Source organism: Capricornis sumatraensis, chromosome 20 (genome assembly GCF_032405125.1).
Source record: "Capricornis sumatraensis isolate serow.1 chromosome 20, serow.2, whole genome shotgun sequence".
Lineage (NCBI taxonomy): Eukaryota > Metazoa > Chordata > Mammalia > Artiodactyla > Bovidae > Capricornis > Capricornis sumatraensis.
Window position 1 is genome coordinate 16,759,938 of NC_091088.1, and position 142,487 is coordinate 16,902,424.

General features: G+C 50.3%; 1 protein-coding gene across 2 annotated transcripts; it reads left to right on the forward strand.

The window, feature by feature from the left end:
- Positions 1-39,844: 39,844 nt before the first annotated feature.
- Positions 39,845-109,604, forward strand: CRISPLD2 (cysteine rich secretory protein LCCL domain containing 2). Of its 2 annotated transcripts, XM_068991860.1 has the most exons (15): positions 39,845-39,947; positions 56,336-56,649; positions 59,429-59,547; positions 61,331-61,463; positions 61,896-62,011; positions 65,302-65,402; positions 72,094-72,234; positions 74,318-74,378; positions 80,029-80,095; positions 80,583-80,713; positions 82,667-82,710; positions 86,116-86,188; positions 89,292-89,367; positions 95,557-95,690; positions 107,226-109,604. In XM_068991860.1, the coding sequence occupies exons 2-15, from the start codon at positions 56,410-56,412 to the stop codon at positions 107,278-107,280; spliced, it is 1,491 nt and encodes a 496-aa protein (XP_068847961.1). In that variant the 5' UTR covers positions 39,845-39,947; positions 56,336-56,409; the 3' UTR covers positions 107,281-109,604. The 2 variants fall into 2 exon arrangements, with proteins under 2 accessions (XP_068847961.1, XP_068847962.1); XM_068991861.1 differs by lacking the exons at positions 82,667-82,710; positions 86,116-86,188.
- The last annotated feature ends 32,883 nt before the right edge of the window (positions 109,605-142,487 follow it).

Below are 142,487 nucleotides of genomic sequence, written 5' to 3' on the forward strand. Positions count from 1 at the left end.
ACGGCCGCGTTCAGCTGCCCGGCCCGGTGGCTCAGAGCAGCTGTGTCTCTTAAAGTTCTCAGGTAGTCAGTCAGTAGTCATGGTCTACTTTGTGTAGTCAGGTAGTCACAAGCAGTAAGTTTGTAGTCAGCAGATCCATCATTGTCTTTCCCTTTGTGGAAATTTCTAGAGATGGCTGTCATTGGCTGCTTGTACTCGACTGGGCCAACTAGTGAGAAAGCCAGGATCGCAGTCAGAGTCCGTTGCTTTGAGTTAACCAAGTAAGCCAGTGAGCTTGGTGCTGCCCAGCTCTCAGCTCACCTGCAGGAGTCGGTGCCTTGTCAGTGTGGCTGCCTCAGTCTCATGGTTTGTGACGCTTGCCTTGGGAAGCGCTTCCTGCATCAGGAGAGACCGAAGACTTTTCTGTACTTCTCTGTCTCGGGAAGGAAAGATACCTTGTTGACTGGCCCCAGCGAAGGCAATACCTTCGAAGGTAACAACCACAATTTCCTGAGGGTCATTGGGTTCAAAAGCATTTTGAGAAAAGTCTTAGTGTTCATAAAAAATCATCCACATCTAGTAAGGCCATGTGTGAACAGCCTTTCTGTACACACAACGCTGTGTTCTTTCTTTCAGTCATAGCAGATTGCCAAGCAGGCATGCTTTTTCCTCATTAAACTTTTGCTCTTGCTTCCTAGCATTTTTTTAAAATCTGTTTTTATTCATCTTTTGAAGTGACCGTTGCCATCTTATTTATATACCTTTTGGAGATGAATGTATTTCAAGATGAATGCTTGAAAAATGAGATTTACTTCATAGCTTGACTTCACCCTGTGGTGATGTTTGTTTTATTCAGGGATAAGCAAATGAACCATTGAACAATTGCTTGGTCCCCGAACCACTTTGCTGTACACCTGAGACTGATACAACATTGTAAATCAGCTATACCCCAATATAAAATAAAAATTTAAAAAAAAAATCTGAGTTTTGTTTTCTTTCTCCTTAAGGGGAATGTACCTAGCTGCTGTGTGATTCAGGAAATGTTGTTTTGACTCTCGGACTTCACGTGCATCGAGTGATAACGTTCAAGATGTTTTCATCTTTCATGAACTCCGTTTCCTCCTGGATTCCATTTCAGTGTCTCCTTTAATCTGACATATGTTGGATGTATTTACTGTTGGTTTCCTAGCAAGTCAGTACGAGGGTAGCTTTGTTTATTCTCTGACATCAAAGTACTCAGACCTGAGTGTGTTTGAAGCACTCCTGGGGCCCTTCCCGAGAAACCCCGTGTCCGTGTCGGCACAGTTGGAAATTAGGTGGACCTTGCCCCAAGGTGTGTCTTGTCCTGTTTTGAAATCGTAACTGGCTTCTGTTTCTGTAGACACCTTAATGGACACAGTGTTTCTGGTCTCAGCTGTCAGGCCCTCCTTGAGGCTTTGCCGAGCTCAGGGCGGCTCTGGGACTCTGGGGTGGGGTCAGGTGAGCCTGACCTTGAGCTCTCATCTGTCCTCCAAAGAAAGTCAACCTCCTCATGGATTTGCTGAGCATTGGAGATTCTGTATGTGACTGAAGAAAACAATTTTTCCTCTGCTGTAAAAAAAAAGATTGCAGGTCTTTTACATGAGCATGGACTTCCCTGACCAACCTGCGAGCGGACTCACTCCCTGTGGTCAGTAGTGGGCCCAGCTCTGGGCTCTGATGCCCGGCAGGTGGATTGCTTTCTCCTCATCTTATCACCCAGAGAAGGCAATGGCACCCCACTCCAGTCCTCTTGCCTGGAAAATCCCATGGACGGTGGAGCCTGGTGGGCTACAGTCCATGGAGTCACTAAGAGTCAGACACGACTCAGCGACTTCTCTTTCACTTTTCACTTGCATGCATTGGAGAAGGAAATGGCAACCCACTCCAGTGTTCTTGCCTGGAGAATCCCAGGAACGGCAGAGCCTTGTGGGCTGCCGTCTATGGGGTCGCACAGAGTCGGACACGACTGACTAAACCAGCAGCATCTTATCACCTGCAGCTGAAAGCAGTGTCCTCCTGTGCTGGGCGGAGAGTTCGGTCGGTCAGCTCCGCCCTGTGGCTTCACCTTCCTGACTTTGTAGCGACCATCCACCCTTCACATCCCAGGCCAGCAAGGGGGTCCTCCTGGGGGGCATGCAGTGACATGAAATCTGTTATGTTTTTGTCAAGGTGTGAATTAACTTTGCAGTAATAACACTCCCTTTCTAGGGAGCTCTCTTCTGTTTCTTAGTTCAGAGCCTCCAGGTGCACCGAGACCACGCCTCCCGGTGCCAGACGAGCTGTCCCTTGGGGCTCATGACCTGGAGCAGGTCCAGGGTGTTGGGACCTGTGGTTGCTCCTGGGGCGCTCCTGTTTGCCACCCCCCTCCCCACCCCTTTCCCCTCTCTGGGCAGCCTTTCTCCTTTGGCACCTTCTCTTGGGGTGCTCACAGTAGCTGCGAGGACGTGGGGCTTCCTAGGGGCCAGGCCCAGCCATGGGGGCTTCCGGGCACTCGGCCCTCTGACGTCTGGCAGGATTTCATGCCTGTGCTGTGTGGCTGGGGAGTGGGCACCAGCCTGAGTCTGCTTGGAACCCTGTGCTGTGCCGTGTGCTGGCGCCCACCCCTCCATCCCCAAGGCTTGCCCAGCTTGGTCCTGGCACTCGGGGGTGAACTGGAGTGGCCACTGGAGCCTGGTGATACAGCAGAGAAGCAGAAGGGTAATCCAGAGGAATGCTGCATGCTTATGGTACTAAAAGGAATGAAGGGATTAGAAATTGGGGTGCAGAAGCACCCAGCCTGTGCTCTGAACTCCCCAGCTATGACCTTGGGGAGGTGGCCTGGTGTCTGAAGTGCCCAGGGGTGGCACTGCCACATGGGGCCAGGGACAAGGTTAGGCCAGGTAACAGGTGACATCTGTAAGCAGAACCTCGGAGCTCAGCAAGCCTTGGTCACCTGAGTCCCTTCTGGTGTCATCACAGGGTCAGGTCTCATAACTTGCCTTTCAAACTTTCTGCCTTCTCCCTGCCTCGACCTTTGACCCTGCTTGCCTGTCCCCTCAATTGAATTCTGCTGTCCTGTCAGTTCTGGATGCTTCTGTTGAAGCCAGGCTTTAATTTTTTGTTCAATTCACCACTACACAGAAAAAGGAAACCAAAAACTGGTCCCATGTAAGATTTGCATCTAACCTAAGTATTTTGGTCCTGTTAGTCCTAATGGTGACAGTATGTAATATGATTTAAAAGTCAGAAAATTAAAATTGATGTTCACCGCAAAAAAACAGTACACGAACAGCGGCAGCCCCAGCAGGACAGCCTCGCAGGGTCCAGCCAAGGTCCACCCTTCAGCCCCTCCTTGCTGTGGGCAGGACCTGTGACCTCACGGCTCATCCCAGCCCTGGGATCTGACCCCTTGGCCCACTGAGCCGCTGACCCACTGGGTCTTTGCAGGCCCCCGGTGCTAACAACCCAGGCAGGTTTGTGGCTTATGGAGCAGGAAGGGCTGGGCCAGATCCTGCCCCCTTTTCACGGAAATGAGAATAAAAACCTGGAGCGGGGGGCAGGGATGGGGGGGGCGGAGGGAGACGTTTGTTCTCTGCTGGCGTCAGTGGTGGTGGTTTGGAAAATCTTGTGAAATGGAACCAAGTGGCAACCATGAGTCTGCATTTTCATATGGTTTGTGTTTGACTTGGAACGCCCGCAACGAAATCCTTTAATTTCACTCTAGTAAAAGTGATGCGTTGACTAAACCATCCTGTCTACCGAAGCTGGTGCTGAGGGGAGGGTGCTGGTGTCACGTGGGGGTGGCAGGGCTGGGTTGGAGGTGTGACTTGCACACAGCCCAGGGCACATAGCATATTCACACTCCTGTGCAAATGTGTTGAGCGTTTCCAGCACCTGGGACCTCTACCAGTGGAGGTCTCACCGCTGGTATCACCTGTTTCTCCAGTGCCCGACGTCCGTCATACGTCGCTTCTCCCCCTCGGCGCCGTGGCCATCTGTGTGTGGGTGGCTGCCCTGTGCGTGGTGGGGTGTTAGCAGCCTCCCGGCCTCTCATGGTGGGCACCAGCTGTACTCCTCTTCCAGTTGTGACAACCAGAAACCTCACCATACGTGGCTGAATGTCCCCTGGGGCCCACATCACCCCTGGGTGGGAACCACTGCCGTAGGGAGTTTGTTTAGGATTTCATAGAAACATCACACAGCCTGTACCCTGTGCCTGCTTTTACCCAAGGTTATCTGCAGTTGTAATCACCCCAGTGTGGCAGGGTCAACGGTCTCTTGGTGTTGAAATCCCCAGAGGGGTGGGAGGAGGGCTTAAGCTCACAGAAACCTTGTATGCAGAACATGCCCGTTTTAGTAACAGGGTGTCCACTGATAAATGATTCTCAAAATGATAAACTCTTCATAGTCCAGATAGAAAACCCTTTTCGTCCCGGTTACCAAATGATTCTCAAAATGATAAACTCTTCATAGTCCAGATAGAAAACCCTTTTCGTCCCGGTTACCGATTGAATGCTCACCTGATGGCAGATGCCAGGCTAACCAGGTGCCATGGATTCTTTGCACAATATCTTCCTTATCTACACCGAAATCTCAAGAAGGGGGCCAGACCAGTCTGTCAGTGAAGGAGGGAGCAAGTTTAACTGGTTGGTGGCTTGCAGAGTCGCCTCGTTTCATCCACCATGGATGTTCCCCTCCCGCTTAGCCTCGGAGAGGGGCAGAAACTGGCGTCCCTGTTTTTTTGGAGGAAGTTCGTGTGAGTGACAGATGCAGCCAGTGTCTGGATCCTGCTTCCTGGTCCTAGGCTGGCTCCCCCTGCTGCCCACAGGAGGGCAATCAGGGCCGATGGCTGGTTCATCACAGTTCTGCCCCCTTCATCTCAGCCATGCATATGCCACCTTGAAAGTCAACTCCTACAGCCCAGTGCCATACCAAAACAGAACAACTCCCCCACAAAAAGACTGAAAGCAGATACCCTCATCCAGACATCACCAATGCTTGTCTCTGTATTTTGTCCCCCACCCCTGCAGTCTTTTTGTGTATTCCAGTTTCTCTACAGTGGGTATTTTTTTCCTTTGTAAGTTTTAGAAATTTTTTTTCCTTTGTGTCCGCAAGCCAGCCCAGGTAGCTGCTGGAGGTGCCTCTCCCATCCCCCACCTCTCTAAGGGTTCTAAGGTCTGAAGCTTGGCCATGTTGCAACCTCAGAGGCTTATCTTGATGCCAGCTGTTGAGGAAGCATGTGTGTCCAGTCCATACCCTCTTGGAATTCAAGCACTGGTTTGAGAATTCACGTGAAGCTAAATTGTGTGCTCTGGAATGCAAGCAACTAGAACACAGGCCGTCTGGGCACCGCGGGCCATTCCACTGGGATGAGCTCAGCACAAACACCCTCAACCTAAGGGTTAAACTCTTACTTAAATGCTTAAGGGTGTCCAACTTCTGGGGAAATATGCCTGGGAAGAATGTCTTTGGGGTTTCATCAAACACTTGGAAAACATTCTGAAAACATTTTTCCAAACCCTAGATGGTTCCAGCCCTAATTGATCCTTAATAACTATGTCTACACAGGCTTCCTCCATTCTCGTCTGCATTCTTAACACTGTAAATGCCAAGGAGACCTCTGTGCTGAGTATGGGACTGGTGCCAGTATGCTCTGCGAATCATGGTGCTCTGGCCAGTCTCTCCACCATCACAAAGGAGCCTCCCCCACCCCAGAAAGAGCCAAGCCTGCTGTTAACTGTTATGAGAATCAGAGCTTGGGGAATTTCAAGTGAATTTAATTCACCCATCAGATTGTTAGTGGGTACCGACTTGATGCCACGTTTTTCTTGTAGGTGCAGGGAGATAAAAAATGAAAGGGGATGGGAAGTTTGACAGCTCCCATCTTGATGGGCTCACAGTCTGAGGGAGAAAGCGGGACCCAGGCTCTGGGGAGGATGAAGTGATGAGTGTTGGTCAGAGAACAGGAGTCGGGCCTGGGAGAGCCCAGACGAGGGGATGTCTGGTCAGGTTGAGTTCAATTCTCAGTTCAGTTCAGTCTCTCAGTCGTGTCTGACTCTTTGCGACCCCATGAATTGCAGCACGCCAGGCTTCCCTGTCCATCACCAACTCCCAGAGTTTACCCAGACTCATATCCATCGAGTCGGTGATGCCATCCAGCCATCTCATCCTCTGTCATTCCCTTCTCTTCCTGCCCCCAATCCCTCCCAGCATCAAAGTATTTTCCAGTGAGTCAGCTCTTTGCATGAGGTGGCCAAAGTATTAGAGTTTCAGCTTTAGCATCAGTCCTTCCAAAGAACACTCAGGACTGATCTCCTTTAGAATGGACTGGTTGGATCTCCTTGCAGTCCAAGGGACTCTCAAGAGTCTTCTCCAACACCACAGTTCAAAAGCATCAATTCTTTGTTGCTCAGCTTTCTTCACAGTCCAACTATCACATCCATACATGACCACTGGAAAAACCATAGCCTTGACTAAACGGGCCTTTGTTGGTCATAACTTTTCTTCCAAGGAATAAGCGTCTTTTAATTTCATGGCTGTAGTCACCATCTGCAGTGATTTTGGAGCCCAAAAAATAAAGTCTGACACTGTTTCCACTGTTTCCCCATCTATTTCCCATGAAGTGATGGGACCAGATGCCATAATCTTAGTTTTCTGAATGTTGAGCTTTAAGCCAACTTTATGGCTCTCCTCTTTCACTTTGATCAAGAGGCTTTTTAGTTCCTCTTCACTTTCTGCCATAAGGGTGGTGTCATCTGCATATCTGAGGTTATTGATATTTCTCCCGGCACCCAGCTAGTGCTTCATCCAGGCCAGCGTTTCTCATGATGTACTCTGCATAGAAGTTAAATAAGCAGGGTGACAATATACAGCCTTGACATACTCCTTTTCCTCTTTGGAACCAGTCTGTTGTTCCATGTCCAGTTCTAACTGTTGCTTCCTGACCTGCATACCAGTTTTTCAAGAGGCAGGTCAATTGGTCTGGGATTCCCATCTCTTTCAGAATTTCCCACAGTTTATTGTGACCCACACAGTCAAAGGCTTTGGCATAGTCAATAAAGCAGAAACAGATGGTTTTCTGGAACTCTCTTGCTTTTTCCATGATCCAGCGGATGTTGGCAATTTGATCTCTGATTCCTCTGCTTTTCTAAAACCAGCTTGAACATCAGGAAGTTCACGGTTCACGTATTGCTGAAGCCTGGCTTGGAGAATTTTGAGCATTACTTTACTAGCGTGTGAGAAGAGTGCAATTGTGCAGTAGTTTGAGCATTTTTTGGCATTGCCTTTCTTTGGGATTGGAATGAAAACTGACCTTTTCCAGTCCTGTGGCCACTGCTGAGTTTTCCAAATTTGCTGGCATATTGAATGCTGCCCTTTCACAGCGTCATCTTTCAAGATTTGAAATAGCTCAACTGGAATTCTATCACCTCCACTAGCTTTGTTCATAGTGATGCTTTCTAAGGCCCACTTGACTTCACATTCCAAGACGTCTGGCTCTAGGTGAGTGATCACACCATCGTGATTGTCTGGGTCGTGAAGATCTTTTTTGTACAGTACTTCTGTGTATTCTTGCCACTGCTTCCTAATATCTTCTGCCTCTGTTGGATCACTACAATTTCTGTCTTTTATTGTGCCCGTATTTGCATGAAATATTCCCTTGGTATCTCTAATTTTCTTGAAGAAATCTCTAGTCTTTCCCATCCAGGGGGCTTAGTTTTCCAGTTGGTATGTCGTTTCCATAGATACTGGGCATATAGCTCAAAGTCCACAGTCCGCCCCAAGATGGAGTCCTGCTTTCAAGATGGAGCCTGTTCTGTTTCCTCCTTCATTCCCTCTCTTGATGCTCTTAACTCATAGTATGAGCATCATTCATAGGGATATATTGCACCTGGACTCTCCGACCTTTAATTTGGGAGAACAGACATCAACCTTTGGGTTGCCAAGTTCATGATACATTGTAAAATAAAGGGTCCACAAAGCAGAACTATCAAGGCAACTATAACAACGGTAAATATAGTGTTCCACCAGTCACCCTTCACCCAGGATAGGACCAAAGTCCAAAAAGGAAGATTATCATCAGCCATAAATTTTACCTGACATTTCATGTCATCTAGGGTGGCTGATGCTTAGCCAGATAGATCAGGAATATATACACAACATTCAACTTTGATTACAGCCCAGGCCCCTCTTTGTACTGAAACTGTGGTCAGTCTCAAGATGATACCAGCAAGGCCTTGTAGCAGCAGCTGATTGTAGAGCTTCCCCTCTGTTTCTTTAAGATGATCTTGGTTCCATGGGGCTCAGTGGAGTCCTTTTACATAGGCTGCTCGGCGTCCTCTGGGTCTGCGTGGTATGCTCTCTTCACCCTCATGTGGTGGATCCACACCTGCAGCTTTCACTGCAGCAGGGCTGGTTAGAACCACAGTAGATGGACCCTTCTAATGTGGGGCCAGGAGTCGTGTTCCCAGTCTTTGAGCACACCTGATCCCCGGGCACAAATTCGTGAATCTGTTCCCCAAGGGGGAATGGCACCCTTTCTTGTACAGACTTAGTTACCTGATTTATTACCTTACCCAGTTGCTCCAACTGCTGTGAAATCTCATCTCCCCTTACCTGAGGCAAATTTGTTGACACTTGTTTTATTATGGGAGGGCCCCCCCCCATACACAGTTTTGTACGGAGAAGAGCCATGGGACTGTGGGGTCATTCTGAGTCTGAGCAGAGCCGTCGGAAACAAGTCCACCCAGGAACAGTCAGTCCCTTAAGATCTACTTGGAGAGTATTGCTTTAAGTGTCCGATTGGTTCCCTCTACCATCCCAGGACTCTGGGGCCTATATGTTGTATGTAATTTCCACTTGATGTTTAAAGTTTTGCTTACTTGCTATACTAAATCAGTTACGAAAGACGGGCCATTGTCCTATCCAATGCTGGTAGGAAATCCAAACCTGGGAACTATCTCCCTAAGCAGGCACCAGGCTACTTCTGATGCTCTTTCAGTCCAGGTAGGAAAAGCTTCTACCCATCCCGAGAATGTACATATTATTACCAGCAGGTAATGGTAGTGTCGATGAGGTTTCATTTCAGTGAAGTCCACTTCCAGGTGTTCAAAGGGCAGCATGCCTTTTAGCTGAGTCCCTGGAGGTTTCTGTGCCAAGAGGCAACATTGACCTGTGAACAGGCAATGTAGTTCTGAGATTTTGTCCTGCATAGGGAAGAGAGGCAGGGAACCAAGAAATATTTTCAAATTAGCTCTTCCAGTTTATCATTGCCTAGATGGGTCACTTGGTGTGTTTGGCTCACTAGAGTGGGTGCCAGCTCCTCCGGTACCAATAATTTGCCACTGGGCAATTCCCACCATCTCTTTTTAGTCTTGATGGCTCCTTCTACTTTGGCCAGTTGGGTTTGGGCTTCAGTGTATTTTGGAGAGTCTAGCTCCTAATATGAGAATCAGTTAGCTCCGCCAATATGAGCTTTAATCGGGGCTTCACTTGTCACCCTCAAGCCCTCTGCTGCTTGTTTAACAGTCTTATCTGTCAGTCTGTTCCCTGAGCTCAGAGGGTACCCTCTTTTTGACGTCCTCAGCAGTGTATAACTGCAACCCTTTCTGGTTCCTAGGCAGCATCTAATAGGGTCTTAATTTCTTTATTATTCTTAATATCTTTTTCACTAGCTGTCAAAGGCCTCTCTCCTTATACAGAGCCCTGTAGTGTGGCAAAAGCATACCTGGAGTCTGTGTAAATGTTTGTCTTCTTACCTTTTGACAGCTGGAGGGCCTGGATTAGAGCATATAGTTCGGCCTATTGAGCGGACCAGTGTGATGGCAGAGAGCTATCCTCAACGATGATTTCTCCCATGACTACTGCATATCCGAACAGTCATTGTCCTTATTTCACCAGGCTGGTGCCGTTGGTGTATAGGACCAAATCTGGGTCCGGGATTGGCTGGTCTCTCAAGTCAGGGCTGCTGGCCTATTTCCTTGCAATCATGTGAGGGCCCACCTTCTCCCGCAAGAAAGAGAGTGGCCAGATTCAGGGCCTGACAAGGCTTAGCAGTAACATGGGGTTCTCACATAACAGTCCCTGGTATTGAGTAATCTGGGATGTCGACAACCATTTATGGGGGTCCCCTCGCAGGAGAGTGTTGACCTCATGCGGGACTTTTACAAACAAACATTGGCCCAAAGTCAGCTTGGTTGCCTCCTGAACCAGTAAGGCAACTGCAGCACCTGCCCATAAGCATCCCAGCCACCCAGTGGCAACATTGCCCAGCTGATTAGAGATAAGTCACTGGTCTGTCCTGTGTCCCCATAGTCTGGGACAACATTCCCATAGCCACCTTGTCCTTTTCAGCCACGTGAAGAGTAAACGGCTTAGCGCGGTCTGGCAGGCCCAAGGCGGGTGCTGCCATCATTGTACCGGGTTTGAGTTCTATTACCAGTGGGACTTGTTTTGCAACCCTGGGCTGGGTTGTCATCCGCCCAGACCTCAGGGAATTGTCGAGTTAACTCTCTCTCTCGACTGTTTAGCCTGTCCGGTTTCCCTGTGGGGAGATCGTGCAACCTCCATTCGTCTTGAGGGGTTACTGAGAGGAAGAGTAAATAGGTGGTTGAGCCCACTCGAACAGTGGGTCTTTTGTGGGGGGAAAGGTCACTTGTGTCCCCAATTTAGACAGCAAGTCTCTTTCTAACAAAGGTACTGGGTATTCAGGGATGTATAAAAATTCATGAGTCACTTGGTGTCCCCCCATCTGACATTTTCAGGGTAGGCTAGAGACACAAAGGCTGCATTTATCACCATCTGAGACCCAGCAGCCTCTGGGTCTATTGGCGTCTAAAGTCTATAGGCCTCGCACAGTCTTTCGCAGAACTCAGAGGGTGATTCGCTTTCCTTTGAATCACTTCGGAGGGTTTTGCGATACTCATAGCTTTTCGGGTCCCCCTCTTGAGACCGTGTGAAATAGTCACCTGATATCTCTAGGTGGCCCCTCCCTTCCTCTGTGTTACAGTCCCAGTTAGGCCTCTCATCGGGGGTGACTAGTTCTGCCCACCGCTGCGGGTTTGCAGTACCGTGAGGTGCCGTTTCTCTTAACCATTTTCTGGCCTCAGGTAGGATCCTGTGTCTTTCCTCAGTACTGAAAAGGGAGACTAGTAGTTGGATTATGTCATCCTATGCAGGGTGGTGGGTTCAAAAAATAGTCTCGATTAGCCTAATCATGGCTTGTGGCTCCCCTGAGTATGGTGGAGCGTGTCTCTGCCAGTTTAATATATCCTTAGAGGAAAATGGCTGGTAATACCAGGCTACAGGGGCAGATGGTAGTGCCCCATGTGTCCTGAACCAGAGGCTGTTATAGCTCTCTGAGGGGCATCTGTAGTGGGGGTCTTTCCCCCTGTTCCTTGGCAGAGCGCAGCCTCTGTCTAATTGCTGCGTTTTCTTCTCCCTTCCCGTAAGTACTCACCAGGAGAGGTGGATACAATCTAGCAGATCCAGCTGAGGTGGAATTCTGGGGGCACTGACCAGAGGTCTCCATTGCTGGGATTGGAGCCTGCTGAAACGGCGGCTCTACGAACTCCGGGAGAGCTGGTAGAAGAGCAGTGGCTGCTGCAGGAACTTCACCTGGCCCTCGATTGCACAGTAAGGCAGCCTCTGGTCCTGGTGGAGCACTGGGAGGCAGGTGTGTCATTAGCCAGTATGGGGAGGCGTCAGGTCAGTTCAGTTCAGTTGCTCAGTCCTGTCTGACTCTTTGCAACCCCAAGAATTGCAGAACCCCAGGCCTCCCTGTCCGTCACCAACTCCTGGAGTTTACTCAAACTCATGTCCATTGAGTTGATGATGCCATGCAGTCATCTCATCCTCTGTCATCCCCTTCTCCTCCTGCCCCCAATCCCTCCCAGCATCAGGGTCTTTTCCATTGAGTCAACTCTTTGCATGAGGTGGCCAAATTATTGGAGTTTCAGCTTAAGCATCAGTCCTTCCAATGAATACCCAGGACTGATCTCCTTTAGAATGGACTGGTTGGATCTTCTTGCAGTCCAAGGGACTCTCAAGAGTCTTCTCCAATACCATAGTTCAAAAGCATCAACTCTTCGGAGCTCAGCTTTCTTCAAGTCCAACTCTCACATCCATACATGACCACTGGAAAAACCATAGCCTTGACTAGATGGAGGAACTTTGTTGGCAAAGTAATGTCTCTGCTTTTGAATATGCTATCTAGGTTGGTCATAACTTTCCTTCCAAGGAGTAAGTGTCTTTTAATTTCATGGCTGTAGTCACCATCTGCAGAGATTTTGGAGCCCCTCAAAATAAAGTCTGGCACTGTTTCTACTGTTTCCCCATCTATTTCCCATGAAGTGATGGGACCAGATGCCATGATCTTCGTTTTCTGAATGTTGAGTTTTAAGCCAACTTTTTCACTCTCCTCTTTCACTTTCATCAAGAGGCTCTTCAGTTCCTCTTCACTTTCTGCCATAAGGGTGGTGTCATCTGCATATCTGAGGTTATTGATAATTTTCCTGGCAATCTTGATTCCAGCTTGTGCTTCATCCAGGCCAGAGTTTCTCATGATGTACTCTGCATAGAAGTTAAATAAGCAGGGTGACAGTATACAGCCTTGACGTACTCCTTTTCCTGTTTGGAACCAGTCTGTTGTTACATGTCCAGTTCTAACTGTTGCTTCCTGACCTGCATACAGATTTCTCAAGGGGCAGGTCAGGTGGTCTGGTATTCCCATCTCTTTCAGAATTTTCCACAGTTTATTGTGACCCACACAGTCAAAGGCTTTGGCATAGTCAATAAAGCAGAAATGTATGGTTTTCTGGAACTCTCTTGCTTTTTCCATGATCCAGCGGATGTTGGCAGTTTGATCTCTGGTTCCTCTGCCTTTTCTAAAACCAGCTTGAACATCAGGAAGTTCACGGTTCACGTATTGCTGAAGCCTGGCTTGGAGAATTTTGAGCATTACTTTACTAGCATGTGAGATGAGTGCAGTTGTGCGGTAGTTTGAGCATTCCTTGGCATTGCTTTTCTTTGGGATTGGAATGAAAACTGACGTTTTCCAGTCCTGTGGCCCCTGCTGAGTTTTCCAAATTTGCTGGCATCTTGAGTGCAGCACTTTCACAGCATCATCTTTCAGGATTTCAAATAGGTCAACTGGAGTTCAATTCTAGTCTTTATCTATTCTATGTCCTTTGCCTTCCTACTTTGAATTTAGCATCTTCTTGTCTCTCTCTGCAGAGACTCATGCTGGAATTTAGACTGGAAATACCTTAAGCCCTAGAGATTGATTTCGGGAGAATTTAGAACAGAATTATGTCTTGTCTTCCAACCCCCAAACACAGTATGTCTCTCCATGTATTTAGGTCTTGTGTGATTTCCTTTTTAAGGGTTTCTTTGATTTCTTTCATGAACATTTAGATGAAACATAGAAATCAAGGGCAAATTTTGTTAGACTTACACTTAATTATTTCATTCTGGGGGACCAATTGTAAATGGTATTATTTTAAAATATTCAGTTACTGTTTATTTATTGGTGGCGAATGAAAATAGGGTTGATTTTTGTATTTTGACCTTGTATCCTGAGATCTTGCTAAACTCACAGAAGCTTTTACACATCCTTTAAAATTTTCTTCATAGACAAAGATATACGCTTGTGGGGACAGTTCTGTTACTTTCTTTCCAGTCTGTATGCCTATGATTTCCTTTTTCTTGCCAGATTTCATTGGCTAGACCTTCCAGTAAAATGAGGTCTAAGAATGTTAAGAATATATATACTTTTCTTGTTTCTTGTCCTTAGAGAAGGCAGTTCTTTCACCATTAAATATGCTAGCTATGGGATTTTTGTAGATATATCTTTTACTGGATTAAGGAAGTTACTTTCTACTCTCAGTTTTTCAAGAGTTATATATATATATATATATATAATCTCACAAATGGATGTTGAATTTTGTCAAATGTTTTTCTTTCATGCACAAATTAATATGATACTGTTTTTTCTTCTTCAGAGTCTATTAATGTGATGGACTGTGTAGATTTTTTTTTTTAATACTCCACAGCCTGCATTCCTGAGATAAGCACCATTTGATCATAGAGTAGTGTATCTTTCACAGGTTGCTGGATTCTTTTCGCTAATATTCATCAAAAAATTTTGGGTCTGCATCCATGATTCATACTGGTCCATACATATTTCTTGCAGTGTCTTTGTGTGGTTTGGGTGTCAGAATAATAGTGGCCTTTTGGATGTCCCTGGTGGTCCAGGGGTTAAGACCCTGAGTGTCTGTTGTTAGCTGTGCACGTTCATTCCCTGGTTGGGGAAATTCCACATGCGTCATAGTGCAGAAAAAAACAAAAACAAAATGACACCAACAACAACAAAGCAAAAAACTGGTGTCTAAAAATGAATTGGTAAGTTTGGTAAGTATTCCTTACTTGTGTGGGACTCGTGTTACTTTGACTGTAAACATTTGGTAGTTTTCGCTAGTAACACCATCTGGGCCTAAAGATTATTTTTGAAAAGTTTTAAACAAGTTTAATTAGTAGAGATAGGAATACTGGGTAATAATCTATTTCATTTTGGGTGAGCTTTGGTCATCTGTGGCTGTTTAGAAATAGTTCAGAGTCATCTCAATTATTCAGTTCAAGTGCAAAGAGATGCCCAAGGTATTCTCCCGTTGTCCTTCTAGTGTCTCTGGGGTCTGTGGTGTCAACTCCTTTTTATCGTACATGTTGGCTGTTTGTGTCTCTATCTGTTGTCAAAGATTGTCAAATCTTGTTAAAGATTTGTCAAATTTTATTGGCCTTTTAAAAGTACCAGCTTTTGATTTCATTGATTTTTCTCTCTTGGTTTTCTGTCACTGATTTTAGTGTCACTGAGTTTTGCTTTTCATCTTGATTCCTTTCTTTTGCTTGCTTTATTTTACTTTTGTTTTCCTGGTTTCTTAGTGTGGAAGCTTAAGTTATGGATTTGAGATCTTTATTTTTTTTTTTTAACATTTTCTAATGCTATAAATTTCCCTCTAAAGATAGCTTTAGCTGCATCCAACCAATTTGGATACTTTACATTTTCATTTTCAATTCAAAACATTTTCTACTGTCTCTTGAGACTTCGATGCATGTGTTGCCCAGAGGTGAGCCCAGGAGTTCCTCTTCCACTGCATGGGGTTGCCTTCTTGGGTTCCCTCCTCTTTCCTTCTCCCCTTACCGAGGTCTCCCTTCCCCCTCCCGTGACCAGAGAGTCTGAACCTTAGTTCTCGGCTCTGCCATGCTCTTCCCACCCTGCCTGCCTCTAGGACCAAGTGGCAAGAGGTCAGAGTGAGGGAGAAGCTAGTGGGGAGGGGGCTTGGGACTTCCCCGGTTGGTTCGGTGGTTAAGAATCCTCCTGCTGATGGATGGGGACATAGGTTTGATCCCTGGTCTGGGGAAATTCCACATGCCACAGGGCAACTAAGCCCATGCGCCACAACTACTGAGCCCTTTGCCACAACCACTGCAGCCCACGGACCCTTATAGGCCATGCTCTGCAGCAAGAGAAGCCACCCTAATGTGAAGCCCGAACTCCCCAACTAAAAGTAGCCCCCTCTCACTGCAACTAGAGAAACCTTGCGCACAGCGAGGAAGACCCAGCCAGAAGTAAATGTAAGAAAAGCTAGGGTTGACCCCACGTTGTTGGGACCACAGCTTTTCTGATGAGACACTTTTCAGACTCGGAGGTTCTATGTGCCTGCCCAACCACATCCCCGCTGCAGACTCCCTGGGGGCTGGGATAAGCAACGGGAAAAGCAGGATAGAGGGAAAACATCTTGGGGCGTGCCCCGGCATTCTCCGACTCTTCCAAGACTCCCTTTGGTGTTGCTCAGTCCAGAAACAGGGGTTCTGTCTGCTCTGTCTCTGCCCCACCTGGCGCATGGTTCCCTTCCTGCTGCCTGTGAGCTCAGACCAGGAGGTTCCAGGAGAGGGGTGGCAGCTCACCACTGCCCTAGGATGCTTTGCATTCTGGCTCCTTCCCCAGTCTGTCTGCCTCCATGTACTTCTGAGTCGATCCCAGTGAGAAAGCCAGCAAGGACAGTGCTGGTCCATCGTGATGGAATCAAACCACCTTGATTTTATTTTTAATAACAGTAATCACTGTGGGAGCTCGTGACAGCTGAGGGTGTCGAGGAACTCGGTGCGTCCTGGCATCACAGGTACCAACCCAGGAAGTCATTTGGGTTTAAGGTTAAAAGCTGTTTTCCTCTACAATAGCATAAGGTCCAGCCTGAACTCAGCTTTCCTGGGCATGTGTGTCCACCTCCATCCTAGTTGTGCGTGTTTAGCTGGTTTTCATTGGAAAACGAGAAGGTCAGAGTGGACGTGGTCCTGAGGGAGCTGGCCAAGCCCATCATTCACAGAGGGAGAAACTAAGGCAGGAAGAGGGCCAGCGTGAGGGGTCCATCAGGGCCCGGCTGTAATGCCTCTGGAGGGCTCTTGGGGTCTCTGCTAACACAGGACAACTTTTCTCTGGAGTGAAAGTGCTTGGGTCAAGTCTATATCTTAAATACTAATCATAAGTGCTTCTAGTTACTAAGTACTTAACACATCCGGACCATTACTCATTTATAATCTGTCATTCATCTCCACAGCAGCCCCAGGAGGTAGATTGTGCTTACCACCCTCATTTACAGTGGGGTGTGAAGCCCAGAGAAGGCAACTGGCTTTCCCAAGGGCACACAGCAAGGGAGAGCTATGCCAGGGATTCAAACCCAGGCCCATTTGGATGGTGCCTCTTAGTCGGGATAAACTGAAAAATCAAATCCTGAAGACACGTCCTCCCAGTGAACACTTGGGGCTGGCCGGCTTATCTTTCAAGGATGGACTTTTGGAATTTCAGTGTTCTACAGATTAAAGCCTTTCTGGTGCATAACCAGGGAGTCAGCCCATGTCTCAGAGACCTCGTAAAGTGGCTAGGTCATTAACCTCTCAGATGACTTCCATTTACTGGCAGGAAATATTAGTAAAAGAAGAGTTACCCTTGAAACGTTTGTACGCTGATGGTATTTTGTTTTGATTAAGAATTCTGGGAAGCCCGAGAGGCCTTCTGCGCACAGAGCTGCTGTTTCCCGCCAGGGTTGGCGCCTTCTGCAGATGGAGCAAGACCCCGTCATTCACGGGAACTTTAGAACCTTCCCTTCGGCTGACCCGTACCTGTCCCAGTCAGCAAGGCTGACTCAGAATGGGCCAGACCCCCGCCCTCCCCTAGGGTTTTTCAGGAGGTGGGATCAGCGATTTCCCCCAACTCCCGATCATTTCAGTCAATTTCAGAGACAGGACACGAGGGCGGGGGGACGGCCCCGGATCCCATCCAGGCACCAGAAGTGCTTCACATAGGCAGGATGTGGATTTGGTTGCCGTCCTCAGTTAATAGAAAGTTAGACCATGCTTCCAGCTGCCCTCAGTCCAGAGTGAGCACTGACAGGGCGGCTCCAGTGTGAACTGCTTCACAGGCACACAGCTCCTCCGGGTCCACAGGATGCCCTGCTCTCGCAGGTGCCCGGCAGGTCGGGTTCCTACCTGTGATGATGCGGTGGAGGGTGGGGAGGCCCTCCTCCATCTCTCCTCCAGGATTCCCTGCAGAGGCCCTCCTCCATCTCTCCTCCAGGATTCCCTGCAGAGGCCCTCCTCCATCTCTCCTCCAGGGTTCCCTGCAGAGGCCCTCCTCCATCTCTCCTCCAGGATTCCCTGCAGAGGCCCTCCTCCATCTCTCCTCCAGGATTCCCTGCAGAGGCCCTCCTCCATCTCTCCTCCAGGGTTCCCTGCAGAGGCCCTCCTCCATCTCTCCTCCAGGATTCCCTGCAGAGGCCCTCCTCCATCTCTCCTCCAGGATTCCCTGCAGAGGCCCTCCTCCATCTCTCCTCCAGGGTTCCCTGCAGAGGCCCTCCTCCATCTCTCCTCCAGGGTTCCCTGCAGAGGCCCTCCTCCATCTCTCCTCCAGGGTTCCCTGCAGAGTTGCCCTTTTGCTGCCTCTGTTGCCCCCTGTCTCCCTTCTTGTTTTGTTTTCCTTTCTCTTCCTTCCCTCATATTTCTTTCATCGTCCTATTTTGCACATTCCCCCTAAGGTAATACATGCCCTCTGGACACATCTTTGTTAGACAGTCAGCAGTAAGGAAGTAAACCCAGACCTCTATAATCTCATTGCATAATTCCCGTTGGCCTTTCTATATTCATATAGATGTGTGTATAGAATACAGGACCCTTCTTCAGACAGTATATTTTCATGTGCCCTCCCCATACTAAATGCTTTTATAACCACATTATCATTTCTATACACATTGTAAACCAACAACTCCGGGCCATAACATTTGCTTTAAACAATCCCATTTACTAACTTGTTCTTTTACAGGGTGTGCTTTCGATGTTGTAACTGAAAAATCAGTGCCTAGCTGAGACTTTCTCCTGTCTTGTCTTCTGGGAGTTTTATAATTTAAGGTTCTGCATGTAGGTGTGTTATCACTGGAGTAGGTTCTCTTTATCCCTGGAAATATTCCTTGTTCTGAAGTCCACTGTGCTGCAGTATCAGCCCTGCAGCTTTCCTTCCATGAGCATAAGCATGTTGGTTGGTCTGCATTTCTCCCTCTCTTTGTTTTCAACCTCTCTGTATGTCTGTATATAAAGTTAGTTTCTTATAGACAGCATAAAATTGTGTCTTTTTTGTACAGTCTGACAATCTCTGCATTTTAATTGGAGTGTTGAGATCATTTACATTTAATATAAATAACATTGTTGAGTTAAAACCTGCCATCTTGCTGTTTGTTTTCCATTTGTTTTACCTCCTCTTTGTTACTTTTTTCTCACTTTTTCTTCTCTTCTTTCGGATTAGTTGCATAGCTTGTCTGATTCTAATTCATCTCTGTCATTGTAGATAGTTTAAAAGTTGAAGTTTTATTAGAGATGTACAGAAAGTAGCGACTTTTTTAGTTAGGAACACGTACTTTAATCAGTTTTTACAATAAAAAAGTCTACTTTTGAAAAAAAAAGAGTTATGACACACGCACACACAAAGAGAGTAGCTGTTTTCCCTAAAAATAATGAGCCCAATCATGAGCTAATTGGTTAAGGAAAAGGTCGATAATAATAATAATAATGCATATTTGGATTTGCCTCTGGTTACCAGTTAGGAAACAGAATAATCCCACACTGGAAGCCAAGAGCATCTTATTCCCTCAGCTCACAAGTGTGGAGTCTATGGTTCTAATTCTCAGAGGGGCAGTGCCGGGAGCCAGCGTGAGGAACCCCACCCGAGGCAATGGTCATGAGGAAGGAAGCCAGGCAAAACGCAAAGGCGTGATCTAGCTTCAGGGGTTCCCCCTGAGTTTTCCTGAACAAATGCCCGCCAAAAACCAGAGTCTGCCTGCACACCACCACTTTTCTCTGGAAAGAGTTAACTCAGGGCTTCAGTTAACAGTCTCCTGCAGAAGGAGTGTCTCAGCTCAAACCCCTCTGGTGGCTCTCTAACTTGCCTGACAGTTAGAGACTTTTACAATTTGTGGATTGTTTATAGCCCCCCAACCGCAAGAGGCACAAAGCTTAAAGCATCTTAAGATACAGAGCCTAAAATCATATTGGTGATGGGTTTTCACTGTTGACTCAATGACTGCTGCCAGGCCTCCATATTCTTTATCTTTTAGACACCTGAAGGATATTAATGTAAAAGGGATATAGAAATAGGAATGTAGTACTTTTGATGTTAGCAACACTAGACTTTTGAGTTAATTACTTTTCTGTGTTATATATCACTGCACTCCTCTTGTGTCCTTGCTATGTAAGAATGTAACTTTACTTAGTGCTGAGAGTGGCACCAGACTTTGGGAAGATCAACACAAATAAGTCTTCTGGTTGACAAACCCTTATCAGAAAAAAGGCTGTAAAATGTTAATTGGCCCTCTGGCTAGAAGATGATGTAAATCACCTAAGACTTGTGTATACAATTAGGTATGTAGAGAGAAAGCCTGGTTTTGATAAGAGCCAGGGCTGCTGACGCTGCATAACTTTATATTACCCATTGATCTCTATGTACAATCAAAAAGGTATAAAAGGCCTTTCTAGACAATAGAGGCCGGGCCAGTCCTGGGAAGACTGGTTTCCCCCGTGTCTTACTCCTTTTCTGGCTGAATTCCCATCTGGGGCGTGGAGGCTCGCCATGTCTACTTACTTGCCCCAGCTTCTAAGATCCACGCGAGAGGGAGCCCAAGGTGGGGCACCCCCCGCTATTCAAGAGGACGCTGGTAGGACGCCAGTGGCCTGACGTAGATGGTGCAAGCTCCTTGTCTGGAACTTTACTGGCTTTCCACGTAAACCAAGTTATTCAGCCTCTTTTCTCCACTTAATTTTCCTCCTACACTATTTCTTCCTAATCTAATCTTATATTAATAAATAAGTTTTTCCTCGCCCATGCCGTCCCCGCTCGAATTACCCTGGATCCACCGGGGCTGGACCCCGGCAGGGCAGAATGGAGAGTTCTGGAAATTTAGGGGAAATGAGTTGACTGCTGAAAGCCCCGTCCCTGGGAACGACGAGCTCCCCTTGGCTCACCTTCCCTCACCATGCTTCTCCTCCTTCCCCTTGTGCTAAGCTTCTCTCCAGAGCCGTGTGTTCGTGCTCCAAAACTTCCTCAGCCAAAGCACAGTTCTAACTAGAGTTTTTCAGTTCTCATCATTGTTAAGTCCAGCTCTTGGGTTAGCTGACATCTCTCCAGTGTACAAATTTTAGGGCATATTTTTGTGGGGGCGTGAAGGACAAGGCTCCAGACACTACACTCAGAGCTTTACCTGCATTGGTTCATCTGCTCTTTCCAGATGAGGAGGTCCCCTGTGAGGTCCCCACTGTTATCAGCTCCACCTTGTGGCTAGTGAACTGAGGCTCCAGCCCTTCCAGCAGGGGTGGAAACATTCTGCTTGTGATTGTAGTCTTTCAGTGTAGACATTTGTTGGAACCTGGTCAGCTGTGTGGTTTATCAGATTTGAAGTTGACCTCCAATAGGGTTGATTTCAAAACGCCTCTGCAGCCCCCTGCTGGTGAGGTTGGGTAAGTGCAGGCCGTGCTAGTAGTGAAAGGGGATCAAATGAGAACTTGGCGATGAACCTTCCTCTTTTGTGTTTCAGGGTGCCTGACCCTTCCCTTTCTCAACTGAGGCTCCTGTCTGCCTCTAGGGGACCAGGAATGCTTCAGGAGCTCAGCAGGAGAGAGGAGTCCGAGTCTTGCTTGGAATCAGGGATCAGAGGCCTGAAAGTGGACTCGGATAAAGACAAAGGGTCTTCTAATTCCCTTTAGCTCCCACTTTTGCATTAAGAGCCAGTTATCACCAGAAAGTCTACAAACAGTGAATGCTGAAGACGGTGTGGCAATGTGGAGAGAAGGGAACCCTCCTCCACTGTTGGCGAATATGTGAGCTAGTGCAGCCACTATGGAGACCGGCCTGGAGGTCTCTTAAAAACAGAAAAACAGAACTGCCATATGACCCTGCAATTCCACTCCTGAAGATGATACACAAGAAGGGCCTACTATATAGCACAAGAAACTATTCAGTTCTGTTCGGTCGTGTCCAACTCTTTGCGACCGCATGGACTGTAGCATGCCAGGCCTCCCTGTCCATCACCAACTCCCGTAATTTACTCAAACTCATGTCCATTGAGTAGGTGATGCCATCCAACCACCTCATCTGTCGTCCCCTTCTCCTCCCACCTTCAATCTTTCTCAGCATCAGGGTCTTTTCAGATAAGTCAGTTCTTCGCATCAGGTGGCCAAAGTATTGGAGTTTCAGCTTCAGCATCAGTCCTTCCAGTGAATATTCAGGACTGATTTCCTTTAGGACGGACTGGTTGGATCTCCTTGCAGTCCAAGGGACTCTCAGGAGTCATCTCCAACACCATAGTTCAAAAGCATCAATTCTTTGGCATTCAGCTTTCTTTATAGTCCAAATCTCACATCCATACATGACTATTGGAAAAACCATAGCCTTGACTAGACAGACCTCTGTTGGCAAAGTAACGTCTTTGTTTTTAATATGCTGTCTAGGTTAATATGCTGTCTAACTTTTCTTCCAAAGAGCTGCTAAGTCGCTTCAGTTGTGTCCGACTCTGTGCGACCCTGTGGACTGCAGCCTACCAGGCTCCTCTGTCTATGGGATTTTCCAGGCAAGAGTACTGGAGTGGTTTGCCATTGTGTCTTTTAATTTCATGGCTGCAGTCACCATCTGCAGAGATTTTGGAGCCCCTCAAAATAAAATCTGACACTGTTAACCACTGTTTCCCCATCTATTTACCATGAAGTGATGGGACCAGATGCCATGATCTTCGTTTTCTGAATGTTGAGCTTTAAGCCAACTTTTTCACTCTCCTCTTTCACTTTCATCAAGAGGCTCTTCAGTTCCTCTTCACTTTCTGCCATAAGGGTGGTGTCATCTGCATATCTGAGGTTATTGATATTTCTCCTGGCAATCTTGATTCCAGCTTGTGCTTCTTCCAGCCCGGCATTTCTCATGATGTACTCTGCATAGAAGTTAAATAAGCAGGGTGACAATATACACCCTTGATGTACTCCTTTTCCTATTTGGAACCAGTCTGTTGTTAAATGTCCAGTTCTAACTGTTGCTTCCTGACCTGCATACAGATTTCTCAAGAGGCAGGTCAGGTGGTCTGGGATTCCCATCTCTTTCAGAATTTTCCACAGTTTATTGTGACCCACACAGTCAAAGGCTTTGGCATAGTCATTAAAGCAGAAACAGATGGTTTTCTGGAACTCTCTTGCTTTTTCCATGATCCAGCGGATGTTGGCAATTTGATCTCTGGTTCCTCTGCCTTTCTAAAACCAGCTTGAACATCTGGAATTTTATGATTCATGTATTGTTGAAGCCTGGCTTGGAGAATTTTGAGCATTACTTTACTAGCGTGTGAGATGAGTGCAATTGTGTGGTAGTTTGAGCATTCTTTGGCATTACCTTTCTTTGGGATTGGAGTGAAAACTGACCTTTTCCAGTCCTGTGGCCACTGCTGAGTTTTCCAAAGTTGCTGGCAGCATCTTGAGTGCAGTACTTTCACAGCATCATCTTTCAGGATTTGAAAGAGCTCAACTGGAATTCCATCACCTCCACTAGCTTTGTTCGTAGTGATGCTTCTTAAGGCCCACTTGACTTCACATTCCAGGATGTCTGGCTTTAGGTGAGTGACCACACCATCGTGAGTATCTGGGTCGTGAAGATCTTTTTTGTACAGTTCTTCTGTGTATTCTTGCCACCTCTTCTTAATATCTTCTGCTTCTGTTAGGTCCATACCATTTCTGTCCTTTATTGAGAAACTACACTCAGTATTTTTTAATAATCTATAATGGAAAAGAATCTGAAAAGCAATATATCCATATGTATAAATGAATCACTTTGCTGTGCACCTGAAATTAACACAATGTTGAAAATCAACCATGCTTCAGTTAACAACAACAACAACAACGAAAGAGGCCCATTGAACTTGACCTTCAAGCTGATAACCAGCCAGAGGGGTATAAAATTCAGGGTCTGCCAAAGGGGTATCCCTCCTTCCCAGCTTCAGCTGGGTGAGGCGAGGGATGAGAAAGAAGTGGGGAGGCATGTCCTGAGCTGCCCCCTTGCGTCCCCCCAAAGTTGATGGAGGAAGGTAGATTAAGGGGGAGGCAGAAAGCAGAAGGACTCAGAGCTACCCCCAGTGCCACACAGAGGGGAGACTACCATGTTGCAGGATGGGGGACCCCTTTTTGAGCGCTTGTCTAACACTAGGAAATGAACTGTCAGAGGAGACATGTGTGCTGACAAAGCAAGATACTTTTTGGGAAGGGGCACCCGGGTGGAGAGCAGGAGGGTGAGGGGACCCTGGAGAGCTGCTCTGGCACATGGCTCAGCCTTGGGTTTCATAGTGATGGGATTAGTTTCCGGGTTGTCTCTGGCCGGTCATTCTGGCTCGGTCCTTCCTGGTGGTGCACACATTGCTCAGCCAAGAAGGATGCCAGCACGGATTCTGAAAGGTGGTAGGACACGTGGCGTTTCCTTTTGACCTTTCCCAAACTCTTTTCAGTGGTGGTGGCTTATTAGTTCCATGTTCCTTTACCAGGATCTCCTGTTGTAAAACGTCCCATGCAATGCTTACTACAGTGCATGGCCTGTGTGTGGGTTCAGTCAGTGTGCTTCCCCTAACAACCACGTGCAGGCCCAGCTCCAACATGGGACAGCGCTGTGTGTCCAGGCTGCTGTGGGGCGGCCTGATTAGGAGGGAGTAGCCAGAGCTGAGCCCAAGTAGTGTTGCTGTAGCGTTGATGGGGGGCTGGTAAAAAGCTGTGTCCACATGCCGACCCCCAGACCGGCAAATGTGACCTTGCTTGGAAAAAGAGTCTAGGTGTGATCAAGTGGCCCATCTCAAGAGGAGATCACCCAGGCAGGCTCTATGTGCAGTGACCACTGTCCCTCTGAGAAGAGGAGGGGCCGGGTGAGGACGGAGGCAGAGGCTGGGGAGAAGCGGCCACAGGAACCCCCAAGCCACCGGAGACTGGAAAGGGCAGGAGAGGTTTCTCCAGAACCTTAGGAGGGGACATACCTCAGCCACACCTTGTTTTCAGACTCCTGGCCACCAGAACTGCAAGAACATCAATTCCTGTTGTCTTAAGCATCCCCTCTGCACCCCCTCCAGTGTGTGGTCATTTGTTCTGGCAGCCATAGGACCCTAATCTTGGCTCCAGTGTCTTGTAAAAAGATCTGGGGGTTGAGTGGATTACCCCTGCCCCGGCAAAACCACAAAGACCTGAAACAGCTCCTGCCCCGTGAAGCATCATTGTAGGAAGGAGAGAGTCGAGGAAGATGCACCCATGAAAAGCTCCAGATGGCACATCTCAGACAAGTGACCTGAGACTCTGCAAATGAGCAGAGATGCTGTCAAGGGACAGAGACTGGGGCACTGCTTATTGTCAAGTTTAAACTAGTTACCACTCCCCGCACCACCCCACCCACCCTGTTCTAGAAGATAAGCACACACCACTGAGCAGAAGCGGAGTGAGCGTAGCTGCCTCTCCCACAGGGGTGAGAAGCACGTGGAGGAGGATGATAGCATGAAAATGCCTTGGCCACGGTCACATCCAGTCTGGTCCCAGCTTCTGCAGGCCGTCCAGGGCTTCCCTGATGGTGGAAGGCGGCTACTGCCCACCAGAACAAAGCCTAGGGCTGGCCCCCATCCAATTCCTACATCTGGAACATGTTACATGATTGCTAGAAAAATAACCAGACGAACCCAGGACATTTCTGGTAAAGAGGCTCCGAGGAAGCAGCTCTTGGAGCAGATGACTCAGGCTGTGCTGAGGGCTGTGTGGTCTGCGAGCCACGCTGCCTGGAAGCCATTCCCTGTGCCCTGGCTGATTCACCCTGCAAGGGGCATCGCAGAAGGCTGTGGCCTAGCTCCGTGGCCGCCCAGATACCCTTTTGCAATCAAGTGAATCATGGGACCTGCGTTAATGTTCTGTGGCTGCTGTAGTAAGTGACCCAACCTTAGAGACTTAAAACAGCATGCGAAATGAAATGCGCATGCTCAGTCGTGTCCAGCTCTTGCGACCCCATGGACTCCAGGCTGCTCTGTCCATGATATTCTCCAGGCAAGAGTGCTGGAGTGGGTCACCGTACCTTCCTCCAGGGGAGCTTCCTGACCCAGGGGTCAAGGCCACGTCTGCTGCATCTCCTGCATTGGCAGGCAGGTTCTTTACCGCTCAGCCACATAAATCAGCACAAACCTACTGTCCTGCGGGGCTGGAGGTCAGAAGCCTGAAAGGGTCTCACGGGACTAGTCAGGGTTCCTTCTGGAGACTCCAGGAGAGAATCTGTTTCCTGAATCCCTTGGCTCATGGCCCCCTCCTCCATCCTCGGAGTACGTCCCTCTGATTCTGCCTCACTCCTCCTTCTTCTCTGACTCTGACCCCTGCCTCCCTGCCTCTCAAAAGGAGCCTTGTGATCACACTACACCCACAGGATAATTCAGGGTAGTTCTTCATTCCCAGATCCTAATCACCTTAATAAAGCCCCTCCTACAAAGTGTGGTGACTGGACTAGTGTTCCCCCAAATTGCATCTCCACTCAGCCCTCAGAACATGACCTTATTTGGAAATGCGGTCTTTGCAGATGTAATCAAGTTGGGGTCCTACCTGAGGGGGGTAGCCCCCATCCAGTCACTGGTGTCTTGTAAAAAGAGGGAAATTTGGACACAGATACTCAGGGAAGACAGCCTTGTGACTTCGGAGTCAGGGATGGGAGGAATGTGGAACCCAGGAAGCCCGAGGATCGTCAAGACCGCTGGAAGCTGAGGAGGTGTGGACTTCATCCTCCCTGAGGGTTTTGGAGCAAGCATGGCCCTGCCGATGCCTGGATTTTGAACTTCTGGCCTCCAGAGCTTTGAGAGCACAAGTCTGTTGTTTCACACCCCACCCCCGTTTTTGGTTGTTTGCAGCAGCCCCAAGAGACTGATGCATCCGCTGTTTCTCGCTCAGTTGTGTCCAGCTCCTTGCAACCCTCTTTACTGCAGCACACCAGGCTTCCCTGTCCTTCACCATCTCCCAGAGTTTGTTCAGACTCACGTGCATCGAGTTGGTGATGCCACCCTCCCGTCTCATCGATGCATTCCAGGCTTCAGTGATCAGGCTGTGCTCCTCCTGGGGGTGTTACTCAGCTCATCACAGAGCCTTCGAGGGGAAGGGAACGTCCATGGCAGGGAGGAGCCAGAGACGGCAGTCAAGCCAGATGTGAAGTCTAGGTCTGGGACTTCCCTGGTGGTCCAGTGGTTAAGAACCTGCTTTCCCGTGCAGGGGACGCAGATTGGATCCCTGGTCTGGAAGGTCCCACATGCTGCGAGGCAACTAAGCCTGTGCACCACAGCTACTAAGCCCATACTCTGGAGCCTTGCTCCACAGCGGAAGCACAGGCATCGCGACGAGGCGCCAGCGCACACCGCAACTAGAGAAGAGTCTGCACGTCACGACAGACACCCAGCACAGCCCGAACTCAACACTAAAGACGAAGTCTAGGTTCCCTGCCTCAGGCCTTAGCTCAGGCGACACCTCTTTGGGCCTGTGGTTTTCTTTTTAACCGATTTCAAGGTACGCATTTTGGGAGAGGACCCTGTTCAGCCCATAAGAGAAGTACAAAATACTCCCTGGGATTTTCACCAGACAGCTGGCTGTTTGGAGGGGAAATGTGTCTCCCCGTTCATTCTCTCCTTGACCAGGCATGTCACCACATGGCGTGCTCTGCTTCGGTCAGCCTTTGCTGTGTAACAGAGCATCCCAGTTTGTTGGGACCTCAAACAACACTGTGCATTCTCATGCTCTGTTGGGTGGTCCTTTTGTGCTCTCACTGCAGGTGACTGACAACTTGGCTAGGGCTAGGGGTCTGAGGCCACTTGCCCAGGTGCCTGGCACTGGGGGCTGGCTGGCAGCTCAGGCACAGTCTGGGGTCCTTGGCTCCCCCCACCCCATCCTCTCATCCTCCTGTGGGCTAGACCGGGCTTCCCCATAGCATACCTGTCTCTGGGTCTGAGAGACCAAGAGCAGAAACTGCAGACCCCGTGGGTCCCAGGCTTGGAGCGGGTGCCCCATCCCTTCCCCCACAGCCTGTTGTCCAGAGTAAAACCATACGGCCAGGCCAGGCCCAAGGGAGGAGCATTAAACTCCGCCTGGTGATGAGCTGAGGGCTGGAGACGGGGGGCGAGGATGCGGGGTCCCCGCCCCAGTGACCACAGGGCCGTGACTCCCGGGAGGAGACCTCTCCAGCTTTGCCCTGAGTGGAAAGCGGGACCCAGCTGACGACACCGACCTGGAACACGTGTGTGCAGGGTGAGGCCGTCCTCGCAGTTGTCCCCGGGTCAGACCCGCCAGGGCTTGTGCATCTGCAGGACTCACTGACTCACCAGCCAGGGCCTGCCAGGGGCTCCGGAAGTCTGTCTTCCATGAAGGCCATTATTTAATAGGAACACAGAAGCCACCCCATCATTTGGAAATAATCTCAGTTTGTCTTGGTTTAGGCAAGAAGGAGCACAGAACCTGGGCATGTTTCGTATAATAATAGATCACAGGGTATGAATGCCTCCAGTTGTTGTCATTGCTGAGTAGTTTCTTGGGAGTCAGAGATGATTGTATTTCAGTCCTTGAACATTTGGTGCGTGCCCACTGTGTGCCCAGCCCCATGCTGTAACAGGAAAGAGTGGATCACCCCTCCGTGTTCTGGTCACCTATTGCAGAACAAGAAAGCACCCCCTAAACTTAATGACTCAGAGCATCACCAGTCAATCATTTTGCTGGGTCTGAAGGACCCGCATTCATGACTGCACGTTGGTGCTGCCTGCCAGCTCCCCTCCCTGGGGGCAGCTTGGGCTTCCTCCTGGCATGGCGGTGGGCTCCCAAGAACATGTGTCCCACAAGGAAGAAGTGGAAGCTGCCAGATCCTTAAGGCCTGGCTCAGCATCCTTCTGCCATATTTTTGGTCTCACAGTTTAGAGTCAAGGGAACAGCATCCTTCCAAGACTCATGGGAAAAAGGGATTTGTAGATGTAATAAGGTGAAGTTCTTACTGGATCAGTGTGGCCCAAATGCACTGTGACTTGGTGTCTGTGTGCAGAGAGCAGGGGACACAGTGGGCAGATGAGAAGCTGGAGGGGAAGAGCGAGGATCCTCCTCTCGGGGCTCAGAGGGAGTCCGGCCCTGCCGACCCCTCGATTTCAGACTCTGGCCCCAGATACTGTGAGAGAACACATTTCTGTTATTTTGAAGCACCCAGTTTGTGGTCATTTGTTCTGGCACACCCCAGGATGCGGGTACAGTGATTTACCCTGCTTTTCCAACTTTGACCAGAAACTCCACTTATTTGACTGTTTCCTAGGGCGGGGGAGATGAAGGGAGGTGTCCCATAGACAGTAGTGCTCAACTTGGACGATATTTATAAAAATAGTAGTGTTGACAACTCAGAGGACGTGGAGGAAAGGGATGATGCCAACAATTAACTCGTTTACTGCAGCGGCTCTGGGGAATTCCCTGGCGGTCCAGTGGTTAAGGCTCCAAGCTTTCACTGCAGGGGATGTTGGTTCAGTCCCTGATCGGGAAACTATGATCCTGCATCCTGAGCTGTGCAGCCAAAAAAATTAAAAAAAAAAAAAACACTACAAAGCCTTTGTCAAGAGGATCTGTTACTATTCTCATCTCACAGATGGAGAAACGAGGGATGGGAAAATCAAGGCATTTGCCCAGGGTCTCAGAACAAGAAGGACAGAGCTTGGCTTCAGTGTCCAGTAGGAGATCTGGAGGTTTAGGTCCTCCCCAGCAGCAGGGGTTCCCATGCTGGGGTCTGGAGGGGAGACAGGTTTCCATTCTTTTCATCCCTCAGTCCCCCGGGCTGGCATGGAGCGTATAGCAAACACACTAGGGGATGCTGTTCGTGAGCGAATAGGCAGCATTGGGATGCTTGGCTCCATCTGCAGGCTGACAGGAAGGTTTAGAATCTTCTGGAAACGCCACACCCTGGGTGTGATGCCCAGGGCCCAGCCTGCTCTGGAAAAGCCTGATTGTCACCGGAGAGAAAGCAGTCACCAATGCAGCAGTCGCCAGAAGAGCTGAGCTTCCGAGGCGTTCTCAGCCACGGCCATCAGGGCCCGGCTCTGCATCTGGGATATCAGGGAGGAGAGAAGCAGGCTTCCGAGGCGTTCTCAGCCACGGCCATCAGGGCCCCAGCTCTGCTCCTGGAATCTCAGGAGAGAAGCAGGCAGGAACCCTGGCGACGGTGGCAGCCCAGGCGTATTTCGGATATGGGTTTGCCCTGTTCCAGGTTGATGATTTCAAAACCAGCATGAGCAACGAGTCTCACAAAATTGTGAAACATAGTCTCCCCCTTTTTGTAAAGATATTATCATACTTCCATTTTGTTGTTTGCCTCCAAGAATGAAGAGGTTCCAGATGGATAATCCCAAAGAACAATAACAAAGAAAGAATAACAAAAAATAAACTCCCCTGTTCGAACATTAGATCTGTTATCAGGTTTAAACTAAAGATGGTATCCAATGTAAGTATTGGGGAGGAATAAAAATCCTACCCCTCCTCCTCACCTAAATCAGGATAAAAATTTATCTTTTTATGTAATAGAAATCTGAGGTAAGTAGTGGGACTGATATAGAAACCTATGTTAGTTATAGATGGCCAGGTGCCACTACTTAAGGCTTCTGTTCCCACCATACCTCGTGGCCTAAAGTGGCTGCTGCACTCCAGCCATCATATGCATATTCCAGGCAGGAAGGAAGAAGGAGAACTCTGAAGTCTTCCTTGAGGGAGACTTCCTTGAAGCCACACTTAGATGTAGTTCTACAGACAAGAGAAGGTGTGAGGCTGGCTGGGAAGTATCCTTTAGCTAAGTGACAATAAAAAATCTTCCTATTTTTAAGGAAGAAGAGAGATGAGCTATCTGGAGGCAACTTGAGCATTCTGTCGCTACTAGTGAATTTTGTGGTTCAAGGGATCTAGCATTGAGACTGTGCCTTGGGAAGCTGGCATTATGGCCCCAGGATGGCCACACAGTGTGTCGTCTGGGCGGTGATGGTTTGGCAACCTTATCACTTCTTATAAACTTTTCCTTGGCTGAGGAGGAAGGGTTCATGAGTGTTCCAGGGTAGTTGTTTATACTTCAAGACCACGAAAGCATTTCCATCCCAAATCCTGTAACAAAAAGCTCCCTGAAGGGTCCAGCACTTTCTAACCAAAGAATTTCATGGGCTACTCTTGTCCATCCTAGAAGAAATCAGTCCTGAATATTCATTGGAAAGACTGATGCTGAAGCTGAAACTCCAATACTTTGGCCACCTGACGTGAAGAACGGACTCATTGGAAAAGACCCTGATGTGGGGAAAGATTGAAGGTGGGAGGAGAAGGGGATGACAGAGGATGAGAGGGTTAGATGACATCACTGACTCAATGGACTTGAGTTTGAGTAAACTCCGGGAGTGGGTGATGGACAGGGAGGCCTGGCGTGCTGCAGTCCACGGGGTTGCAAAGAGTCAGACATGACTGAGCGACCGAACTGACTAACCTGACTCTTGTCTGACTACCTACTTGCTTCAGGAGGTATCCCTTGCTAGCAGGAAGCTCACACTTGGGACTCAGGGCCTGAATAGATTCAGGAAGAGACAGAAAGGGAGGAAGGGAGTGGGAGAGAGAGATGCTGCATTGGACCTATTGATGATAAATTACCACATCACTGATTTGTTAAAAGGTCAGGTTTTGGAATCCGCTGGCTCCCAGCCTCGGTATCCCTTACTGTGTTATCCTGGGCCGCTTATTTATGTGTGTGACTCTCAGTGTTCCTCTCATTTGACGAAGATGCCCCAGGTCCCACCTCAGAGCACCAGCATGAGGGGTGGGAGATGGGACTCATGGAGAGCACTCAATAGACAGCAAGCTTGGGTACCTTATTCTCTTCTGTGAGCTCAGGGCTCACCCAGCACCCAGGCACCCAGAATGGAAGAGAGCTGTGGGGGGCTGTGGCCCACCATCCTCTTTGGTGCCAGGAGTTCCCCCAAAACCTCCATCCCAGCTCCCCTGGCCCCAGGCTGTCTCCCCAAGGATGCCCCAGGATCTGGCCCAGATGTGAGTCTTGCCTTTTGGGGCTCCTCATTCTCTCCCCCTAGATTCAAGTCCACACTGATCAGAAGGCTCACTCAGATCCCCACCCCCCCAGCCTCACCTCTCCACCGTGGTCCCTGTGTCTCCTATTCATCCTTCCAGACCTGTCTGTCTTGGCCATCTCTCTGCCTATCTCTCTTGCCCATCTGTCTGCTTCCTTGGGGCAGCTGTTCCTCCCCTGCTTGGGTCACTGACTCTGGCTGCCCTGGCCTCTGGGTGAACACCACTAACCAGGTCCTGTCCCTCGGTCACAGGGTTGCAGTGATGTCTGGGTGTCCTGGTATGCATTCCCCCTAAACAGACTCCAAAACAGGATGTGAGTGCAAGTAGTTTATTGAGGAGATGATCCCAGGAAATGCCAGGAGGAGGGAAAGGGCCAACAGAGGGTGGGCATCACACCAGCTGCCACCTCAGCACCTGGAGTGTAGCCCCGGGGGTCTCTGGGAGCCAGTGTCATCACCCTGAGGGGTGCAGGAGCTGGGGCATTTACACTCCAGTTCTTATTAAGTTATTGGTGTGATTCCATGCTGATATTGTGCCATGCCCAGGGCAAAGGAGTGTCTGTGCCGGCAGCTGACAGGACAGGGCATGGCAGCATCTGCCAAGGTGGACGTGTGGCCTGAGCCCAGCTAATCATGTCTTTCCCTGGGATTTTGCTTCTCAATTTGAAGCCAGGTGGGAGGTGTGACCTGTTGAATCATAGCTACCAGTGGCCACCTACTCTGCCTCATGGACTGACCAGAGGTGCCAGGCAGAGCCCAGAGAGGAGGGGGAGGTCAGGGGAGGGGAGGGGAGGGGTGGTGACCATCTTCTCTGAGGTCCTGGTCCCGGGCGTATCTGAACCTGTCTCTTCCCGGGCCTCCCACTCATAGGAGCCGACACACCACCTCTTTTTCTTCCTCAGTCTGTCCTAATTACCTCTCCATAACCTGCAGCTGGCCCTGCATCACGTCTGTTTGTGAAGCTCCGTTCACTCCTCGGTCCAGACACCCGCCCCCTCTGGGCTCCTTGGAAGCCTCTAGATCCCTGTTGCTGCCCTCAGCACAGAGGACGCATTGACCATCCACCCGGGGTCCCTCCGTCAAACGGCTTGTCTCATGTCTGCTTTATTCATCTCTTTTTTTTTTTTTTTTTCCAGAATGCCTGGTCCAAAGAAAGTCCTCAGTAAATGTCATCAAATAGAATGAAAAATGAACTCCAGCATTCATTTATTTTTAAAAATCTATTTACATTTTCTGCTTGTATTACTTCTTGTGGGGTAACTCAAGGTGGATAAATTTGCTCTTCACTGTTGGCTGAAGAATTCATTTGCTCAAAACTACCTCTCTCGAACTTCAAGGGGGTGCGCATCATATTCTGGGACTTGGTGTTCACTTTTCCTACGTGAGTCATCGTTTTTATATAGTTAAATAATACCACAGCTCAGCCTTTGGCTTCCCAATTTCTTCTTGTAAAAAGCCCTCCTCTTTACGTGGCTAGACTTTCTCGGCTCTTTCCTGGTCTTCTCCTATACCGGCCCACATGTCGGCATGCAGTAGGTGCTCAGCTGATACTCAGTGGCTAGAAGAATGAATGCACAGATATCCTCAGCGAACAGAGATTCCTGGGCTTGCCTTCCCAAACTTCAGGTCCTTGTCATAGTTAGGGTTCCCAGAAGCAGATGCTGAGCTGCAGATTTGAGGGCAGGCAGCTTATTTGAGATGTGGAAGGAATACAGGAGCTTCCCAGGTGGTGCAGTTGGTAAAGGGTCTGCCTGCCAGTGCAGGAAAACCTGGGTTCGATCCCGGAGTCAGGAAGATCCCCTGGAGGAGCAAATGGCTAACGAACTCCATTATTCTTGCCTGAAAATCCCATGGACAGAGGAGCCTGGAGTCCTGCAGTCCATGGGATCTCAAGGAGTCAGACATGACTGAGTGCGCGCACTCACAAGGCATACAAGAAGGGGATAAGTCTAGTGATGCAGGAAGGGCAGGAAGGTAATGTATATAGCATTAAGCTGATGACTGCTGTGTGACCAGCTAGAGAATCTTCTGGGAGACATCCATCTCTGAGTCATCCCAGCTGAGACCGCAGGGTCTGGGGTATTTACAGCCCCAGCCCTGTTAGCCATGGTTGGCCAATGTCTCAGGGGCATTAAATCCAAGGCACTTTGGGGCCTTGACTGTGGAGTGACATCTCCTCCCAACAGGGCCAGTCAGATTCTCTCTCTAGGAAGTTGGAACTGGGAGACAGCTGGGTACACCCTGCGCTGGTCCCTGGAACAAGGGAGATGTGAGCTCCCATGCTGGCGGGCTGGCCGTGAGACCACAGGCGATGAGCAAGGCCAGGCTGCAGAGGGAGAGGGAGGGGACCCCTGCTGCGAGAGGTGAGAGCTGCGCAGAAAGTTCTGACAGCACGCTTCCGGGACTAACTCTCATCCTTTGAGGGTCTTGGCTGTCCTTGAATGCTATAGTAACCCAGTATCCTACCAAGAAACCCCCTTCTGTGATTAAGCTACCTCAAGTGGGTTTCTGTTACATGCCACTTCAGTTGATCAAGATCTTTCCCTAGATTTACATCCCCCACCAAGAGTCACCTGCCAATATAAGATGTGGAAATCACCCTTGGGCCCTTCCTCTCCAACAAGTCAAGCAAACCCATCCCACCGAGATCCCAGAGGGCCACAGAACTGGCACCTGTCAACACAGAGGGGTCACCACCTTTCCTACTCTTTTGGTTCTTCTTTCTAAGCTAATACCCATCACAAAATGGTACCCCCGTGTCTCCTTGACTCATGCTGTTACAGGTCTTTGAGCTGAATTGAGGCTCAGTGGCTTTGTGCAGCTGCTAAATGGATGTGGCAGGAACAAACAGGAAGCTGGAACTCCCCAGCCCCGGTGCTTGGTGTCCAGGTCAAGGAGACTCCAATGCAGACAACTGGTAAGAAGAGTTCAAGACCCATCAGTTCTATGGCAGCCACCTCAAGAGACAGGAAAGAGAGACTCTGATCTTTGCTGTGGATGATTAAACTCATGGCCATCTGCAAACCCCTCTATTCTGCAGTCATGTGTGGTCCTCGCATCAGCCCACCTTGGTTCTGAGAGACCAGGCGGACAAGAGGATGGAACCTCTTCAGGCCCAGGCGTTCCTTTTTCCAGCCTGGGCTTCATTATGACCAGACGGCCTTTTCCTTGGTCTCAAAGTCTCCGTGACTGAACTGCTGCCTGGGTGGCACATCGGCTCCTTTGCTGGGATTCCCACGGGTGTATGTAGCCAGTCCCTTCCCAAGAGGACCCTTGGGTGCCTCTCAGTTCTTTCCCGTCCAGGACTTCCCAGGAGTCCACGTTGCCCATGACACACCGTTTTATTTGAATTGAAATGCAGTTTTTTGGAAATCAAAGTCTAAGATTGCACAATGATGGAAAAGTGGATGGAAATCAGACCTCTGCCTCCGTACTCTGTTGGCCCTAATAACAGTAATATTAACTAACACTTGCTAAGCGCCAGACCCTGTCTGACTAGTTTCCTTATATTAACCATTTAATGCTCATGGCAGCCATGGGAGAGAAAGATGCTGTTATGATCACCCCATTTTACACACGGGAAGCTGAACAAAGGCCAGGCCTGGAGGTGGAGGAGCCAGGATTTGAACTCAGCCCTGCTGGTTCCAGAAAGCTGCAGACCTGGGCTCAAATTGCCCCTTGGGTGAGCCAGCCTGGGAGGCAATTGCAGCTCAGAGAGGTCAGGTGACTTGAACAAAGACACAGAGCTGGTGGAACCAGGATTCAAACTCATCCATCTAGCCCCTCCTTCCCCTAAGAAGGATTGGTTTTCTCTCACTGAATGTCTGCTCGGTGCCAGGCACTGTTTGTTTGTTTTCACATATTGCGTCTGTGTTTTTAATTAATTGATTTGGCCACACCACATGGGTTTTGGGATCTAGGTCCCCCAACCAGGGATCAAACCAGGGCCTAATGTAGTGAGAGCACAGAGTCTCAATCCCTGGACCACCAGGGAATTCCCTGTTGTATCTGTTTTAAAACTTGGGGAGGATTTAAAACAAGCCTGCAGATTCTCTGATCTATACCTGTTGAAAAGTTTGGTATGTGCCCTCTCTTCTGTGCTTTGACCAAGGGTGTGGGAGCAGTGACGTTCTTCCACTGCCAGGCCATCAAAGGTCCTGCATCTTTTGCCTGGTTCTCTTGGGAGGCTTGCTCTGGGGGAAGTAAAAAGTCTGACTGCCTGGAAAGGCTGCATGGAGCTCCTACCACGAGAATGACAGCTTGGGTATCCGGCCAGGTGGGACCTTCCAATGTCTGCAGCCCAGCCAGCATCTGACTGCAGGCACTCAATGAGGCAAGGAAGAACCATTCAGCAGAGCCCATCCCACATTCCTGACCTGTAAAACCATGAACACAGTGATGTTTCTTTTTTCTTTAGGTTTAACTGGTTTTTTTTTAACTTTTAATTCTGTATTGGAGCATAGCTGATTAACAATGCTTTGATAGTTTCAGGTGAATAGTGAAGGGACTCAGGCATACATATACAAGTATACATTCTCCTCCAAGCTCCCCTCCCATTCAGACTGCCACATAGCATTAAGCAGAGTTCCGTGTGCTGTATAGAAGGTCCCTGTTGGTTATCCATTTTAAATATAGCAGTGTGTACATGTCAGCCACAAACTCCCTAAGTACCCTTCTCTCCATCCTTCCCCCAGCAATCATAAGCTTGTTCTCTTAAGTCCATGAGTCTGTTTTTGTTTTGTAAGTAAGTTCACTTGTATCAAGGAAAATGGTTGTTTTAAGCCACTACCTTTTGGGATGGTTTGCTACAGAGCAGCAGTGACCCTAACATGCCGTTTGAGAAATATTAATCCCACTGAGATGTTAGAGAGAAATGAAGTTGCTGAGAAATGTCTAGTGGGTTCACACTGTGGCACATCCAGCTCCCTGTTCCCCTCAGGCCACTTGGTTCAGGGGCTAAGGTCTCTGACACGAGTGCTTGCCAGAAGGCAGCAGGCAGCTCTGGGCAGACAAGGAGCAGGTGCACAAACGCAGAGGAGCCCACAGAGGGAGAGGAAAGAAGCAGTGAGTGGAGGAGGTGGGGTGTTGGCAGTTCCTGGTGCAGAGGGCGGGGCAGTGGCAGCCAGTCTGGACAGGCACCTCAGCTTAGGGGTGACATTATAGAAAGGTGCCCTCAGGTTACAACTCTGCCAGTGGCGCCCCTGGAACACCTGAGCTGGGGATGGTGTCCCCAGAGCCATCCAGAACTAGCGAGGAGCCCACAGAACAGCTCCCAAAGGAGGCGGAGGCCCGAGTCAGCCAAACTGGAGATGTTTCGTTGTTGACCACCCCCATCCGCACCCCCACCTGCATGCTGGGCCCGTGAGAAATCAGTGTGAGTAGCTTCTCTTCCCCTCTGCTAGGGCAGGAGCCGCTTTGCCCACTCCTCCCAGAGCCCCAGCGTTAATGGTGCTCAAGGCGGCAGCAGGTGCGTGGTGCGAGCCTGAGTTGAAATCCCAGTTCCTTGTGGCAGGTGGGAGTGCGCCTGTGCGCAGGGAACCAGCGCGGGAAGGGGCGAAGCGAGGCCTTTACAAAGCTGCCCTGTGTCCCGAGGCTTAGGTGCAGTGTCGCTGTTCAACCAAAGTTTAATTGAAATTGTAAATGTAAAATAAAAGTTCTCCTCTAGTGAAAAAACAAACGAACAAATCCCAGTAGCTCCACTGGGGAGCTGTTCAACCTTGGGAAAGTTATTTGCATTCTCTGTACTCAGTTTTTGGGTGGTAGCACCAGCTTCGGAGGGCTGTTGGGAGCAGGGGGGTTTGCCAGGATGATGAGTATGAGGCTGGGTACCTGAGAGGCATCTGCCAGGAATACAGCTCTCTCCTCCCCTTGGATCTGCCCTTTGTCACATCGAGGATGCTGGTAACGAAGCAGTCTGTTTTGCTTACCGCTAAATGCCCAGTGCTTGGGACAGAGCTTGACACATAGTAGGAACTTAATAAGTATTGAATGAATAAGTGTTGAGCTGAGAACGATGCTTCAAAAACTGAGAAAAGGAAGAAAAGTAAAAGATGAAAATAAAATGAGTTAAAAAGATAATTTTTTTTAAAAATTGCATTTGAGCTGCACCTAAATCTTCAAGAGTTTCCAGCTTTCTGAATCCTAGTCACACATGCCTGGCCAATCACTGAGGTTCTTCCCTTATATTTAACTCATCCTCCCTGCCTACCCCCCTCCCCCCACCAGCCAAGTGCTCTGAACCATTGACACTCCTGACTCAGATCCCAGTCCCAGAGGGGCATGTCTGTGCCTGCTCACTGCTGGACAGCGCAGGGGCCAGTTCAGAGTGACTGGATGGGGCTGTTGGGGAAAAGCTGATACTGAGTGATACGGTGTCTTCACTCAGGAATAAGCAGTGTGGTGAGGACAGGATCCCTCGGGCACCAGCACTGCCCATATACAGTTCAGTTCAGTCAGTTCAGTCGCTCAGTTGTGTCTGACTCTTTGCGACCCCATGAATTGCAGCACACCAGGCGTCCCTGTCAATCACCAACTCCTGGAGTTCACCCAAACTCATGTCCATAGAGTCAGTGATGTCATCCAGCCATCTCATCCTCTGCCATTCCCTTCTCCTGCCCCCAATCCCTCCCAGCATCAGGGTCTTTTCCAATGAGTCAACTCTTCGCATGAGGTAACCAAAGTAGTAGAGTTGCAGCTTCAGCATCACTCCTTCCAATGAATACCCAGGGCTGATCTCCCTTAGAATGGACTGGTTGCATCTCCTTGCAGTCCAAGGGACTCTCAAGAGTCTTCTCCAACACCACAGTTCAAAAGCATCAATTCTTCAGCACTCAGCTTTCCTCACAGTCCAACTCTCACATCCATACATGACCACTGGAAAAACCATAGCCTTGACTAGATGGACCTTTGTTGGCAAAGAAATGTCTCTGCTTTTCAATATGCTATCTAGGTTGGTCATAACTTTCCTTCCAAGGAGTAAGCGTCTTTTAATTTCATGGCTGCAGTCACCATCTGCAGTGATTTTGGAGCCCCCCAAAATAAAGTCTGACACTGTTTCCACTGTTTCCCCATCTATTTCCCATGAAGTGATGGGATCAGATGCCATGATCTTCGTTTTCTGAATGTTGAGCTGTAAGCCAATTTTTTCACTCTCCTCTTTCATCAAGAGGCTTTTTAGTTTCTCTTCACTTTCTACCGTAAGGGTGGTGTCATCTGCATATCTGAGGTTATTGATATTTCTCCTGGCAATCTTGATTCCAGCTTGTGCTTCTTCCAGCCTGCATATAGTAGGTCCACATTAAAAGTGGGGGGCACTGGGGAGTCCTTTAGCTCCTGTGGCCTTGCTTTCTTCTTCTGCTGACCAGGGCCTTGGCTACATCTCTCAAAGGTGATTTCTTCTGGTTCTAAATTCACTGAAGCGTTTACCTGCACTGCCGGCTAGGGACTTGGGCCAGTCTCTTCTCCAAGCCTCAGTTGCCTGATCTGTGAAATGGGATCATTTCCATCTCAATGGATTCCTGTGAACCTATACTGAAATAATGACGATTAAGGATTAGCTTGGGCCTCAGCTTTACTGCGTTCATCCAGTAACATCTTCCTGTCTTCATTTGCACATTGGGAAGGTGTGTGTCTGTGTGTATATGTGTGTCCGGATGTCAAGAGTGAAGTTTTCTATCCAGGTTTAGAGGATGGGGATAAATTTAGCAAGTGTATTCTACACCCTAGTTGATGGGGCCCACACCAGTCCCGAGGAGGTAGCTTCTCTTTTCCCATTTTCCAGTTGAGGCGCACAGAAGTGGAATTTGGTAAATTTGCAAACCCCTAGTGGAAAGTGCTTGGCACCGCGCTGGATGCACCGTTAATTTCTCAATGGAAACGCTATTTTTATGGTCATGATGAGGAAACTGAGCGCTTCCTCCTTTTCTCAAGCCGAGTTTTTAGGACGCGGGTGGTCCCGCCCTCCCTCCGAGGCCCCCGACTCTAGGCGCCAGCGCCTCCCGGAGGCCGCCAAGCTCTTAAGTGGGGCGAAGCCGGGAGGGGCGGGGCCGGTGGGGGTGGGAGGGTGGGGCCACGACGGCGCGACCCTATTAGGGCCGCCGGGGGCGTGGCTCCCGGGTCCGGGCAGCCTACAAGAGGCGGCGCGTACGGTCCTCTGACCCACTGCATCTTTCGGCGGCCCGAGAGTCCCTCATCCCGCGACCTGCCCGCTGTGTCCGCTGTGCTTGTGCTGCTGTCGCCGCCACTCCGCGCAGGAGACGCCGGCGAGGAGGTGGTTGAGCCCTGCGGAGGGAGGTGAGTGTGCCTTAGATTCCTCTCTCTGCACCGTGCTATCCACCCCCTCAATCTCCTAGGAGCTGGAATAACCAGAGCAGATATCATCTCTTAGGGTTTACTGTGCGCAGGCAAGTTAGCTGTGCACACCTCCTGCATTTCAGAACCGTGCTCGGCGGCATGCCCTTCCGCAGATGGAGAAACTGAGTTTCAGCGAGGGCAAGTTGTCTGAGACCTCACATACTAGAAGCTAGGGAGCCTGGGACTCAAAGCAGGTCTGTCGCAGAATCGTGCTCCGAGGCTGTGTGTATTCTTGCCTTCCCTGTGCAATTCGCCAGCATCTATTGCACCCCTGCGTACACTGTGGGCGTCAATAAGTGGAGAGCATGTGGCAGGAGTTTGAATGTGTTCTGCCCACGTGTGGAGGCTGAGGTGATCCTGGCGGCGTGTGTATTCTGCTGGGCAGTTTATAGAGCCACGCCCCTTTACGATAGTGTTTGCCAGACCTTCCAGGTAGTCTTCCTCTTCCCCTATTTCAGAGGAAGGCACTGAGAGGGTCAGGGAGGTGAAGTGTCCAGGCAGAGCGGAGGCTGGGACCCAGTTCCGTCTGCCTCCAAAGCCCCATAAAGCTGTGGATGTGTCCGGGCGTGGCACATGTCCAGTTCCTACAGGTTTGGGAAGAGTTCCCGGGCTTCTTCAGCTAGAGTAGGTATCTGTATAAACTTCTGGTAGGGGGAACCGCTGGCAGCTGAGGGCTCAGCTCTGGGGTCTGAGAGATCTGCGACCCCCAGTGGAAGAGCCAGGGCCAGCCCCGTGGGCAGTGGAGACCCGGAGCCTCCCTTGAAAGGGCTGGGCTGGTGGACAAGCCAGCTGGCTAATGCCAGCTCATCGAAGTCCAGTTTGAATTGGGTGTCCGTTAGCTGGAAGGTGAGTTACTGCTCTGGTCAAGGGAAGCACCTGGGAGTTGACAGATGCTCAGCTCACCTTCCAACCAAGAGCGGACTTGTGAGTTTCCACTTTGAGCCTTTGGGCTCCTTGCCCTGGCAGATTAGGGTGAGTCTGCCTTCCCCAGAAGGGTCATGGCATCTAGGGTCTAGAACCTGACAGTTGAGAGGCCAGGATGTGAAGGACAGGATGAAAGGCATGCCCCCTCCTCCAAACAGATCCAGAGGGGGAACTCTTGGGCCTGTTTGTTTTGTGCACTTGATGGCTGTGTGTGATGCTGTCACCTCAGATCTATCTGTCTGCACTTAGCCTTCATACTTAAGGGCTGAGTCCTGCCTCCTTTAAGACACTTCTCTGTCCAATTGCTAACTCCACCTCTGAACCTGACCTTCAAACCTGAGGGATTGTTTTGTTTGAGAGGGGCTCCAGGTAAAACACAGTTAGCAGAGTTGGGGCCAGCCCATCCCTGACGATGCAGTCAGGGAAGAGAATGAAGAGAGTGATCTTGATTTTTACAGTCTCTTAAAAAATAGGAGTAGGAATAGTGATGATCACGTTTGTAATACTGTCAGCAGCTGACATTCATCTGGCGCTTACTGTGGGCCAGTCATGCCTGGGGTTTTACATGGATGACCACTGACTTATTTGTGAGCTGGACTGTCCTCCTTTTTACAAGGAGGAAAGTGAGGCTCCGAGTGATGAAGGCATGTGCCCAACATGACATGGGCAGGGTCGGGGAGAGCTGCCATCCTAGCCGGGTCCTCCCTCAGATCCTGGAAAAAGATGCTGGTCCAATGACTGGCCACATGACTGTCAGCTCAGAGCTTGCTTCTGGGCAAGGCTTCTGCCGTGTGGGGTCTGAATTCCCCGGCCCCGGTTAGGGGTGGGGCTGGAGAGGAGACACTGACATGGGGGCTTGGGATCAACTCTGCCGACAGGTACCTGCATCAGTATGCAGGGCCCTGGTGGGGAACCCAGAGTAATGCCAGCTGCTCCAACAGCCCTGCCTCTGGACTGCCAAGGAGAGCTGGCTGGACGGGGAGGGGCTGGAGCCTCAGGAGCGGAGCATGGGCCTCTGAATACCCCCACACTTCATCCCTCCCTCAGCGACCCTACATCGGATACCTGGGTTTTTCTGTAGGTTGCATTTGAAAACCAGCTTATAAAGGCAGGACCTCTAAGTGTGACCTCTTTGGCCTCATGGGAGCTGGAACATTTCTTTTCTCTGTCACCAGAGTAATTTACTATGTATGGGAGGTGCCTCTGTGTCTGCTTACTCCCGACCTAGGAAGACTCCCTCCCCCACTTTTTTGCAGACTCACTGGTTTTTGATCAGTCCCAGATGTGCAAACCCAGCATCACTCAAAGGAGCTGATGGCTTGTCAAGAAAGGAAAATAGAACACAGGCATCATTTCATTTCATCTTCAGTTCACTGAGCTGACTACGATAGGGATCTGGAGCCCCTCATAAAGTCCTAAGGGAAGCACACTCCGTTCTGGAACAGGGAGGGACAGGCCGCTCTTCTATTTTATTTTTTTCCCTTGGAAAAGATGATTCTAGTATGGTAAAATACTAATAACATGAGATTTATCATTTTAAAGTACACAGTTTGGTGGCATCTAGTACATTAGCTGTGTTGTGAAACTATCAACACTGTCTAATTCCAGGACATTTTCATCATTCCGAAAGGAAACCTTACAATCAGTATTAACAGTCACTCCCCATTCTATCCTCCTCAGCCCCTGGCAACTGCTCATCTGCTTTCTGTCTCTCTGGATTTGCTTAATTCTGGACGTTTCGTGTAAAAGAAACCACCCGGTCTGTGACTTTCTGGGTCTGGCGTCTCTCGCTGAGCCTGGCATGGTCAGGGCTCATGCGTGTTGGAGCCTGTGTCCGTGCTGGGCCCTTTTCTGTGGTCAAACACTCTTCCGTGGTGTGGGCAGGACAGGCCACCTTAGTTGGTCCTCTCACCCGCTGCTGGAAGTTTGGGCCATTTCCCCCTTTGGGCTGTTGCACGTAATGCCGCTGTGGACATCTGTGCGCACTTTTTTTTTTGGACACCCATTTTCAGTTGTTTTGGTTCTTCCCCTATGAGTAGGATAGGTGGGTCCCCTGGTAACCTTATTTTTGCCTTATTAAGGATCATTTGTCCCTTTTCCTTGACTTTCGTCTTGAAGAGGCATCAACTGAGATCATCTCCTTCCAGAAGGAATCAAGGCCCTCTGCCATGAGCGTAGAGAATGGGGCGTCTGGGTGTTCTGGGGGAAGTGTTCACAGTATCTCCCCACCCCTCACCCCGGAGAGCAGCTGGCAGAGATTCCTGTCAGAGATGTTGTCCTGGGGAACATCTTGTATCCCAGGCTGTACATTTATGAGTACTTGGTGATAGACAACCCCCCAACCCAAGATTGTGGGGACAGACAGTTTCTTGTGGTCCAGCCCGGGGGAAATTTATCTTCTCTGATTGCCCCAAGTGCTGCGTCAGCTTAGGAAAAAAACCACAGATTCAGGGGGAAAAGGAAAAGTCCTAATGAAGATTATGCAACTTTTGGACCATCATTTTAAAAAAATATTATAAATTATGAAATCCCACATTTTCAGTCCAAGTTTCTGGATCATTTCCCACTGTGAGTGCAGAATGGTAAAATCCTGGAAGGAAAAGAATCCAGCTTCCATTTTGTTTGTAGTCAAGTGGTCCGAGAATGGACCCTTCCCTGACGTTCGTTTGGACTGAAAACTGGATCTGTCTAGAACTAGGGACGGGCATCCAGCTGACAACAGCTGCAGCTGATTTGATAAGATCCTAGAAGTTCTTTTACTGGTGGCTCAATGGTAACAGGAGATTCAGGAGACTTGGGTTTGATTCCTGTGTTGAAAAGATCTCCTGGAAGAGAGCATGGCAACCCACTCCAGTGTTCTTGCCTGGAGAATCCCATGGACAGAGGAGCCTGGTGGGCTATAGTCCATGGGGCCGCAAGGAGTCAGACACGATTAAAGTGACTTAGCATGCACACACAGAAGTCACTTTAGAGCAAAGAGGCGGTGTGCCTGGCAGGGAAGGTGACAGTGGATGGGTGGGGCGTTGAGGGATGCGCTGGGAGAGGGCCATATTAGTGCAGAGGCCTGGAGGAGGGCTCCCCTGGCACCCTGAGACCTGCAGGAAGCTCAGGGGTCCGGGGGTCAGGCTCAGGGTGGAGGAGCCTGCCCTGTGCTGAGTTTGCATCTCCTGCTCTGAGCTGCGGGGCACAGGGGAGTCATGGTGTGGCCTTCGTACCTGAGAGCAGGTCACGGTGGGATGATCGGTGTCCCCTGCAGTGTGTGAAGCCCATCCCGGCCCCAAGGTGACTGAGCCTGTGTGCTGACCCAGCAGCAACCCACCCTTTACAAAACTGACCTCCCTTTACAACAAAGACAGGGCACCCTCTACAATGAGGCCTCTGGTCCTAGCTCTGCTCCATGTTCACCGAGGCTCATCTCACTTCTGCCTTCTGGTCACAGCAGGAGGGATCAGGTTTTCTGCACATGCTGACCATAGAAGGCCCCTCCTCCCCACTGTTTTTTTTAAATTTTTGGCTGCCCTGCACAGCATGTGGGCTCAGTTCTCAACCAGGGATCAATCTGTGCCCCTGCATTGGAAGTGCAGAGTCTCAACCATTGGACCACCAGGAAGTTCTGAAGGTTCCCTTTTTAACATAAATTTCTTTGAACTCCCAAAGCAAACCAACAAATAAAAATAAGAAATATGAACTAGAACAGGGAAATGGCAGGAAGGTGGCAAAGCTTGGGGTGGCAGGTGTGCCAGGGGCTGGAGTTTGGGAAACACAGACTCAGGTGCAGCATGGGGAGATTGGAGAGGCTGGTGCCACCTAGAGTAGCGGTTCTCAAAGTGAAGTCCCAGGGCCAGCACCAGGGGAGCTGTCAGAATGCTGATTCTCAGCTGCACTGCAGACCTCCAGAAGCTATGGAGGTGGGGCCAGCAATCTGTGCTTTAGCTTGACTTCCAGCACTTTCTGGTGCAGGCTCCAGGGTGGGACCCACTGCCGGGGAAAGCCTGGAAGACTTTCCCTGGGCAGGGGCCCAGAATGGGGTGGGCGGGGCGGCTGATTGGGGCGGACGGTTCTGTTTACAGGACCTGACGTGAGCACAGAGAAGTCATGCGGCAGGGATAGAGCCAGTGGCTTGGGAGCAAGAGTGACCTCTTCTGTCCAGCGTCGAGGCCCCTGAGAGCAAGTTGCTGGCGTGTTCCTAGGCCTTTCTTCCGGAATGACGCTGGGTTTGCTGGCACCCATTGCTCTAGGGCTTGAGCAAGTGTCCTGAGGGTTCCAGCCTTCTCCTTCAGCAGTGTTTAGAGCCCATGTGCCCTGGAGCTTGTGAAGTCCGTCTGTTGGTGACCCCTACGCGGCCCCTCTTAAAGAATGGGCTGTTTCCTCTCCAGCATTCAAAATACATCTGTGTGTCTGTACATGTCCGCTGCGTCTCTCCATCCTGCCCCCAGCCGACTCCCAACACAGCCAGTCTGTTCTCATGGGGGGAAGCACTGGCTGCTTTAAAAACACTGTTTATTCCCGGGAACCGTCAAGGCCAGGCTTCCCGGGGACTGAGATATTTTCAGCTTTGGCATCGCTGGACAAAGTGCCCTCTCAGACCAGGATGAACCGGGCCCTGTCTGGCAGAGTCGCTGTCTGGCCCAGGTGGGAGGCCCCAGCCGCACAGGGGTTTCTCTGGGCTCCAGCACCTTCAGGTTCACTTCGAAGGGCTGTTGGAGTCCAGGCCCCGGACTTGTCTCAGTGCTGATATTCAGGGGAGAGCCCGGAGGGTTTTATCTTGCACAGTGCTCTTCTCCTGCTTCTGTGGAGGCATTCTTCCAACAGAAGCCAGAGCCTCTTTAACTCTTCACTGAAACTTTTTATTAAAGTTCAACATGCTGGAGAAGAAAGCACATGCATTCCTGCACAGGGGGATGGCGTTTTCTCCAAATGCGCATGTGCAGGCTCGGGCCCCAAGGTGACAGAGCCTGACTCCCCCCTAGGCCCCTCCCACAGCCCCACCCCCGAGGGGAACCATTTCTGCGCTTCTGTTGGGGTAGGTTGGTTTTGCCTGGTTTTGAACTTTACATCAAGGGCGGCATGGATGTTTCATCACTGGAGTCTGGCCTCTTCAGTTCAGCGTTAGGTCTGTGAGGTCCATCTGCGGAGCTGCATCTGCCGGGTTCTCAGAGTGTAAATCAGACCCTGTCACTGTCGGGTTCATCTGCTCTGCACCTGAAGTGCGTGCCCGTGCGCACAGACACACACACACACACACTCACACAGACACAACCCCACCCCCCCTTTCCACTTTGCATTTAGAGTAAAATCAACACTCTTTGGTCAAGGCCCTCGAGGCCCCAGGCTGCCTGGCCCTGTTTGCCTCTGTGACCCCATTTCTCCCTGGTCACACTGCTCTGACCCTTCTTGTCCAGGCCAAGACAGTGACCATCTCAGAGCCTTCGTTCTTGCAGTTCCTGCTGCCTGGGGTTCACCCCAGCCAGAGTGGTCACTGCCCCTACCTCTGTCCACCCTCACCGTCCGGTGTCCCAGGCTGTCTTCCTCCAGCCTCGGTATGGTCTCCCCTGCTTGCTGCGATGCCCGCCCCCCACTGCACCCCACTCCTGGGGACAGAGCCTTGCTCACTGCATACCCCAGGGACTCCCTAGCCACCTGAGGGCTTGCCCTGGGGATTTCCCCCGAGAGGCCGCGTCCAGAGTCCATAGTCTGGTGCTATATAGAATGCTTGACTTCGGTTCAAGGCTGTGACTCACCCTTGCAGGTACCACCTGACACCAGTGAGTCTGCATTTCGGGTGGGAGGATAGTCCCGGTGCTGCCAGCGCCATAGCCTGGAGCAGAGGTGTCTGGGATGGCTAGTTTCACCCTCAAGGAGCGGGAAAGAAACACTAATTGAGCACCAGTGAGTCTCGGGACTCTGCTGCTGGGCTCCTTAGAACCACTATTTCCACAATCTGCAAATTCTCTCCCAGCCCTGGGAGAAACTCAGTACTTTGTTTTGCCTGGGAGGAACTGGATACTCCGAGGGATTGAAGGACCTTCTGGGCGGCCCCCAGGTCTACGTCATAGAGTCAGGATTCAAACCAGGTTTGACCCACTGTCCACACTTTTCTTCGATGTCTCCTGAGAGTTCTCAATTTCTTGTTTTTGGGAGCTGGAGGTTTCCTGCCATTTATCTAAAGACTTCTGAGAGCACTGTTTCCAAGGAAACATCCACATGTCTACGAGAAGGGAGAAAAGGGCCCCAGGCGTCATGTACTGGGTATTTGAAGAGTATATTAATTTATTATCCAGTCACTTTAAAGTGGCTTCTCATATATTATCTTGGCTTGCATTGAACAAACCTGTTTTTTCTTTTTTTTTTTCTGCACAGAGTAGATTAAGCGAATGTTTGTTGAGTAAGTGTGCTCTTTTTGTTCAGAATTGTGTATGTTCTCTGCATAGTATTTAAAAAACTGAATGGGTTTTATATATTATATTCAGTTAAACATACTGAGTTGAAAAATAAAAAAATAAACAAAAATTAAAAAAATAAACATACTGAGTTGTTGCCCTGTGTATCCCATAAGGACATATCTTTTGCTGAAGGGACAGGAGAAAAGAAGGTGCCCATGGGGGTGGCCTTTTCTGTTAAGCCTAATGTCCGTCTTTGTGGGGTTGGGGGCAGAGCAGTTGACAAAGGAAGCGACAGTCCTCCGTGGTCTTTCCCTAATTCTGTCTAGAAGGGTTTACGGAAGACTGGCTCCCATGCAGGAGGGAGATCCCTGCCCTCGGCGTGTCTGGTGCTTACCCAGCCGCTCTTCCAGCCCTGGGATTTGCCCGAGACAGGCTGGGGTGTCCCGCCCCCCTCCTCGCAGCCGCCACTTCATTCCTGGAATTTCTGGGTGGTTTGTGGGTCTGACTGTGCTCTGCCTTCGGCCTCACTCACATTCTGAGTTCTCCTTTGTGCTCCTGAGGGAGCTTGGAGCCCTGATGCCCCTGCCTTTGGGGCTAGCTGTGGGGGCTCCTGCTGACATGGGGGCGCAAGTCAGAGCTGCCCTGATATTTTGGAGGGCAAGGCAGGCAGGGAGTCAGAGCATGGCAGGCTCCTTGCCGTTGTCCGCAGGCATTCTGCACGACTGCAAGCAAGTTGCTCGTCTGCGTTGAGCCTTAGTTTCCTCAACTGTAGAATAGGGATCATAGTCATAGTGACCCCAACAGTCTGCAGAGAGGGTAGAAGACAAGATTCTGGGAGTAGAGGACCCAGAACAAGCTCAGCCACTTTGTCCTCATTCATCGTGTGTTGGCTGGGTGATTGGTGAGAAATGTTTGTTGAGCAGTTAATATGCCCCGAAGTTTCGGGTTGAGTAAGACCCAGTCGGCCAGTGCTGTGCTGGAGCTGGCTCATACTGGCTTGTGGGAGCCGATGGTTAAGTTTCCGGAAAAGTTGTGGGCCAGTTCAATCCCACCATCATTTTTTTTTTTAATTGAAGTATAGTTGATGTCCAATGTTGTGTATGTCTCAGGTGTACAATACAGTGATTCAGTTATACATGTGTGTGTGTGTGCATGCGTGCACCCAATTACTCAGTCATGTCCTACTCTTTACAGTCCCGCTCCTCTGTCCATGGGATTCTCCAGGCAAGAATACTGGAGTGGGTTGCCATGCCCTCCTCCAGGAGTTCTTCCCCACCCAGGGATCTGTCTCCTGGGTCTGTGGCACTGGCAGGTGGATTCTTTACCACTGTGCCACCTAGGAAGCCCTACATACACATATTTTCAGGTTTTTGCTCTTATAGTTTATTACAAAATACTGGGTATAGTTCCCTGTACACGCAACCACCATTGTATGTTATATAAACTTACAATGAAATAAATCTTATTTAAAATAAAAATAGTAGCTAGTCAAAACTTATTGCATCCTAATCTTTTACCCTGCCTCACTGTTCTCTCTGTTCTTGGGGTGGTTGCTGTCTACTCCATGTGTATCGTGGAAAAGTTGCATCACAGTGTGTTATCGTGGGACTCTTTCCAGAAACTCCATACTCAGTGACCCTACATCAAGGGCTTGAAATTGCCGTGGTGGGGATATTTACACCAAGGGAATGGGTAGACACTACAGATTAGGGTGAGTATTTCAAGGTTTTCCAAATGTCCGTTATTAAACATTTGCCAGTCTAGCACTGGTTCCAGCCCCTCGAGAAATGCCAAGTCTAGCTGGCAAGGCAACCAGTGTGAGCAGACTTGAGGCAGGCTGCTGGCTTCTTGACACCCAGGGCTCAGCTGAGCCCTGGAAGGAGACCCAGCCTCAGGGCAGCAACGGCCACTGAGCCGGGTCACTGTCGCTGTGAATCCGGTTCCTGGCCAGCTGATCATGTTCGTGCTGCAGACCCTGTCTGTGACATCTCGAGTCATCACTTCCCCAGGAAGCTGAGAGAAGTGGCTAAGGCCCCAGGCATGTAGGGAACTGAAGCATATTTCAGATTTAAGGGAGGCCTGTTTTTTTTTTTTTTAATCATGCCCACCAGCATTAGACATCTTATAGGAGTTTTAAAAATTAGGTTTGTCTCAAAGCAGAGGCTTTGAAATAAGAGAGAATAGCCTTTTTCACTTCATTCACCTTTATTAATCCCAGTCTTCCTCAAATCTCTCCAAACAATGGGTCTGTGGAGTATTTAGCATCATTATTATTGCCATAGCCAATACGATTAGCCATTAACCACGCAATGAACCCTGTAATGTTGTGACCCTGTAGTTCTTTGCCCTCATCCCTTGATCCCAGCCTGCCTCCTCCCCTCACAGACAGATCAGTCTCTGCTCCACAGGAAGACTCAGTGGAGGAGTCAAAGGGTCACCGCTTTCCGGAAACCTCCGGGAGCTGAATCACGCCTGCAGACCTGTCGAGCTTGTTCACTGACGAAGATGCCAGCGGTGTTCTATAAATATTTACGAAGTGAATGTACAGATCTCCTCGTTCCGACGAGGTCAGACTTCGGCGATTCAGCGGCGAACAAGGCGGACAGGTCTGGGGCCATGATTAAGCTGGGACCCCAAAGTTGAGTCCTAACCCACGGGCAGGAATTCATCTGCCGGGCCCCGGTGGGGGCGTGGCAGGTCGGGGTCATAGGCTGAGCCGCGGGAACAGCGTGTGCAGGAGCAGAGAGCTTGGCACAGCCTCAGGGCTGCCGGCTGGCGGGTCCCACGAAGATTCATCTTTCTGGCAGACTTTCCTAAACACAGGCAAAGGCAGCCTGGGCGGAGTGACGCCTCCAGGTTCATCCACATTCTCTTTCTTCATTTTGCTCCTGAGAGTTGAGTTGAGTGTCAGGAGACCCCGAGGTGGATTGGGGGCACTTGGGGCTCTGGGTGCCCTTGACGTCCACAGACTCTTAGGCGGGGCGGAAGGTAATGGCAGAGCTTTGTGGCAGCAGCCAAGTGTACAAAGCCCTCCACGCTTCCAGGAAGTGGGATCTCAAATCTTGGTTCCACCCCAATCCAGCCCCGGACCTCACTAATACCATGGAAGATCACCAGGCTCAGTTTGGTTTTCCAGAAAACGGAGTGGAAAACAGCCAGAGCCCAAATGTATCCCGCAAGTTGGGGCGATGCTGCAGGAATCCGACCCCAGATTGAGTGGCTGTAGACCGAGGGGTTTGAAAGCTTTGTCAGTGTCTCCCCGCCCCCACGTCCCACCCCTGGTGCCCTTATCTTGTTTGTGGTCTCTCAGGCTGGGAGTTTCAACTGCCGTCAAGGAGACCTCTCCTAGACTGCATTTCTGTCAACTGCGGCATTCACTCGGGTGTTTGATGCTGTTGGTAACAGGCCAGGGACAGAGAGTGGGGAGGGCTTCTCTGGAAACGAAGCCTGCATTTGGCCACCCTGGGAGAAGCGGGGGGGCAAAAGAGCCAATGAGTGTTGGCCTCCATCTCCAGGCCCCAAAGGGAGCTTGGATAGCCCGCTTGCCTAAAGTGTGAGCCCCTCGGGGATGTCAGGAGGGTTGGAGGAGTGCAGAGAGAGTCAGAGTGGGCGTCATATTTGAGTCAGAGGCAGATGGAGGCTGGGTGGGTGCTAGGCTCAGTGACGGGGCATGTCATGGTGCAATGTCACCGTGACGTAAGCGTTTCACTCCCCTGGGGATGACACATGGGTACCTTCTTCTCGACAGAGTCACTGGCTGACCTGGAGTGGGGGTGGGGCCTGTCTCCACTGAGCCCAGCCATCTGCCCAGGAAGCAGAGAAGGGCAGGGAGGGTCAGAGTGTGAACTGGGTTGTTTGCGGGGGTCCTGCCCTGTGTGGGTGGTGATGGGAAATCCCCAAGGAAGCTCACCCCGGGGAAGGCGTGGTGGCATTGAGGAGGGGGCTCAGAGGCCAGACGGAGCTGCGTTCCAGACCCAGGTTTTCTGCTTGCAGTTGTGTGACCTTGGGTGTGTTCCCAAAGACCCCAGGGGCCTTAGTCTCCTCATCTGTCAGATGGGAGCAGTAGAACCCAAACCCCTGGCTCATCAGGAGGGTGGAGTGAGGAATGCAGCCATGGGCACGCGGTGGGCCTCCCTCCAGGTAAGCCCCCACCGGCCTCCCTGGTAGGAGCCTGTACTTGTCATTGGAAAGCCCCAGGTGGCAGTGTGTGGGTCTCCGCTGGAAAACTTTAAAAAAAAGTATTTTATTGAAGTATAGTTGGCTTACAGTGTTGTGTTTATTTCTGTTGTACAGCAAAGCGAGGCAGTTACGCATCTGCTGCTGCCGCGCCGCTTCAGTCGAGTCCGACTCTGCGACCCCACGGACGGCAGCCCGCCAGGCCCCGCCGTCCCTGGGATTCTCCAGGCAAGAGTACTGGAGTGGGCTGCCATTATATATATTCTTTTTCGTATGCTTTTCCATTCTGGTTTATCACAGGATGTTGAGTATATTTCCCTGTGCTCTGCAGTAGGACCTGGTAGTTTATCCATCCCGTGGATAGTAGCTTGTCTCTGCTAACCCCAGCCTCCTGCTCCGTCCCTCCCCCACACCGATCCCCCTCAGCAACCACAAGTCTGCTCTCTGTCTGTGAGGCAGTTTCTTTTAAATTACAGATGGAAGGGGCTGAAGTGCTTTGTTCCTAAGTTCTGATCGAGCTGTTTGGGCAGCAGAAGTTGAATAGTCTGCGCAGACCAGGGGGCTGGCAGGGCCTGGTGAAGTCGCCTCGGCCGATGGCCTTGTGCTGAGACAGCACCAGTCGCCTCCACCCAGGTTCCAGCCGCGATCTCAGTCTCGGCCGCCCGATTTGCCTCTCTGTTGCCCCGTCACCCTCTTCCGTACAGCCACCAGCAGGATGTTTAGAACCTAATTCTCATTTATTATCTGATGCTTATATTAATACTAGTCTTCTAGGGCTGCCAGGACCAAGCACCCCAGACCAAGCAGTTCAAACAACAGAAATTCATTCTTTCACCCTCATGGAGGCCGGAAGTCCAAGATCAAGGTGCCGGCAGGGCTGGTTTCTTGTAGGCATTGCTCTTCAGCGTGTCGACGGCGGTCCCCTCCCTGTATCTCACACACTCATCCCTCTGTGTGTGTCTGTGTCCAGTCCGTCCTTCTCACAAGGACACCGGCCATACTGGAGCAGGGCCCACTCATATGGTCTCATTTTAACTTAACCACCTCTTCTAAGGCCCTGTATCCAAATCCAGCCATGGTCTGAGGAGCTGGGGTTGGGACTCCGGTGACGGAATTTGCAGAAGGCATAGCTCTGTCCATGATTCTGTGTTTCCCTCTGTGTGCCAGCCCTGTGCTGTGGTCTGGAATAAAGTTGTGGGACACCAGGCCTGTTACTGCTACAGTTCTGCTTGAATCTTCCATGTTCTCCTTGGCCCAGACTTAGAACCCATCAGGGTCCAAGCATTGCCCCCTCCCCAGCATGGCTCCCCCAGCCCCCAAGCCTGCCCCTCCCTGCCCCTGCCCCAAGCTGCAGGCACACCAGGCCACTTTCAGACCCAGCAGTGCCACCCGACATGATGCTATGAGTGGCCCGGCCCAAGACAAGTCGGCATGTCTGTGCCAGCGACTGTCTCAAGGTGGAGAAGCCACTTGGAGAAACGCCTCTTTTCACTTGTGTTTCTCCCCAGGGGAAGGTTTGACTAAACCCCGTGGTTCTCCCGACTTTGAAGCTCCACCCGAGCCTTCATCAGCTCTCTCCTGAACCTTGGAAGGAAGGCCCCGTCTGTGGGGCATGGACCATGTGAGGCCATTGAATGTTCAGAGTGAAGGCGACTCTCCAAGTCTTCTGGAATAAGGTCGCCCTTGTTCAGGAGAACATGCCAGGAGGGTGCCCTTGAACCAGCAGTGGTTTCATTGTCTTTCATGCTTTGGCATTTTGCTTTCTTCTACTCATTAATATTTTTAAAAACTTTGAAGTAGACAAGTCCAAAAGATAGAGGGCACTCACCGGTGAGGTCCGGCCCCCAAGGACGCCCAGCTCTGGCTACCACATCACAGTTCCAGCTAACTCACCTGGTCCACCTTGCGTGAACTGAGCTTATGCTTTGCCACATGTCCTTGAGCTTTTAAAGCAGAAACAATATATTAAAGATAAAGATGAGTCCCCTCATATTCTCATTCCTTGTTCAATTTCCTTCCTAGAGTGAACCACCAACATGAACTGGTTTCACTGTACAAACATGTGCACGCACACCATATGATATATGTACAAACACATATAATACATGTCTGTGTAATAGACACATACATATACATGCATGTCCACCTATAATATCCACAAACTTGTCCAAACATGGTCTATATGCCTTGAAATGTACATAAATAGTACCATTAGCATCATACTCTATAACTTTCTTGGCCCAACCTCGGATTAGAGCTTTGTTGCTGCGGACAATCCCAGAACTCCAGGTCTTTCTTTTAGCTGCTTTAGACTATTCCACCCACGCTGACCCACACCTATTTTACCCCTCCCCTACTGAGAGTTATTTGAATTGTGCCCACTGATGATTTAAACCAAACCCAGGTTTTGGTCCAGTTGAGTCATGTGAACAATTCCTGTTTCATGCCTTTGGGGGTGCCCTGCCCCTCAGGATGCTGAAGCGCAGAGTAAAGCAAATTGGATGTTTCTGTGACGACCGAGTGGTCGTTTTGTGATATCAGTCTTGTTCCCGCTTTGTCCCAAATCTTAACCCGGCGTCTGTACTTTTTGGCATCCTTTTCAGCCTGGCCTCTGCAGCTGGGAAATGGTCATATATGGTGGTGTGACTAAGCGGGGAGGTGGCAGGGACCCTGGGAGCATCTGCATTACTGGCTTGATTCCCACGGGGCGAGTGAGCACACAGAAGCGCTCCCATGGGCCCTGCGGCTCTGCCCCAGAGGGAACTCCTCGGCCAAGAGGCCACGGAGCCGGGCCTCCGCCTGGATGTCGGCTGCTTTTATCTGAAGCGTAAGCCTGGTCAGGACCCTGGAGAGTTTCCAGGGATGGAGATGGGAACTGCCATGTTCCCATCGCTCCAGGCTCTGTGCTCAGCCTCTTGGGTGCCCAGGGCAAGCCCCAGAGGATCCCTGCCTTCCACTGCCATCTTGCAGCCCCACTCCAATGCAACCAGCAAAACCCTGGCTGTTGCTCACGTGGGAGATGCCAGAGGGGCCTCCTGGGGTTCTGGGTGGGCCAGCCTCCAGGCTGCCTCCCTCCCTGCTCAGCCAGCAGTCTCTGGAGCCCTCCTTTCAGCTCTCCGTGCTGTCTTCAGCCAGGCCTGTCCCACTGGTCAGGGCTTGGGGGCTTCCCTGCCCGTCTCCCAGCCTAACTGGGAGCCCCTTGAGGCCAGGGAAATACCTTGTTGTCCTCCTCTCTCAGTGTGCAGCACAAAATAGATGTCTATAAAGGTCACTGGGTAACTGACCGACTCTCCCTGGGGGTGAAACAGAGGCGAGAGGGTGAACAAACAAGGGTGAACGACAAGCCCTGTCTTGTCTTCTTGGACCAGACAACAAGCATCAGGAGGACCACACTTCGTGACCTGTAGTGTGACCCCTGGCCCCCCAGGGTGAGAGGAACCAGGGCAGCAAGCTGGAAAACCCCAGGCTCTCAGGGACATCACACCTGGGTTTGAGTCTTACCAGTAAGCAGCCTTTGGGATCAACTCTCTGAGCCTCAGCCTCCCCATCTGTAATGTGGTCGCAAGGGCACACCAACCTGGGTTGTCGTGAGGGCTGGAGATGACATGGATGAGGCGACTGGCCCCCGCAGAGGCTCAGGAAGGGCTCTGGGAAGGGGCAGAGGCACAGCGGAAACTCAACCTAATAAATTATCTTCAGGCTGGGGAATTCTAGAATTGGTAAGTGTGTTCCAAGACTAAGACAGCTTTTCCTAAGATGCCTGCCAGGGAAGAAAGGTTAGTGAGAGGCGGTGTTTGGGAAAAGGGCCCAGAGCCCAAAGGCAAGGATGGATCATGAAGATCCTTGACAGGTCATAAAATGACAGCGTCAGGCACTGTGGATCTCAGAGGGGGTGAATCCCAACTGATGTGACCGTGAGGCATGCACCACAGCCCCGGGCCCGGCACGCGTCAAGAGCTAGGGTTCCAGAAACACTCCTTGGGAAGCACAGCCCCAAGAGGGGCTGGGAGGCCCGGGAGTCCCAGCCACCATCTTCCATCCCTTCCTTGGCCCCACTGATGCAGCTGTTGGGTGCTAATCACCCATATGAACCATTCACTCAGCAGCCAAGAGGGCCACACCCAGCAGTGCCCATAACGGGCCTACTGTCAGACAGAAGCTGGCCGAGGAAGGCTGCACTCTGGACTGTTTGGGGGGGTTGCCAGGCATGGACAGGGTGAGAGTGGGGTGCACAGGTACTCCTGGGAGGCCCTGTCTCTTTCTCTGAGGATCAAGTTAGCAGAGCATGTGGCTGGGCCCTGGGAGGCTGTGTCACAGGGTGTGATGGTTACACACCCCATGGAAGGGCCATGACCAGAGCAGCCTGTGCAGGGATGGGTCTGGGGGTGCCTGACAGCCAGTTTGGGAACTGAGTCTTACTTCACAGGGACTAGGAAGTTTGCTACCCCTGTTGGTTCACGGCACATCCTTTGCTGACATGAAATGGCTTTAGCAGTCTCTTTTGGGGGCAGGAGATGGAGTTTAATTCAGGCCATAGACTCACCGGAGCCCTGAATGAATCCAGATGCTGACTCAGAGTGAGGAAAAGGAGGCGCCACGAGCAGCTGAGTCTGGGAGAGACCGAGCCAGGATGTCCATGTGGCATCGGGCCGCTTGCCGTGCTGGAGGCTGTTGGCTTGAATCCCAGCGCCACCACTTCCTGCCTGCCGGACCTTGCTGGTGTAGCTTCTGGGAGCCTCAGTCTCCACATCTGCACAGTGGGGAGAGAGGGGTGCCCGGTCCACTCTCTGCCGTGGCAGGTTTGGCACTGACTGACTTCTCCGGCCACCCTCTGCTTCCTTTCAGAGCACGAGAGTGCCCAGCTGTCTCAGGCACCCAGGCCACCCATCACTTCCTGCCCTCACTGCCAGCGTGGAGCCATGAGCTGTGTCCTGACCGGCGTCGTGCCCTTGGGGCTGGTGCTGCTGCTCTGCGGAGCCCAAGGCTTTTTCCTGCCCAATGTCACACACTTAGAGAAGCTGCTCAGCAAATACCAGCAGGACCAGCCCCACTCGCGGGCACAGAGGGCCATCTCCAGGACGGACCGGGAGGAGATCCTCATGCTTCACAACAAGCTGCGGGGCCAGGTGTCACCACCCGCCTCCAACATGGAGTACATGGTGAGCTCCGGGCCTGGGGCAGGCCTGGCATGGGGGCTCGGGGCGGGGGCCGGTGAGGGTCACAGGCTGGGCTCTGGCCTCGGCGTCTCCTTAGCTGGGCTGGGCTTCAGCGCTCACTTGGCAGTTGGTGGCACGCCCGTCGCATGCCCAGCACAGATGCTCAGCCCTGGGGCTGTGCTGGTACCGTGGCCTCCGTGCAGCGTGGCCTCCACCCCACTCTTCAAGTGCTCCCTCTGTCCACACAGCGAGGGGCAGCTGAGTCTGAGCAGTGGGGCATTCTGCTGGGAGGAGGAGGCCGAGAAGGGACACTGGAGGGTCCCCTGTACCTCAAGAGAAGCCCCTGCACTTAGGAACAGAAGGAGCAACCAGCTCCAGGTGCCCGTCCCCAGCTCTACCCTTGCTCACATGTCTCCATGTCTGGTTTTCTCAGCCCCATGAAGTGGGCACCGGGGTTCCCCCCAGCTTTACAGACTGGCCTGGGATCACACAGCTGGCAGAGGCAGAGGTGGATTCCGACCTGGGTCCAGCTGAGTCCAGGACCCACACTCTCGTTCACCTGTCCATGCCTAGTCTGAACTCTACCCCACCCTGCTGCCCCTCTAGGTACCTGGGGCTCTTCCTCTGGCTGTTTCCATCCTCCCTGCCCATGGTGTTCTCACCTTGATTAGCGGGGCAGCCTCAGCCCTGGAGGGGGGACTCACCTCCCATCTTGCCCTCTGAATCCTGGTATCACGTTGTAATTCTTCAATCTTTATTCTTCCAGCCTTTCTCCTGGCAGGAGCCTCGAGGGCCCTCTGTGCTTCTTGCCTGGCACCCGAGGCCTCCTGTCAGGAGCCCTGGTCTGTCTGGTTAGTTTGTTTCCCTTCCTCCTCTGCAGCCAGAGAGGTCTTGGGGTGCTGTGTGTAGAGCCCCCGCTCTGCACCCTGGGGATCTGCACCCTGTCACTCCCGTATCCAGCTCCGTGCAGCCCAGGCCCTGGCCCTCTCCTTCCTCTGGACTCAGCTGCCGCTCTCTGTGTTGATCATGTTCTGACCTTGGTCACCCTCATGGTTGGGCACCTGCCTGTGTGGCTGTGGGCCCCTAGGCATTGCTGTGCCCGATGAGGTGGTCCATCACCAGAGATGAGTGGATGCCACCTGGGCAGAGCCTGAGCAAGGCTGTCCCCTGGGGACTCCTTATGAAACCATTTCTTTTTTTTCCCTCAAGAAAATAGTCCAGGGATTTGTTCTGAAGGGGCTGTGCTAATTTTAGGAGGCAGAGTGGGCACCCTTTCAAAACGTTAATGTGCAGGGCAGCCATGCAGAGCTCTTTAGGGTTAAAGATGGAGAGAATTAGGGTAGGCTAATTCTTTTTAGGCTCCCGCTGCCCCCTGCCAGGATCCTCGCCTGCCAACGTCCATCCACCCAACAACAGGCGGCACTGATTGGAGAGAGTGTCTCAGATCCAAGGCTTCCTGCTCAGCCCCGCTTCCTGGGGCTTTGAGCCACAGCCCTCTGAAACAGGCTCATCCCAAGAGGTGGACTGTAAAACCCCACAGAGTTAAGACACCCTGTTTTGAGGTTTTACAAGTAGACAGGCTCTGGAGCCAGCCTGTCTGGGTTTAAGACTTGCCCCTGGATGTTGAGGAGTGCAGTTATCTTGTCCAGAAGGAGACGCAGGACCGGAGACTGGGGCAAGGGGTGCCTCCGTGCTGGGGTCTTGCGGTTGGTGCACCAGTCTCCTGGAACGTCCCAGGGCCCTCCCCGTACGGGCTGTCAGTGAGCATCTACTATGTGCGGGGCTGGGCCTCCTGCCTGCCGGGAGACTCTGGGAGGGGGCGAGCAGCCGCTGGCTCATAGCCTGAGGGCGCTGGGCGTCAGTTTCTCGAAAGAGAGAAGTGGTCTCCCTTACCTGCTTCACCGGTTTCTCTTCTGGGGAGTTATATATGCGCCCTGGGCTGGCTGGGAAGGGAGCAGGTGGCAGATTCGTTGTCCCAGACCCTGCCTCAGGGTGGGCTTTGCTGGAGGGGAGCAGGACTGGGTGAGTTAAAGGCATTTCTTGCTACTTAGAAAAAAAAAAATCTCTCTATATGTGTGTGTATGTATGTGTGTATATATATAGAGGGTTATATATGGGCTTCCCAGGAGGCGCTGGTGGTAAAGAACCTGCCTGCCAATGCAGGAGATATAAGAGATGTGAGTTTGATCCCTGGGTCAGGAAGATCTCCCGGAGGAGGACATGGCAACCCATTCCATTATTCTTGCCTGGAGAATCCCCATGGACAGAGGAGCCTGGCGGGCTACAGCCCATAGGGTCACAAAGAGTTGGACATGACTGAAGCGATTTAGCATGTGTGTGTATAAAGAAATGTATATGTATATATATATATAAAATGGTAAAATATACACAATATAAAACTTACCATTTCAACCAGTTTAAAATGCACTGTTCAGTGGCATTAGGTGCCTCCACACCATTGTACAGCCATGACCACCACACATCTCCAGGGTATTCATCCTCCCATGTCACAGACGAGGAGGCTGGGGCTGAGAGGAGGGACTTGCCAGGGTTCCCAACAAGTTACGGGATGAGCAGGAGCTCTGAGCATCCAGGCTCCTCCAGGTTCTTTGCTGAGCAGAGACTGTTGAAATGCTCTCGGAGTCCTTGAGTCCAGTGTCGCGGAAGCTGAGCCTGGTCCTTAGGGTCGTCCTGGGGCCTGAGCTGGGGGCGTCTGTGCAGTTTGAGTTCTTCCACACACTCCTGACCCTACCTCCTGGTGCCTGTTTCTCGTCCCCTGCAGACCTGGGATGAAGAGCTGGAGAAGTCGGCGACGGCCTGGGCCCAGGAATGCATCTGGGAACATGGGCCCACCAGCCTGCTGGTGTCCATCGGGCAGAACCTGGCCGTGCACTGGGGCAGGTGAGAGCCGCCATGGCCCCCTACTTGTGACCTGGGGTCTCACTCACTCTGCCGGACCTCTGAGCATCTGTTAAATGTCACCCACTGACCTTCGCCCAGGTCAACTGGGCCGGTTTCCTTAGAGGAAGTGGGGAAGATGTCTTCCAACAGGTTGAGACTCGCTGACCATGTGCAAGGCACACGAGTTCTCTGAGTAGGGGCCCAGGAATCGCTAGGGTTCCAGAGTCTGCTTCATTTTGCCCCATTCATTGAAAAATTGATATGGACTGGACAGGGTCCCTGAAAACTCAGGGCAGGGTTTGCTGGCCTTCAGACCTACCATATCCAGTTTCTGAGCTCAGATTTTAATGGGACCCCAAGCCCTTGCACTCTCCTTTAGCCAGGTTGTTCTGGGCAGGACCTGGGCAAGGGGTCATCACCGGGCTAGAGACTTGACTCCGTGGAAGCATAGCAACCCGGTGTTGTTTTCTGCTTTCTATCCAGTCAGTCTTATGACAGCATCGCCAGAAAATGTCCAAGAGGAACCCAACCCATGGACCTGCTGACCTGGTCAGCTCTTTCTGTGTTTCTGGGCTCCTGGGCTGCATCTGGCTGACATATTTTCACATAGTTGTAACCGTGGCCAGGACAGCTATTGATTTTTTTTTTCCTTCTCATATGACATCAAACAGTTTTCTAGTACATACTTGTCATGGTTATCACATTTTAAAGGCTGCCTGTGAGCCGTCAGGTTGACAGACCAGAATTTAGCTATTCCATCCTCGTAGCTGGGTTTTGTTTTTTTCTTTTTCCCTTTTGGCTCATTTGAATGATTTCATTAGGAAAACTCCAAGGAGTAGGATTGATGGGTCCATGGCACAAAGGCTGTTCCCTTTCTGGATCAATATTGCTGACTCACTTTCCAGAGCAGCCCCTCATCTGAAAGCCCCTCAGCAGCTGAATGTTTTCTTTCTAAAACTGACCTAGCCTGGCAGCACGCTTGTGGGACATGGATAGATGGGGTGGTGGGTACCCTGTGGCCCTGGAGCTCTGTCACTGTCTGTGTGTCCTTCTCCGAGCTGGCCCCAAGCAGAGAGGCGCTTTCCCTGGCCAGGGCACTGACCGCCACCATTACCTGAGTCCTGACTGTAATCCTTACAGGACTGCTGGCTGCCCTGCTCCCCACAGTGCCCTCAGAAGTGCCCAGTTCCCCCTGCATCTGTTCTGCTTATTGAAACCACTTTGTCCACACTTGCTGGTGACAGCAACCGGGGCTTGCATCTGGCTTATTTTCTCTCCCAGTGCCAGCCTGGGGCTGAAGAGAGGGCCAGCGGCCACCAACAAGAGGTGGGGAGGGTCTTCTAAGTGCTTGGGGGCGAGGGAGGGCTCAGGTGATAGGATCCCAAACGGGAGCTTGGAGCAAGGTTTTCGCCCCCTTCGGTTTTTTCTTATGCAGTAGTCTGTGAAATATGGGATTCAGGGGCTGCATATATTTCCCCAAATGTATATAACAAATACATAATTATTAGTATAAACAAGGGTTCACTGGGGCCAGATACAGGTATACACACAGGTGGTGTCTGGGTCACCCAGGCATACTCCTGGACTCTGAAGGAGGCCAGTTCATGTTTTAAGCACTTCTAACAGGTGCCAGGTGGGATGTGGGGCTGTTGGCCTGAGGAACGCCCACCACCCCCCTGCCTCCAGCTCCACCGTGGGTGGTGGTGCTGCCAGAAGGGGTCTCTGTTGCTGTGCATGTGGTGGCCGGAGCTTCACAAGCTGACCTGTCCCTCTGTCCCTGCAGGTATCGCTCCCCTGGCTCCCATGTGCAGTCCTGGTACGATGAGGTGAAGGACTACACCTACCCCTACCCCCACGAATGCAAGCCTTGGTGCCCGGAGAGGTGCTCTGGGCTCATGTGTACCCACTACACCCAGGTAAGGCGAGAAGATCAGGCGTGGCCTCAGCCTGGCACCCCCCAGAGTTCTGGGGCTCTCCCCCAGTCAGAGAACCTCTGTGCTGTCATTGCCTTAATTTTTTCCCTTTAACTCAGTCCTACTCAAAGTATAACTGGTGGGTTGAGCTGTTTGTGGCTGGTTCACAAATATGGAAGCTGAGAATAAGCACTAGAAACTTCCGTGGCAGTTTTACATTGCTGGGGCATTTTCTTTGTTTTGTTTTGTTTTGTTCACTTTTCTGTTTTTGATTTAAACAAATGTCTGGATCTTTCATGGGCTAAGGGAAGAATGTGGGCCTTCGCCCCTTTACCACACACCCGTTTACTGTGGGCACCTTATGGATTCAGGCCAGATTACGTCACCCTGGTCATTTTCCCCTTGAACTTTGATGTATGGATGTCATCTTTTCAGATAGTTTGGGCCACAACCAACAAGATCGGCTGTGCTGTGAACACCTGCCAGAGGATGAATGTCTGGGGAGATGTTTGGGAAAATGCAGTCTACCTCGTCTGCAATTATTCTCCAAAGTAAGAGCAAGTGACATGGTTTTATGGGTTGGAGTGTGTTTGCTTGCCGTGGAAGACCCAGCTAGAACTGGCTTAGGTGGTAAGGTCTCTTCATTACTTCACATTCAGAGATTAGTGTGTCTTTTAGCTTAGTAGCTCAGCAGTGCCAGTGCGCACTTTCTGTCTTCTTGCAGTGCTGTCCTCTCCTCGTGGCCTTAAGAAACCTGCAAAACATCAGGCACCAAGTCTTCCCAAACAGAAGGGGAGCGAATGGTAGAAAAGAGTTCTCTCCTTTGGCTTTTCTTTTCCCTGGCCCACTTAATCCTTACGTCATTTGCCAGAACCGGACTGCTCATGGGCAAGGGGGAACAAGACTGCCTCAGTTGGCTTTGACCCATGAACTTGTCCCAGTTGGCTTGGCAAATCGTCCTCTGGGACTACCTGAATAAGTCAGAAGCAGGAATAGCTGTTGGCTGGGCAACTAGTGGAGTCCACTATAAAGATTCTTTTTCTCTGAAAATATGCAGCAAAGAGCACCCTAGTAAATAGGTATTTTGCTTCTTTATATTTCCCCTTCCAGAAGGGACCTCATCAAACCTTGTGGTCACAGTCCCTCTTCGTCTTTACAGCATCCTGATGTCATCAGTGTGTCACTTACCCCTTTACTCACTCGCCTCTGCTGCTCATGAGACAACTATGTGCTGATTCTCGGAGAACAGCTCACCCAGTTCACAGCCTGTGGTTTGCGCACTGGCCGTGGGGCTGGCAAGCCATCCTAGCACTGTGCCCTGCATGCAGGGGCCCTTAAGGGATATTTTCTCAGTGACTGCATGAAGCAGGAATGACCTCATTTACTGGGTTGGGTCAGGAGTGGCCTTGAGAAGGTGGGATGAAGAGGGAATCGCTGAGGTCGGGAGGAAAATAGAAACTCTCCATAAACCATCTGGCATGCTAGTGGTAGCAGTGTCTCCACAGCCACAGGGATGAGGTTAGGGGTTGTGTCATCAGTGGGAGGGACCAAGCCCCATGGAAGGGCAGTAAGCTGGTCAGAACTCCTGGAAGAGTGGCAGGTGGGGAGTGAGGAATCATTCAATTTGACTGTGTATTTAAAAAACCCCAAACACTAGAAGATCCTACTAGAAATACCACTTCCCCCTTATTTAGCTCCTATCCCTTTCTTAAAAAAATTAATATCCTATGTATAGTAAAATACACTAATCCTGAAAGTACAGCTGGTCAATTTTCACGTGTATAAACATATATTAGTGCAGGCTGCTGTAACAAAGTGGCTTCAGCAGCAGATTTCTCTCTCACAGCCCTGGAGACCAGACGTCCAGATCAGGGTCCAGCAGGGCTGGTTTCCAGTGAGGATTCTCTTCCCAGCTCACAGATGCCCACCTTCTCCCCATGTCTCCACGTGGTGTTTCCTCAGTGTGTGCAGGGGGTGGAGAGAGATGGAGGGGAAGTTGAGCTCCCTATGTCTCTTCCTATAAGGACACTAATCCTATCGGATCAGGGTCCCCACCCTTGTGACCTCGTTTAACCTCAGTCACCTCCTCTGAGGCCTCATCTCCAAATGCAGCTACCCTGGGGGTTAGGGTTTTAACATATGAGTTGGGGGGTGTACACATACATTTAGCCCGTGAATCATGTATATATAACATAGCACCCAGGTTGGAAGACGGGCTCCCAGGATGCCTGGCACCCAGCCCATGTCCTCAGTGGCTAACTCTGAGAGTTACTGCTCCAGTCCTGTGGGAGGCATGGTTTGTCACTGAGGAAACGTGGAGCCTACATATTCTGGCAAACTCAGCTTGGGGAGGGGAAGAGCCCATCTGGGGGCCCAAATGGTCTGAAGAACCTACTGAGCCCCACCCAGGGACAGGGCAGGTGCTGGGGCACCCAGGGTCCACCTGGTGATGGTCCATTTGTGGGGGTCAACCCGAATTCATGGCCCTCCATGAGTCCCGGCCAGCCTGCACGTGAGGCAGATGTGCTCAACAAAGCAGTGTCTGCAGCCTGCTAGGGAATGTTATTTTGCCCTCTCTGGGTGCAGATTAGGACAGCCCCTGCCCACCATCCCCAGCCGGACACCTGCGTGGCCCTGGGTGGTTCCATTCCACTATTTGTGCTGACCAGGAGCAAATAGTATGTTTTCTGCAGTTTGTCCCTTGGCCAGCACTAACGGGACCCCTCCCTCCCTGGCCACCCTGGACAGCCGTCAGACCGTCACCCCATGAGGCTGCTGATTTAGCAAGCACTCAGAGAGTGTGTCGCCATCACCAGAGGCCAGCCCCGATGTGAGGCATACACACAGCCACCTCCTTCATCTCACAACCAGCCCCCGAGGTTACCCTGCGCAGAGAAGGGGGCAGAGGTTCTGGTTGGCAGGGCCAGGTCTAGCCCCGGAGCCTACTCCTCATGGCTCGGCCACCCTTGGCCCAAGAATGGGGCCCTGCATCTATTTCCTGAGAGGATAGCTAGTTGAGTGGGGCAACCATGAAGGAAGTTCCTAGAACAGATCACAAAGACCAGCCCCCAGTCACTCACTGCTCCAGCCTCTGCTGCCAAAGGCACCACTAGAAGAGCCTTGGAGTCCTGCTCACCACCCGCTCGCTACCCAGGCCCTGGAGAATTCCCACCGAGTGGCCTTTGGTTTTCTTGCTCTGGGAGCTTAGAGGGAGGCGGATCGGCACCTGTGATGCCCAGAGGGACCTTGGTTCCAGCCCCACGAGCAGAGTATGGTCAAAGCTCTGAACCCCACAGGCTGAAGTCAAATCCCAGCCCTCACACTCACTCACTGTGTGACATTGGGCAAGTCACTTAACATCTCTGAGCCTCTTTCCTCTACTGATAAAGGATTGAACTCTAGCATATCCTTCCTAGGGTACTGGAAGGATGGAGTAAGCGGGTGGGTATGCAGTGAGAAGCCAGTAACCTTGAGGTCCTCCCTGGAACAGGCTGCCCATCACTCATTTGAGAAATGGCTTAAATGGGAGGGTCCCAGCAGTTCAGGGCTGGGGGAGGAGGTGGTGCCGCCGGCTTTCAGAGTTGTGCGAGGGAGCAGCGTGGGTAGGTGGGGGCCACAGGACAAAGGATGAGAAGGAGAAGGACACTTCATGGCTCCTGGCTAGATTATTCTGTAATTCTCTAGACGCTGTGCACAGAGGGGCTCAGGGCAAGCGCCTGTCCCCCTCATACCTTCCTTCGTCCCTGCCCAGGTCGGGGCCCCAAGAGGGTCTAGAACAGAAAGAGGGGTCCCCGGGCTCTGGCATGGCAGCCCTGTGATGGTGTTTCTGGTCTGTCCTCAGGGGCAACTGGATCGGAGAAGCCCCCTACAGAACCGGCCAGCCTTGCTCTGAGTGCCCGGCCAAGTACGGCGGTGGCTGCAAGAACAACCTCTGTTACCAAGGTAGGGTCCACTTCAGAGCCCTTGGGAGCAGGCTTCCGCTCCCACCCCTGAGCCATGGAGCTGCCAATGTGAAACGGGACGTTGGACAGCTAGGGGAGAGGTTGGTCCCTTCTACCCTTGGCCTCTGCTCCATCTTCAGACTCCAGCCCACGCTCCCCTCCTCCCCTCCTCATCTCCAGACTTGGGGTTGAGCCCCAGCTCCCCCTGGGACATCCCCCAGTGGGCGTCTCCCATGGGCGGCACTGACCAGAGGCATCCTGCCCTCTTGGTGCTCAGACTTTGGTATAAAGCAGACAACAAACGAGGAATTTAAAGCAGCCGTGTGATGGATGGTCCAGACCAGCTGTGGGCTGGGTGGGCTGTCGGAGCCCCTCCTGCTCGTCCTTGTCCCCACCAGCCCCCCACCAACCCACGTGTGCAGCTCACCAGGCCCTTACTCGTCATAAGCATCTAAGTTCCCCTCCCCGCTCAGCTCAGGCCCGGCATTTCCCAGCGACGCCAGCGTTTGTCTATTGCCGGCTGCTCAGGGTGCTCCATTTGCCCCGCTCCTGTAAATAATGCGCGTTTTTCACGCCAGAAGTGCTCCTCCCATTTTGGACTGTTTCCTCCTACTCCATCCCAGCTGCGGTGCTGACCACGTGTCTGCGGTTGAGGTGTGTTTTTTTCTCATGGCTGCATCAACAGGTCCTGTGACGGCTAAGAGGGGCCTTTCAGGAGGGTTGGCACGGGCAAGAGGCAGCGGCCCTTCCCTGCCGGGGGTTCGTGGGGTCAGCCCAGTGGGCTCCAGGGTGAAGAGTGGAGTTCCAGCCATCTTGTGCTGCAGTGTGGCGGTGGCGGCGGGGCGTCCTCTGAGGGGAGAAGCAAGGGTCTGACGGTTCGGTCAGTGTGGCCCAGTCCATGTGGTCCCCTGGGTCATGACTTACATGCGGGGAGCTGAGTCTCTGGGGGAAGCAGGGGCTCGACCCAGAGTCCAGACATGAGACTTTCGGCTCCGGATCTTGGTGATCTGAGGCTCTTTGCTTAAATCCCTCGGTCTCTCTGCCCAGCAGCAAAATGGGCCTGGTGACTCTGTCCGTGACGCATCTCAGGCTCAGATGAGAGAGTCAGTGCATTTAGTGTGAACATCCTGAGTGCCTGCTGTGTGCTGGGATGTTGCTAGGTGATGGGGTGGGGTGACTATGGGGACCAGTCCCGGCCCTGCCCTGGGGAACCTGACATCCAGTGGGGCCGTCGCCCCTTTCAGGGCATGATACAGGTGCCTCGGGGCTGTAGCATGAGCCTCCGCCGTGGGCCAGGTCAGGGAGGGCCTCCTGTGCAGGCAGCTGTTGAGGAAGACTGAGCCTGGTGATGAAGGAAGGGAAGGGCGCGCCCCGAAGGGAGCCGCTGTGCCGTGGCGCAGTGCACAGGTCCTGGCAGTGCCCGCTGCGTGGTAGGGGGCTACAGGCGTTTGTTAGGTGGAGTTCCTCCTACTCCCCCTCTCCACTGTCTTCGAGACCGGGTCCCCACGCCCATCCTTAGTGAAATATTTCCACGCAGTCCCACTCCGATACCTGGATTCCTGGGACAAGTGTGGGTTTTAGAGTCTAGTACACCTGCTTGAGGGCTATCAACTCTGCACGTTCCAGCAGGGGGACCCCGGCAGGTCACTTCATCAATCTGAGCCTCAGTCTTCCTGTGTGAGCATGGGGTGACGTGTCAGCCCCTGAGGGTAATAGGAGGGCTGAGAAGGCAGGCCGACACTTGAGGCATCTCAGGCTCCAGGTCCTCATTCAGGCGGGTCCTGTGGCTGCTATCTGGTCACCCAGAGGGACAAGTCCCCACTCAGATCCTGGGGGCTGGTTAGGGGACTGTGAGGGAGGGCAGAGCCCTGGGGGCGCCCCCTCAGGTCTCCCGTTGGGGGACTCCATGTGTGCACGAGGCAGACTGTTGTGGTGCAGGGTGGGCAGAGGGGCTGGGTATGCCAGGCAAACTGCTTGCCTTCTCTGAGCCTCAGTTTCCCCATCTGTAAGAGTAATGCCATCATCTCCTGCAGATGGTTTGCTGGGAGGATGTGGTAAGGAAGGTACGAGTTACTAAGACAGCAGCCTGCACATAGCCAGCACTTTATGGACCCAGCCCATTACTTTCTTGGAGAAGCAGGTGGGGAGGTATGACCTCACTCATCACCTGGCATGGAGTTCTTCACCTTAGGGGTTACTGGGGTCCCCATCCATCTCAGGATCCTGGCACATGCCTTCTTTTCTTGGAAAACACAATTGTAGTATCACACCTCCTCTAGGAAGACTTCCCTGATTTCACAGCCAAGCCACTCACTTGCCTCCATGCTCTCACTGCACCCAGACTCTCCATGAACTTGAATCACCTGTAGTTACAACCGCTGGTTCACGCCAGGGCCTCCAGGGGCACCTAGCAGGTGTGTTCTGCATGTTGTCTGAATAAATATACCCCCAAAGTCCACAGAGGGTCCTTGTCAGAGAACAAATGTACACAAAGACAGCCTAGATACAGGTTAACCCACCCAATGAAGCCTCCTGGACTTGCTTCTTTATTTTTGGTGGAAAATACCCAACTTCACTTGGCGGGCATCCTGATTTCCTTAGCTAACCATGCAGAAAGTCTCCTCTAAAGCGGCTTATCTGCATAAGCTACTTAATAAGCATTTATTGAGGTGCCTGGCAAAGCCTTGACCTCTTAATGGAGATGGAGCAGGGATAAAGATACACCATAAGAGGTGTTCCTAACCCTCCAGCCTGTCCCTGTGTGGCGATGAAGGGTGTGGAATTCAGGGAAAGGAGTTTGACTCTCAGCTGTGTGAGCTTGGGCAGGTCACATAGCCTCTGCAAGCCTCAGTTTTCCCATCTGTGAAATGGGGCTGTTCACGTCCTCCAGGGCAATGAGAGGATGACACGAGAACTTGACATTAGCTATGAGCTTTGTCCACACATACAGAACCAGATGGAGTCTGCAGAATGACGTAGAAATGCTCACTGCCCCGGGACCCCTGGTCCGGAGCTGGACAGTGCACAGGGTAACCTTGGCGTGAACTTGGGTATGGAATTTCCCCAGGCCTGTGCTGGTCCACTCAGGGGATCTTAATTAGGATGTGCTCAAATACAGCCCATCCTCTGGGTAAGCATTACACTTTTCATGTGTGTGTCTGAGGGTGAGGACTGTCTGCCCATTTTCTTAAATAGTGAGCCCTCAAATGCTTTAGGCTGCTCTACCCAACTATATTCAGCTAAATAAAGCCACGATTATGAGGTATAAAAATCCTAAAGGCCAGTGGAAGAAAACCCAGCTTATTCCAGAGACAGCTCTGGCTTTCAGTGAAGGGCAAGCCTGAATAGTCACATTGACGGGAAGACAGACCAGAGACCGCTGCTGGGTTCCAATTGCTGTTTGCAAACCCAGCGTCTTCGTAAAGATTTTGCCTATAGAGTTTAGCTACAGATGATGTTTTCCGCATTCCCCTTCCTGAATATCTTTAAACTTTGCTGGGACTATTTTTTTCCTTTCCTCCTCAAAGACAGAATTCATTGCAGGGGTTGGAGGGGTGAGTTTGATGGTCCTTCATGCAGCCAATTTTGTTGAGCAACTGCTGTGTGCTGGAGCTCGTTGTAGAGTAGGGTGTGAAGCAGGCTGGCTGCTGCCTCAGGGAGTTTTCAGCTGGTGGGGGAGGCAGGTGGTGGTGAGCATGTCGTCCAGGAGCCGGACATGAAGGCCCACGAGCTCTGGTAATGAACTTGGGACTCAGGATTGATGTTCTCCTCTGACTTCGATCCCATCCATCCTCCTACTCCCGTCCTATCCCCAGGGTTCCCCTGGGGCAGTGGTTGTACAGTGATGAGTTAGCCAGTGAAATGGCTGCAGAGTATCCTATCAGAAGGCATCCAGAGAAGATCTCTGGAAGAAATCTTGAAGTCACCCTTCAATTGAATGGCTTGTGTCAACACAAAATGGTTGGTCTGCCCTTCAGAGAAGAAATGTCACCCTAAAGGAGAAATGGAGATAAGGCTCAGAATTGGTGGACATTTGATGGGACTTGAGTCTTAATTCATTGACACAAAGAAGCCTGGGAGGGCCGCATTCCTGCTCCGTGAACTCTTTCTTATCAAAGTACATCTGTTGTCTTTTCTCACTGGAGAAGCTTAGAAGGCAGGGGTTTCCAACTCTGGTCCACGGCATCCTTGCCGAGTCCCCCAGCAGATGTGCACCAGCTCATGTTTGATAAGGGCACACAAGCAATACTTTGCTTTGCTTTGGCGGGAGTGTAAGGCAAGGTGGCAAGAATACACAGAAGAACTGTACAAAAAAGATCTTCACGACCAAGAAAATCACGATGGTATGATCACTCACCTAGAGCCAGACATCCTGGAATGTGAAGTCAAGTGGGCCTTAGAAAGCATCACTACGAACAAAGCTAGTGGAGATGATGGAATTCCAGTTGAGCTCTTTCAAATCCTGAAAGATGACGCTGTGAAAGTGCAGCATTCAATATGGCAGCAAATTTGGAAAACTCAGCAGTGGCCACAGGACTGGAAAAGGTCAGTTTTCATTCCAGTCCCAAAGAAAGGCAATGCCAAGGAATGCTCAAACTACCGCACAATTGCACTCATCTCACATGCTAGTAAAGTAATACTCAAAATTCTCCAAGCCAGGCTTCAGCAATACGTGAACCGCAAACTTCCAGATGTTCAAGCTGGTTTTAGAAAAGGCAGAGGAACCAGAGATCAAATTGCCAACATCTGCTGGATCATGGAAAAAGCAAGAGAGTTCCAGAAAAACATCTATTTCTGCTTTATTGACTATGCCAAAGCCTTTGACTGTGTGGATCACAATAAACTGTGGAAAATTCTGAAAGAGATGGGAATCCCAGACCACCTGACCTGCCTCTTGAGAAACCTATATGCAGGTCAGGAAGCAACAGTTAGAACTGGACATGGAACAACAGACTGGTTCCAAATAGGAAAAGGAGTACGTCAAGGCTGTATATTGTCACCCTGCTTCTTTAACTTCTATGCAGAGTACATCATGAGAAACGCTGGGCTGGAAGAAGCACAAGCTGGAATCAAGATTGCCAGGAGAAGTATCAATAACCTCAGATATGCAGATGACACCACCCTTATGGCAGAAAGTGAAGAGGAACTAAAAAGCCTCTTGATGAAAGTGAAAGAGAAGAGTGAAAAAGTTGGCTTAAAACTCAACATTCAGAAAACGAAGATCATGGCATCTGGTCCCATCACTTCATGAGAAATAGATGGGGAAACAGTGGAAACAGTGTCCGACTTTATTTTTGGGGGGCTCCAAAATCACTGCAGATGGTGACTGCAGCCATGAAATTAAAAGACGCTTACTCCTTGGAAGAAAAGTTATGACCAACCTAGATAGCATATTGAAAAGCAGAGACGTTACTTTGCCAACAAAGGTCCATCTAGTCAAGGCTATGGTTTTTCCAGTGGTCATGTATGGATGTGAGAGTTGGACTGTGAAGAAAGCTGAGTGCTGAAGAATTGGTGCGTTTGAACTGTGGTGTTGGAGAAGACTCTTGAGAGTCCCTGGGACTGCAAGGAGATCCAACCAATCCATTCTAAAGGAGATCAGTCCTGGGTGTTCTTTGGAAGGAATGATGCTGAAGCTGAAACTCCAGTACTCTGGCCACTTCATGTGACGGGTTGACTCATTGGAAAAGACTCTGATGGTGGGCAGGATTGGGGGCAGGAGGAGAAGGGGGCAACAGAGGATGAGATGGCTGGATGGCATCACCGACTCGATGGATGTGAGTTGATTGAACTCTGGGAGATGGTGATGGACAGGGAGGCCTGGAGTGCTGCAATTCATGGGGTCACAAAGAGTCATGCATGACTGAGCGACTGATCTGATCTGAAGGCTTGGTATCATGATTACAGATGATGGTGACTTTCATAATGAGAACCGATGCTTAATAAATGCAGTTTCTTTGGTGAATTAGAATGTTTTGAAACATGAAAGTGGCAGTCATGTTTAGAGAAATAACCATATTTGGCTGGGGAAAAGGTTGGGAGCCAGTGAACTAAGTTTTTTTAACCAAGAGTTGGGTCTTTGGCTCTTTCTGGGTGACAGTTCCAATGTTACTGGGTTTCAGAACTTCAGTGCAGAGAAAGGTTAAGTGATCTTGACCTTTGGGGGTGGTGAAGGGAGCAGAACCTGTGGGCAGTAAAGGGCAATGGGTCTAAGACTATTGACACGGGTATTCTTGCACCCCGATGGCATGTATCTAGGAGGACCCCTCCCACAGTGAGAACCCAGGGCAGAGGGTCCTCAGGGAGACAGCTGCGGTTTGGGGTCAGAGGATGAGGTGGCTTCCTGAAGCTGCTTCCTTGGGTGGGCAGTGGTGAGTAGGCAGAGATGGGACAAGAAATCATTCTGACCACCCAAGGGTGGGTGCAGGGGCCTTCTAACCTCCAGTCAGCCCAGCTGCTCTTGGGTTCCAAATCAAGCACAGTGAGCAGAGAGCCATCCATTGCCCTTGGCAGGGAGAATCCCACCTGGCCAGTTGGCCCTGAAGTGGAACTTTCTCTTTGCTGCTGAATTGACCCTTTGTGAAAGCAAACCTCAAACTAGTTTTGTCTCCAGATGGCTTTTTTAGTTCTTCCCAAGTGCATTTCGTTTGGATCCCAGCATGTGGCTTTTCTCTCCCCCCTTCACTATTAAGAGACTCACGGCCAGGAACCTGAAACGGATGACATGAACGAGGTGGAAATGGCCCCTCTTCCTGATGAGAAGCACATCTGGATCAGCCCGCGGGTGATCAAACCCACGAAGCCCAAGAAAGACTCTCCCGTGAACTACATGAGTGAGTGGGGCTCTGCCCTGCTGGCCACCTCTGGAGGGGGCAGTTTTCTCTGGGGTGGACGGAGTAGGGGAGCCAGTGGGTTGAGAGGTCTCCAAGTCGACAAACATCGGGGACCAGAGTGGGGTGTAGCTTGCAAAAGCACCACCCAAACACATTTCTAAAAAATGATATTTTAAAGTCATTTCAAAAGAAGCATTACAGGAGCTGTGCTTGGGTGGCCTTCCCCCCAGCCCCCCTATGCAGTTATTTTAAGGTTAGACCTTCTCTTGTCCTTTCAGAGAGGACCAGGGCTGAGATCGGGTTCCTGTTGGGGTGTCCACCTCCCAAAGGATGAGTGAACAGGCAGCGTGGGGCCCAGCTCCCAGGGCCACCACGCACACGGGTCCTGTGGCTTGGACCTGCCTCTTTGACACCCCATGTGCTCATCTGTAAAGTCAGAGCCCTGATGACTCTTGTTAGCACTGTTTTAGTTTAGAGACACGGGTGTGTGCATTTCCTGTGTCCATATTTTAGGAGAGGCATTGTGTTCTTGACAGAGAAGAACTGAAGCAGTCACTAAGGAGCTAGGCTATGAATTCTAGACCTGGGCTGGATGTTCTCATCTGTCCCTCCTCAGCCATCTCCTTGCCAGAGCGGCTGCAGCTTGGTCAGGTCGCTGTGAGGATCCTTTGCAGTCACATGGGTCCCCAGTGTCAGCTGTACTGTGAGGTCCTCAGTGTTGCCTCTAACAGCTCCGTTAATGCGGGAAGTTGGCTGTTTCCCCAGAGACTTTTGGAGGTCCCCAGATGCCATGTTCTCATGCTCACTTCTGGTCTCCCAAGACCCTTCCCCTCCTGGGGCTCGCTTCTCTCTGCCTTTCTTTGCTCGGCTCTGATTACCCCCTCCCTGGCCCGGGTCACCTGTGTATGCTTCACCTTTACTGAAGTTTGGGGGCTCTAGAAGGCATTTTCTTACAGACACGGCACCAGGTATGGCTCCTCTGCCCACCAGTGTCTCTGTTTTCCCTCTAAACCATCACACAGCACACAACTGGACTTGGCTCTGAGCAAGAGGCCGGCTCATGCCCATCTTTCTCAGAAAGCCTTGGCTATTTTGTCAGTTGCCCTCCCGCCACCCCCCACCCAGCCGGTGTTCTTGTGGGCCTTCAGTTATGTCTCCCCTGGGCTTCCCGCCTGTTTAGTCAGTGGGTTGCAATGGCACCCCACTCCAGTACTCTTGCCTGGAAAATCCCATGGATGGAGGAGCCTGGTAGGCTGCAGTCCATGGGGTCGCTAAGAGTCAGACATGACTGAGCGACTTCACTTTCACTTTTCACTTTCATACATTGGAGAAGGAAATGGCAACCCACTCCAGGGCTCTTGCCTGGAGAATCTCAGGGACAGGGGAGTCTGGTGGGCTGCCATCTATGGGGTCGCACAGAGTCGGACACGACTGAAGCAACTTAGCAGCAGCAGCAGCAGCTCTCTGTGACCAGGAAATACCCTGGTGTCCTTGTCTGTCCAGAGGTCCCAAACTCTTTCATTATTATTTTATTTTTTGATAATGTAAAATTACAAAATAATACGTGTCTTTCTGTCAAACTATAATGCTACTCCAAGATTCTGATATGTCCCTATAAACTAAACCAAAAGGAAAACTTGGCAAAGTCCTCTTGGCTGTAGGGGAGATGACACTGGGAAGAATGGCTGGGTCCCCACTCCCTGGGCTGCACCAGGCTCGCCCTCCAGGCCCTGTGAGGCTGAGGGGAACTCAGTGTACCAGGCTGCCTTCCAGGGTTGGTTCACTTTCTCATCAAGGCTCAGAGAAACTCCTGGAGGTGGACACTGTGCCCATCCCCGTTAATAAGTGGGATTTGAACCTCAGAGAGGGGAAGTAAGTGTCCAAGGTGACAGTCCTACTGGAAAAAGGAGCCGGGATTCAAACCTCCACCCTGCGCCTGCAGCCAGTGGGTGACGCTTCTGCTCTCGTTATGACGAGGATTCCAGGATATTCCAGAAAGTTCCTCAGGGTGGGGATGGCATCTGCTCTCAGACTCATCCTCCCATTTCTTGCCGTGACAAGTGTTTCTGCATTTCTCTCCTAGCCCAAGTCGTCAAGTGTGACACCAAGATGAAGGACAAGTGTAAAGGGTCCACGTGCAACAGGTAAGGGCTGGCCCCTCCCTCTCCCACCACCTGCAGCCTTTAGACACACCTGCTCTGGGTCAGGGGTCCCTTCGTGACCTGTCGGCTGATCTGCTGTGGAAATGCCAGGTGTGCTATCGACAGGGAGATCCTGAACAATGTTTTGGTGCAGGTGGGTGCTCCTTTCCACCCTCTGCCTGAAGGGGTCCCAGAGTGACCCAGAGCTCTGGGCTGCAGCAGCGTTAGGGCAGGTGTGGCCATGGTCGGGTCCAGCACAGCTGCTGTGGGGTCCCAGTCAGCCTGCTTCCCCAGGGCCCCACCAGACGAGGAGTGGCCAGCATCTCCCCCAGAGTGGAACGAATTAATCTAGCCAATGGAGTTGCTTAGTATCATCCATTTCGGATGTTGAAAAACATCTGCCAAGAAGAACAAGCTTGGTTTTGGCAACATAGCCGCTGAGCTGCTCCTTCTGGCAGCAAATGGCCAACAGGTGCAGCGGCCACGTGCAGACCCTCAGGTTCACGGCAGGAAAACTGTGGAGGGGAGGGGTGGAGGGGTCCTTGCTCTTCTTCCTATAGGTCCTGGCGTCTGTTCATCTAAAGCTGAATCATATTATTTAAAGCACATGCTAGGTGTGTATGCCCAGTAGTGGGATTGCTGGGTCATAAGGCAGTTCTATTTCCAGTTTTTTAAGGAATCTCTACACTGTTCTCCATAGTGGCTGTACTAGTTTGCATTCCCACCAACAGTGTAAGAGGGGTCCCTTTTCTCCACACCCTCTCTAGCATTTATTGCTTGTAGACTTTTGGATAGCAGCCATTCTGACTGGCATGAAGTGGTACCTCATTTTATTTTGATTTGCATTTCTCTGATAATGAGTGATGTTGAGCATCTTTTCATGTGTTTGTTAGTCATCTGTATGTCTTCTTTGAAGGAATATCTGTTTAGTTCTTTGGCCCATTTTTTGATTGGGTCATTTATTTTTCTGGAATTGAGCTGCAGGAGTTGCTTGTATATTTTTGAGATTAGTTCTTTGTCAGTTGCTTCATTTGCTATTATTTTCTCCCATTCTGAAGGCTGTCTTTTCACATTGCTTATGGTTTCTTTTTTTGTGCAGAAGCTTTTAAGTTTAATTAGGTCCCATTTGTTTATTTTTGCTTTTATTTCCAATATTCTGGGAGGTGGGTCATAGAGGATCCTGCTGTGATTTATGTCACAGAGTGTTTTGCCTATGTTCTCCTTTAGGAGTTTTATAGTTTCTAGTCTTACGTTTAGATCTTTAATCCATTTGGAGTTTATTTTTGTGTATGGTGTTAGAAAGTGTTCTAGTTTCATTCTTTTACAAGTGGTTGACCAGTTTTCCTAACACCACTTGTTAAAGAGATTGTCTTTTCTCCATTGTATATTCTTGCCTCCTTTGTCAAAGATAAGGTGTCCATAGGTGCATGGATTTATCTCTGGGCTTTCTATTTTGTTCCATTGATCTATATTTCTGTCTTAGTGCCAGTACCATACTGTCTTGATGAGTGTGGCTTTGTAGTAGAGCCATAAGTCAGGCAGGTTGATTCCTCCAGTTCTATTCTTTCTCAAGATTGCTTTGGCTATTTGAGGTTTTTTTGTATTTCCATACAAATTGTGAAATTATTTGTTCTAGCTCTGTGAAAAATGCCGTTGGTAGCTTGATAGGGATTGCATTGAATCTATAGATTGTTTTGGGTAGTATACTCATTTTCACTATATTGATTCTTCTGATCCATGAACATGGTATATTTCTCCATCTACTAATGTCTTCTTTGATTTCTTTCACCAGTGTTTTATAGTTTTCTATATATAGGTCTTTAGTTTCTTTAGGTAGATATATTCCTAAGTATTCTATTCTTTTCATTGCAATCCTGAATGGAATTGTTTCCTTAATTTCTCTTTCTTCTCATTATTAGTGTATAGGAATGCAGAATTGAAAGAGACACGTGTAGCCCAATGTTCATCGCAGCACTGTTTATAATAGCCAGGACATGGAAACAACATAGATGTCTATCAGCAGATGAATGGATAAGAAAGCTGTGGTACATATACACAGTGGAGTATTACTCAGCCATTAAAAATAATACATTTGAATCAGTTCTAATGAGGTGGATGAAACTGGAGCCTATTATACAGAGTGAAGTAAGCCAGGAAGAAAAACACCATTACAGTATCAGTTCAGTTCAGTTCAGTCGCTCAGTCGTGTCCGACTCTTTGCAACCCCATGAACTGCAGCACACCAGGCCTCCCTGTCCATCACCAACTCCCAGAGTTCACTCAGACTCACGTCCATCGCGTCAGTGATGCCATCCAGCCGTCTCATCCTCTGTTGTCCCCTTCTCCTCCTGCCCCCAATCCCTCCCAGCATCAGAGTCTTTTCCAATGAGTCAACTCTTCGCATGAGGTGGCCAGAGTACTGGAGTTTCAGCTTCAGCATCATTCCCTCCAAAGAAATCCCAGGGTGATCTCCTTCCAATACAGTATACTAACACATATATATGGAATTGAGAAAGGTGGTAATGATAACCCTGTATACGAGACAGCCAAAGAGACACAGATGTATAGAACACTCTTTTGGACTCTGAGAGAGGGAGAGGGTAGGATGATTTGGGAGAATGGCATTGAAACATGTATAATATATGAAATGAATCGCCAGTACAGGTTTGATGCAGGATACAGGATGCTCAGGGCTGGTGCACTGGGATGACCCAGAGGGATGGTACGGGGAGACAGGTAGGAGAGGGGTTCAGGATGGGGAACACATGTACACCCATGGCAGATTCATGTTGATGTATGGCAAAACCAATACAATATTGTAAAGTAATTAGCCTCCAATTAAAATAAATAAATTTATATTAAAAAAAATAAAGCACATGCTCAAGAGAGAAGTTGTATTGTATTACCTGAAAGAGAGGGTCCTATTTTACACCATGGGGATGTGGAGTCAAGTTTGTCAGGAGAACGCTCCACTCCCCTTTGGCAGAAGTGTCCTGGGACAAAGAGCAGCTGGGATCAGATGTTCGAGGGACTCACATGTTGTCCCACCAGCCTTGGTGATGGGCCAGCAAATACTGCGAAAGTAGAACCAGGCAGTTTGGTGGTGAGATGAGCAAGAGGTGGTAGCGAGGGTGGTGGAGTAACCATCTGCCTCCACCCTGAACGTCATCCCAGAGGGGTCTCCACCCTGCAGACTCCTGGGTCTGAGATGCCCAGAAGGCTCCCGAGCTGCCCTATGGCAGTGCCGTGTCTTCCAAACTGCTGACTCATAATAAGAGCATCATGCCTGAATAGTCAGTGGGAAAAATGACAAGATTTGGAGAACTTTCGTTGTCAGACAGCATCAAAAGAGTTTCAGGATCGGAGGTAGACGGAGCCCTCCCCAAGCACGAAGAAGGCAGGGGCCTGTGCACGTGAAGCCTCTTAGACGCCTCCTGTCAAGAAATAGAGCTCAGCCCACGTGTAACCCCCTGAACTCCCATGGTGCCCTTCCTGGATGTTGCCCCATCACCTGGCACACCAGTTTTCTGTACATGACACTTTTGCAAGAATAATATTTACTGGGATGTTTGTTCTGACTTTAAAGGATATCCTTGTTCATTGTAATTCAGGAAAACAACCACCAAAACAAGTATAAATAAGATAAGTGTCCTAGAATCTTGTTAGTGTCAGTAATAATTTGATGTCGTTCCTTCCAACCTTTGTTCTGTGCTCTGATTAGGCCTATCCTATTGTACAATCTTGTATGTTACTGGTTTCACTTAAGATTTCCAAAGTCAATAACTATTCCTCAAAAACTTCATTTCTAGTGGCTGTATAATACGCTGACATTTGGCTACACAGAAATATATTTGGCTATTCCTTTGACACCTGCTGACTTACTTCCAGTTTTCCCCAGTTATGAACAGTTGGAATAACATGGAGGTCTGACTTTCTGATTTTTTTCTTGGGAGAGTCAAGAATCAAGGGATATAAATTTTTAGCTTTCTTTAAATTGAAGCATAGTTAATTTACAATGTTGTGTTAGTTTCAGGTATATAGCAAAGTGATTGTTATACATATATATATTCTTTTTCAGAGTCTTTTCCATTATAGGTTACTATAAGATACTGCATATAGTCCCTATATACAATATACAGTAGTTCTTTGTTGGTTATCTATTTTATATATAGTAGTGTGTATATATTGGAGAAGGAAATGGCAACTCACTCCAGTGTTCTTGCCTGGAGAATCCCAGGGATGGGGGAGCCTGGTGGGCTGCCGTCTATGGAGTCGCACAGAGTTGAACACGACTGAAGTGACTTAGCAGCAGCAGCAGTGCGTATATATTAATCCCAAACTCCTGATTTATCCCTTCCCCAATTTCCCCCTTTTGTATTCCTAACTTTTCTATGTCTGTGAGTCTGTTTCTGTTTTATAAATAAGTTCATTTGTATCTTTTTTTAGATTCCACACATAAGTGATAGCATATATTTGTCTTTCTCTGACTTCACTTAGAATGATAATCTCTAGATCCATCCATGTTGCTGCAAATGGAATTATTTTAGTTTTATGGCTAAGTAATATTGCATGGTATATACGTACCATCTTTTTATCCATCTATCTGTTGATGGACCCTTAGGTTACTTCCATGTGAATATTGTGACTATTGCTGGCATGACCATTGGGGTATCTGTATCTTTTCAAATTAGAATTTTTCATCTTTTCAGGATATATGCCCAGGAGTGGGATTGCTGGATCACTTGGTAGTTCTGTTTTTAGCTTTTAGGGAACCGCCATCCTATTCTCCATAGTGGCTGCACCAACTTGCATTCCCACCAAGAGTGTAGGAGGCTTCCCTTTTCTCCACAGCTCTGCAGCATTTGTTATTTGTAAACTTTTTAGTGATGGGTGGTACTTCATTGTGGTTTTAATGTACATTTTTTCTATTAGCAAAATTGAGGATCTTTTCATGTCCCTGTTGGCCATCTGGCTGTCTTCTCTGGAGAAATGTCTATTTAGATCTTCTGCTCATTTTGGGGGCTTTCTGACTGGATTATTTGTTCTTTTTTTATATTAAGCTGTATGAGTTTATATATTTTGGAAATTAATCGCTTGCAGGTCACCTCATTTGCAAATGTTTCCTCCCAGTTTGTAGGTTGTTTTTCTTCATTTTGTTTATGGTTTAAGGGACATGAATTGTTAAGGCTTTCTGGAAAGATTAATTGATATTTGTTTGTGAGCATGATCACCATCATTGAATTTTATTCTATTAAAACACCCTTGTAGTTTGACACCTGGAACTTTTAGTCTGCACATCTTTGATGATTGGTATCTGAGAACTTTTTTGGTGCCTTTGAAGCCACTTGTCTTTCTTCTGGACAAGCCATTTGTCCATTGTTCATAGAAATGTCCGTCTATTTGACTTGAATCTGAAGCACATGAAAATGGTCTTTAAAGAGGCCAAGTTGAATCTGTAATTGTGTCCATGTGTCCATACACTTCAGCTTGGGTAAATTGTGACTTGCTCCCAAACAGTGTATGCTAGATCACTGACACTTTTCTATATGTAATAATAGCTACTGAAGGGGAATAAAAACAATAAATTCATGGCGAGGTTTTATCAACGTATTTTATTCAACTTATGAAAATCATCTCCTTTCTTCCCCATCAGGTACCAGTGCCCAGCAGGCTGCCTGCACAGTGGAGCAAAGATCTTTGGGACTCTCTTTTATGAAAGTGTAAGTACGGCCAGAGCTTCTTTAAATGGCTGGCGTGGACGCCTGTCTCTGTGTTAAAAGCAGGTGGCTGGTTTTCAGGTGAACAGATTTTCATTCTGCTCAGTAGTCAAACCCACCTCTTTGTAGAGCTGATCCATGCTTATTTCTGGGGTCACAGATTTGTGAAGCCACTTTCAGGAATGGGGGCTGACCCCTGAGCCAACCAGTCTCTATGTTAGCCCCAGCGTTAATATGCTCCACTGGAGGGGGAGAAAGGGCTGTTTGTCACTGTTCTTAGCTTGTAAAGCAACGCAGATGAGTTCTTAAAGATAAGCAACCCCAGAAACAAAGACGTGTTATAGAGTGAGGTTGGAGTCAGCAGTGGGGTGAGCCTTGGCCCGGCTTTTTGGCTTTTTGTGGGTTGAGGACAAACATCTTGTGTGTTCCTGGAAATGATTGCTGACAAAGGTGAATTCAGATGTACTTACATTCCGGCCCCGCCCTGCAGGCGTCCAGCATCTGCCGGGCCGCCATTCACTACGGGATCCTGGACGACAGGGGAGGCCTGGTGGACGTCACTAGGAACGGGAAGGTTCCCTTTTTTGTCAAGTCAGAGAGAAACGGCGTGCAGTCTCTGAGGTAAATGTTCTGTGATCAGGGCTCATAAAAACTTCTTTTCTGATTGTGAAAGTATTGTTGAAACCTTGGGAAGTTCTGGACCATATAAAGAAGTGGGAAATAATAAAGATGACAATGCTATAACTCAGAAACCACCCCTATAGGCCATTTAGTATATTTTATTCCACTGGGTTTCTGTGTGTGTGTTTAATGTGTTGAGCTTTTTGTATGTTTGCTTGTTTTGTAGCTTTTAGGAAAGTTTATTCCATATTTGAAAGTTAATACTGACTGCTCTTAATTATGAAATGTACATATAGCCATTAAGATATAGAAAAACAAATAAGGAAATATTGACCCCTTCTTTCCCACTTGCTCGAGATAGTCTCGGTACACAACCTTCAAAAGCACACAGTCTTGCAGTCTGACGTGAGTTCTGAATCCTGCTTTTTCTCCCTTCCTTGTCACTGAGACCTTTTCAGACACCTCAGTAATGACTGATAGTATCTTTGAGTTTGCAGGCTAATTCTTCACTGGCATTCCCCACATACCCCCCTACCCCCGAGAATGAAGTTTACATTTTAAAAATATACCTACTTGTGTTTGCAAGATGCTCATCACATAAGGTATGTGGATGGATCACAAGGCAGACCATCCTTGCCGTCCTGACTTTTGGGGGATGGAGGGGGCATGAAGACCAGCAGGAGGCCATGTCTTGATCTGTCCATGGCATCTGAGGCATAAGGTGACCAGGAGATGGTGGAACCCACTGCAGGCTCTGGGGTCAAATGGACCTGGCTCTGCCTCCTCCCCTTCTGTGACCTGGGCTGGCTTCCTCATCCCTTCTGGCTGGCAGTGCCCTGATATTTAAATGGGGGCCATGGTAGGACCTGAGGCTGACACCCAGCTAACCCACCACAGGGCAGAGTGTCAGGGACCCCGGTCAGCGCGCCCCCCAGGGTCTGTGGCAGGAAGGCGCTCAGCAGACGCTTCTGTGGTTGTTACAAGGTGGTATGTCCATGTCCGTTCGAAGCAGTGAGGCCACTCAAAACGTTTCAGAAACGATGTGAGTCATTCTGCTTGGAAAGGCCTGGTTCTTCATCTTCAGGCAGTGTTGCAATATTCCTTGTTCTGTCTTAGCTGGGGATTTGGGGGTTATATAAACAAAACAAAACAAAAAAGAGCAAGGAAGTTTAAACGAAAACCAAGAAAATATTCAGAGATCGATTGGGTGACCTCAACACCAGCCTTGGTGAAGCTCACCAAGGTGGAGCTGTGGGCTTGGGTGAGGGTTCAGGTCTGTGTTGTCCAGGATGCCTGTCCTGAAGCTACTTCTGGTCTCCTCCAGTGGCCAGCTTTGCATCTAGAGTGAGGCTGTTCACGTCTTAGAATTCAGGGAGTCTGTGAACACAAGACAGATGAAAGCTTTAGCTTCACTGACCTCTAACTGAAATGTAGTATTGTCTTCCTTTATGGATATTTAGCCCCACATCTAGCTAGCACTGCTACAAGTCCGCTTGCTGGAGACATCTTGAAACATTCCCTGCCATCATGGTCCCTCAGTGACAGAAGTTAGAAAACCTGCCTCTTGATTCTGGTTTTAATGCATTAGTAATGATGCACAGCCATTAGGCTAACACAAATTTGTTTTCATACTTTGATAATGATATTAATAATACATGACTTCCTTTTAATCTTTTAAATGTATCATATGCATTTAAAAAGCATTGTTCTGAGGAGGCGTCCAAAGGCTTTACCAGGCCTCTAGAGGGATCCTTGGCACGAAGAAGATTAGTGAGCTCTGTTCTAGAATGTTCTCAGTCTAGACCTTGCTCTGGAATATCCTACGGGCTTTCATGGTGATGGGAAACAAGTAGGAAGACATGAAATTGAGGCTGAAATAAACTAAGTACAGTAACAAGGGTGCATGTTTAGAAGCAGTTCTGTTTTGCATTTATCTAATGTTTCCTTTTACAGCAAATACAAGGCTTCCAGCTCATTCACGGTGTCTAAAGTAAAAGGTAAGCTGGACAGTCTTCTGTTATATGACCGCAGTCCACAGTTTACCCTGAAATTTTGCTCCCCTTAGTTACTGATTTAATGGTTATCATAGCTGCTGATACTGCTTTTCTCAGCATTGCCACAGTATTGAAGAGGTTCCCGAGAAGGATTCTTTAGCTAGTTTCTAAACATATCTGAACTTGGCATTGGCCCTAGATGGCTAAGGCTGAAACACAGGCCCGAGTTCCCAGCTGACTATCACAGAAAGACTATTGCCTGGGTCTAGAAGGCAATGGCACCCCACTCCAGTACTCTTGCCTGGAGAATCCCAGGGATGGGGGAGCCTGGTGGGCTGCCATCTATGGGGTCACACAGAGTCGGACACGACTGAAGCGACGTAGCAGCAGCAGCAGCAGCAGAGTAGCTAACAGCCTTCATAGGCAGTTTGATTTCTCCTGAGTGGTAGTGGCTACCTGGAACATTGTGTTGAGAAGGATTCTGAGGTCCAGTTCTGTGCTCAGCAGAAAACGGAGCTGGAGAGGTTAGTCATGTCTGCCACAGAGGAGAGAGTGAAACCTGGGGAAGGACGTGGCCTATATTTGCTGTATCTCGTCCAGCTTTGTACATGACCTGCGGCTTGTTCCTTTGGCAGGGCGGCATGTGACCATGGGAGAGCAGGCTGTAGTCAGAACTGGGGTTGGGTTTGTAGTTGCCCAGACCAGGCACTTTCCTGGAGGGGCTCAAGCAGGCAGGGGGTGCATGGGCACACCACCAACATTCCCCTCCCCCCTGGGAAACTGCCCGCCTGCCCTTTCTTCCTTTGGGAAAGCCATGCTTGTCATTTGGCCTGGATACCAGACAGGTTGTTGTTCAGTTGTTCAGTCGTGTCCGACTCTTTGTGACCCCATGGACTGCAGCACGCTAGGCCTTCTTGGCCTCCACTGTCTCCTGGAGTTTACTCAAACTCATATCCACTGAGTTGGTGATGCCATCCAGCCATTTCATGCTCTCTCGTCCCCTTCTCTCCTGGATACCTGACTACCTGGTTAGATATCTTTATAAAAATATGTAGCAGCATTTTACCGTATTACAAAATTAATACCTATTTATTCCAGATAATTTAAAAATATGGAGAATCAGTAGGGAAAAAAGAAAAAAGAAAACCTAAATTCCACCACTCAGAGATAACTACTCTGAACATTTTGGTGGATTTCTGTAGAGTTTATTTTCCCTCTGCATTGAGTATATACATTGATAATATGTACATTGATATGTTTTTAAAAATTGAAATTGGTAGCCTGATTTATTTTTTGAATAATAATATACCAAGAATAGACTTCTATACCTTTAAGTGGACTTCTGAACCTAATTTTAATGGTCTCCCCAGCATCCCATTGTATAACAGACCCTTGTTGGACCCCTGCCTGTCTAGATGATAGGCTCTGCTAGAGGTAGGCAGACTACAACCTTCAAGGCCAAACCCCACCTGCCATCTGTTTTGTAAATAAAGTTTTACTGGCATGGAGCCATGCCTATTCATTTCTGTGTTGCCTAAGAATGGTTTTTCAACAGTACGTGAACTGTGAACTTCCAGATGTTCAAGCTGGTTTTAGAAAAGGCAGAGGAACCAGAGATCAAATTGCCAACATCTGTTGGATTATCGAAAAAGCAAGAGAGTTCCAGAAAAACATCTATTTCTGCTTTATTGACTATGCCAAAGCCTTTGACTGTGTGGATCACCACAAACTGTGGAAAATTCAGAAAGAGATGGGAATCCCAGACCACTTGACCTGCCTCTTGAGAAATCTGTATGCAGGTCAGGAAGCAACAATTAGAACTGGACATGGAACAACAGACTGGTTCCAAATAGGAAAAGGAGTACGTCAAGGCTGTATATTGCCACCCTGCTTATTTAACTTACATGCAGAGTTCATCATGAGAAATGCGAGGCTGGATAAAGCACAAGCTGAAATCAAGATTGCCGGGAGAAATATCAATAACCTCAGATATGCAGATGACACCATCCTGCATTTAGTGAAGAAGAACTAAAGAGCCTCTTGATGAAAGTGAAAGAGGAGAGTGAAAAAGTTGGCTTAAAGCTCAACATTCAGAAAACGAAGATCATGACGTCTAGTCCCATCAATCACTTCATGGCAAATAGATGGGGAAACAGTGGCAGACTTTATTTTGGGGGGCTCCAAAATCACTGCAGATGGTGACTGCAGCCATGAAATTAAAAGACGCTTACTCCTTGGAAGAAAAGTTATGACCAACCTAGACAGCATATTAAAAAGCAGAGACATTACGTTGCCAACAAAGGTCCATCTAGTCAAAGCTATGGTTTTTCCAGTAGTCATGTATGGATGTGAGAGTTGGACTATAAAGAAAGCTAAGCACCAAAGAATTGATGCTTTTGAACTGTGGTGTTGGAGAAGACTCTGAGAGTCCCTTGGACTGCAAGGAGATCCAACCAGTCCATCCTAAAGGAAATCAGCCCTGAATATTCATTGGAAGGACCGATGTTGAAGCTGAAACTCCAATACTTTGGCCACCTGTTGTGAAGAACCAACTCATTGGAAAAGACCCTGATGCTGGGGAAGACTGAAGGCGGGAGGAGAAGGGGGCGACAGAGGATGACATCACTGACTCAATGGGCATGAGTTTGAGTAAACTCTAGGAGTTGGTGGTGGATATGGAGGCCTGGCATGTTGTAGTCCATGGGGTCGCAAAGAGTTGGACACAACTGAGCAACTGAACTGAACTGAACTGAAGGCTGGTTTCTGCTACAACAGCAGAGCAGAATGGTTATAACACAGATCATAGGGCCCAGGGAGCTGGAAATATTTACTCTGACTCTTCAAGAAAGAGTTTGCTGAGGCCTGGACTAAACAAGGACAAGCTGTTAGAGATCACAGGTATTCAGTATTAGAAGTGCTTCCTTAGACACAGCATTTGACCTTGAAGGAGTCACCTATCCCTCAGGAAGGGTTTGAGCAATGAACTGAGGCTGGAAATCAAAAAACCAGACCTTCAGCGTGTCCTGTGCAGCCTCAGGGGGTCTCTTAGCTCTTGTGGACCTCAGTTTCACCATATACATAATTAGAACAATACCTTCCATGAGGATCCAGCATGATTAGGTAGAGGGAAAGACTTCAAAGCAGAAAAGCACAATGCTGGCCCCACAGAGAAACTGGTAAGGGTGACGACCTTTGACCTGGAGACACACTTCGGCTGTGGGTTTTGTCTCATCCCTAGAGTGGCCCTGGGGGAGGAGTCGGGAGCACTGGTGCCTGGTGCCTGCTGGGTGCTCAGCCCAGCTCTCATCCGAGTTCAGAGGCCCAAGTAGCCCCAGGACCAGCAGCCCCTTTCACAGTCTGGAAGCCTGAGGCTCAGGCCCGCCCATGACCTGTCGTTCCCATTCACAGTGCAAGACCTGGACTGCTACACCACTGTGGCCCAGCTCTGCCCATATGAGAAGCCGGGGACACACTGCCCAAGGTAAGGCTCCCTGGCATCTGGATTTGCAAACATGGGGTCTGAGAGAAAAAGGGCCAGGCTGGGCTGCGGGGTGGGTGGGGTGGTCACCGCACGCAGCCATGCACGGCTGAGTTCTAGACGTGGCCCTGGCATGTGTCCGCCTAGGAAGTCATTTGCTTTGTGGTCTGAGTCAAGGACCCACCCGACTTCTCCCTGAGACCACTCATTCTCAGCCCTGGCTGAACACTGGACTTGCCACAGAGGCATTAAAAGGACGAATCCCAGTCTCCAAGGGTGGCCCAGGAGGGCATCACATCTTTAGAAGCTTCTCTGTGAGTCCCTTGTGCAGCCGAGTGCCTGCGGCCTGCCATGAGGAACCTAACTGAGAAGATGATTTTGCCCCGCTCACTGTTGCATCCACTAGCAGGAGAGAGTGTGTGCTTAGCTGCTCAGCCGTATCTGACTCTGCGACCCCATAGACTGTAGCCCTCCAGGCTCTCCTGTCCATGGGATTCTCCAGGCAAGAATACTGGAGTGGCTTGCCGTGTCCTCCTCCAGGGGATTCTTCCCAACCCAGGGATCAAACCCAGGTCTCCCACTTTGCAGGCGGATTCTTCACCGTCTGAGCCACCAGGGAAGCAGAAGAGAGTATTTGACTTCATTTGCCGCCAAGCTCTTCCCAGGCCCCAAGACAGAGCTCAGTGCCTGTCATTCTTGACCCCTTAGATCAGCTGAGAACTCTGGAAGCTGGTTGACACTGGTCCCCTTGGAATCTGCTCTTTGATTCTTATATTTGATCTGTGATGTTTTCTATGGGTCACTTTAGAACGAGCTTGTTAAAATCCAGCTTTTGGGAGGTAAAACTTACACGGTGAAATCCACCAGTAATAAGTATACAGTTGGGTGTGTTTTGAACAGTGTACACCACAGTCCCGATAGAGGACATTTTCATCACCCCACCAGGTTCCCTGTAGTCCGTTCCCCTGCCTCCGCTCTCTCCTGTATCTCTGCCAGCCCCTGATCTGCTTCCTGTCCCTATAGTCGTGCCTTTTCTGGAATCTCATGTACATGGAGCCATCACAGCAGAGACTTGGGTGTCTGGCTTCTTTCACTCCGCACGATGCTTTGCAATTCATCTGTGTCCTAGAGCCAACGGGTGATTTGTTTCTTCTTTTACGTTGCCGAGTGGTGGTCCACTCCGTGGATGTACTGCAGTTTGTCTAAGGAGTGAGTTTTATACGCATCTGCCTAAACCTTACTTGGCTGGTTTTTGGAAGATGGTGCATCATAACTAAAGAAGAGGTGCTTCTGAAGTACCTATTAGACCCTCTCAGAAGATGGGGGATGTAGCACCCCCTGAGCCCTTCTCCTGGGCCTGGAGGCCTTTGGGTTCTCCAAGGGAAAGACTGACCTTAAAACCAACAGGTGAGGACTTCCCCGGTGGCCCAGTGGTTAGGACTCTTGCTTCCACGGCAAGGAGCACGGGTTTGATCCCTTGTTGGAGAACCAAGATCTTGCATGCTGGGTGCAGCAGCCCCCCCAAAACCTAACAGGCAGAGAACCCCCAAGGGTGAGCAGGAGGAACCCCAGGAGGGTGCTGATGAGGGAGAGGGGCCTGGACTGGGCCCCGGACTCCTCCCCTTGGCTACTCACGTTCCCCTTGGGGCTTTCTCACTGCCCACTGCCACCTCCACCACCACGCTGACCCGCCTTGAATATTCAAGGGAAAACATCCCTTTAATATTTTCCCACATGTTAAAGAGAAGCAGAAGGAAGTAATTTCAAAAAGTACAAACAAAAAGAAAAACTTGACATACTACAAGTATCCAAAATGTTTCTGACCTCTCATTCTAGAAGCAGGAAAGAACATTCTTACCCAGATTCCCTTTTTTTTTTTCTGTTTAAATCTCAGACACATCCTCGTTCTCTCTGCCCACTCTGCCCCTTCGCCCCAAAGGACCCTTTCCACTTCCTGGTCGCTCTGCCTGGCTCTCTTCCCCTTCAGCATCCTGCCTGTCTCTGGGCCAGAGGGCTTCCGGCCGCCTTTTTGGTTTCTTGGTCCCTGGGCTCCAGCCCATGTGTGCCTGTTCCAGATGAAGACAAAAGACCTTTTCTTAAGTCAAGCTTGTGCTCTTTCTTGGTTTGAGAGGCTCCAGTTTGAGGCACTCTCCTCATCCCCTGTGGCAGGGATGTGGTGACTGACACAGCAGTGAGCAAACCCTTCCTGCCCCAGGTTATCAGTGTTCCCTTCCTGGAATATTCTGTGACTCACAGAGGTGAGCACCCCCACCCTTTCCTCCTCCAAAACAGGGAAGTGGCCTGAAAAAAAATCTATTGATTACAATCTCTATACGGTACCCGCAGTGTGAAGCGGCCAACGCCCAAGAATGGGAGATACAACCCCCTACAATTGCATACTCACCTCTGTTAGATTTTTGTTTCATTTCACCTCGTTGTTTGTGCATGTCTTTTAATATGAAGAGCTTTTTTTTAAAAAAAAAATTTATTGCAGTATAGTTGACTTACAATGTCGTGTTAGTTTCAGGTACACAACAAAGTGAATCAGTTATGCAAGCATCTGTTGCTGTCGTTCAGTTGCAAGGTAGTGTTAGACTCTCTGTGATTCCATGGGCTGCAGCATGCCAAGCTTCCCTGTCCTTCCCCGTCTTCTGGAGTTTGCTCAGACTCATGTCCATTGAGTCAGTGATGCCATCCAGCCGCCTCATCCTGTCACCCCCTTCTCCTCCTGCCCTCGATCTTTCCATCTATATCTACTCTTTGCGATTCTTTTTCCTTATAGTCATTACAGAGTGCTGAGTATAGCTCCTCATGCTACACAGCAGTATAGAGCGGGGTATTACAGTAGGCCTATTTTATCTATAGTCGTGTGTATATGTCAATAAAATTCTACATTTACTTTTAGGAAAAGGAAAAATATCTTTTATCACTGCTAGGGTGAGAGAGGTATATATGTATTTTTTCTTAAAGGGTAGACTGTGGTAATAATTGTCTTTCCTTTAAGTACTAAATCTTGATGAGCAAATAAAGAGGGCCAGCTGCTTTTCTCAAGAAGTTTTGTTTTCTGCTGATGATAACCATTCCCTAAACGCTTCTTGTTTTCCAGAGTTCACTGTCCAGCGCACTGCAAAGACGAGCCGTCCTATTGGGCTCCCGTGTTTGGAAGCAACATCTATGCAGACGTGAGTATTCTGGCCTTATCGGTGACCGCCCCACAGAAACCGCGTTCCAGGGTCTGGACATCAGAAATTTAAAATCTCATTCCTGTGCCTCTAGATAAATTTATACTATCCATTTCTGCTACCAGTGCTCTAGTTTCTGCATTTTCAGAAGTATTTGTGCTTCCACCAATGTGTGCTAATGAACACAGACATGGGTGTGCCTCCTCTTACCCAGACATCTCAGAGTCTGGTGAACTGAGTCCTGCTCCCTCACTGACAAGCTCTGCTCATGTGGAGGCTGCCAGGCCTCACATACTGCACCGCCCCAGATGCTTCATGGCCTTTCTGGCTCTCCTGACGCTTGTGTAGCTGTTGGTCTTCTCTGCACATTGCATTTCTTTTTGGCTGTGTACATACCCTGAACTAAAAGCACACAGAAGAAAATGCAAACTACCACCAATTTACTACTGGTAATAACCACTCTTACTATATTCCATTTTTCCATCCTAACTTTAGCAAGGAAACTTTAGCTTGATTGTTTTTTAAGTTTTATTGAAATATAATTGATTTACAGAGTTGTGTTAATTTCTCCTGTACAGAAAAGTGAGTCAGTTATACATACATATTCTTTCTCATGCTCTTTCCTATCCTGGTTTGTCACAGGATGATCCATCTTACAGATAAGAGTTTGCAGATGTGGCTCCTACAGAACAAGGTCTCTCTCTCCTGTGCTCCAGGGTTTAGGGACATGGTGACCCAGGAGATGTGAAAACGGTCACAGCTCTGCCCAGCAGGCTCTGTGATCTTCTTGACCAAGCCATTCACCTCTCGGTAGAATGAGCCAGGGCTGGGGTTTTCTAGTTCAGGGAATCCTCTAGATCTGAAAGTCCGTGAGTAGGTCAGCTTCACTCAACCCCAGCTGATGTTCTTGCTCCGCTTTCCTCATCTTCACGTCTGTAGCTCCCCTGCGTCCACTATCGCCACCCCCGCCTTCGCCTCCGTCTGCCTGCATTTATTCTAGACCCCTGTGATGTCAGCTCACCGAGTTCTGTAAAGTCAGAGCAAACTTCATGACTGACCTTCCCCCACCCCTCATCTTTCCTTCCTCTCCTCTTTAAATGAGCCTTTTTTGTTTTCTCCTTGAAAGGTGCTTAGCCAAAATGGAGCTCTAAAAGTTTAATGAAGGAATAAAACAACGTGAATCAATTGTTATACCAAATATTCAAGCCAAAACCTGCTACTGAAAGGCAAAGTCTTTGATTTTCAAGTGCTTTAAATATAAAAGGATGAGCAAGATGATTCTAGTAAAGTACAAAAAGACAAATAGATAAAGCAGGATGGCAATATTGCTATCTGATAAAGTGGAATTTAAACATACTGAATGGGACAAGACAGTCCGTTACGCAGTGGCACAAAAGGTACAATTTATGTGTATGTGACAATCAAGTCCATATCCTCCAAACAGTGTAGCAGCTAAACACATAAAGAAAAAAAAAAAATCTAGAAATGCAAGGAGAACTTGATGAAATTTTAATAATAATACGAGGCTACATTTTACTTTGTTATAGGTTCTTAAAAACACCATCACTAGGTGTTGTTACTCCCATCTTACAGAGACGGACAGGGAGGCTCAGAATAACCTGCCCCAGATCACGCCACTGGCAGTGGCGAAGGCAAGATGCAGACGAGGTCGTGTCTTGTCTTTGGGTCTGTTCCGCCTGCATGAATGTTGCTGCACTTATGAATACACAGGTGTGAGCAGGCCTGTGTGAAAACCTGTATTCAGTCTCTAACTAAGTTATTCACTAGGATTTTGAGCTTTTGACATCACTGTGCCGGTGCCCGTGACAGGGCTTGGCATATAATAATTGTTCAATTAATGTTTGTTAAAAGAATAAGTAGATAAAAATACTGCAGTAGTCACTGCCTAAACATCTCTTGAGAAAATTTTGAAAAAAAAAGGAAGGAAGGAAGGGAGAAAGAAGGAGAAAACTACCTCCGTTTCAGAGGCTCTTTTCTGGCCTCGGTTTCTAGGTCACTCTGTATTCTGGGAAATGATGATGCCCCTGGAAAATGTCTGTTTAGCTAAGAGATTTATTTTGGGAGAGTTGTCTCCAGGCCTTCGAAGGGCCCAATAGTGCCTCCCTCGGCGAGCGTTACTTGGCAGACCCCGCACTTTGTGGTGAGCTACAGGCAGGAGGAGCACCAGGGTGCAGCCTGTGAACCACGTCTGGGTCAGAAAATGCGAGAAACTCGAGCCCCAGCTGTGACACTGAACAGGCCTGGGATGGTGGACAAGCCTTGCCCTGCTCTGAACCTCAGTTTTCTTATCTGTCTCATCTCCCTCTGCGGCTCCTTGAGTTCTCACACTCCTGCGTGCACCAGAATCCCCAGAGAGCTTGTTCAGACAGAGTTCCGGGTCCCCCCCCCACCCCCCCCGCATTTCAGACTCGGGGTTTTGGGGCAGAGCCAGGGAATCTGCATTTCTAGCAAGTTCCCTGGTGGTGCTGATGCTGCTGGTCTGAGACGGCACTTCAAGGACCCCTCGGTTGGAGATGACTGTTGTGTGGGAATTTCCAATAGTGGCGGTGGTGAGAGCAACGATTGTGGTGGTGTCTGTCTTGTCACCTGACATCTGTTGAGCACTTGCCGTGTGCAGGCCTGCATTCAGCCTTTGATCTTTACACAGTCACCTTGCTAGCCCCCCTCGGGCTCTTACTGACCCCTGTGGAATAGTGTGCGGCTTGCCGGCTCTGAGCGGCAGTCCCGGCTCTGCTGTTTGCCAGCCCAGTGATTTGGGGCAAGTCTTTAAACCCCTGTTAAGAGGGAATAATAGTGGTGGTGATGATGGTGGCCATGATGATGATGACGATGATGATGATACTGTGTAGGTTACTGGGAGTTACTATATCAATCACTTGAAACACTCAGAACTTGTCCTGTAGTGATAAATGCTCAGAAAAATTACCTATGATGATCCCTGCTTTATGTTGAGAAGATAGAGCCTCTGAGGGTTAAAATAGGTCATCCAAGGCCACACAGCCAACCAGTGGTGGGGGCAGGGCTGCTGAGACTGGATCTCTGTTGATAGTGCTTGTGAATAAGTATCCAGATACCGGTGATGCGGATATGTTGGTGTTCGAGAAGACTCTTGAGAGTCCCTTGGACAGCAAGGAGATCAAACCACTCAATCTTAAAGGAAATCAACCCTGAATATTCATTGGAAGGACTGATGCTGAAGCTGAAGCTCCAATATTTTGGCCATCTGATGTGAAGAGTTGACTCATTGGAAAAGACCCTGATGCTCGGAAAGGTTGAGGGCAGGAGGAGAAGGGGACGACAGAGGATGAGATGGTTGGATGCATCACTGGCTCAAAGGACATGAGTTTGAACAAACTATGGGAGATGGTGGACAGGGAAGCCTGGCATGCTGCAGTCCGTGGGGTCGCAGAGTGGGACATACCTGAGTGAGTGAACAACAACGAAGTTGGTGTCGCCTCGGGTCTTGAGAGAAAGCAGATACCTTGTACCTTTGGGGAAGCAGAGGCGAGAAGAGACGTGTGGGAGGAGGAAGCGGGAGGAGAGTGTTTGTCTGCCATCAGCAGTGGAAGGCGTGTGCAGTGATCACCAGCCCATGCAGTGAGGAGGATGAGGTGCTGGGTGTGAGGGTCCCATGCCTGCTGTTATCATGGGAACCTCTGTACCCCTGGTGCCCAGACACCCTCGGGGGCCAGGGCAGAGGACCGTCCCAGAGGCCCCAACACTGGAGCTACCCAGCCTTTTGGCAGCTGTGGTCAGAGGATATGCCTTCTGGGCAGGCCCTGGGTCTGGTCACTCACAGAGCATGAGCAATACAGAGAGGGAGACGGAGGAACCCCAAGTCCTGCCCACTGGGCGGACAGTGAGCCCCAGCTCAGCCCTGCAAACAGCGAACGTAGGAGGATTCCACAAAAATCATTTCCTTTGCCCAGTCTCCCTGCCTCTCTCTGAGATGGGGCAGACTTATTGCTTGTTAATTTTCTAGGGACACAAACCCTTCTGAGAACTGGAAAGTTGTGGATCCTTCCGCTGAGGAGGTGGGGGTGGAGAAGGCTTCATAGTATTGATAAAGTTGACCAACCATCCCAGTTTGCCTGGGATGCTGGGTTTCCCAGGCTCAGTGCTAAAACCTTGAAAGTTCTTACCCTCTAGGCCCACAGAGTTCTGTCTGTAGCCTCAGGGCCTTGCAGATGCCCTGGAGCCTGCTTCAGGCTAAGGAATCCGGCCATTATCTGTTTAATGTATGAACTGAAGACAAGATATGTTCACGCAGGATTAGAAAAACTGGCCTTCAGCGCCTCAGGTCAGTCAGTGGTAGGAAGCAAAAAATCCGGTTCTCCCATCTTTAGTGTGAGGGTGCCAGTCGGCTCTGAGACTCTCCAGCTTCTAACAGCAATATTAACTTCCCAGGGAGCAGGCAGGGCAGGGCAGGGCCTTCTACTGTGAGTGTTTTTTTCTCCTTCTGCAAAACCAGCAGCTTGTCTGGAATGGCCTGGATTTGGAAGGGATGTGGCAGGAGCTGGCAGTCTGCAGGGCTGTTGGGTCTTTCTCTCTACCTCTGACCCTCCAGTCTACCTCTTGCAAGGACCCTTGGAATTCCACTGGACCCACTGGGGTAATTCAGGACCCTCTCACCTCGAGGTCCCTAGCTTCGTCACATCTTCAGAATCTTTGTGCTGTGTCGAGTCACGTGCCCCCATGTTCGGGGATGGGGTGGGCATCTTCAGCGGGCATTTCCATTATTCTGCTGACCACAGAGGCCCAGACTTGACCCTTAGCCCCATCTCATTTGGAATCATTACTAAACCATGAAGTGTCTTCAGGGCCTTGGCAATGTTGTCCAGTCTCACTGAGCCTGTGTTTCTGGACTACAAAATGGGAATAAGATAGTCACCCATCTCACTGGAAGATGAAATGAGATGACAAGCAGAAAGCAGCCCAGGGCTGGTACTCAATAAGCTCAGTGGACATGAGCTCTGCTCACCGTGACGGAGCCTGTTGACGCCACAGATGGGTTGGCTGCACCTGACCAACACTCAGCCTCAGGCTTCACTCCAGAGCAGCTGAATCTGTGGGGTCGGGGGGGAGGGGGGATAGGAAGGGCATCACCAGGTAAAGACGCCGCAGCTGCAGTGAGGGTGGAGGCTCGCTGCCAAGGCCAGTGTCAGAGTCCAGCACAGGCCAGACGAGGGACCGCAGAAGGGTGTTACCTGGAGTCGCCCTCAGCATCACCTGGCCCTCACCTGAGGGGATGGTTCTGAGTCTGTAGGTGTATCAGGGTGAAGTCCAGGAGCCTGCATCTTTCAGAAGCACTGGCCTCCCCAGCCCTGAATGAGTCTCCCCAGCTTTGAGAAACGTTGATTAATTACTCTCAGACAGCCCAGTCTGAAGAGCGTTTTTCTACTGGATAAGTCAAGACCCTAATGGAAGTTGAACCCGACGATTGTCTTACCCAGGGATTGGATGACTTGACGACTTTAGAAAACAGCATCTCCTGCCCTTGCTTGAAACACAGGGGCTCATGTGGCACCTGGAGTGAACCCAGAGGCCCCCACGGCCCTCACGGCCCGGAGTGACTGGCCCCTGCTTACCTCCTCCCGCCTCTCCTGCCGCTTTCTGTCTGACTCACTGTGTTCCAGCCACCCGGGCCCCTTTTTCTATTCTTTGGATATGACAAGTTCAAGTTCAGTGCGCTCCAGGGCCTTTGTACGGGCTGCTCCCTCTTCCTGGGACACTCCTCCCAGACTTCCCATGTCCGTGGGAGTCTTCCCGTATTAACTGTTCTAAAAGAGCCTCTTAATCTTATCTCATGATCAGGTTTTGTTTTCTTTATGGGTGAGTTCCTCATTTGTGTATTTGTTTGTCTGTCTCTCTTGACTCCGTGAAGGCAGAACCTTTATTTTGTTCCCCCCGAATCCTCTTGCATCTAGTACAGTGCCCGGCACATAGTAGGTGTTCAGAAAATGTTTGTCAACAAATTAACAAATGAATGAGGGATGAGGCCAGATCTCCCTGGAGAGACCACGGAGGAATCGAGGTAGTGATGGTTACTTCCTAGGGCTTGGTGGGGTCAACATCCTACCAACCAGCAAGCCAAGTCACGGTTGACCCCATCAGGGCGTGACTGAAGTCCTGACCTTGACACTAATCACAGCCCTTCTGCACTTTCAGACTTCCAGCATCTGTAAGACCGCTGTGCACGCGGGGGTCATCCGGAATGAGAGTGGGGGCTATGTGGACGTGATGCCTGTGGATAAAAAGAAGGCCTACGTGGGCTCGCTCAGGAATGGAGTCCAGTCTGAAAGGTAGGGCTGCTTTCTTGGCCACTCAACACCCGAGGCCTGTGGGGGCCATTGGAGAAGGGCCATGGCCAGTGCCCTTTAAGATAAAGCTTGGGCAGACTTGGCACGTGTTCTTAGTAGAACACCCAGGACAAGCCTGTCCTTCTCTTCTCTCTTCCTTTCTTTTTTCAAAATAAGAGCTTGTTTCTCTGCCCAGCACATATTTTTGTAGACAATTTAGAGGTGTCGGAAAAGCCCCAAGGAAAACTATCACCCATTCCCTCTCATATGGGGGAGTTAGAGATCTTTGGTGTGCTACCCTACGGTCCTTTTTCGGTATATATGTGTGCATGGCCCCCGCCCCTCCCCCCAAAAGACAAAGGGATCAAGTTATAGTCACACAGCGGTTCTCTAGCTGCGTCAGAATATAGCTGCATTCCGTTACCCAGCTAAGAGCCGAGTCTGAAGTGCAGCAGACCTAGGTTCAGCTGCTTCCCAACTTTGTGACCTAGAGCCAGTCGCCTGGTTTCTCGAGCCTCTGCTTTCTGGCCTGGAACATGGGGAGAACTACAGTCCCCACCTCTGGGGCGTGTTGCGAGGCTGACAGAGGTGTTGCCCAGCCCTTCTGGCCAGGACACCAGCCACATTGGACTGGGGCCCCCGCTGATGACTGCGTTTTACTTTAATCACCTCTTTGAAGTCCCCTTCTCCAAGCACAGTCACATTCCGACGGCACCAGGGGTTAGGAGGCCCACATGTGAGCTTGGGGGTGGGGGTGCACAAGCCAGCCAACCACACCAGGGGTAATGATGAGGACTCTATACTTGGGGGAGTGCTTTAGGGAAGGAATATAAAGTCGAGGGTACAGACTGTGCCAGGCCCCCTGAAGCCCGGGCTGTCGTGACTCCCTGGCACTCTGCCACTGTCTGCACCCTCCCAGCCTCCTGGGGCGCTGCAAGGGCGGGCCCTGCAGAGTCAGGTGACAGGGATCCTGGCGGGGGGTAGGGGCGCACAGGGTGTGCTCGGTCATAGCCATCAGCCCCGAACACGCGGAGTTAATGGCTTCTGCGTTTTCTCCTTCAAAGCCTGCAACCTCTGTGTGGGAAAAGCTTAATGAAGGGAAATTCCATTGATTTAATGGGAGGGAAATGAAGCAGCTGATTAGGTGGAATTTCCTGGTGGGGCTGGAAAGAAATCCCAAGACACCCATCTCTTGAGTTCACTGTGTCCTTTTGAGAGAGAAAACGCCTTGGTGAGAAGCTGATAGGCTGGCCTTCATATCCCTGAGAGGACCCCAGCAGCTCCACCTCCGCCCTAGGCTGGGACACAGGGAGCTCTCTAGGGAGGACTGGGGACCGACAAAGGGTCCCCCAAAGTGCCTTCTTCCCCACTGTTAACTGCCTCCGTCCATCTGTAGTTCTCTCTGCCCAAAGGACCCGCCTGAAATACTGTCATTATAACTGCCCCTTGACATTCACAGCCTTGGTTCCAGGATCCCCCAAGGATACCCCAGTCCAAGGATGCTCAAGTCTTTATTGTTGTTGTGGTTGTTTAGTCGTTCAGGCATGGCTGACTCTTGTGACCCCATCTACTGTAACGCACCAGGCTCCCCTGTTCATGGGATCTCCCAGGCAAGAATACTGGAGTGGCTTGCCATTTCCATCTCCAGGGGATCTTCCCGACTCAGGGATCAAACCTACGTCTCCCATATTGGCAGGCAGATTCTTTACCTCTGAGCCACCAGGGAAGCCGCAAGTCCTTATATACAATGATGAAGAACAGGAGGTTGTCCACATCCACGACTCCACAGCCACAGGTGGACGTGGAGTGGATACAGAGGGCAGACTGTGTCTTGTGGGCAGCCTTCCCCAGGCCCTGGAGTGGTTGATGCCCACTGCACTACTCAGATAGGTTCTACTGAGCGGACAGTTTGCTTCCCTTCCTTCTTGGGCTCTTTCCCCCTGAGTAGGTCGTGCAGGCTGAAATCTGTGATCAGCTGAAATCTGTGGTGAGCTTCCCGACCTGTAGAGGGGAAATGATAGCAGCCACCTCCAGTGTTGGGGAAGACAGTGGGTCTCCAAGTAGGCTCCCCAGAGCAGCATCCAAACTGACGGGGAGTTTGCTAGAGAAGCACATTCTCTGGCCCAGCCGGGACAGACACTTGGGGAGCGTGGGTCTGCGCTCGGGGGCCCTGACGCCTGCTGGAGGGCGGCTGCTGCTGCAAGAGGTGGTGATGCAGGGCGGCCACGTCCCGGCACACAGTTGCACCGTCCATGCTCCTGATAGTCTGTGATGCACTGTGTATCTGCGGGGGTTCCAGATGCATGCCGGGATGGGTGGGCGCCAGGTGGTAGTCTGCCCTGCACGTGCAGAGGGGAGAGGCCAGGCCAGAGGGGACATGGGGTCTGAAGGCAGCTGGGAGCCCTCTGCACTGCTCGTCAGCTGGCTGTCCTGGGGCAGGCAGTCTCCCCAGGCCTCTGTCAGTGTCTGCTGTGAGGATTAAATAAGAAAGTGCGTGCAAAGTACTCACCAGCAGCTTATAGCAAGTGTCTAACGGACCCACTGGTCTGGCTGTTATGACACCTCAAGGCTAGTTTTGAACCTCAGGACAGTATGGTTCTTTTCACATAGGGTCAGGTAACGCGACTGTAGGAAGTAGCCTGCATGGATTATTCCAGGACAAGGGAGAAAGCATGGTACAGGAATTACTCGTTCGTCCTGATATCCGTCCATTCCGCGTGCTCTCACCTATCAGGTGTCACACACGGGGTGAACCCTTACAGTGTCCCAGGCACTGGGACCCAGCGGGGAACACATAGTCGCGATCTCCGCCCTTCTGGGACTTGTTACCTAGTTGCAGGACAGACAGTGCAGAAATAGCAACTTCAGTAGCAGGGCACAGGCGTCTCTGCTATGGAGGGTGGTGCCGGGAGCCCAGTACACCCAGCAGGGCCCCATCTAACCGGCTGGAGGGGCCTCTGTGGTGACATGGCTCCTGCAGAGATGTCTGGCTGCCCCAGGCAGGGCAGCCCCCTCCTCCCCTTCTTTAGATGGGACCTCAGAGCCCCTCTGTGTACGGACCCGGGCTGAGGAATTTCCCTGGAGCCTGTTCCCATTAGGGAATTAGGGACTGTGGGAACCCAGCCTGAGGATGGTGACTCTGTCCTCAGTGTCTGCAGAGCCCCTGGAGTGGTCATGGCTGTCCCAAGGGAGATAGGGACACTGGACATACAGTAGCCTGTTCACAGAAAGCCACATTCTAAGTTTACGGAATCCTTCAATCAGTCAAACAAACAAAACCTCCTGAACAGAATTCTTAGTACACGGACAAAAAGTTGGTTCTACGTCAAAGTGTCTTTAGTTTAGCAATTGTCTTTTTCTAGAAAAGGATTTCCTGAACGTTTTGAAAGACCATGCAGAACTGGGACCATGTAAGACGACAGGCACTTTCTCTCTCATACACACATGCCCATGAAAGAATGGAAGGAAAAGGAATCCAGGGAAACTTTAGATGTTGGGACCTGGGTTTGTCCAGATATTCTCAGAAAGAAGCTAGACATCTGGAAGAAAATCGGTTGAGGATTTTTTTTTTTTTTTCTGAGGCCAGGACTGATTTTTGAAGACAGATTTCACAATGAGATTGGGAAATATACCAGACAATGGCAGATAATACTCTTGGTCACAATGACCTATTTACGGAGGTTGATGGTATATGCATGGAGGGATGTTTACCCGAACCGTAGGCCATCTGGACTAGCATTTATGGGGAAACTCCTGTGTGCTGGGCACTGTCCCTGGGGCTGGGGCCACAGCTGGGACAGAAGAAGCCGAAATTCTCATCCTCAGAGGGCTCTGTCTGTTGGGGCATGTCCCAGATACATACCGCGAGCCACATACGGGATTAAAAATAAATTATTAGAGCACAGTTGATTTACAGTGTTGTGTTAGCTTCAGGTGTACAAGACAGTGAGTCAGTTATACATACACATATATCCACTTTTTTTAAGGTTCTTTCCCCAACACATGGGGATTTTAAGGTTTCTAGTAGTCATAGCGAAAAAGAAACAGAAGGGAGAATTTAGAGTTCATTCATTTCATCCAATGAATCAACATTATTATTGTTTCAATATGTATGAACAGAAGAAGAGTTGATGGGAAACTTGCACTCCTCTTTTCTCAAAAGAGCTGGGAAATCCAGCGGGTGTTTCACACACAGAATGCGTCTCAGTTTGGGTGAGCTGCATTTCAAGCCCTCGATAACCACTGTGAGCTCCGGGAGAGTCGAGGGTCAGGTGTTTGAAACTCTCTCAACTTGTGCAGAAACTCTGGGAAGCAGAAACCACTGGGCCATTATTTCCAGATGGAATGAGCTTTGCATTCTCCCCCAGGCTCGCTAGACCAAGCTGGGCTGGTTTCCCCCAGCGTCTCCCTCCCTCCCTGCTCCTGTTTCCCAGCACTCTCAGATCTGTGCTACCGTTAGCTCAGCTCACCTCCCAACAGTCCCATGAGGCAGAGACCACAGTTACCCACATTTATCAATAAGGAAAGGGAGGCTTAACAGAGAGGTTAAAGGACTTGCCCAAGGGCACCCCACAAATAAGTGGCAGGGCCCATACTTGAACTCAGGCTGGTAACCAGCACATGTGACTTCTCACTGCAGACAAGTTGTTGACCGAAGAAGGGGCTGGGGTGAGCCTTAACACTCCTAAGGTACACTTGTTTGTAAACTTTACAAATATTAATTAGAAGAGAAATACTTATTATTTAAATAATAGGGCTTCCCTGGTAACTCAGACGGTAAAGAATGGCATCTGGGACCCCTCTGTACTGCTCACCAGCTGGGTGTCCTTGGGCCAGCATTCTCCCCTGCCTCTGTCAGTGTGTCCTTACAATGCAGGAGACTCACGTTTGATCCCTGGGTCAGGAAGATTTCCCTGAAGGGAATGGCAACCCACTGCAGAATTCTTGCCTGAAGAATACCATGGACAGAGGAGCCTGGCGGACTATATAGTCCACGGGGTCGGCAAAGAGTTGGACACGACTGATCGACTAACACTTTCACTTTCTACTTAAATAATATGTCTAGGGATTAGAAAAAAAGAGTTCCTATAAGCATTCTGTTAATCTCTGTTAACTGCTTTTTTTTTTAAAATAACTTTTCCAGGCTTCCCCTACCCTATGCCTGGCAATACACATAAAAATGAAAATGTAGATTGTATTTTTTTTCCCTAAAAAAATATTTTTTGAAATTGTTTTTTCCTAGAAAATATTTTCTATTTCATGAAATGAGATGAAGAGGTTTGATGATTCCTCGGGGATTGGGCTTATGCGCGAATAGTTCACTTGCCGCCGTGCACCTGCCCGCCGTTCCCCTGATGGGAGAATGCGGTTTCAGTCTTGTGGGGTGACGCTGTCCATGGCCCAGGGCTTGAGCTCCGGTCAAGTGCACAGCACTGACCCAGAACCTTCCCTGGATGAGCTCATTCACCTCCTATAGGGCCCCTGAGGAGAGGGTACTTTTGTGAATTCTGTCCTCAGAAGCAGAAACTGAGGCTCAGAGAAATGGATTAACCACCCCAAGTTCCAATAGATAAGATCTGGAACTCTTTCTGTCTGATTCTTGAAGTTTCCTGGAAGATCAACAGAGGGTAAGAATCTTGGAGAACAGATTAGAATATTAGAAAAATGTTTATGTATATATAACACACTATACATATAAATACATACATGTTCATGTATGCATATAAGTGATATTGCTTAGTACTAAAAAAGATGTCGCACATTTAAAGCCAGGAGAGCAATGCTCTGCCATCCTTTTGTCGCTGGGTTCCCTGCCCCCTGGGGTTAGCTGCCAACTAGTGGACCGTTTATCCCAGGACAGAGGTACACTGCCCTCTCTCTTTAATCCAGTCTCTGTCGTGTGCTGCCAAACGCCAACCACTTCCTCCCTGAGTAATTTTCGCCCGCAGGAGTGAGCTTCCAGGATGAAGCCTTATGCTTTTGGCTCCTGGCGGACAAACCTTCTCCCTCCCAAGGGGCTCCCAGCGTTTGAGCCCCGACTGCCATGTGGGGTTGGCCAGTGTGGTCCTCAGCAGTGGTGTGGCCACAGCCCATCCATTTAGGGTGAGGGTCGGGAAAGGGTCCCAGAGCATCCACAGAGCTGCATCTGTGTCCCAGCCGCACCTGGAACAGATGTTCTGTTTGGGGCAAAGCACGTCACTTCTCAGAGCCTTGCTTCCCTTTCTGTAAGTGGGAGGAACCCTGGAGATCTCTCGGGGGGCTGCGGGGACTGGATGGGGTAAGATTACATAACGAACGGAGGCAGAGTAGGGGTGCGGCGGTGTGTGTGCCAGACACAGCTGCTGGCTCGGAGAGCTGAGCACTGGTGTCCAGGGCAGGCGAGGGGCCGTCGGAAGCCTGGACTCACTCCCCAGGGCTGGGCTGTGATACCACCCGAGGCTACAGTGCCTCAACCTTTCCCGGAGCTCCCATCCCAGCTCGTCAAGTAGATCAGTGACCCTGGGGACGCCCCAGAGGCTTCCCAGGCCAGCTCCGGTTCTTCCGCAGTTCTCACAGGGGGTTTTTGTGCTGCTTTTCCCTCCCTCCCCCCTCCCTTTCTCTCTCTTTCTTTCTCCCTTTCTTCTTTCCTTCCTTTCTTTCTCTTTTTCCCTTCCTCCTCACCCCCTAACTTTTCATAGTAAGATTAGAGAAATTTCAAGAAATAGTGCAAATAGTTTTAAGAAACTACTATCACAGAAAATCCCACTGTAAACACTCTAGTGGTTTCCTTCCAGATTTTTTTTTCTGTTTACACAGTAACACTTTATTTCTTCGTTTTCTTAATTAATTCTGCTTTTGGCTGCGCTGGGTCTCTGAGGGCCTCTCTAGGGCGAGCAGTGGCCGCTCTCTGGCTGTGGCAGCCGGGCTTCTCTTTGCAGCGTCTTCTCCGGTGGCAGAGCACGGACTCTAGAGCACATGGGCTTCAGCAGTTGCAGCTCCTGGGCTCTAGAGCTCAGGCTCAGGAGCGGTGCACAGGCTTAGCTGCTCCGTGTAACGTGGAATCCTCCCAGACCAGGGATCAACCCGAGTCCCCTGCATTGGCAGGCAGATGCTTATCCACTGTGCCATCAGGGAACTCCCTTGTGATTTTGTTTTTGTTTCTACAGAAAAAGGAATCAGACTGCCCGCATTGTTCTGTTAATTTTTTTTCAATCAACAACAGTTGTGAGTGTCTTCCCGATACTTCCCATGCCTGACGTAGCCACACCATCATTTCCATGGCTCCATGATATCCTGTTGCATGGACGGACCATCGTTTCTTTACCCAGTTGACTGACATCTGGGTTGGTTCCTTTTTTTTTGTTATTGTAAACACCACAGCAAAAAACATCTTTGCACAACCTGTGTGCTTTCCCTGCACTTTGCTTAGGTAACTTCCTGTTAGCAGCATAGCCACAGCCACCAAATTGACCTCTTTCTGTGATGCATGGCATGTCTCTCCTGTTCAAGCCCTGGTGAGAAAAAAATCTCCGACTCTTATCAGGCAGGTCACCCCACCCACTTCCCCACCCTCCTGGTACAGCATCTGCCTCGTCACAGCAGTGCCCCTCACTGGCCTGCTCTCTTTCCTGGATACCGCAGGGCCTTTGCACCTGCTGGTACCCAACCCTGGGCCCTCCCAGCTCCTATACCTCCCATGGCTGGACCCTCATGTTGTTTACATCTACACAAAAATGCCAGCTCCCCAAGGAGGCACCCTCCTGTTGTGGGGTCTCCATTCACTCTCCCCCCCACTGCACCCCTGATCTAATCGGATCCTCAGGACCCACCACTGTCTGCAATTACTCTTTACACCTGTTTAGCAGTTAATCTCTCACCCCCAGACCGTAAACTCCATGAAGGTAAGAACCCCTTCACAGGTGTGGTTAATCCTGTGTCCCCGACACCCACCCCAATGCCCGTACACAGTAGGTGTTCAGTAAATACTGGTTCAGTGACTGATAAAATGATGAGTTCAGCTATTTGTTCAGAACCTGCTGTAGGATTTTAATACCCTTTATGAAAGTTATTCAGTATATTTTAGGAACATCATCCAATACCTTTGGTGAAAATTGTTCAGAAATGTGCTGGTTTACATTCCCTCATGGGAGCTACAAACTAACCTAGAAAGAGTCAGAGGGCAAGATTTAGAAAAGGAGGTTGTCTTCTAATTTATCAGGTCACACTTGGTTTTCATCAGACACACACAATTGTCAACTTTCCTAGCAGAACTGGAGCTTGGTAAATGTTTGAAGCATGGACCTTGCCCGAGGCAGCGGGAGGGACCCACTTGATGTCACATGATACTCAGTTGGCCCACTGTCTGATGTGTTGAGAAATAAACAGCCCGTTCAGCAGAGCTTGCTTGTGCCTTCCAGGTGGGGTGGTTGTTCAGTGGGGATGTCTGGTAGGAACTTTAGGGTTCCTGTCTGGATGGCAGCCTGAGTGGCCCCTGTCCCTGGCTTGTTGGGGGTCCTATGGATGGGGGCACTCACTGCCCCATCCATAGAGTTTCAGAATCACAAACCCTGGTAATTGTCCCCAGCACGTGTAATAGCCGAGGGCGTGTGGCTCTGAGTGATTCTCCCAGACGATTCCTTTGGGCAGAGAATCCAGGAAAGTCTTGCAGCCCAGAGGCCTGAGGAGGGCCCTGAAATCTGAGCTTCTGAGAAAACTGCACGACAGCCAGGGCTGCCACAGCCCCCACCACAGTGTCCACCCTCTGCCTCTGGAGGCCCATGGGGGCTTCTGGCACCAACATTCTGTCGTTTCTGGGCTCTGGACTTTCCCCACCGCCCCCTCTTGCCAAGGGCTCCCATCTGATACACATTTCCAGAAGACCCAGCTCAACCAAAAAAATAATGGTAATAAAAAAGCCACATGAGGGGTTGTGCTGGAGGCATGTGGGTTAACAGGCCACCCCGTGCATAGTTGAGGAGGGTGTGAATCACGCTGACCTTCCTGAAACACAATTCAGCAGGTTGCCCACATCACCAGTGGGCATATCCTCTGATACAGTAATTCCACTCCTAGGAGCTTATTCCGGGGTGCCCTCCTATAGATATAGGCAGCCCCATGGACCAGGTTGTTCTCTGTAGCATTGTTTGCAAAAGCAAAACATTAGAAATGGCTAAATATCCATCCTCAGGGACCCAGTTAACTATATGATAATAGTGTGGTGCAGTGGTAAAAAGCATCTGCCTGCCAGTGCCGGAGCCAGAGGAGACACGGGTTTGACTTCTGGGTCAGGAAGATCCCCTGGAGGAGGGCATGGCAACCCACTTCAGTATTCTTACCTGGAAAATCCCATGGACAGGGGAGCCTGGTGCGCTACAGTCCGTGGGGTCGCAAAGAGTTGGACACGACTTAGCGACTGAGTACACAATAGCTTCCTACAGGAGAATACTATGCAGTTGGATCAAAAGCACGAGGAAGCTGTTTTTGTACAGGGAGCCAATGGCTGTAAAAGGGACAAAAACAAACGTTGACAGGATGTGGAGAAGCTGGAAGCTGCTTGTGTGTCGCTGGTGGGGATGGAAAATAGTGCAGCTGCTTTGGAAAATAGCCTGGCAGGTTTTTAAAAAGTTAAGCATACATTTAACACACGACCTAGTAATTCCACTCCTAGGTATATACCCACAAGGAGTTGGAAGCGCACATTCACCCAAGAACCTGTATGCAAATATCCATCGCAGCATCGTTTATACTTGCCAAAAATTGAAGAAACCTAAAGTCCATCAACTGAGGAAGGGATTAATGGCATGGGATCAACCCACGTGCTGGAGCACCACTTGGGAAGAGAAGCAGCGAAGTGCTGAGCACGCCACAACATGCTGCTGCTTTGCTGTTTAGTCACTAAGTCGTGCCTGACTTTTCGACCCCACGGACGACAGCTTCCCTGTCCTTCCCTCTCTTCCGGAGCTTGCTCAAACTCATGTCCATTGAGTCAGTGATGCCATCCAACCACCTCATCCTCTGCCGTCTCCTTCTCCTCATGCCCCCCCCTTCTCCTCATGCCCTCAATTTTTCCCAGTGTCAGGGTCTTTTCCAGAAGTCAGCTCTTCACATCAGGTGGCCAAAGTACTGGAGCTTCAGCTTCAGTATCAGCCTTTCCAGTGAATATTCAGGGTTGAGTTCCTTTAGGGTGGACTGGTTCTCCTTTAGGGGTGATTGGCTTTCTGTGCTTGGCTTCTGTTGAGCATGATGTTTTGAGGCCACAACATGGGTGAACCTCAAAACACCATGCCCAGAACAGAAGCCAATCAGAATGTCACACACTGTGATTCCATTGACACGAGAGGTCCAGAAGAGGCAGGCCCATAGCAACAGAACTGGCCAGGGGAACTGACTGTGAATGGGTACCAGAGACCTTCCGGGGATGACTGTAATGACTTGGACTGTGGAGATGATTGCATAGCCCCCCAAATCACTAAAAGTCACCAAACTGTCCACTCGGAAAGTATGAATTTCCTGGCATGTTGTATCTCAATGAAGCTGGGTGTTTTTTCTTTGCTTTTTAAAAAAGGATTTAGCTCCCATCTTGAGAGCATGGTTTTTTCTGGCTGTGTGACTTGTAGAAACTGACTTTCTCCTTGCCTTCATACTCTTGCCTGCAAAATAGGGATACGAATGGCTCCACTGTGGGAGGGAGGTAAAGACGGATAGAAAACGCTTCCTTTACAATTCAGTTCAGTTCAGTTGCTCAGTTGTGTCTGACTCTTTGAGAACCCATGGACTGCAGCATGCCAGGCTTCCCTGTCCATCACCAACTCCCAGAGCTTGCTCAAACTCATGTCCATCGAGTTGGTGATACCATCCAACCATCTCATCCTCTGTCGTCCTCTTCTCCTCCTGCCTTCAATCTTTCCCAGCATCAGGGTCTTTTCCAGTGAGTCAGTTCTTCACATCAGGGCTTCCCTTGTGGCTCAGCTGGTAAAGAATCTGCCTGCAATGCGAGAGACCTGGGTTTGATCCCTGGGTTGGGAAGATCCCGTGAAGAAGGGAAAGGCTACCCACTCCAGTATTCTGGCCTGGAGAATTCCATGGTCCATGGGGTTGCAAAGAGTTGGACACGACTGAGCAACTTTCTGTACACTCCTATACAATAGCCGAGCTCAGCCGTTGTGCCTCTTTTAGTAACTGGAACACATGCACTACTGTTTTAACACCACCCTATTAATCAGTCAAGCAGGCGGTTTCTCTTTGCGTTGACAGGTGGTAGCAAAAACCAGGCAGAAGTCCTAAAGGCTGAGTTGCGTTCAGACAGACAGGGGCCAGCCAATTCCAAGTTAACAGAAATACCTTAACAACCCAGACCTGGACTCAGACCCGGGCGTGTCTGCAGAGGCTGAGGGCTTTGCCAGCTGCTCCTGGCCGGGGTGGGCCCTGTTCCTGAAGCTTTAGGAAGCATCTCTTGGCCACACTGCTTCCACTGAGGGGACCTGGGGACACCCAGCTCCCCCACCCTCAGCTCGATCCCTGCAGAACTTTCGGTAACACGTGCTCTTCCTTCTTTTTCAGCTTGAGGACCCTTAGAGACGGAAAGGCCTTCCGCATCTTTGCCGTGAGGCAGTGAACTTGCAGGGCTGGGGAGAAGGGCACGTCCTCAAGACGGCTTTAGGGGTTCTCTTTTTATTTTTATTTTGTCATTGGGGGGTGGGTGGGCCGGGGATGTGGGGAGTCAGGAAGCTTCCTTTGATTGGCGTCCAGTGTCCCATCTGCCGTGCCTTGGGCTCAGCTCCTCGCACCGGGAAGAGAGAGCATCCCAGGGGTCCTGAGCAGACAGCTGGTGATCATCCTGCTGAGGCCCAGGGGTCTCCTCACGGAGGTGTCTTTCTATGGATGGAGAGAAGATTCCTACCAGAGGAGAGAATGAAGAATTTGGAGCTGACACCGCGAGGCACTGGGGCCATGGAAAGAGGTGCACGGAGAACACTTGGGGGCGGGGGAGTTTCAGGGATGGAGTAGAGGTAGCTATTTAAAACATTCAGAAACACAGTCTGTCCCTACCAATGGTGAAAATGGGATTAATGTTTGCTGGTCAGACAAACGGGCTGGTCTGGGGGACTCTGCCCTGGCGCCTGTCCTGCTCCCGTCCTGCTGCATGCGGGCTGGTTCTACACACAGCAGTGCTGGTTGACTTCGAGTTCAGCCCTAATTCCAGAGATGTGTCTTGTCTTGGTCCTTCCCTACGTCCGTGTGGCCTGTCTGTCTGCTGCCTCGACCTTTGGTCTCATTGAGGACTAACGAACCAGGACCCTTCCTTGATCCCCTCCTCGCTGCGGCTCACACCCCGCCCAGACTAGTTTTTGTGTCTCCCACCAGGGTCTTTGCTTAGCAAGTGATTCTGTATGAAGCCCACCTTTTAATTTCAACCCCTCGTTCTCTGTGGGTCCCACCAAGATGTCTAAAAACAGCCAAAGAAGGGCTGTTTAGTTGCTGCCTTTAAAAATGGCACTGAAGTGTGCAGATTCCCCATCCGTCAGATGACCTATTTTTCTGCAGTGGGAGGAATGGCTTCATTCTTTAGTACATTCCTCGCCGAGGTTAGCAGCTCTGGAAGGACACACAGCCTGTGGTTATGAAACCATCTTGCGGCATAATAACAAGAGATGGTAACACACGCGGGGGATTTCTCTTCCTGTTTTTGTGGAACGGTTCTTGCCAAATGTTCCTGAGGCTCCGAGGAGCGTGGTGCTCTCTGGCTCCCATCGCCATATAAAACTTCATAAGCCTCGACCCGAACCCACAGTGAAATAAAATACCCTTCTGTAAATAGTGTTTCTTTGCAGAAGGTAAAATTCCACCTTCCACCACCAGACTGGCCAATAGATCACTTTCGTGAATGCCAGTTTCAAAGTTGATTTCACCCTCAATCAGCATATTTCAAAGGCAAAAGAGCTAGCAAAAAGTTAAAAAGAAAAAATTAAGATAGTCCGGACGAGGAACTCTACCTGGGGAACCAAGCTGGTGCTTCCATTGGTGTATCCCTAATTAGAGCAGAAACAGAAGGTAAATACTATTCCTAGCTAGAGGGAGTTTGTAGAAGGAATGAAACCGTTAACCCTGAAAGAGCTGAAATGAGCAGGACTGTTTTTGCTTTGCACACTGTGGGCTTGTTATAATTCATAAGTACTGACTGTCTGACTCCAAATGTCAGAGTGGAAGAATTTGGTCCGACTGTCAGATACTCATCTTGTCCCTGCCAAAGATCTGAGTCCTTGGAAACCTCTGGATGCTAGCTAGGTATTACACTGTTGGACTTCTGCTTGTCACTAGGCTTTGGTGACTGTGACCACGTCCAAGCTCTGAGTTTGGGTTTTTAGAATTAATGGCAGTCCAGGGGAATTTCAGTATGTTTGCTTTTAAAGCATTCTGCCCGAGGGAGAGTCTGAAACATCCAATAGGAGTGAACTGTATCATTTAAAAATAAAATTCCTCGTTCCTTCATTAACTGGCCCGAATAATGGACTAGAAACTCCTTGCCCAGAACCAGGTCTTGCTATTTTTTTCACTCTCACAAACATTTTGAAGTTGGAACGATTTATCTTCCAGAAATGAACACAGGGCTTCCAAGTAGAAGCTCCCCTACTAATTAGGGACCCCCTTCCATTTAGTGTGTTTACCAGTGCCTACGGCGCCTTCAGCACCTCACCCATAAGAAGATGATAAATCTGGCTGACAGTGTTACTGGGACCCCCCAAAATATAAAGTTTTGGTTTCCTTCCGGGTTTTCCCATCATGTTCTGATTTTTCATACTGTCTGTAGGCTCACTCAGCCCGCAGCTTACATGTGTGCTTTTTTCTATGAAAAATGATGTATTTTACTACTTCCTATGTACAAAAATTTATTGTAAATTTATGTGTGCTTCGCTTGAACAGGGACCACGTTGCTGTCATTTCAATAAAACTGACTTGATTTCTAAAACGTTTCTGGGACTTATCATTTACGGGCACACCTCAACCGTTTGTGTAATAAAACGTTTAAGAGCTCGTTCCAGGCTGGTTGGAGAAAGAAATGGCACCCCACTCAGTGTTCTTGCCTGGAGAATCCCAGGGACACGGGAGCCTGGTGGGCTGCAGTCTATGGGGTCCACAGAGTTGGACACGACTGAAGAGACTTAGCAGCAGCAGCAGGCTGGTGGTTTTTTTCCATGCCATCCTCCCGGGAACGCGGCGCACGGGCCCGGAGATGCTAATTGTGGAAGGATTTCCAACTCCGATGTGCGTGAAGCTAAGTCATGTTGGGGCTGCGGACGTAGGGGCGTGAGGACGTGGGAACTGTAGACGTGGGGGCGTGAGGACGTGGGGGCATGAGGATGTGGGCGCGACGACATGGGGGCGTGAGGACATGGGGGCTGCAGACGTGGGGGTATGGGGGCCTGCGGACATGGGGGCCTGCGGACGTGGGGGCCTGCGGACGTGAGGGCGTAAGGACATGGGGGCCTGCGGACGTGGGGGTATGGGGGCCTGCGGACGTGGGGGCCTGCGGACGTGAGGGCGTAAGGACATGGGGGCCTGCGGACGTGGGGGCCTGCGGACGTGAGGGCCTGCGGACGTGAGGGCGTAAGGACATGGGGGCCTGCGGACGTGGGGGCCCGCGGACGTGGGGGCCTGCGGACGTGAGGGCGTAAGGACATGGGGGCCTGCGGACGTGGGGGCCTGCGGACGTGGGGGCCTGCGGACGTGGGGGCCTGCGGACGTGGGGGCCTGCGGACGTGAGGGCGTAAGGACATGGGGGCCTGCGGACGTGGGGGCCCGCGGACGTGGGGGCCTGCGGACGTGAGGGCGTAAGGACATGGGGGCCTGCGGACGTGGGGGCCTGCGGACGTGGGGGCCTGCGGACGTGAGGGCGTAAGGACATGGGGGCCTGCGGACGTCGGGGCGTGACGACGTGGGGGCATGAGGGTGTGGGCGCGAGGACATGTGTGCGTGAGGACGTGGGGGCCTGCGGACGTGTGTGCGTGCGGACGTGGGGGCGTAAAGGCCTGTGTACGTGCGGACGTGGGTGTGTGCGGACGTGGGTGTGTGCGTGCTCACGTGGGTGTGTGCGTGCTCGTGGGTTCGCGTCGTCGCGCGGCGTGGTGAGTACGACAGCTTTACCCTCACTCCATCAGCATCTTAGTTCGCTCGGCTGCCCCCGTAGCTCTGGCGGCCGGACGTCCAAGATGAAGGCTCAGAGGGCCGCTCTCTTCAGGCCTCTCTCCTGGGCCTGCAGGCGCCCCCTTCTCACTGAGTCTTCTCTGCTGGAGCATTCCTGGTGTTTCTTTTTCGTCTTACGAGGTCGGATTCTGTAGGATCAGTTCCTGCCGCGTAGTCTCCCACTTAACCTTAGTTATCTCCAAAAGGGCTTCCTTGGTGGCTCTGTGGTGAAGAATCCGCCTGCGGTGCGGGCAGATGCGGGTTCAGTTCCTGGGTTGGGAACATCCCCTGGAGGAGAAGATGGCAGCCCACTCCAGCATTATTGGCTGGAGGGCTGTAGTCCAGTGGGTCCCAAAGAGTCAGAAACAATTGAGCATGCTCATCTTCAGAGGCCCCATCTCCACATACAGATGTATCAGGCGTTAAGGCTTTTGGCACATGACTTTGGGGAGGGGGAACCCCAGCTCAGCCCTGAATAGACGTCGTCTTCCCCGGCGTCAGTCCGTTTTGTCCAGGTGAGTCGTGTGTCTCTGTGTGTTTCAAGCGCCAGCATCCACAAACCATTTTGGGGGTTCCTGGCCGACCTTTTTCATCTCCCCATCCACGCTCTGCCTTTGCTTTCACCGGCCATCTATTTGTAAGAAGAGCTTCTCATTCCCGTCAATGGTGGGATTAATGGTCCTTTTTTCTTTTTTTGGCAGTGGCGTGCGAAATCTTACTTAAACCCCTTTGCTTCCTAAGGGAAAGCTGAAGAGTACTAACCGCTGGACCACCAGGGAATTCTCAGCTTTCCTTTTTAATAAATGTACTTGCGGCTTTTTAATTTAAGAATTGATTTATTTGTTTGTGGCTGTGCTGGGTCTTCGTTGCTGCAGGCAGGCGATCTCTGGTTGCATCGAGCGGGGCCTGCTCTTCATTGTGGTGCCTGGGCTCACATTGCAGTGGCCTTTCTTGGGGAGCACCAGCTGCAGGGTGCGTGGGCTTCAGTAGTTGTGGCTCCTGGCCTAGAGCACAGGCTCAGTAGTTGTGGCACACGGGCTCTGTTGCTCTGTGGCAAGTAGGGTCCTAGTTCCAGGACCAGGGTTCAAACCTGTTTCCCCTGCATTGGCAGGTGGATTCTTAACCACTGGACCACCAAGGAAGTTCCCATTTAAGGCTTTTTAAATGTTGATTTAAAAATACTGCGTAAGTAGGTATGCGGGTGGGTCACAGAAATCACAAAGATGAGATGATGACGACTGATGTTTGGGGAAATGCAGCTTTCTGACCAATGCTTTGTCAAGGCCATGGACATGCCCACCCCCCCACCCCCGCCCCCAAATCAATGGCAACCTCCAGGCACTGGGAGTGGCCCTTCCAGCCTTTCTCCTACAGAGCCTGCAGCCTTCCTTGGTGCCACACCTCTTCCTCCTGCTTCAGGAAGTTCTTCTGAACCCCCAGGATGCCACAACCCTGGGTCCCGAAGTTTTTGCCCCCAAATGTCCAACACACAAAAGATGCACTGGCTGGGGAGGCAATGGCAGCTTGGAGGGAGCTGGCACTCCCTTCTTGCAGAGTCGGTCTGAGACGCAGCAAAGGTGTGTAGGAGTGGTGTGAGCAGGCTGAATGCCAGCATGCTGCTTGGGGACCCCAACAGAGGAGGCTCCGCACAAGGTGACCCAGGGACTGAGCACTGGCCTGAGGGTCCCTGGCCTGCCTCCCACCCCCTTACCAACTGAGGAAGCTTGGACAAGTTGGTGTTTTTTTTTGTGTGTGTGTTTTTTTTTTTCACAGCTGCACTGTGCAGCATGTAGGATCTTAGTTCCCCAGCCAGGGATCACACCCATGCCTTCTGCATTGAAATGGGGGAGGTTTAACCATTGGCTTACCAGAGAAAGTCACTTCTGCCTGTTTGGGCCTCTGGCTGCTCATTTAGGAAATGGAATTTCTCACAGTGACCTCACCGCGCCTAAGAGCAGTGATTCCAGGGGAGCTGCGGGCTGAAAGGTGCTCTGGGAATCGTGGCCGCTGTGCCGGGTGACATGCGTTGGGGTGGCAGCTAACACTAACCCATGCGGTAGCCCCGGACTTGTCAGAAGGGCAGATTTTCGGGTCCCAACCCAGATCCTGTGAATCAGAACCTGTCGGAGTTCACAAGCCCTCAGGATGATTCTGGTGCTGGGTCCGTTGGAGAATCATCATTCTGAAAACATCTAGATATCTCACGTGAGAAGTCAGAAGGGATCTGGGGGCAGAGGCTCAGGGATGCCGGGACAGCTGGTCAGCATCATGCGAACCTCCCCCCTCCTCTGTGGGCAGGATGGCAGCCGATCACAGACTGTCCCCACACTGAGTCTGAGATGGGAAGAAGGGACGAGAGGGTGGGTCCTCTTTCCCACAGTATTTTATTGGGGGAGAAAATCCTTCCTGGGATTCCCCAGTGGGCCTGTTTTTGCATTCCTTTCATCACCGGTGGGTCACATGCCCAGTCCGAGGTTTATCCTGAGCAACTGTGATGGAACAGGAAGGTTTAGAGAGAAGAGAGGCAGACCGGGGGCCACAAAGGGGTCACGTGGTCTAAGAGTTATGAGCCAGGATGCAGACACGCCTGCGTTTGAATCCCACATCAGCTGGTCACCAGCACTGTGACACTGGGCAAGTTGCCGAGACTCTCTGAGCGTCGGTGGCCTCCTCTGTAAAGGGGCAATAATGACAGCACTCACGGTTCTTAGGTGGATTCAGTGAGGTCATACTTGAGACACGCTCAGCCTTTGGTGGGTGCCCACAGCTGCCACATGTATCACTACATTGCTTTGCAGCATGGAACTAATACCAGTGGGTGCATGCCACAGGGAGACAGATTTCTACCAAGTACAATGAGGAAGATTCAGATTGGCAGGACTTCCAAAAGAGAAATGGGCCTTATGAAGAGGGCGTGACGCCTCTTCCCTGGAAGACTATGAAGGGAAGCTGGAAGATCCTTGGACTAGATCAACCTCAGAGCCTTTTCCCTGATTCTGACTCCCAGCAGAGACCTGCCTTCCCTCTTTCCCCTGCCCTGCCCCGAGGGCCCTGGGGACCCACGGAAGGGATGACAGGAACTGTGAAATCCTGGCTCCTCAAACCATGGCCACTTCATTCTAAAAAGGAGAAGTAAAAACCCCGCAGCTTGGTGGGTGGTCCTGAAACCATTACATGTTTTATGGGGTTGATTTGTTTGTTTGTCTTACCCGTTTTCCTTCCAATTTTTCACACCAAGACCTGTCCTAGACTACCACTGGGACTTTAAAAATCTTTTAGGCCCTTAAAAAAATAAATTTGGTGGCGAAGGCCCAGGTTTCGAAACCCTCATGGTGTTCCTTTGACTCATCCTGGCCAACTAAACCGGTAGCAGCTTTCATCCAAGGACCAGGAGACAGACCATTAAACCAGTTCTTCTGTCAGTGCCTGGCCTGGACCCCACGTGGGCAGAAGGCCGCCCTCTGGGCCCTGCTGCCACCTGAAAGGGGATGGGCTGGCCTGTCAGCCAGCAGGCTCCCAGCTCGTGGGCTCTCACCTCGTGGCTGTGGTCCAGGGATATTTCCACTCTGTCCCACTGGCACCAGTCCAGACCCACTGTCCTCCCACCCCTGTCTGACCCAGGAAGGCAGCAAAGGAACCCACCTGTGCCAAGGGCTACTACATGCCAGGATTAACTGGGCACCAAGCTTGTGCTGTCTCTAATAAGCACACGTCTCCATCAATAATTTGCTAATTCAATATATGTGTCAAATATAATTCAAATCCTAATTAGATTTTCTTTGTCAAAATGTCAGCTGGGAATGCATTGAGTTGCATGTAACGGAGACCCAACCACAGTGGCAGGGAGGTCCTGGGGATGCATGCTTGGGGAGTCCTCCAGGTTCCTTCCCACTTGCTGCTCTGTCATCCTCAGAGAGTGGCGTGTGTCCTTGTGGTTAAAAGATGACTTCACCCCTATCCCGTAGCAGACCTTCCAGGAGGGAAGAGACACCATGAAGGGCAGAAGCCACGTGGCGGTTTGATTCCGCCTTTTTTATTCCAGGTAGTGTATTTTTCAATTCTGGAATTCTGAGGGAAAACCCAAGTCTGTCTCAACCAGAAAAACAATGGAAGCATAGTTTTCCCAGAGGTCTCAGCCCGTGAATTCCCACTGATACCTTCTTGGTCAGACTTGGGTCCCACAGCCACTCCTTGCTGCAAGGAAGTTTGGAGAGATGCATCTTTTTCCATGATGAGATCCAGCTGTCAAGTGGGTCCTATGAGGACGAATGGGAGAAGGGACCTTAAGTAGTCAGGTCCGGCTCACCTGTGAACAGGTGAGAACTGCAGGTGTCACTTCTTAGAACTGCTGTAACAAATGACCATAAATCCAGTAGCTTAAACAGTAGACATTTACAGTTCTGGAGATCAGACTCCCCAGGCATCTCTTGGCTTCTCACCACGTCACTCCAGTGTCTGCCCCAGGTCACGTGGCCACCTCAAGATCCTTAACTAATTACCTTTGCAAAGATCCCAATTCAAAGTAAGGTCACATTCTGGGGTTGCAGGGAGACATGAATTTGGGAGGGATACTATTCAACCCAGTCTAGCAGGTGGACACCAGTCCTGCGGGCTGAGCAGTGGTGGCTGCTTGTCCACGTGACAGCTGTCTCCCTGGACGCTTGGGTTTGCCACCATTAGCTCTGGGGTCTTTGCCCCAGCCCCTCTGGAGCTGGTGACTATTGGGGCAGCGTTTTGGGAATTGGTGACTGATGTGGCTTCAGGTTCCAGTCTGTGCTCTGTCTCATTTTCCCTTTTCAACTCCTCATAGTTGGAACCTTTGACATCTTCCTTGTATGATACTTTAGAGGGGGCAGAAGAAGAATCTGGAGCTGGTGAGCCTGGGTTCAAATCACAGCTCTACCACTTAAAATCTGTGAAACCTTGCATGAGGTACTTAACGTCTCTGCCTCAGTTTCCTCATATATGAAATGGTAACAATAATAGCAGCTACTTTGGCTTTTTTAAAAGTTTGTTTTGGGACGGGGGAGCCTGGTGGGCTGCCGTCTGTGGGGTCGCACAGAGTCAGACACGACTGAAGCGACTTAGCAGCAGCAGCAGCAGTTGACTTACAGTGTGTTAATTTCTGCTGTACAGCTAAGTGACTCATATATGGGTCCTTTTTCATATTCTTTCCTGTGATGGTTTATCACAGGATGTTGAATATAGTTCCCTGTGCTATACAGTAGGATCTTGCTGTTTATCCATTCTATATATAATAGTTTGCATAGGCTAATCCCAAACTCCATCCCTCGCTCACCCTCTCCACCTTGGGAACCACAGATCTGCCATGTCTGTGAGTTTGTTTCTGTTTCATAGATAAGTTCCTTTGTATTGTAATTTAGATTCTACATGTGATATTTGTCTTTCTCTCTCTGGTTGACTTCACTTAGTTTGATAATCTCTAGGTCCATCCATGTGGCTGCAAATGGCATTGTTTTGCTCTTTTTTCACGGTTGAGTAATATTCCATTCTATGTTTGTACCACATCTTTATCCATGCATCTGTTTGCATTCAGATTGTTTCCATGTCTTGGCTATTGTGAATAGAGCTACAATAGCAGCTGCTTTGTATAGTTGTTATGGTGTTCAAACAAGTTAATGTTTTTCTTAAAAGAAAAAAAAGCATTTGGAAGCCTGGAACATAATAAGCACTATATACGTGTTAGTTTATATCATCATTTTAACAAATGTGTTTTGTTTTTGTTTGTTTTTTTTTTTTTTTCTTTTCTTTTTTTTTTTATTAAATTTTAAAATCTTTAATTCTTACATGTGTTCCCAAACATGAAACCCCCTCCCACCTCCCTCCCCATAACATCTCTGTGGGTGATCCCCATGCACTAGCCCCAAGCAACAAATGTGTTTTGCATTCCTCGTTTTTTTCCCCCTCAAAGTTCTGCCCTAAGCCTTCAGGCAGCAGCCCCTGTTTTTCTTAGGGAAGGGAGGCCATAGCAGAAGAGCAGGAACAAAGACGTGGGTTTTTTGTAGCTTTTGACTTACTAGACAGATTTTTGTTTCTTCTTTTTCTTTTGACATTACTTCAGACTTGCAGAAAAGCCACAGAAATGCTCCAGAGGATTCCCCTCTGCCCTTTATTCAGCTTCCCCAGATAGGAACACTTATCATCTCCTTGACCATCTTTCTCTCTCCTCGAAATTATTTAAGAGGGAGTTGCAGACATGAAACCCCCTTCATCTCTAAATACCTTAGTGTGTGTTTCCTAAGAACATGGACGTTTTCTTCGGAGGAAGGAGGCATTTTCTTCCATAACCCTGGTGTAATTATCTGAGTCAGGGAAATGAACATGGATGCATTCTGTAATCTAATCTGCAGACCCTATTCAGGTTTTGCCGATTGTCCAGGAATGTCTGTTACAGCACAAGAAGATCTCAGATCATGAATCACATTCAGTTTTCTCATCTCGTTAGTATCCTTGAATCTAGATAAGCTCTTCACTTTATGCTCTTCTTTTATGATGCTGACATTTTAAAAAAGATGACTGACCAAGTGTTTTGTGGAATGTTCCTCACATAAGTTTGTCTTACGTTTTTTCCTTATGAGATTCAGATGACATGTGTTTGGAAGGAATCTCACAGAAGGGATATTGTAAGTGTTAGTGCCTCATACCAGGGGCCACGTGCCTGTTCACTGTGGGGTCTCATGTCCATTTTGATATCTTGGTTAAGATGATATCTGCCAGGTTTCTCCACTGAGAAGAACCTATATTTTATGGTGGTAAATATTTTAATTATCTTGTAGTGAGATGTTTTGGAACTGTGTAACTATCCTACCCCATAAAACCTTCAGTCCCCAGTTTTAATATCTGGTGATGATTCTTCCCTGAAACAAGCATTTTGTGACGGTTATCAAATGTTACTTCTTCTCATTATGTTGTGCCTTCCACATTTGTCAGTTGGCAATTTCATCTCAGGAAAACATTTCCCTTCCCCTCCATTCATTCATTTATTCACACAGTGTATTTTATAAATGTATATTCCATGTGTATTATGTTATATACAAACATAGACACATATTTATTGTTATGGACTCATCCTTATTTCATGAGGTGGATTACATTTTTTTTCTGTATTTTCATGCTCAAGTCCCAGATTTGAGCAGCAGGAGCCCCTTCCAGCTGGCCCTGTGTCCTTTTACACGGCCCCATCAATTTTGGCTCAGCCTTCTGGCACATGGTGTTCCTGGCTTGCCTTGTACTTAATTTGCCCTAGTCCTGGAATCAGCTATTTCTCCAAGGAACCCTACTTCCTTTTAGTGGAGATTGTATCTAAATAGACATATTTAGTGGAGAAAATGGGTTGAGGAAAAAAAATGTTCAGATCTCAAAAGCCAAATCTCATGGACCACACAACAGATTTGGGCAGGATCTGGTTCTTCACCCTGCCCAGGCTCTCCACATAACAGGAGAGTGGAAGCCCAAACCCAGCTGCTGACCGTGGTCTAAGAAAGTCCCCGACCCCAGGAGGTGGAGCCCCCTCCTGCTGTAGAAGCTTGGAGACAGTTGCATTCCCAGAATCCCTTGCAGCTAGGTGCATACCTAGGATGTGTTTGTATGACTTCAGATTGGGAGCCTCTGATGCAAGGAAGCTGGTGTCTAGAGACTTTTCTCAGGGGAGCTGTAGGGGCTTCAGGGATAGCAGTTAGGGGTGCTAGATTTGGACAAAATAAGAACATTAAACTATTATATGCAGCATACCTTTACTAAAATACTATTGTTTATCTGCAGTTCATAATGGACTGGGTTGCCTGTGTTTCGGAGCCTAACAGGAGCGTCTGGATTCCAGTCCCATCGGGCCGCATGGCAGTCACCCAGCAGGTAGGTCCCACCCCCACCAGGCCTTTTTGTGGGGTGATCTCTAGCTGCAGAATGCTCCCGCCTTTCCCTCCAGCTCTCCGTGAGATTCTGGGGGATCCACAATGTTCTTGTAATGGCCCCTTTTTTGCTTAAATAAGTTCTGAGCGCTGTGAAGGGCCATCTGTGCCTGCCTCTCATTGTGCTGAAGTCAGGTGGGGAAAAAGAGAGGAAACCCCCAGATCAGTTCTGGAAACTGGAGTGGAGAAGGGCCTTGTTCCCCACTTCCTTCCAGAGCTTGCAGAATTCCCCAGCCTGCAGACTGAAGACAGTCACCTATGCGTCCATTCAACGTCTACTATCTACTCGTCTTCCCATCCATTCATCTCATCCACCCACCCACCCTCCGTCTGCCATCCACCATCTACTATCTGTCCATCCATCATCTACCATCTGTCTCTGCACTGTCTGTCCATCCCTCCATCCATCTGACATTCAAAATTGAACGCCTGCTCTGTGCTAGACACTGTCTGGGTCCTGGAGACACCACCGATGAAGACACAGCAGATAGAAATGTGTCTGTTTCCACATGGAGCTTGCCTTCCTGTAGGGAAGGCAGGCCTTAAGTTACACAGGTTGTATGTCAGCTGGTGAGAAGTGCTATCAAGATGAACCTTGAAGGGGGCGGGGAGCACTGAGGCGGGGCTGTCGGTGTTCTACCCTGAGTGGTTAGGAAGACGCCTTGAAAAGGGGCGGTGCATCCCAGGTGGAGGCAGCAGTGAGCCCCAGGGTGCTGGGGAGTCAGAATGCCTGGTCTGAGGGACCCCACCGAGGCTGAAGGGAGGGAGGGCAGGGGCAGGGACAGGGACAGGGGAGGCCAGAGTCCAGGCCGGTCAGGAACGCCCTGAGGCTGTGGAAAGAGCTGGGATTCAGCTCAGAGAAACTGGGGCTGCGAGTGGGACCTGAGCCAGGAAGGTCTGGGCTCTGATTCCAGTTTTAAAGGCTATTAAATGCCACCTCAAGGAGAAGCAGGGCCTTCTGAATGAACCAATTTAAACTTGAAACGACAGCAAAAACCAGGCTGCTTTTCCCTGAATGACTGATTTTATAAGTTCACTAGACGTGGGGCAGGACTTGAGATCGAAAGGTCAAGTTACTTGTAGGAGTGGGTGGCTGGAAAACTCCTCACACCTCACGGGCATCCCCTGTTTATTCCTCACCACAACCCCACAATACCCCATTTACAGATGAGGAAACAGGCCCAGGGTAGCCCAGCATCTTGTCCAGGGATAGTGAGAAGGTCCAGAGAGGCCCGCGTGGGGTCGGCAAGGACAGTTTTCCTCCCCCACCAGCCTGGTGGCAGGGCAGCCTGGCTGGGAGTGAGCATGCGGGTAGAGTGCCACCGTCCCTGGCTCCCAAGGCCACTGGGATGACCTGCCCACTTGTGGACGAGGCTGGCAGAGCCACGAGACGTCTGCTCCCAGATGGAAAATTGAATCCACGCTCTTCCGTCACTACAGCCATTTGTCACTGAACTAGGGTGCGTATAAACAGCTTAATTCAAACCATACTGCCACCCCCTCCCCTCCCTCCTTTCCCAAGCCTTCCTCCAACTCACTTCGGGAAGGTAACCGACACAGCACTGTGTCAAAATGAAGGGCCCCATTTGCTACTCCTTGTTGAGCTGAGCCTGCTAAGATGCTATGGGTTGTCTTCACAACGTCAAGACTTAAGAATTATTATCAGGCCCACTTGTCAGATGAAGAAACTGAGGCCTGACTTAAATCATTTGGCCAAAGTCATGCTGACAAGAGGCAGAACCAGGTTCTGGCCAGACCTTCCCATAGAACCCAGCTGCCCCTCTGTGACCTCGACTGCTGCGTTGGGACACACAGCAGCCAGGTACACACCAGAACCCTGGCCCTAGACTGGATCCCAGCTCCAGTCCACCTGCTGAGTGTAGTTGGCCTTGCAGAACCCTCTCTGAGCTCCAGTGGGAGATCCACCTGCCTTAGAGACTCATCGCACACCTCACAGGCACCTGTGCTGGTCTTCATCCCCCAACTGCATGAGCATCAGCCTCTTACCATCTCGAAAGTCTGTTTCTCACCCCCACCGCCATCTGCATCATCAGACAAGGGAGTATAACTGAAGAACGTGGAGCCCCCCGGGGTAGAGTCCTGGCGGGGCCTCTTCCAGCTGTGTGACTTTGGGCAAGTTCCTTAACCTCTCTGTGCTTCCGTTTCCTTAATTGTACAAGAGGCACAATAAGTTCCTGTCTCAGAGTGATCATGAGGAGTCAGTGAGATAGTGTGTATAACGTGTTTGAAATAATTTTTAATAAAGGACTGGACTGTTGAATAAAGGCTGATGGATAATAGCCAAGAAAGCCCTGTAAATGTGTTTGATAACATCACAAAAACAAGTGAAAGGTTATAGGAGCAACAAGAACTGATCATACCAGGAACAGGTGGATAAATGAGTGAGTGAGTGAATGAATGAATGCGAAACTGACCAGACTAGTTCTGGAGAAGTCCATGCAAGCCTGGCCCCTTTTTCCAGTTTCAGGAGCCCTGGGCTGCAGGTGAAGACGTGCAGTTGTAAACTGAGCCCACACAGATGGAAGAGGGAGGATTTGAGTTCCCTTTGGGGGAAACCTGCAAGCCGGAGCCGCAGGCTGCTTCCTCAGCCCAGAGAAGAGGATTTGTTTCTGTAAGACCTCCTTCCACATGTTCACCCCGCCTACCTCCTTGAGTGATTCTGACTAAAATAGGGGAAAGGTGAAGGGGGATAGGTCTCTGGAGAGTCCTGGACCCAGGAAATAAAGGCTTCTTAGAGGTGTCTCCGAGATGACCTTGAGAGAGAGCTGTGGGTTAGACAGGAGTAATGAGGAATACTAGAGCACACAAAGCGCATTAGTACTGTGAGACCCCAGTGGCACAGGCCAGCCTTGGTCTATTGCTCTCCGCTTTATCAGGCCTTGTGGATGTTCCGTTTTTTACGAATTGCTGATTTGCGGTGACCCTGCGGCTGTGTGCTGTCCTTAGTTGCTCAGTCGTGTCTGAGTCTTTGTGACCCCATGGACTGTAGCCTGCCAGGCTCCTCTGTCCATGGGATTCTCCAGGCAACAATACTGGAGTGGGTTGCCATGCCATTCTCCAGGGGATCGTCCCAACCCAGCGATCGAACCCAGGTCTCCCACATTGCAGGCGGATTCTTTACCATCTGAGCCACCAGGGAAGCCCAGGAATACTGGTGTGTGTAGCCTGCCCTTCTCCAGGGGATCTTCTCGACTCAGGAATTGAACCAGGGTCTCCTGCATTCCAGGCAGATTGTCTACCAGCTGAGCTACCAGGGAAGCCCACCCTGCGTCTATCACGTGCCATTTTTCCAACTGCATTTGCTCACATCCTGTTTCTGTGTCATATTTTGGTAATTCTCTCAGTATTTCCAACTTTTTCATTATTGTTATATTTGTTATGGTTATCAGTGGTCTTAGATGTGACTATTGTAATTGTTTTGGGCACCACGAACCACACCCATACTAGAAGGCAGATTTGATTCATAAATGTCGTGTGTATTCTGACTGCTCCATGACCAGGTGTTCTCCCGTCTCTCCCTCGCCTTGGGCCTCCCTGTTCCTGAGACACAATATTGAAACTAGGCCAGTTAATAACCCTGAAGTGATCTCTCGGTGTTCAAGTGGAAGGAGGAGTCAAACGTCTTTCACTTTAAATCAAAAGCTGGAAACAAGTTTAGTGAAAGCCAAGGCAGGCCAAACGCTAGTCTTCTCACACCAAACAGTTAGCCAAGTTGTGAATGCAAAGGGAAAGTTCCTGAAGGAAATTAAATGGCTGCTCCAGTGAACACATGGATGATAAGAAAGTGAAACAGCCTTGCTGCCGATACGGAGAAAGTTTGAGCAGTCTGAATAGAAGATCAGACCAGCCACGTTCCTTGAAGCCAAAGCCTAATGCAGAGCAAGACCCCTACTCTCTCCAGTTGTGCGAAGGCTGGGAGGTAAGGAAGCTGCAGAAGTGGTTCGTGAGGTTGAAGGAAAGAAGGCATCTCTATAACAACAGTGCCTGGTGAAGCAGTGCACTGCGCAAAAGCGCTAGCTCGGTTCACGCGTGACGGCCCTGCAGTGAACAGCGGATGTCAGGGCAGACGATGAAACAGCCGTTAAGAACATTCATGATTCTTGAGAGGAGGTTCAAGTATCAAAATACACAGCCCTGATGGACACCTTTGAGGGGTTCAGAATACAGTGGAGGAGTTAGCTGCGGATGTGGTGGGGACAGCAAGAGAACTAGCAGTGGGGCCTGAAGATGTGGCTGAATTGCTGCAACTTCATGGTCAAACGTCAGTGCAAGAGGAGCTTCTCCTTATGGATCGACGTGGAAGTGGTTTCGTGAGATGGACTCCACTCCCGTGAAGGTGTTGTTAAGACTGCTGAAATGACAACAAAGGATTTAGACTATGACCTCAACTTAGTTGATAAAACAGGTTTGAGAGGACTGACTCCAGTTTTGAAAGAAGTTCTGTTGTGGGCCAGAGGCTATCTGGCAGCACTGCGTGCTCCAGAGAAACTGTTCACCAAAGTCAGTCATTACAGCCAACCTCACTGGGGTCTCATATTAAGAAATTGCTGCAGCCACCACCGCTGTGAGTCAGCAGATGAGTGCTGAGGCAAGATCCGCCACCAGCAAAAAGAGGACGACTCTCTGAAGGCCCAGGTGATGATTAGAATGTTAAAAGAATGAAATATGTTTACATTAAGGCACATACATTTTGTTTTCAGACATAATGTTACTGCGTGCTTAACAGACTACAGCATAGTGGAGATACACCTTTCATAAGTGGCAGGAAACCAAAGCATTGTATGATTTGCTACAGTGTTTGCTTTACTGCAGTGCTCTGGAGTCAAGCCAGCAACATCTTGGAGGTTCGCCTGTATTATATTCTGGTAAGATGTTAAATTTCCTGATTTTGATCATTTTATTGTATTTAGGTGATAGAAAGTCATGTTCTTGGGAAATACACGCCAGAGTGTTAGGGAGAAAGGGGGCCAATGTTTGCAACTTACATATATATGGTATTTACGTGAAAACACAGAGGGAGAGAAAGAATAGGGTGAAATGTCAGTGATGGTGAATTTGGGTGAAGGGTACACAGGAATCCCTTATATTCTTGCAACCTGTCTGTTGAATGTATACCAAAATAAACAGTTGCAGAAAATAATGACTAAAAAAGGAGTGAGCAGCCCCAAACCTGTGGTGTCACGCTGTATCCCAGCACTGCTCTTTCAGGGTCTCAACTTTCTCCAACCCTGGAACACGCTCATGCCCGCTTGGTCCCCCCGGGCACTCGTGCTCAAGTAGGTGACCCATTGCTTGGATGGTTTGGATGTCCTTACCTCCTCCTCCTCCTATCTCGAGGGATGCCGGAAGCATCCACTCACTACATGCTGGGCTCTGGCGCTGACCCTGGTGGTCCCAGGGTCAGTGAGAGAGACCCTGCCCCCACCCTCAGGGAAGCAACAGACACAGGACAGGAATTACAAGGGGAGGAGGGTGGGAGGAGAAGGGCTCAGGGACCCAGTAGTCTGGAGCTGAGTGGGAGCAGGAAGGGTGGAGATAGTTTACACCAAGATCCAAAGGAAAAGGAAAAAAGCCAGGAGAGGAGAAGGGGCAAAAATGCTTCCCAGCAAGTCTGTGAGTTAGGTGCCCTGAGCCCATTTTACAGGTGGGAAAACTGAGGCTCCAGGTGTGTAATTAACTTGCCCACAAAAGGTGCCGTGGCTAGGACATGATGGCCCTGGGATCCTCACTGCCCCACCTTCCTGTAAGTGAGAAGGGTGACATCTAAGGGAACTGGAGACAGCTCTAGGAGGGGGGACATCTGGGGTAGGGGGTGCCTCTTTCATCCCCAAGAGGCCAGGATGCAGATAACCAGCAGGATTTTCAGGCACCACTGTCTCCGGTCTCCACTTATTGCGGAGCTATTTCCCCAGAATTCCATAGTCTTAAGAGCCAGGTTCCTCCCCTGATAGTGAAATTAGAGAGATCACTCCAAGGGGAAAATCGGGCCACTCAACCTGCCCTCTCAACTTCTCAGCCTTCTACCTGCCAGAGCTGCTGGGATGTCCGGGGAGCGGGAGAGCAACGCAGACCAGATGCCCAGGTAAGGAACCAGACGCCCAGCCCTGCCGCTTGGAAGCCTGACGTCTCGCGTCTGGGCCTCCGTCTTGTCCCTAACGCACAGACACCAGTGGTGCTGCAGCCTTGGCTCAGGGCTGGACGGCTTTATAAGGACGGTGGCGGTGCTGATCAGAATGACGGTCGTTTGAGACTGAAACACCTCATTTTCTCCCTCTGGCCCAGATGCCGAGGAATGAGGTCCAGTCTCCCTCTCTGGCCGACTCCACTCCTTCCAGACTGTGTGGTGGTTTTTCCCCTCGTTGCTTTGCCAAAAGTGAGTCACAAACCTCACCACCTGCCCTTCGGAAGAAAATCATTATTTTAACCAAGAAGACAGGGATGGCAAACCTGAGGAAACAGTGGGAAACTCCTAAGGTGTCAGCAGGGACGGGTCTCAGACTCCACATTCACCCCACGGTGGCCTCTGTGTGTGTCTGCTGCAGGGCTTCAGGGACCTAACCCCAAAGTACAGTTGGGAAGAGGGATTTAAGAGGCTGGCACCTGGAAAGATTCCAGCAGCTTCTGTGTTTAGGCTGGACCTGTGGCCTCAGCTCACCTGGGCAGGTGCCTGTCAAAACGGCCCCAGGAGGCTCCGTCACTGATAATGGTCCTCAGTGATTAGCATGGTCAATGAACCCCTGCATCTCCTGACTCCAGGAGAGGGGACATCCCTCCTTCCGTGCCCAGGAGGCAAGAATGCAGATAACTAACAGGATTTTCAGGGACTGGTCTCCAGTCCCTGAGACAGACTTGAGTTATTTTTGCTGGGCTATTTCCCTAGAAATTCTGTAGACTGAGAACCAGGTCTCTCCCCTGAATAATGACATGTGGTCATGGCATCCTCAGCATTTAAGATGGCCATGCCAAAATTTTGTGGCCATACAGAGATGTGCTACACTGGGTGATCACACACCCTAAAACATGATGTGAGTGATAAGGCTGCTCCAGTACTGTGCTTATGGATATGTTTCATCCATCTAATGCAAATATGTTCTCAGAGTGCTTGCTCTTGGCTGAGCACTGATAATAGAGAGCTTCCCAGGGCGCCGTGATTCAGGGAGGCCAGATGGTGGGCCCATTGGCACCCGTGAGAATGGCAGTCGGTGGTGAGGTTATGTGGTGCTATGAAGTGGGGATGTGCTTGGGTGTGCAGTCAGGGAGGCTTCCTGGAGAAGGAGTCCGGTGTTTATCCTAAGAGCAATTGGCTACAGCAGTTGAGGTTTTAATCGGGGTGATGGTGATCAGATTTGCATTTCGAAAGTATTCTGACGACAGTGTGGAGAGTGACTTGCTGGAGTTCAGGGTGGGAGCCAGGGAGGAGGCTGTCACCCACCCCTGGTGAGAGGCCTCAGCCAAATATTTGTAAAGTGCTTCCCACTGTCTGGGCCGAGGGGATGGAGAAAGGTGGATGGGTTGAGAGATACTGAACGGACCATCCTGACAAGACTCGGGTTCACAGGTTTTGGGCAGAGGGAGAAGTCAGAGTCGCAGTTGCCCCCAGGTGTCTGGCTCAGAGAAGTTGGGCCAGGCGGTGTCTGCTCGTCCAGGTAACTCATGTGAGAGGGGGAAATAAAACTCTTTGTCATCGTAAACTTAAAAAGTACAAAACATAGCTTATAGTACAATATTGTCCTTGTTTTAAAATGTACGGAAAAAAAGACTGAAAGGAAATTCACCGAATATTAACAGAGGTTCTCTCTGCACACAGGATTCTCGACTTTCTGCTTTTCTCTGTTTCCCAAATAATTGTTAATGACCATGTACTAATACAATAATTAGGGAAAACCACAGGTGAAAAGGGATGTGTATTTCATCAGTTCTAGGACAGTCCAGCCTCTGATGGAGGTAGTGTTTCATTTTTTCCCAGAGAAGAAGTCTAGCTGGTCAGAGCAGGAAAGTTCCCATAGCTGGCACTCCATAGCTTAACCTCTCCGTTTCTAACAGGATCCTACAGCCAGGCTCAGCCCCCATCACCTCTGAAAGCAGTTTTTGCTCCATTTGTTGAATCCAGGTGTGTGACGCTCCGAATGTTAGAAGCTTGTTGTCGTTTTCTTCTGTAAGTTCAATGTCATGTTTTCTCCTGTTCTCCCAAAGAAAACTCAAAGCAAACCGTAGCTTCACGCGCGCGACATCTTCCCGCAGTGGAGTATTACTCGGCCATTAAAAAGAATACATTTGAATCAGTTCTAGTGAGGTGGATGAAACTGAGCTGATTATACAGAGTGAAGTAAGCCAGAAAGAAAAACACCAATGCAGTATAACTAACACATATATATATAGAATTTAGAAAGATGGTAACGATAACCCTGTATGCGAGACAGCAAAAGAGACACAGATGTCTAGAACAGTCTTTTGGACTCTGTGGGAGAGGGCGAGGGTGGGATGATTTGATTTGGGAGAATGGCATTGAAACACGTCTAATACCATATGTGAAATGAATCGCCAGTCCAGGTTCAATGCAGGATACAGGATGCTCAGGGCTGGTGCACTGGGACAACCCAGAGAGATGGTTCGGGGAGGGAGGATGGAGGGGGGTTTAGGATGGGGAATCCGTGGCAGATTCATGTTGATGTATGGCAAAACCAATGCAATATTGTAAAGTAATTAGCCTTCAATCAAAATAAATAAATTTATATTTTAAAAAAATGAAGCGTTCCGTTCCCTGGCTTCAAAAGGCCAGAGAGCTGCTCTGTTTTGTTTCACGTCTGGCCCCAAGAAGATGGGATTTGGGTCAGGAAGAGCCGCTTGGAAGCAGCCTTCCCAGTAAATCCAGTCTGTTTGCTCGGGAATGACAAAAGGTTGAAACGTTTTAAAACAGGAGCCTGAAGGATTGAGTCTGGCGCAGGGGGACCCCTGACCGTCTGGGGAAGATTGTGGCCCCATTCCAGGGAGATTAACCCCCAAATGCAGATGTCGGGGGAGGGGGCTGTGCTCCAGGTCCCTGCAGCCTCCAGCCATTCATTTCCAAAGGGCTTTCCTCCCCGCTGGGCACAGCCTGGCACTGTAGCACTGGAGGCCTGGGAGGACCCTGACCCCTTTGGTTCTGCAGTGTCCGGTTTTTAATCAGGTTCCTGTTCCAAAAGTCCAAATCTCAGCCTGCGCAAGAGGTGATTGTCCCTCCTTGAGGAAGTTTGGAGGACAGAGTGCCTATGCCTTGACAAAATAGTAGCAGAGCAGAACAGTCACAGGAGCTGGAATACTAACAGTGACGATACTAGCCGTAGTCACGATAGAAATTGCAATAGCAGTGTAGTAGTGATAGTTATGGTATTACCATTAATACTAGCAGTGATAAAAGTAGTAATAATGATAGTAACACAATGGCTAGCATAACAGTGACAGTAGTATTAACAGTAATAGTAACAATGCGTGCTAAGTTGCTTCGGTGTCTCTGACTCTTTGCGACCCCATGGACTGTAGCCCACTAGGCTCCTCTGTCCAAGAGATTCTCCAGGCAGGAACACTGGAGTGGGTTACATTTACTCCAGGGGATCTTCCTGACCCAGGGATTAATAGCAGTGATAATGGTAGTTATGGTAATAATAGTGATGGTAGGAGGTAATAGTAGCAGTAGTAATAGTAGTGATCAGAATCATGGTAGTAATGAAGGAGGAAACATACAGGACAGACTCCATCTTGAAAGCAGGACTGCATCTTGGGCCAGACTGTGGACTTTGAGCTATATGCCCAGTACCTATGGAAATGACATACCAACTGGAAAACCAGGCCCCCTGGATGGAAGAGCCTACACTGCCTGCTCACAGATTAGTGTTGCCTCTTGGCACAGACAGAAACCTCCAGGGACTCAGCTAAAAGGCACGCTGCCCTTTGAACACCTGGAAGTGGACTTCACTGAAAAGAAACCTCACCGACACTACCATTACCTGCTGGTAATAATATGTTTGTTCTCGGGATGGGTAGCAGCTTTTCCTACCCGGACTGAAAGAGCATCAGAAGTAGCCTGGTGCCTGCTTAGGGAGACAGTTCCCAGGTTTGGATTTCCTACCAGCATTGGATAGGACAATGGCCCGGCTTTCGTAGCTGATTTAGTAAAGCAAGTAAGCAACTCTTTAAACATCAAGTGGAAATTACATACAGCATATAGGCCCCAGAGTCCTGGGATGGTGGAGGGAACCAACCGGACACTTAAAGCAATACTCTCCAAGTAGATCTTACGGGACTGACTGTTCCTGGGTGGACTTGTTTCCGACGGCTCTGCTCAGACTCAGAATGACCCCACAGTCCCATGGCTCTTCTCTGTACAAAACTGTGTATAGGGGGCCGCCTCCCATAATAAAACAGGTGTCAACATGGACGCGAGTCTCAGTGAATTCCGGGAGTTGGTGATGGACAGGGAGGCCTGGCGTGCTGCGATTCATGGGGTCCCAAAGAATCGGACACGACTGAGTGACTGAACTGAACTGAAGGGGAGATGAGATTTCACAGCAGTTGGAGCAACTGGGTAAGGTAATAAATCAGGTAACTAAGTCTGTACAAGAAAGGGTGCCATTCCCCCTTGGGGAACAGATTCACGAATTTGTGCCCGGGAATCAGGTGTGCTCAAAGACTGGGAACACGACTCCTGGCCCCACATTAGAAGGGTCCATCTACTGTGGTTCTAACCAGCCCTCCTGCAGTGAAAGCTGCAGGTGTGGATCCACCACATGAGGGTGAAGAGAGCATACCACGCAGACCCGGAGGACGCCGAGCAGCCTATGTAAAAGGACCCCACTGAGCCCCGTGGAACCAGGATCATCTTAAAGAAGAAACAGAGGGGAAGCTCTACAATCAGCTGCTGCTACAAGGCCTTGCTGGTGTCATCTTGAGACTGACCACAGTTTCAGTACAAAGAGGGGCCTGGGCTGTAATCAAAGTTGAATGTTGCGTATATATTCCTGATCTATCTGGCTATGCATCAGCCACCCTAGATGTCATCAAAGGTCAGGTAAAATTTATGGCTGATGATAATCTTCCTTTTGGACTTTGGTCCTATCCTGGGTGAAGGGTGACTGGTGGAACACTATATTTACCGTTGTTATAGTTGCCTTGATAGTTCTGCTTTGTGGACCCTTTATTTTACAATGTATCATGAACTTGGCAACCCAAAGGTTGATGTCGTTCTCCCAAATTAAAGGTCGGAGAGTCAGGGTGCAATATATCCCTATGAATGATGCTCATACTATGAGTTAAGAGCATCAAGAGGGGGAATGAAGGAGGAAACAGACAGAACAGGCTCCATCTTGAAAGCAGGACTCCATCTTGGGGTGGACTGTGGACTTTGAGCTATATGCCCAGTATCTATGGAAACGACATACCAACTGGAAAACCAGGCCCCCTGGATGCAAGAGCCCCAGGGCTTGTACCTAGACTCTCTGTTGCCTAAAAAAATACCCTAATTATCTGTGTAACCGAATAGAATCATAAATTCTATTTTGCTTATTGGGGTGTGACCACAGGCCTACTGATAATTGTCCCCTGTTAACTGCCTAGGCTTCGATTGTATCTTTCTCTTCCTTTGTTCAGACTAGTTTCAGGGAATCTGGGGAGGTGGGTTTGGCACGTACATTTAGGGTATATAAGGTTTTCAGAAAAACTGGTCGGGGCCCTTGGCTAAGGGGAGACTCTGCCTTGGGCCGCCGGTGTAATAAACTGCACTCCACTATCTGCATCGTCCTTCTGAGTGAGTTTGTTTCCCGGAACGTGTGGCTGCGACAGTAATAACGGTAGCAATAATAACAGTGGGAACAGTACTGCTTTCTCTGCCACTTCCTATTCGCTGTGTACCCAGGGCTGTTGGAAACACAAGACAGAAGCAAGCACATTCACCTCCGTGACACCTGTGAGAAAGGTCCTGTCCTTACCGTCCCGTTTTTTCAAGAGGACACTGAGGCAGGGGCCGTTTACTTGGTTGCCCCAAATCTCTCAGCTGTCAAGAGGCAGGGCCAGGATTTGAATCCGAATTTGGATCCGTGTCACCTCGCAGGCTCCATGTGGGTCACAGCCTGACAGCCCCAGAGGATCACTGGACACAGCTCGTGCCTGGCCCCTCCAGGGTCTCTGCTCAGCCAGCCACAGAGAGCTTGGCCTTGGTTTTGTGTGGTGAGCTCTGAGGGTGATCTGGCACTCAGCCAGGGTGACCGTCACCACACTGCATGGTAGTTCTCACGCCTGGGGGCAGCAGGACCCCTGAAAATGACACAGCTTGTCACCCACCTGCCGAGTTTCTGATTTAGGAGATCTAGGGAGACCCAGGAACCTGCATTTCTACTAATCTCTCAGCAGGTGCTGAGCTGTTGGTCAGGGACCATCTCTCTGAGAAACCGCCCCCCGCCCAGAGCAGAAACTGTCCGTGTGTGCACGCGTTCATTCAGCAAACTCTTGTGAGCGCCTACTGTGTGCAGCCCTCTGCCAAGCTGTGAGTGACAGGGCAAAAGGGGAGGTTACACACGCCCCTCTGTCCTTCCTTCCCTGACAGCGTGGAGCCCGTGGGGGTTGTGGGGGTCCTGAGGGATGAGAGAGGGTCCCCATGGCAGGTACTGGACTGGAGAGGCTTCGTGGACCCTCAGCCGATTGTGTGGGGAGCTCCTTTGTCCTCAGCCCCTGAGCTAACTTACTTCCAAACTTTCCATTTAAGCCCGTCACATAAGTGTTCCCTGAGGCCTCAAACCTTCCAGATGGGCCTGTGGCCATCCCACCAGCTGCTCCTGGGATGTCAGCCCCGACCTCTTGCCTGGGCCCTGGAGTTCCTGGAGCAGCCTGACACGGAGCAGCTGCTGAAACGTCAGGAGGCCGCGTCAAACAGCCTTTGTGCCCCTGGCTCCTCCCACAGGCAGCTGCAGTGGAGCAGGGGCTGGGTCCTCGTGACCCCAAACCTCTGGGCCCGCAACACACACCAGCCTCGAGGCAGGGAAGCCAGCCACTCTTGTCCACAGAACAGCCTGTCCTTGTCCCTCCTGCTCTCCTTGGATGCATTCCTGGGCCCTCAGTGAGGAATCTCCTCCCATTGCCCTCAGGTCACCCCCATGAATCCAGGGGCCACTGGGGTCCTAGGCCTCCAGGTCCTTCAGAATTACCTGGAAAGCTGGCATAAAATAGCCAGCTGGGGGCCATACCCAAGAGCCTGATCCCGGAGGTCTGGGAGGGATCTTCGTTTGGTGAGGTATCCAGACAGTACAGGGGTTCCTTGGACCACGCTTTGAAAAGCACTCATGGAGATAGTAAACTCTCATTACATGATATGTGATATATATATGTATATATATACACACGAGAGGCTATTTTGTATCTTTGTGTGTATAGAGATAAAAGGGCTTCCCAGGTGGCTCTATTGGTAAAGAATGCAGGAGACGGAGGAGTTTAGGGTTAGATCCCTGGGTCGAGGGGATCTCCTGGAGGAGGGCATGGCAACCCACTGTAGTATTCTTACCTGGAGAATCCTGTGGACAGAGGGGCCTGGTGGGCTACAATCCATAGGGTCACAAAGAGATGGACAAGCCTGGAGCAATTTAGCACCCACACACATATAGATATATTGATACCATATCATGTTAGTTTCCTAGGGCTGCCATAGCAAATTACCCAAACTGGGCGACTTAAATCAGCAAACATATATTCTCCCACAGTCTGGAGGCCAAAAGTCCAAAATCAAGGTGTGGGCAGGGTCAGCTCGCTTGGGAGGATCCAGGGGAGGGTCCTTCCAGCTCCTGGTGGCCCCTTTGACTTGTGGCCACTTCCTTCCAAATTGGCCTTCAAGCAGAAGGACAGGGAAGATGCCCGAGTTCAAGTCCACCCCCAGGACGGAGCTGCAGGCTGGGTCCCTGGCCCTGTCTCCAAGCAGTCAGGCTTTGCCCCACAGCCAGTGAAGTGGCTGATCAAGCGGCGCATTTTTCTGAGACCGCACACACTCCCATCTGGCACCTGCCCGTCAACACCTACAGTCCTCACCCCTCGCGGTCCCCCACCCTCCCTGGCCTCTCCTGCCACTTCCTGTCATTCTCCGTTTGTGCCCAACTCTGGGCCTCTTCCCTCCTCTTAGACCCACCTTCTAAGAGTTTTAAATGTCATTGATGTGCAGGTCACCCCACACCCCCTTTAGTTCTTGCCTCCCTGAGTTCTGGGTCCATAGAGTTCCAGGGCCAACCAGTCAAATGTCTTCCGGATTCCTCACTGGCCGGTTATGAAGGTAGGAAAGCTCGTAGCCTATCTGAGCCCCCGCTGGCATCTGTGGCCTTGGAAGGCTGCTGTAAGCTACAGTGATGACACTGAGCACAGGGCAGGTGCCCAGAGCCAGAGGTGAGCATCTCACAAGGCAGATGTGAAGTGCACACCCGCCCCTCCAGCTTGGAGCTCCCAGAGCTGGGAGCAGGGCCTCGGCCAGCTTCTCCTACCTTCCAGGATCAGAGGAGACAGCTGCCCTCTGTTCTCAGAAGGACCCTATCTGTCCTGCTCTAGTACATAAAACTTAAAGCCAGCAGCAAAGCATTCCTATCCTCCAGTGTGAGCTTTGGAGTTTAAGTGGCACTGTCTCCTGGAACGAAATGCAAGGACTTGGACTTAATCTTACTAAAGTGTAAATGACTCACAACAGATCACTTCCCAAGAAAAACCAAATACGAGGACCCTGGTTCTGGGGTCAGGGAGCAGGCACCCCCACCTACAGTCAGCAATCAAGGGTACCTCCCAAAGGAGGTGGTGCAGAATTGCCCACCACTGGGGGGCAGCAGAGTACCAGGGATTAGTTTACAAATACAAAGGCAGGGGTCCGAATTGGTACCTTGATACGTTGCGAAAACTCCTGCCCACCCCGTCTAGACAGCCCTTCTTCCTTCCAACTGAATTCTCACTCCCTCTGTGCATCCCCATCAGGCGAGAATACAAAGGTCCCAAGTGCAGCAGGAGCCTCATTCCTCATTGGCAGGTTTGCCCAAGTAGAGACAGAAGCACTTTACAACTTTTCAGGCTGTGTGGACCAGCCCTGATACACCTGACTTCTTAGTGACTTGGAGCGTCAGCCTCGCCTGGGAGCTTGCTGACTCTCAGGCCCACCGCAGACGCGTAGGCTCAGACTCTGAGAGGGTTAGGCCCAGCGGGTTTTTTTCAGTTTATTTTATTGACGTATGCTTGATTTACAATGTTGTGTTAATTTCTGCTGCACAGTAAAGTGACTCAGTTGTACGTACATAATCGTTTTGATTTTCTTTTCCATTATGGTTTATCACAGGATGTTGAGTATAGTTTCTTGTGCTATAGTAGGACCTTGTTGTTTATCCAGACTATATCCAGTAGTTTGCATCTGCTAACCCCAGACTCCCAAGTCATCACTCCCTCGTCGCCCTTGTCTGTTCTCTATGTCTCTGAGTGTGTTTCTGTTTCATAGACAAGTTCACTTGTATCGTATTTTAGAGTCCACAGGTAAGTGACATCATATAGTATTTCTCTGACTTCTTCACTTGGTATGGTTATTTCTGGGTCCATCCATGTTGCTGCACGTGGCATTATTCCATCCTTGTTTATGGCCAGGTAGTATTCCATCACATTTATGTATGCCGTATCTTCTTTATCCATTCAGCTGTCGAAGGATACTTAGGTTGTTTAGTCACTTGGGGTTTTTATGGCCCTCGGGATTCTGCTCAGCTCAGGGCCGAGAATGACCGCTTTCAGCTCAGCAGGCAAGCTGGGAACGCTGGTTCACGTGCTCTCCTGTGTCGGTGCTGCTGTAAGGAAAAGGCCTGGTTGGGTTCTGTTCACCTCAGGGATGTTGGTTTGGAGCAGGGATTCGACCCGGCAGGCCCTTCCCCGAGCTGGGCCAGGTGGACCGTTAATGTGAAGGACGTGTGAGTCAGTTACAGCCACACAGCATTGTGACCCAGCCTCTGATCAGTTCCCAGGAGGAGGAATTAGAAAGTGGTCTTTGGGTTGCTAGTTCTTCAAAATGTGAACATCTCTGGCTAAACAAGAGGCCTAGTCCTCTTGACACTGGAATGCAGGCCGCCTGTCCCAGGTCTTCAGGAGGGAGGGGACCACTACCTGGGTTCATATCCCTGCTCCACACTTAGAAGCTGGGCCCCCTACTCAGTGACTCAGCGTCTCGGATTCCCAGCTTCCTGCCCTGCACAGTGGGGATGTGGAAGGAGTGCTCTCTGAGCAAGCTTGTCGTGGGGCTGGAATAACGGCAACATTCTGACAGCCTGACCAGAGTGAATGCCCCGCAAGTGTTAGTGAGTTTTTAATAAATGCTTCACTTAAGTTATAACACTTAATGGTTTCCCAGTCTGGCTGTTACTCAGGAGGTTAGATGTAGAGTTGCTATATGATCCAGCAATTCTGTTTATATACCCAAGAGAAGTGAAGAGTTAGGTTCACACAAAACCTTGTACACGAATGTGCATAGCAGCACTATTCACAGCCTCTAGAAAGTGGAAAAACCCGAAATTTCCATCAGCAGATATATGGATAAGCGAAACAGTCTGTCCACAGAACAGAATAGTATCTATTGCCCGTAAAAAGGGATGAAGCGCTGACACAGGCTGCAACATGAATGAGCCTTGAAAGCATTATGTTCAGGTCAAAAAAAAAGGAAAGGAAATTAATGTCTCAGTCGTGATGCACTGTTTGCAACCCATAAACTGTAGCCCGCCAGGCTCCTCTGTCCTTGGAATTCTCCAGGCAAGAATACTGGAGTGGGTAGCCACTCCCTCCTCCAGTGATCTTCCCAACCCAGGGATTGAACCCGGGTCTCCTGCATGGCAAGGAAGATTCTTTACTGTCTGTGCCGCCAAGGAAGCCCAATCCAGACACAAAAGACCGCAGCTTGTGTGACACTATGTATATGAAATGTCCAGAGAAACTGCATAGAGACTGAGAGCGCAGCAGTAGCTGCCAGGGGTGGAGGGGTTGGAGGTGATGGCTAAGAATCCAGGGTTTCTTTTAGGAGTGGTGGAATGCTCTAAAAGTCATTGTATTGATGGTTGCATGACTGAATATGCTGAAACCCACGCAACTGTGTGCTTTAGAAGAGTGAATTGTGTGGCCTGCGAGTTATATCCCAGAAGAGTTCCTTAAAAAAGCTATGTTTTCCCCATCAGATGCCCTAAAGCTATTTTTTATTGTTAATGAGGGCAGGGAGGGAAAGAGTGACCTGTGAACGTTTTAATTTTTTCCCAAAAAAGCAAAACAGGTTAGAAACATGAGCTACATTCCATCTGCAAGCGAAGGCTCTGCCCCAGCCCCTGTCAAGGTCAGGCCTCATAACACAGCAAAGCAGGGCAGCCTGCTGAACTGTGGGCTGTGTTTTTAAAGGCTGCAGGCTTTCCAGCTGCATTTTGTCTGAAAACATCACACAGTCTTTGAGGTGGGTTAAACCCCTAGGATCTTTGGGGGCTTCGGGCTCAATTATCATCAGAAAATTGCAGCATCTCCAGGCTCAGGGAACCAGGCTCTGTGTCCACAGCTGTCCTTGTAGCAGCTGCCAGGGATGCCTGCCTGGGCCTTATCTCCAGGAGGAAGTCACCCCACCCTGTTCCAAATGCTTGTCCAGAGGGATGGAGCCAAGCAGAGTCCCAAGGGGTGAGGCAGCCCCTCATCCCCAGCCAGAAAGAAAGTCTTCCCTCCCTCCCGCCCCGCCCTGGCGGAGGAGGAGAGCCACTAGGGGATGGATGGGGTTCCCAGCATGTGTGCTTCCCACGGGGACCCAGCAGTTCTGTCCCCAGCCTCACCTCTGGCTGGGACCCGCTCACATCATGCTGTTACCATTGCATGAGTTCACCTTCAAGGGTTGGGGGCAGCCCTAAGGTCTCACAACCTGCCTCGGCCCCCAAGACACACTTGTCACTTCTCCCCACTCCCTCACACCCCAGGGCCTTTGCACAGGCTGTCATGGGAAGATTCCATCAGGTCCCAGCCATGTGCCCTTGGACAGGTTACTCCCTCCTGGGCCTCAGATCCCTGTTGGTTATTTGAGGAGCTTCCTCAGTGCCAGTGGAGATCTGAAGGCCAGAACTCTGGGGGTGAGTCTGTGTTCCGACCGCCTCCAGGACTGCTCTTTCTGCAGAGTCAGACTGCTCTGTGCCCACTCATCTTTCCAGCCTCAGCTCCCCTCCTATCCCTGGGGCCTTCCAGGATGTCCTGGCACTTTTGGATTCCTGGGCCTATCTGTGATGGTGTGGGGGCCTTCTTGTCCACGCTGGAAACTCCTGGAGGGCAGGGTGGTCCCCCTAGCAAGTCCTCTCCCCAGCCTGGCCTCACAGGCTCTTTACCAAAGTTTTTAAAGAAGCACAAGTGAGTTTCCAAAATACTTCCTCTTTCACGATCTCATGGTCCTCTCCAGCACCTGGACACAGGAAGCAGGCTGTTGCTCCATTTTACAGATGAGAAACTAAGTCTCTGAGCTCTGGGCTTCTGGCCAGCCTGCCACTCCTCCTCAGTGTTTCCCAGGTTTCCGAGACAGCAGGAGAGAGCCTTGTCACCACAGGTGAAATTGGGGCTGCCATGGCCCCTCCGTGGGCTTCTTGAAAGGATGCTGTATAGCAAAGCCTCCCAGCCCAGCCAGGGAGAGAGGTCACGTGACCTTTGGCAGAGAGGAACCTGACCCTCAGGCTGGGCTGTGCTCATGCTTGCTGATTCATCACTCCTGGCCCCTGAGTTCTCTGCCTCCCGCCCAACCACCAACACACAGCGCCAGCTCCATTTATCTTCCCATCAGGAAAGAGGGCAGTGGCCTTAGGGAACCCTGAGGGCCACCCTTCTGGAAGCAGATGTGGACAGGCTGTTCAGGTCGGCGGGAGGACGTGTTCTCTGCAGGCAGCTCTGGTCACAGACGAGAGTAGTGGAGCCACAGGAGGCTGTGCCTGGCCAGCCCGGGGTCCAGCCTCCTCCTCTGCCTCCCAGCAAGGTGACCTTGGCGGAGCACCGGACCCCTCCACCCATTTCCTTCCTGCCACAGGGGTGAGGGGCGCGTAATGACATCCTTATTCTGAAGGGTGGTCATGAGGTATAGAGGTCGTGGAGGTCAGCTCGTGTTGGGCAAAGCGCCTTGTGCATAAGAAACCCTTGGTGAAGATCACATATTTGTGAAAAGATTACTTATTTGTAGAATTCATCAGGAATCCTCTAGATAGAGGCCAAGGGAGATAAAACTGCGCTTTCAGAGTCAAGAGAGGATGTGGGCCCCTCTGTGGGGGTCAGGGGGCAGCAGGAGCTGTGGCCTACTAGGTGCCCTGGGCGCTGAGGTGGCAGCAGACACGGGGGTTGAGAGACGGAGCCTGGCCTGGGGGCACAGTCAGTGAGACCAGCCACTGTTTGGGAACAGGGAGGAGAGGGAGGCAGTGTCTAGAGCCACCGCGGGGACCTCTGGACTGGCTGCACTCAGGTATTCTCTCGGAAGGTCCCTGGTGGCTGCAAGGCAGAGACTGATGGGAACTTTGAGGACTTGCTGAGCCCCATGGGGCTGGGTTCATCCGGGCTACATGTAATCGTCATCAGTTAGCCAAAGCTAAGCTGTGCTTGGTGAGGATGGCTCCCAAAAGGGGTCTTTTGAGGCTGCTGAAGGTCTGGTCTGAGTCAGAGCAGGGTCTGTGGGAGTAGCAAAGAGCCCAGGGCCCTGTGGACCCAAACCGGAGGGCCCAGCTGAGCAGCAGGCTGTTTCTCCCCGCACAGCCTCCCATGGCTCCTGTTAGCAAACTGCACATACCCAACACCTTAAAACCACACGAGCGTGTTCTCTTCCTGCCCTGGAAGCTGGAAGTCTGAAATGAGTCTTTCAGGCAACAATCGAGGTGTGGGCAGGGCTGCGCCTTCTGGAGGCCCCAGAAGAGAACTTGTTTCCGGGCCTTCTCCAGCTTCTAGAGGCGCCCACATCCCTTGGCTCACAGCCTGGTCTTCAGTGCTTGTCCCTCCACCTTCTGTTTGATCCTCACGTCTCCTTTCTCTGACCCTCCTGCTTCCCTCTTGCCAGGACCCTCATGATGACACTGAGCCCATGAGACAAGCCAGGATCCTCTCCCCACCTCCAGGTCCTTAATGACATCCGCAAAGTCCCATTTGTCGTGTAAAGTCACACAGTCACAGGTTCTGGAGGTTGAAACATGCATGTCTTTGGCGGGAGGTCACTATTCCACTGACCACACACTCTGTATCCACATAGTTGGGGTGGGCAGCCTCTGCCTAATAAGGCTGTTGGAATATCATTCATATAACTTTGAGTTTTAAAATAATAACTTCTCTTCCTGCAGATGTCACCAGTACTCACCCCCTTTCTTCCTTTAATGATAGAATGCTTCAGTTTTCACTGGGCTTAAGACTGCTCACTCAACAGCCTCCTTTGCAGCTAGGAATGATCGCATGACTGTGTCTGGCCACCAGAGTGTGAGCAGACACATTGCGTGTCCTTATGTGTGCCCTTAAAAGCACGGGCCCGGGCTACCTTCGTCTCTCCCCACTTGCCGGTGTCGGGCTTGTGGACACCTCGGCAGGGGCTGCAGCAACCACTTTGGATCCAGAGATAAAAACCATGTGTTGAAGCTCACAGAATCGCCCTGCTAGTAGTCACCTCCCTCTGGATTGTGAGAGAAATAATGTATTGCTTAAGCGAATGTATTAGGGGCCTCTCTCTCACAGCAGTGCACCTTGTACCCTGACTCAGACACATGGGCCTGCGTGTCTGAGAGGCTGTCCCACTGCCGATGACTCCAAGGTCTCTGCCGCCCCCCTCCTAGATCTTCCCGCTGCTGAGCTGGTCACAACTGCAGGCAAGATGATCAAATCCTCCCTGACCTGGGCAGAGAGGGGGGGCTTTTTCCCAAATGCGTGGGCTTGAAGCCAGTAGCCTCAGCATCACCTGGGAGTTTGGTTGGAAATGCAGAGGCTCTGGCTTTCGTTCAGACCTTGCGCCTCAGATTCTGCCTTGCGTACACCCGCAGCTGGGGGTGTGCAGTCACTGGAGAGGCTCTGGTCTCGGCATTCCATGCCTCTGTGCTGGCACCCCTTGCTCTCCAAGTCAGTGGACTCCACGCTGTACCCCCGTCCCTAGGGTTGCCCACGGGCTAGATGCCTCAGCCCTGCCTGAGCAAGGCGAGACCACATTTGGGGGGTATTGATGGGGCTCTGCATAGGCTGGTTTTCTGAAGTGGAGAGGTATGAAAGGCCTGGCTCAGGGTCGCGCCTCCTCTGATGACCACCTCGCTGGGGCCGCACAGGGCATGAGGCAGCAGGGGCAGCACCCCAGGGTGAGTGTCAGGAACGCCACCTTCTCTTGGCCATCTAGAGGACTCTCCCCCAGTTTCCGTTGCGGGAGGCAGTCTCCTTGGGTGGAGGGGCCTGGAAACTCGTCTCCAGGTGCACTGAGATCATTCGTTCGCCGTCATGTTGCTTTACATCGTTTTCATTCATTTATGAGTGGATAAACGTTTACTCAGTGCCAGGCACTATTCTGTGCATTGGGAATACTGCACCGATTGTACACAGGCTTCCCTCATGGGGGTTACAGTTTACTGTGGTTGTGTCTGGGGAAAAGATTTCCGGGCAAAGGGAGCAGCCAGTGCGAAGGCCCTGAGGTCATTGGTGTTGGGAATGTTTAGGGCAGGGTCATGGCTGGCTGGCATGCTGTGGCTGGTGGATAAGCGAAGGCAGCAGGAAGGAGGTGGAGCGATGAGAGGTTTGTGGGGTGACAGGGCTGGTGGGACAGATGCTACTGGACGCCCTTGCCCATATCGCCTCTCAGTTCCCCAGTGCAATGCATGCCAGTGGCTTCTTCTGAGATTTTCTCTGGCCACAGGAGCAAGCCCAGGGTGCAGCAGGGTTCCCCAGAAGAGCCAGAGAGTAGGCTGACCCACTTGCATCTGGCTGGAAGTCCCAGGGCCCAGAAAGCCCCCAGTCCCAGGCAGACAAGGATGGGTGTCACCTTGTGAAGGAGTTGATGTTTGGGGAACTGCCCTCAGGCAAGGAAGGACGAGCATGGTGTGGGGAGCCTGGGTCCTGCCCCTCTTGTGGGAGAGCTCAGAGGCTCGCCCCTAGTCATGGGGCCCCAAGCAGGCCACCCGCTCGAGACCACTCTCTTTCTCATCTTTCCCCTGCCTGCTCCTTTCTGCACCCCCTTACCTGCCTTCTGGGAGCACCTCTGGTATATTCTATTTGTCTCAAATCCTTGTCTCAGGCTCTCTGCCTGGAGGCCTCAACCTAAAGCCCAGGGCAGAGGGGCTCATGTATGGAGGAGCCAAGCTACCCCTTTGAGTCCCCCTTGCACGGAATGTTTTGGAATTTTAGGGGTGTCCCCATCCCATGGCCTCTCCAGGACTGTGCTAAGCCTGGCTTTGAGTCAGAGTGGATGTCACAGCTAAGAGGCTGGAACACGGGTTCCTCCCCAGACACTGAGGTCATCCCAGCTGCCCTGTCCTCACCTCCTCCCCCGCTGACCTTTCACCCGCCCCTCCCCAACAGGAGGCAGCCGAGGTCATAGCCGAGAGTGAGCGACCTGTGTCCTCAGGCCGCAGCCGGGGTTGCTGCCGGGAGCCCCGGGCTCTCCTTGCCTGGCCGGCCCCGCTGTGCTGACCCTGGCTGCCACCTGCGTGGCTGGAGTCTGGGGCCGCGTGGGGCCGCCGGCCTGCCCTGCCCTTGCCCCGTCTTGCCCTCGCTGGGCAATGCCAGTGCTGACCTTGAGTTGCTCTCCTGGCCTCCAGACCTTGGCCTCTTGCTTCCTCTTGCCACACGGTGCCCAGCTCCGCTGATGAACTTCTCAGGTGGCAGCTGCCCTTCTCTGTGCCCTGACCTGTGAGGGCCTGGGATGAGCCGGCAGACATGGCCAGAGTGGGCTTCCTAGGCCAACCTGGCAGCCCCGGCTGCCCTGGGCTGGAGCCAGGGCCTTCCTCTTGCATTGCACCCCACAGGACGGTGGGTACTCTGGAGCTGTGCAGGACGGGGGCCACGCTGCCCTTCTGCAGCCCCCTGCCAGGCTGCCCCGGACACCGGGACGCTCACAAAGCCCCCCTCACTCTCTTCCAGAAGCCCCTTCTTCCGTGCCTGCTCTCCGTCCTGCCCCCATATCAGCTCATGGGAAATTCTTTTTCCTCCAGCTAGCTTCACGGTGTTGGCTTTAAGATTCCCTTTCGGTCATGGCGTTGAAAGAATGACTCAGTGGTGATGTTGGCAGACCACTTTTTTTCAAAAGGAGGGTCCCTTTTCTTTCAGATTAAAGGACTGTTTTTTCTGGCTGTGCCATGCAACATGTGGGATCCTAGTTCCCTGACCAGGGATTGAACTCGTGTCCTTTGCCTTGGAAGCACCAAGTCTTAACCACTGGATTGCCAGAGAAGTCCCCTAAAGGACTCTTCTAGATTCAAAAGACAATCATGCCTTTAGCTGACTGTGAGCCTTGAACAAACAAATCCCTTAGCCTTTCTTGATCTTCACCTGTTTCCTTCATAGTAAGTGACCGCGTATCCAAAACCGAAATCCTGGAGCTCTCCTCCTTCCTGGGGCCTTTGCAGAGTGAGCCCCTGTATTAAGCGCAGGGAGAAAAAGTCCTTTACTGTTCGCCATGTTTTCATTTATAAGAATAATAAGTAATACTGTTTTTAAGTGTTCACAGTGTGCTGTGCTCACA

Bases quoted from the DNA above. Each gene is read 5' to 3' on its own strand.
- CRISPLD2 (XM_068991860.1), top strand. From the start codon at position 56,410: ATGAGCTGTGTCCTGACCGGCGTCGTGCCCTTGGGGCTGGTGCTGCTG. The intron at 61,464-61,895 runs GTAAGGCGAGAA...TCATCTTTTCAG, and splicing joins TGTGTACCCACTACACCCAG to ATAGTTTGGGCCACAACCAA. The intron at 86,189-89,291 runs GTAAGGCTCCCT...CTTGTTTTCCAG, and splicing joins CCGGGGACACACTGCCCAAG to AGTTCACTGTCCAGCGCACT.